This window comes from Pinus tabuliformis, chromosome 6 (assembly GCF_031772625.1).
Source record: "Pinus tabuliformis cultivar Carrire ecotype Pingquan chromosome 6, CPIR1, whole genome shotgun sequence".
NCBI classification, from domain to species: Eukaryota; Viridiplantae; Streptophyta; class Pinopsida; order Pinales; family Pinaceae; genus Pinus; species Pinus tabuliformis.
In genome coordinates, this window is record NC_142292.1 from 210,910,820 (window position 1) to 211,054,998 (window position 144,179).

Sequence of the window (144,179 nt, forward strand, 5' to 3'; positions counted from 1 at the left end):
AAGTGATGCCCTGTAAGCCAAGATGATGAATGACCACAATTTTGATGAGAGCAAAATGATAAATACTGTTGAACTGTTGCTGAGGAGTCTTGTGCTGCACTAGGGTGGTCATCTTCTCTATGTTTTGACACATGAAGTAAGGGATGTTCATCATCTGTACCCAGCTAAAATGCATCAACAGCCTGATATGATAAGCATACAAACGGGAGAACCGGCCCTCACAGCTGAAATACTTCATGATCAGTTTCATTAAAGGAGCATATTCATCTTTGAGGTACCAAATAGGAAACACTCTCTTGAGCTATCTCCAAAAGCTTGGTTTGATGTACGGTTCATAATGCTATCGATCAATTTTTTGCCTCTTGTTCCATTGCTCTCCAATGTTGGGAATATCGGTTGCTAGTGAAATGGATTCTGGTGTTAATGTGAAAGTGACACCAGCTAGAGTGGCTTGATCACCATGTAAATGCAGTACAAACAAGCGAGCCAATTCATGATGAAACTGAATGCTAGCAACCTTCTCACAAAATTCATAACATGACTGATGCTGGAAACAAAATATGGCAAGAAGGCAGGCCTGTAACTCAGCAAGAGTGGTTGGTTCTTCTCTGATATGTTTGCCACCTCTATGAGGCCTCTTGGGTGCATGTCCCTCTATCGGAGAGTCACTTTGGGTCTCCTCTTCATAATCATATGAAGGATCAGATGCCATGGCTGCTGGTAGATAAACTGCCTTGGAGAAGTAGGTGCTGATATGTCAAACTGTCTTGAATTGTCTTTGATGATGTGTTTGACCTCTGCCACCAAGGGAAAACAGTGAAATGAGGGACTATGGAGGGGTAATTTAGGGAAATAGGGAATTAAGGACTGTTGGGGTAGGGTTATTTAAGGGAACAGGGAATTAGAATGTAGTTTGGGAGTTTTTGTATAGGACTAGGGTTTGAGAATTTACATTTGGGATTTTGGGAAAGGGAACTTGGGATAGGGGATTAGTGACTTTAGGGGGTAGGGGAACTTGGGGAATAATGAAATCAATAAAAAGATGGGTAAGGGAGTGATGGAGGAATTCAAAGGATGAACTTGGTGGCAAAACAGTCAATCAAAACCCTAGCACTGCTTGCTTTGGAAATTTTTGAAGAGGTAGGGTTTGATTTCTTTAAACATTCACCATTCATCAACCACCATGACATAAGCACCAAACTTGGATAAAAAACAGAGATGGAGGCTCTACCTACTTGCAGCAAGACAAATCCGTGCGTTTTGGGCCATTGGAGTGAGTTTTGACAGTTTTCGGGCTCTTTGGTTGTGTGCGTCGCGCATCCAACCCAATGCGTTGCACCCAACGTATGCGCTATGCCTGTGCAAAATAGAACTGGAGTCTGAGGCCAAGTGCGCCGCACCTGGTGAGTGCGTTGCGCCTCCTGCCCAGTGCGTCGTGCTGGTAATTTGGAGCGATTTTCACCCAAACTTCTCACTTGCTCACCACAACAACTTTACTTTGCTTCTTTTTGCTCTCGGAGTACAAATGAGCTTTAAACATTTGGAGACATGATTTATACATGGAGCTTTTAGATTTTAATTTTGCCAAACCCACTTTCATAATGTTTTGAAATGACTTTATTTTCACACTCTGTTTTTTGGACTTTTTTCACTTCATTTTAACTTTGTGACGAACTAGATGACCTGAGCTTTGCTTGTTTTGCAGGTGTTGGAACTACTAGGGCTAAGGAAAGAAACCAGGGTTGCAGATGGAGTGATATACAATGAAGAAAACAAAATTTCATGATTTTTGTACAATAAAAGAAAAAATACTCTGTTTTTTCCTCAAAACAGAGTTTTGAGGAAAAACACATTTTCGAACACTTGGTGATGAAATTTATTGATGCTAAAACCTCCTCATGGCCTGCTGGTTGTTATTGGACACTTTGAAACATTTTTTGACAAAACCCTAATGAAACCCTAGACCTAATTGACAATGAAACCCTAAAGACAACCTTTGTAATCTTTAAGATAAAAAGGAGACTGTATGAGCTTTTTTTAATGAACAAACATGAGCCAGTAGGTAGATAACATGAGGGAAACTGTAGGAATGCCACTACTGTCAGATGATCCATGCGCCTAATGGAATGAAAATGACTGGGCGGGACACCTAATATGAAATGCAACAAGAGGATTTGATCTCTAACGGAGGGATGAAAATACCGACTCTAACAAATACATCAATTTACAATGCTCAGATAGCTCTGAAACTTGTTCCAATGGCTCAAAAATGCCCAAAAATTCCTGTCTAACCTATTTTTGCTCCTGCTTTGGTAAAATCATGAAGAAGTTATGGCTTCCCCAAGTCTTTTTTCTAATCACACTGCAATTTCCCCAAAATCCAGCACCATCCTACAATTTTTCCCCAATTTGTGCTAACGGAGCGTCCATTTCGCCGATCTCTAGGCGAAATTGTTGGACGCAATAAATTGCATCTAACGACTAAAATATGCAAATTATGGGCCATGTGCCCGAGGCTAAGGCCAACAACCCGCCCCCACACCGCTCCTCTGGTGGTCCCATGGGGTGGCGCGTCCAAGGGCTAGCCCCTCCCTCTGAATGGCATGAACATAACATTTAAATAAATGTTTACAACATAAAACGTTAAGAACTAATTCATGTGGTGTGTTGGTAGGAGGCTTGGTATTGATGCTTTAGGGTCGCGGGTTCAATCCCTGCTGCTGCTACCTAGACCTTAAGCAAAATTTTGGTGGCCCCCGGGCTGCCACATGATGGCCTCTGTCTGGGCCACGTATCAGCCTATGGTTGGTCACCTTCCAACCAACCTAATTCGTACAAATCAGAACCTAGGTACCTGCCACATGTCAGCACGCCATTCATCGAAGGATCTCATTGACCAGTCAAACTGCCACATAGGCGTGCCCAGTCAGTGCCACGTCAGCAGTACAGACTTCTGACTGGGTTGTCACATTTTGCAAAAATTTCTCTGTTTAGAAAAGTGAACAGAACATGATTCTGGGAGCATACGGAGTCTGTTTCATGCGGAACGAGTTGCGATGGATTCAGGATGACGAACACTACGCGATCATTCAGGTTCCACACCGATCCGACAACTTTGAATTTTGAGCACCTTATCAGGGGGTGCCAGTGGAACTTAGAAGGTTTGTGACTGTACGGAAGGGGGTGACCGAATTGCCTGAGGGACTGTGTAGCAAAGAAGGGAAGGTCAGGAATATATTTGTTTTGGTCATTAGCATTGCAAGATGGAATCAGATGCACATTGGGAGTGTGCCCTTAAATAATGATCCAATAATTGTTCACTGAGAGGATAAATGGCGTAGGATTATAATGATCGACATTGGGTGCAAATTTGACCTTGCAGTGGATTTTGGACTTCCAGGGAAGGAGGTGAATCTTGATATTACTTTGAGGGTGGATGTGTGAGCCTCTGGATTCCCTTGTTGTGGATGCAGGCATCGTATCTGTTTATTTGTTGGATGAGCAAATGTGCATATATGTATATCATTGTAAATATTGTATCGAGCTGGATTTATAAATCTCCATAGACGATATGATTATTTGTTGCGTGAAGAAAATGTGTATGTTTGTATGTGTGATTATTATTGTAAATATCGTAATGAGTTGTGTTATAAAGCTCTCGTAAACAATATGTATATCATGTTTTAGCAGATAGTCATTGTAACTACTGCAACGAGCTATGTTATAAAGCTCCATGGGAAGTATGTTTTGTTTTCAGTGGTCTTTCTAGTTATAGGTGTCATTGAACACCAAGGATGGTGTTCCCCCAAAGGGGAGGGTTTTGTAATAGCCCTGGTAAAAAAATCATGTAAAAAATATAAGACCACGGTCATGGGACACATATTCCAAGTTGAATGGTGGGTAAGACATCCCAGTGTGGGTGTTCATTCGGTTTATTATGGATAAGGAAATTGGCAAAGGCTTTAGAAAGGCAAAATGGAATTTTCGACAAATTTATTTATGAAAATAAAGGAAATTAAGAGAAAAGGAAGGTGAAAGGTCACAGGCTTCATGTGAGGACGAAATTGAAGGAAAATAATGGAAAATGAAGAAAATAGATGCTTCATTGATAAAAAGGCTTATGAGGATCAGTTGGCAAGCTTTAGCTCAAACTTTTGACAAGTTTTAATGGAGCTCTCTTCTATTATCTCTCTCTCATACTCTTGGTCACTTAGAGTTTCTTGGAGCACTCTTGGAGGAGTGTGGCATACTTGGAATTTGGAGCAAGAAGGAAAAGGGAAGCAAAGGTCAAGTAAGGAAGAGCAGGATCAGCGGCTACAATTGGATTTCGTTGCAGGTAGCGAGTTACATGTATGGTTTCCTTACTAGTTTTGGCATGCATGGCACATGCATGTGGTTTCATGGTTATGAGTTGTCATTTGCATGAGGATTTCCTAGATTCATAATGATTTTCCCTAGCCTTTCCATTTCCTGGATAGCCATGGTGTTGTGGGTTCATTTCTTTGTGTTTCTGCTTGGTTCTCATGTTTCCTTTAGCTTGGGTTGAGTTATTAGTTATTGGAAGCCTGGTTGGACAAACACTCTTGAAGCCCTGTAACAACTTGAGTTGAGTTACTAGTCCTGAAAGCCTTGGTTGGACAAATGCTCTGGAAGCCCTTGGTGGGTTGAGTTACTAGTCCTGGAAGGCCTGGCTGGACAAACGCTCTCGAAACCCAGAGAAAGTTGTGGGTTGAGTTACTAGTTCTCGAAGCCTTGGTTGGAACAAACGCTTTGAGCTCTGGAAGGCTTTGGTAGAGACCAATCTAGTGATGGTTTGTGATGTCCAACTATGAGGTGGAATCACTGTTTGATGGGTTGAGGTGGTTTGACCTATATAAGCCCTTGATGGTTTTGATTGATGTGTTTATGAGATCCCACATTCATGCTTGGAATATGGCACGAGGGTAACTGGCTGAAGAGAGATTTGGTTCAACCATGTCTACGGTCGGGTGGAACGTGGTAGTCCCATACTAGGTTATCTTTTGCATCATTAATATGAGGTTATTTATCCTTGTTATTTCATGAGTATTGTACTTGTTTATATGTGGATTATATGGTTGTTGTTTCTTTGGTATTTATGTTGTTATTATGTTGGTTATGAACATGTATTATGACGATGGCTATGTATGGCTCTCACCATGTTTTTACATGTAAATGAATAAACAATGTATCTATGGACTAACAGATGAAATGGCAGCCAATGTGTTGAGGCATCAATGCTTCTTAACGATTCTCAGATAATTATGAAACCCCTATGCTCAACATTTGTTGTTTAAACCTGTAGATTACAAATTTGTGACATGTTTGACGAAATGTCTGTCATGGATAATAGGGGTCCAGTCAATTCCTTGTTCAAGTAATTGTATTTGTATCATTATTCGATTGTTATCTTTCAGTTCTAAAAATGTCATTGAGTTCTGGGTAGTCACCTGGGCTTTGGGCCTAAAAAATTGGCACAAATCCTAGAGATGTAGGCACAAGTCTGAGGAGAAAAATCCCTAGACGCATGCATACCCATGTTGAGGGAGCATCCAAAGCCTCCTGGATGCATGCATGCCCATATCAAGGGAGCGTCCGAGGTTTAAATGGTCTACAATTTCAGTTGGTTACCTAAGTGGTAGGGATGGCTCTTAAGAGTTTTGTTGTTGATGTGGAAGGTCTATATTGTGTGTTTCCATCAGTTCCACTTCCTTAACTGACACATAGGGAGTTGAATCATATCATAGTAACTTCTCGTCACATGATTACCCCGGTTTTCCGGTTACTTAGGTAGATGTGGGAGGAGGGTGTTACAACCATGACATTGAGCAGTGCCAGCAGGCAAAAGCTTGCCACCTTCCGGGAAGAATACTTTCAGCAAATGTATCACTTTCCCGAGCCATTGGAGTGCATGGAATCACTCTTTTATGCCACCACAACTATGTGAACACAAGAGACATTGTCAAATGCTGGGTGAAAGAGCCATCGAAGTTTCGACAGACACCCACCCATTTGTACAAGACAAAGTCCCTTAAGAAGGCTTACCAACTCTTGGTTTCTTTGCTTGCAAAATCCATGGTCAAGAGAGCACATAAAACTTTCCTGGAGGGTGGGCAGTCTTATTGGACCAGGTGGTGAACTATAGGAGGTTGTTCAACTAGTCAGATCTGTTGGTTCAATAACTGGAGGCCCATGTAGCATAGGCTCGGAATCCACCCAAAGGTGAGCGAGAAATGTTCTATATGTCTACATACTTACTGGATGCAATCTGTGCGCAACAACAGTTCCCTGACATGAAATGGAAATGGACACCATGAGAACATGTCGTGCACATATATTGCAAGTTGCTTTATGAATGCAGTTTGTTATGGCCTAAATCTACCTTAGGTTGAGAAAGGCAGGTCTAGGGTAACATCAAACCACGCTTAACCTGGTAGCTAGCCCTACAAGGTCGGGAGAGGGCTCTCTCCTTGTCAATCTCAGGAAATATGGCAAATAATGCAAGAGATGACTGATTTAAATACTAATTTTAGGCTAGGTATATGCTCAGAGGAGTTTAATTGATTTTAATGATTGTTTGCTGGATCAGATGAGGAAGGCAGTTTTGGGTCCAGGGAATGAACTCAGATTTGTAGAGGTTTCTGTGGGGCGAGGTAGGCAAGTGTTTTAGTACTTTAAATTAGATGTAATGGTGAGTCTAAAGACTGGTGAGGAGTTGGAGAGGGCATGTAAGTATCATGAGTCCTCTTCAAATAGTAGAAAACATGTAAAACTAAATAAACCCCAAGGCAGAGCACTGAAACTTCAACGAATTCCACCTTTACACTTGATCCATTTAATTATGCAAAAAGAGAGAGAAAGATAATGACACACATAAACATATGATAAACTGAATATCAGAGGAGAAAATAATGCTAAATCACCTTGCCACAAGAATCCCACAAATTTTGCAAAACCTTGGTCTATTTCCTTGCCAAACTGCAGTAGTGATGTACAATCGTGCTCAAAGCATCCACAAGAGTCCAACCTTGACAAATAACTAAGAAAATGCAAGATATAGCTATCAAACCACCTATGCTAGCCATCAAGGGTCGAATCCATGAGTCAAGGAGCTGTTTCAACAAGATCTAAACTAGGAACTGAAAAATAGGTAGTGGAACAGCTTGCCTCTAAAACTATGGAAACTAATTCATTCAGTTCAAAACCACCTAAAACTGATGTATCTACCTCCTTAAGTCAATTTTCATCATTTTTACATCATATTACATCAATTTACATCATATTACATCATGAATTTGACCATGAGAGAAGAAAAAGTCAAACTAGTAGAAAACTAGGCGAAATTCTGAGCAAACAGGCAAATTTTCCTCCTATGTGTAGCACCATTTTTTCAGTGCATAACGATTTTTCCAAGCCACTTTTGGCAGGCTTCCCGAAGTCCAAATTAGGTGTACGATAGCTCATTGGAAATCTTGGTGAGTCTACTTTCTGGGACAACTTGAATTTTTTGATTTGGAATCCATTTTCCCCTCCAAAAATGCAATCTCCCAAGACTTCTTCCTGTGTGGCCAAAAAGTGGCAGAGAGGGCACTTTTTGGGTGTTTTTGGCCCTTCTGGGGGTCTAGAACTTGTCAAAACTTCATAGCCATTTCTGATCATGCATAAATTTTCATGGCGATTCCAAAAATGTAAAGTTTTTTGCAAATGGAGGCCCCCATCAAAAGCGTAGCGCCGGTGGCGCTATGCACCTGCCAAAAAAACCTGTTTTTTGCCTCAAAAATTCAAAAATGTCCAAAACCTCACCAAATCTCTTGAAATTTGGCATGAGTGATCTTTTTTAGGTGCTATGTTGGGCCAATGATGCTTCAACCAAGATATTGAGCTTATCTTGCTCTTTTTTGTTCCTCAAAGCTCTCTTTAACTTGGCTTTTAGGCTTTTTATCCTTGTCTTACAAATTTTGTTCCGGGCCAAATAGTGATAAGCCATGTGGCGCAACATTTTCTTCTCCTTGTTAGCTTTCTCAAGCAGCTTCTCCAAGTGCATATTCACCTTCTCCAACAAATATTCCCGGTCATTGTATTTTTGTTCAATGGATGTCAACTTGCCCTTTGCCCTCTTGGACTTTTGTCGGTTTTCTTTGATGATCTGCAGCTCCAAGAGTTCTTGTTTGTTGGTAAGCTGCTTGTTTTCTTGCTCAAGGAAGTTGATAATCCACTTAGCCCTCTCAAGGTCAAGTGATAAGGCATGGATGTCAACTTCTTTCTCTTTGATAATCTCCTTGAGTCTTGGGTTTTGGGAGCCCAAATCAATGTCCTCTTCCTGAATCAAAACAAAATCTCTATCTTGACCTTCAGAAGGCCCTTCATCATGCAAAGGTTGCTTTCCTTTATCCTGTACCTGTACTGCTGAAGAAGAAGGCAAAGCCCCTTTCACCCCAGGTGAAGCTAACATTTGCCTGTGGTTTGGTGAAGGAAATGAGACTCCTTCCACCCTTGGTGGAGATAATACTCGTTTGGCAGCTACAAATAGTCTCCTTGTGAATTTTTCATAAGTGACAAACATTGGCACACCTGTTGTTTCAGTCTCATGAACATATGGCTAGTTTGAAGGTCCTCCTTCCTCTTGAAGCACTGATGGGGTCACCTGAGGGCTTTTGAAAACCTCATGTGAAATGAAGGTATCCCATGAAATATTCAGCAAGCTTAGCTGATGCAAAACAACAATTTTAATCAATGAAAAATGGTAAATGCTACTGAACTGCTGAGGAAGAGGTTTCCTTTGCACATATGTAGCCATCTTCTCAATATTTTTGCATATAAAATATGGGAGGTTCATCATCCTCACTCTTGTGAAATGCACATCAATCTAACATGGTAAGTATACAAATGAGAAAACCTCCCTTCACAGGTGAAATACTTGATAATGAGTTTCATGAGTGGAGCATAAGTATCTTGTAAGTATCTGAAAGGAAAGATCCTACTGATTTGCCTTTGATAACTAGCCTTGATGTAAGGCTCATAATGCTCTCTGCCCACATGCTACCCCTTATTCCACTGTTCACCCACATTAGGGATGCCTGTTGCTGCTGCAATGGTTTCAGGTGTCAAAGGGAAAAAGACACCAGCTAGGTTCACCTGGCCATTGTGAAGATGAAGAACAAATAACCTAGTAAGTTCATGGTGATATTTCACCCTCTCCACCATTTCAAAAAACTGGTAACAAGATTGATGTTTGAAATATGTTACTGCAAGAGGGCAAGCTAGTAACTTTGTGAGAGTGGTGGGCTCCTCCCGGATGTGTTTTCCTCCTTTATGTGGTTTTCTTGGTGCATGAACCTCTTGGGAAGAATCATTGACAGTTTCATCATCCCTCTCATATGCTGAATCTGTTTCCATACTTGCAAATTTGGAGTGAAAAATGATGAGTATGAAGAGATTTTTAAAGTATGAAGGTGGGTAGGGTGACTGTTGTTTTTCTTTTGGGAATTGAGGGGTTGACTGATAGTATAACTGTAAATGATGGTTTTGATGATGGAAGTAGGGTTTTAGGGAATGTATAAGGTTTAGGAAATGGGAATTAGGGTTTAGAGAATGGATAGGGTTAATGTTTAGGAATTATGTATAGGGCTTAGGGTTTGGTAATAGGGGGTGAGGTGAGTGACAATGGGAGAGGGAAAGAGGAAGGGATTTAGGGAAATTTAGTGCAGGGGCATGGGATATAGGAAGATAATCACAAGGGAGTTAAAACAACAAAAAACACAAAACCCTATGCAAGCTTGGCAAGACAATTTTGGAGGCAGCTAGGGTTTCATTTTTAGACACTCAAATCACCACCATAGATGAAAAAATCTCTTGCTAGGTCAGATGAGAGGATTTACTTACTTGTTGAGAGGTTAGTTGTGAAATTGGAGGCTTGTGAAATCGGTGAAATGTGTTTTGGAGTTCATCTGGCAGATGCGTAGCGCTACCTCCCAGGTGCGTAGCGCACGACCAATTTCCAGTGTAAAACCTGCGCCCGGTGCGTAGCGCTACCTCCCAGGTGCGTAGCGCACGACCAATTTCCAGTGTAAAACCTGCGCCCGGTGCGTAGCGCCAGGCAGGTGCGCTGCGCCAACGCCCAGGTGCGTAGCGCTGGTGAAAATTTGAATTTTTGCTGTAATTTCCTTCTTTCTCCCACAAAATGCAATTTTATCCCTTTTTCTCTCTCTCTTGCACAAATGAAGTCTTCAAACACCAATAAGAACTTTATATCCTCTTGATTTTATTTTTTCATTTACAAACCCACTTTTCTAAAGTCCTTTTCACTTTGCTTTAAAAAACTCTGTTTTCATTATGCAGTTTGACTCTTTTTGATCATTTGATGAACTGATGCTTTGATATTTTTGTTTCTTGCAGTGGCTAGAGTTGGCAAGGTGACCAAGGGCAGTAGCTGAAGCTTATTACATATGAAAACATTGAAATTACATAAAATTTGTACATGAAATAGAAAAAACCATGTTTTCACCTCAAAACAAAGTTTTGAGGTAAAAACCCTTTATGAAGCAAATCATCAGTGAATTTTGTAATTTTATGAACTTATTAGACCTCCTCATGTGCCTGCTGACCTCTTACTGAGTTTTTAAAGACCATGGTGGCAAACCTTAGACCTAGTGAGACCTAAAAGCCCTAAAATGACTTTTGCAAATGGAATGAAATAAAATGACAGTAAATGACCTGAACATGTGAAAATAGGCCAACAGGTAAATGGCAAGAGGGAAATTGACAAAGAACCACTACCATCAGTTGATCTATGACCTAATGGAATGCAGCTGATCGGATGAGACACCTAATATGCATGCAAAAAGAGAAATTTGATCACTGTTGGAGGGATGAAGATACCGACACTAACACAGTTATCGAGGATTAATGGCGCAACTAATTGACCACTTTATCATCATGTTGTACAAGATTATATTTGAAGAAGGTCCACCTTGCATGTCACGAGAAGCAGTGGGGGCGATAGCAGGCCTCGTTGATTGGTATGCTTCACCAGGTGGCACATTCATTAGAGTGTTTGGTGAAGAGAAGCCTCTGCATGTCTTACCAAGGTATGACATTAACAAACTGATCATGCAAGAAGTATCATACCATCTCGCTACAGGGTTTCCAGCAGCGCTGCACATGGAGAAGAAAGTACCATGGCCCAATCTTCCTTTGTAAATTGGATTATACAAGATAAAGAGCTTGAAAGTCGCAGATGCCAAGGCTAAGGAGATAGTCAAATTTGAATTCAGAATTAAGGACTTTAATTTGTATGATCCTCGCGGTATTTGTAAGGACAATGTACAAGAGTTTACGTTTCGTTGATTGGCGGGGAATTTCATTGGCCAGAGGAGGATCCTTGGAGGTAATTATACAATACCTCTAGACTCAATGAGTCAATCAGTTTAGCACAGGCTGCTCCACAACTAACAACAACTCTGGAAGCAACAGTAGTAGAAGGCAACAATCTCGTGCAAGACAAGGGAAAGAGGAAGATTGATGACAATGCAGAGGCAGAATAAAGCTGCAAGATAAAAGCAGATCATATTCTCATGAAGGTAGCAAAAGCAAAGAGGAAGCATAGGATACATAGAACATAGTGGAGGAAGAGAGAAAAGCGGAGGTTGCAGGAAGCAGAATTGAAGCTGTAGGAGACATAAAAGAAGGTGAAGGAAGAACAAGAGTTGAGAACGAGAGAACGAAAAGAGAAGTAGAAGCAGGAATAAGAACAAAGTCAAGGCACAATGATAGAGGAAACAACGGCAGGTTGAAGAGCAGGAACAAGAACAACTAGCATCTGAGGTGTTAAGTCCCTATAATACTAGTGATTCCCCCATTACTATTGTCATTGTAGCCCTTATTGTTATTGTTGTGCCCCTATTGTCCCCCATAAAAGCCCACTATTGTTATTGTTGTGCCCTTATATTATTATTGTTATGTTGGCTTTGATTATATTGTGACCCCTTAGACTCCTATATATAGAAAAAAGTTTTGTCATTTGTATCATCCAACAATTGTTCATTTCTGTAATGTAAAAATGGTTCCCCCCCCCGAAGAGGCTGATTTCTAAGGCGTTGATCTTTCTTTTCTATCTTTTTGTGAGCTGGTTTCATAACATTTGGTATCAAAGCTTTGGATTCTAGAGTTTCGCTGCTCCAAACAGGTCATCGTGAAATTTCCGTTATAACTCCTTTTCTGCGACGTTTCATAAGCTAAAAAAAAAAACCCATTTGAGCCAAAATCGTTCGGAACCTCGAGTCTAAATTTCAGATCTTGTCTCGCTATCTTTTCAGAGATATGATCTGAGGAAGTTAGGGTTTTTTTGTAGACTCTCGAATTACATTCCAAACAGATGACCTTGGGAAAATCGTCATAACTTTCTCTTTGAGCATCAGATTCAAATTTCGTAAGAAGTTACAGAAAGAGGACAGACTGTAGTTTTCTGTGTATCTTTTTCAGATCCAAAAGTCGAAACAGTGACATGTGGCACGTTGTATAAGTTCGCTCTACTGAAAAATTATATAATCAGGTCATCTTGGGAGATTAGGCATAACTCTTTCTTGGAGAATCTATTTTTTATTAGACTAGTGGCATTGGAAAGAGGACTCAGAGGGCGGCCACATGAATCAATTGAAGACCTTGGAGATCTGCAATTACAGAGATACAACATATTCAATATCAAGCTTCTACAAAGCGAAAAAAGGTGTGTAGTCTTTTTAAAATTTTGCATAAGTTTGGGTTGAAAAATTAGTTTGAAGTTCAAAGGGCATAGTGAAACATAATTATCATTAATTAATGCCCCAAAGAAAGAAAATGGAAACACCTAGTAAGAAACCTGAAATCTCTAGCATGACTCATGAAGAAGAAGAAGAAATGCAACATGATATATCAAAATTATGAGACCAAGTGCAACAAATTTCACTCTCACAAAAAGGTAATAGAAGCTAAGATTGATGGTTTAAAGAAAGGCGCAAAAGCTAAGATGAATGGCGTGGAAGCTAAGATAGATGGCATGGAAGCTAAGATGGATGGTATAGAAGAAAAACTGAAAGATGACATGGAAGATTTGAAGATAGATTTGACTAAGTTGCTACAAGAAATGCTTACTAATGGTGAAAGGGTAGTAAGGAAACTCATGATGAGAACAAAAGAAATGTTAATCATGATTTAAGAGAATCTAACTTTGGATTGAAGACCCACCATGTTCCAAATATTGATATGAGAAATTTTGATGGAAAGGATCCCGTAACATGGATAATACAGATGGAGCAATATTTCGATCTCCATAATGTGCAAAACACACAAAAGGTACAAATTGCAACTTTATATTTGGAACCAAATCAGTTTGTATGGTATCAATGGCTTTGCTCTCGTAAACAAATTGTCACTTGGGCAATTTTTACGGAAGAAATGATATCACATTATGAGGATACAAAAAGCAACACTTTTTTTAGCCAATTGATAAATCTCAAACAAAAGGGTTCAATGATGGAGCACATTGAGGACTTCCAAAAATTGAATATAAGGGTAAAAGATATTCCATAGGAGCATATGATTGATGTGTTCATAGGGAATTTAGAGGATAACATCCAACATGAGGTTCGCCTTTGGGAACCTGACTCATTGGAGAAGGCATTTAGGTTGGAAAGAAAAATGGAAAGCAAAATTATGGCAACAAGGAAGCCTACCACTCACAACTATAAGGATGGAAGTGTTGTTTCCCCTAGACTTCCACAACCTACAAGGTTGACACCCCAACAATTGGAAGAAAAAAAGAGCAAAAGGGCTTTGTTATAGTTGTGATAGAAAATACAATAAAGGTCATAAGTGTGCTAAGAAGAATTATTTTACATAGATTGTGAAGAGGAGGAAGAAAAGGAACAAAAAATGTCAAAAGAAGAGGATATACACCAGGAACAAACCCTAAAGAAAGAAGAAATGAATCTGATCATATCTTGTAATGCATTAGCTGGAATTACCACTCCTCAAACTATCAAGATAGAAGGACATATCAAGAAGAAAAAGGTAATAGTGTCGATTGATTCAAGCAATACCCATAATTTTATTCATTGTAATATAGCCAAGGAATTGAATTGCTTCCTATATCCAACACCAGAGTGTCAAGTGATGGTTGCAAGTGGAGGAACCATAAATTTCTCTATAAAGTGCCATAATATCAACCTATCCATGGGAGATTATGTATTGAATAGCCCAATGCTTTCCATTCCAATGGGTGGTGCTGATGTTGTAATAGGATTCCAATGGCTATAATCCTTGGGTACAATAGCTTTTAATTTTCAAGAACTTTTCATGAAATTTTCTTCGGAAGGAAAGGAAGTTTAATTAAGAGGTATTGCAGGGAAACCAGGAAAAGATAATCAACTCTAATGGAATGGCAAAGCTTCTAAAGAAAGAACAACGGGCGTAATTGCACAATTAAGTTTGTTAGAGGTTCCCACATCGAAATCATCTATTTCTCCATATCTCCAAAAAGTCTTAGACAATCATTCCAAGGTATTTGAGACTCATAAAGGTATCCCACCTATTCGTGATCATGATCATGCTATTCATTTGATTCCAGGAAGTGTTCCTCCAAACATCAGGGCTTACATATATCCCTATGCCCAAAAGAGTGAAATTGAACGTATGGTTGCAAAAATGCTAGAGGCTGGTATAATTCAACCTAGTCAAAGTTCTTTCTCTGCTCCAGTAGTATTAGTGCACAAGAAGGATGGATCATGCTGCATGTGTTCAGATTATAGGGAGCTCACCATTAAAGATAAATTTCCCATTCCTGTCATTGATGAACTATTGGATGAATTGTATGGATCAATTTACTTCACCAAGTTGGATCTTCATTCAGGATATCATCAAATCAGAATGAAGACTGAAGACATTCTGAAAACAACATTTAGAACTCATGAGGGTCATTATGAATTTTTGGTCACGCCTTTTGGTTTTACCAATGCACCTTATACATTTCAAGGTTTGATGAATTCCATTTTCAAACCCTTCTCAGAAAATTTGTGTTAGTATTTTTTGATGATATAATAATCTATAGCAAATCTTGGAAGGATCATGTTCAACATGTTGACAGGGTGCTCAAACTATTGGAGGAGAAACAATTATATGCAAAAAGCTCCAAATGTTTCTTTGGAGTACAAGAGGTGGAATATCTGGGTCATATTGTATCTCATGGAGGTGTTAAGGTAGACCCTAGCAAAATTAAATCCATTAAGAAATGGAAAATCCCCACATCCATAAAGCAACTGCGAGGATTTCTCGGGTTGACATGGTATTATCGCAAGTTTGTTAAGAATTATGGGAGAATAGTAGCACCTCTAGCAACATTATTGAAGAAAGATGCATTTTTATGGACTCCAGAAGCAACGAAGGCCTTTGAACATCTTAAAGAGGCAATGTGCCAAGCATCGGTCTTAGCTACGCCAGACTTCACAAAACCTTTATTGTGGAATGTGATGCCTCAGAAATGGAATTGGTGTTGTTTTAATGCAAGAAGAAAGACCCATTTCTTTTGAAAGTCATCCAATCAAAGGAAAGTATTTACACAAAGCTATTTATGAGAAGGAAATGTTGGAAATACTACATGCACTTAAGAAATGGTGACCCTACCTAATGGGAAGACACTTCAAGGTAAAAACGGATCATGATAGTCTTAAATACTTTTTAGAACAAAGATTATCTTCAGAAGAGAAGAAAAAATGGGTCACAAAGATGTTAGGTTAGAACTTTGAAATCATATACTAAAAAGGGAAGCAAAATGTTGTGACAGATGCACTCTCAAGAAAGGATGAAGATGTGCAAGCATTACTTTGTGCCATTTTTATTATCCAACCAAATTGGATAAACGAAGCAAGGGATGAATGGAAGAATGACGAAGAAGTGTGGGCACTCATTCAAAAGTTACAACAAGATCCCAATACATCTGATACATGTAGCTGGAAAAATGATTCATTATGATACAAAGATCACTTATACCTATGTCAAAATTCCCAACTTAAACAAAAGATTCTTATGGAATTGCATGCCTCTCCCTTAGGAGGGCACTCAGGATTTTTAAAAACTTACCACAGGGTTAAGAAGGATTTCTTTTTAGATGGCCTTAATCTGATATTCAAAAGTTTGTGGCGGAATGTTTGGTTTTCCAACAAAATAAAGTTGAAACAATTAAGACCCCAGGTCTATTACAACCTTTATGCATTCCAATTCAACGTTGGGAGGAGGTTTCAATGGATTTTATCACAGGTTTACCCAAGTCTGAAGGAAAGAGTGTCATCATGGTGGTAGTTGACAGACTTACCAAGTATGCACGCTTTGGTGCATTATCTCATCCATTTAAAGCCAATACAATTTCTACTGCATTTATGGAAACAATTCAAAAGCTACATGGAAACCCAAAGATTATTGTAAGCGACAGAGATCCCATTTTCATTGGAAATTTTTGGACAGAATTATTTTCTTGTCTTGGTACTCATATAGCTCGTAGCTCATATTATCATCTTCAATCTGATGGGAAAACTAAGATAGTAAATAAATGTTTTGAAGGATATATTCGTTGCTTTGTATATGATAAACAAACACAATGGGTCAAATGGTTGCCTTTGGTTGAATGGTGGTATAACACTTCCTTCCATACTACAACAAAAATGACCCCATTTACGACACTTTGTGGATATCACCCACCCTCCATCACATCATATTTAAGAGAAAATTCTAAGGTTCAAGCAGTGGAAGATCACATCGAGCATCAACAACAAGTTCTCCAACTCTTAAAGGATAACCTAAATTTGGCACAAAATAGAATGAAACAACAGGGAGATCAACATCGCAGCGAAAAGTTTTGATATAGGTGACTGGGTATTTCTACGGCTACAACCATATAAACAAATGTCCCTCAAGCAAGCTAAGAAGGATAATAAATTATCACCAAAGTATTATGGTCCGTACAAGGTGTTGCAAAAGATTGGTACTATAGCATACAAATTGGAGCTTCCTATAGCTTCCCCAGTGCACCCAATTTTCCATGTTTCATGTTTAAAGAAGGTTATTGGTGACAAGCTCCTAGTTCAAACAATATTGCTAGAACTTGACGAGGAAGGAAAAATCATATTGGAACTTGAAGCAGTCACAGAAATAAGAACTTGACAGTTGTGAAATCGATCAATTTCAGAGTATCTTGTCAAGTGGAAGAACTTACCCGCTGAAGATTCCACATGGGAGGATGAGAATTTTATACAGAAGCATCCAAAACTACTCAAGCGTTGAGGACAACACTTTTTTGAAGGAGAGGGGCATGTTAGGTCCCTATAATACTAGTGATTCCCGCATTACTATTGTCATTGTAGCACTTATTGTTATTGTTGTGCCCCTATTGTCCCCATATTGTTATTATTATGCCCCATAGAAGCCCACTATTGTTATTTTTGTGCCCTTATATTATTATTGTTATGTCGGCTTTGATTATATTGTGACCCCTTAGACTCCTATATATAGAAAGGAGGTTTTGTCATTTGTATCATCCAACAATTGTTCATTTGTGTAATTTAAAGGAGGTTGCCCCCTCGAAGAGGTTGATTTATAAGGCGTTGATCTTTCTTTTCTATCTTTTTGTGAGCTGGTTTCATAACATGAGGAGGAGGGTGAACAGATGCAGGATCGAGAGCTTGCTCAACATATTGAGCAATTGATTGAAGTGATAGACATGGAGATGGAACATGAGTCGCAGAATGAAGATGTTGATTTAATGACGAGAACACCACAATTCATCCCCTTGTCTCCACCACCTCCAACAGCAAATCTAGCCTCGAGCGAGCAAGGGGATGTTGTTCTCCTTGATGACGATCCAGTAATGGATGTGTACAATCTATCATTCGATGGGTTTCAAAAGAGGATTGTATAGGCATGGAGAAAGAACTTTCCGGATGATCACACATCACCTGCATTCATTAGAGAAAGGGTGATAGTGTCGGACACAAGGAAGCATCCAAATTCCATTGTTGAAGCCAATTTGGCCTATGCAGGAGCAACACGATCAAGTGTTCAGTATTTGACGGCTGAGAATGAGCAACTAGTACATAACTTGCAGGCTGGCAGAACAACTATGAGCAGCAGCATAGAATGTAGTTTTCACATTTGGGGAGATGAGAGTAGTGATACTTGCTAAAGTATCAACACTTGGAGAAAACCATGTAGAAGCTCTATGATGAGTTTGTCACCGTACATAAAGTAGTTGTCAATTTGCATGGATTACAATAACAAAGCAAAGAGTTTGTTAAAACTCTCAAAAATATATACGCTACCATTGCCTATGTGCAAGAGTGGAAAATGCGGTACAAAGGGGTCCCACTTGACTTAGTGAAGAAAATGAAGCCACAAGCAGAGTTGGAGAAAGAAAAGGTTCAAATGTTGATTCAGAACAACAAGAAACTCACCTCATTCATTGGCAACATTCAGGCCTCATATGTACGGTTGTATAGTAGTTTAGATGTATTCATGAGAGCACACTAGATCCCATCAGTTGGTGCCCTCAGCAAAGCTAAACCCAGGAACCAAATCCGGCAAGAGGTCGAAGAGTACTTGGAGCAGCTGAGATAGAATGCCATCAGGGAAGACTTAGAGATGAACACACATAACATGTAGAAGTTCATTGGTTGTCCTGTCAAAGTCAAAATAATAATGCTCATGCTTTAGAACGATTTAGACATAGGGTCCAAGACAGTGCACCCGTATGCCATGGAGGCTAGAGTCTACTTCCAACAAGACATTGTTACACAGTTTGGGGACATCATCACACAATATCAAGCTTGACACCAATATGTGACCGAGAAGCAGCAAGTGGAGGTTGTTGATCTAGACTTCTCCCAAACTCTAGCATCATAGTGTTGTGTCTTGTTAGGCTGCCAAGTTTTCTCTACCCTATTTTGTCTTATATGCGTACAAGTGTAAAATGTAATATTGTTTGTAATTAGGTTGCAAGTGAAATTCCAAATGTCAATATTGGAATATGAAAAGTCATCATGTAATGTAATGTTTTTTTTTGTAAAGAAGTTGAAGAGTCATGAGGGTAGTCCAAAGGTCACAGAGGGGAGTTGAAGAGTCACCCCCTCTTGTTATAAATAGAACCTCATACTCATGTAACGGGCTTTTGGGAGCTAATATTTTGGCTAAGCTTAGTCTTAGAAAGAGCTTGGGAGTATTATGAAGAGCCTTGGCTTCTCCATAGCGTAGAGTGAGTATACTTCTTTGGAGGAGCAGGTGTTCTTGACTATAATGTTACATTATTGGGGCTAGTGGTCACCAAGGGTGTATGCATGGATGGAACTTTCACTTATAATAATAAAATCACAACCAACACACTTTCATGCATATGTTGTTAATATAGTAGGACTATTCTTGTTGTATTGACAATGTATGTTATTTAAATTATGCATATGCTTATCAACTATTTCATTTGCATTTGTATGAATTTGGTTGAATGTGTGTTGTTGTATTAACTCATCACTTTAACTTGTGGACTATTACACATTGTAGCTTGTGATGTCATTTCACTCGTGTGTTCCTTTCAAGTTGCGTACTATTACATGTTTCCAAGGGGCGCACTTCCTTTTCCCTTCGTGTGTTGGAACCTTCATGCATTGCACTTGATTCTCCGTAGGGTCTCACACTTGCTATCACCCAAAGTTATCATACTTCCCTCTGTGCATTTCCACGGTCAAGGCATAACATTACCACCCACTGTTGGGACTCCCACTCCAAACGGTGTGAGGTCTAGTTGGCACTTCATATCGGGGAGATCCCCTAAATGTTGGCGGGTCCAACACCGTCAACAAAATCATAAGGATGATGTGGCCAGGATGTGAAATACACATATATGTAGACACAAAAATATGTCCAATAAACATACCACATCATCAACAGATACTCACAACGTCCCATGTTGAAGAGAAATAATGCAGCCAAAAATTTGTCCCATCCATGTGTACCACCAATATCAATGTGGATCACCAAAACACACAAATAACAAAGCAACAAAATACCCATCATTAATACTAGACACATATGATATGACGATGCATAAATGTGAGATAAAATCCCTCATAATGACCCATTGATATCACCATTATTAGGTGTATCAACGATCACCAAGAGATATCATAGGGAAAAAAGTGATGTCTCCAATTCAAAAAATATATGCAGCCCAAACATAGATTTCCATGGCTGGAAATCTCAGATAATGTGTCAGTGAAATGCCTCCAATACAAGCTCCCAATAATATCCAATTAGTAAAAATAAACTTGTAAAACCATTGATAGGGATCAATCTCAATATCAACACATCGATATAGAAAACACTGATGCCCTGTGTAACCACTGATAATGATCAACCTCAATAACAACACCAGTGATATAGAAAATACCAAAACCACATCAATGCAGCAAATATCAAGACCACACAACAATGACATCCAAGTGGAAAGCCTAGATCAAAATGTAGGAACAAAAGATGTTGATTCAAATCCAATTTTAATAACAACATCTCAAGTTACCATGAGGAGAATATCCACCCTATACAAAAACACTGTCAAGCGGCCTAAGACCGACAACCTACCATAAATCTTCCCCACCAAGACAAAAGAGCCTGAGATAATTCATGTAATAACTACTCAATCCCTCAAGATACAAATTAACACATAATAGTAGCACCACCAGGTCAAAAAAGAGACATTGAGAATATGTTGTGATGAACATTGATGCAACATCGCAACTCCAACACTTTGCATCTCCCACAACTCCTCTCCTCTCCCAATAAAGTTAAGATTAACACATGTGCTTTTATCTCTTATGTTTGTGTGGTGACGGTAAAGTGATTAACACAAATACATAGGTTGTTTGTGTTTGCAAAGTATATCTGAATTAGTTACAATTTTAAAGTGTTTTCTCCTACCAAGTGGATTGATGATTATTATTGCATCCATGATATTCAAATTGAGTGATATAATTTCATAATTCTTATTGAAGATATAATATATATTTTTATATGTTTTTTTTTTTTTTTTTTTTTTTTTTTTTTTCGAAAAAACCTATCAAACTCAGGTGTCAAATCAACAGTGAGGACAGCCATCTCTCCTATCCGCGAATGTCGGTTTGACTCATCACTGTTATTCAAATAACCCAAATTGGGGCAGGCTTTCACTCCTGCCAGATTTCATAATTCTTACGTTGAGGAAGACGAAGCCAAGCAGAAGCAGTTTTATATAGGCCGATTTATATACTTGTTATATGAAAGTTTAGTTCATTTTTTTTTTTTTGATGTTTAATTTCCAACTTTTAAATGTTGTTATTATTAATAGAGTTTTAAGAGATTTTTGATACATTAAATATATATATATATATATATATATATATATATATATATAGTTAGGCACTTTGCATTATGACAAATGAGAATTACATAGACTAACAATTTTTTGCCGTCAGTGTACTCGAAGGGAAACCAAACCAATATCACAAGTTTTGAGTCTTCAGGTTACTAAGACCTCGCCTAACTAGAGCATTTGTAAATAAAAACTTGTAAAAATAGGTTGCTTGTGTTGACATACATTGACGTGAGAAGACAAAAAAGACTACTAGTGATATAAGCAAAAAACCAGTGAGCCATACCAACTACTAGGCAGAATCTCTAGGCATCCGCACTGGTTGGTCACTATCCTCATCTTTGATTTCCTAACTGGAATGGTCAACTTGCAGCTTATATTGTCATTTTTTTCCTCCAACTTTGTCAATCTGATAGAATTTTCGTGCTATTGTACCTCCCTATGCCGCTTGTAATATTCAAATGTCGTTTAACCTTGTGTTGTCTTCATGCCATGATCGATGACATAACAGGAATGCATGAAATGCGCCAAAGTATAGTGGGAGCCATAACCCCCTTTCACGTGAGCTAGCATCATATCAAGGTGAGGGAGGGGGGCAAACCCTCGCTCTTAGGGAAATTGTTAAAATCATTAAGTATATGTACTTTTCATAAATTTGTTTTATGAGCTAGTTTAGAGTAGAGTTTGTGGATTATGAATTAGAAGTATACATTTTTTTCCCATTACCCATCATTGATACTACAATTGCTTCGTATATTTTAAGTTTCTTGTAATTTTTTGGTTTCAAATCATAGATATGTTTCAAAATCATATTTCTTAAACACAATGAATTTTTATTTGTAAATATTACATGTTTGGTATTTAATGTTTCTATTGTTAATTGTTATTGTAATTCACGCAGTCATATAAATAACTGATTGGTAAACGTCGATAAACATCAAAAGACTTACTTCATTATACATTATAAAAACTAACTAAATTAGAACTTTATTTTCAACTATCATTATTTGTTTGTAAAGCTAGGATAATTTTATTATGATAAAAAAGATGAGCATACACCAATGATTGTCTCTATTGGTCTGCCACTTGAGAAATCAGACCAGTAGCATAAACTTGAAGGTCCGATAATTAAAAAACTACATAGAGTGCTACATAAACTGAAAAATAGACTAAAAATGATAGAAAAACTAGTGAAAATTAAATATTTACTACGAGATGATGCTTTGTAGCCTTTCACTCTCCAGGGGTATAAGTTAAACATATATACATTTAAATTAACATGGAACAAGATTCTTAATCATGGAGATTTGCCCCCACTTTACCATGAGATTCTTAATCTGTAAATGGGCTTTGGTATAATACCATGGACTAATACCATGCCTTATCAATACCACATGCCCAAATAACTATAACTCACTTCATGTGACTTTTTTTTTAATTAATCGATTTAATTAAAAAAACAAAAAGAGCATAACTACTTTGGAAATAAATCTCAATCTTTGATTTGTGTATATTAGTATGAATATTCTAAAATATTCCATAGAGGTTAAATCCCTACCATCCACCTAATAATTATTGATAATTAAATTAAAATTCTAACAACCCTATTCCAAAATAAACACACAAATTTACAAATTATGTAATCAATTAAAAAAATCCAAATTAATTTATAAATTAGAATTATAATAAACCAATTCTTAAACTTTTACTATCATAAGTTACATTCTTACATGATAAAAAAATAAATATAGATTAACCATGAATTCAATTATTATGCTTTTTAATTCCTCACACACACACACACACATATATATATGTCAATCAAGATGCTTTCATTAGATTATCAAAAAGATGTTGAGTAAAAAATTCATCTCAACATGCCCCTTTCCTCATTCCGACCATACTTGTTGAGATTAGGACCTAGAGGAAAACATAGGCAAACGATGACATTCGTTATTTCTGATAGGCCTATTAGCCTCGACATACATAGACAAAACAGAAGAGAACCCAAAATAGGAGGTAACATATTAGGGAGGTGGGTTGGGATGAATGACAAGAGGAGCAACAAAGTAGCCCACGTGTTCATGCATGTGAAAATCAGTATGCTCCACCCTCGCTTCTAGGCTGTGGAGGTGGTTGTTGGTGCATCGATGTTGGCGTCCAAGACTGCCCAATTGTTCCAAAATTTTGTTCTAATTATACTAGAAGCCGTTGATGTAGGCTCGTTACAATCCTCATATCTATGCTCTCTCAAAATGTCCATGTTCACTTGGACGTTGCGCAGCTGGGCCGCAATGGACTCAAGGGTGGTTTGTGCAATCACATGGCCTAGGGAATGGGTTGGAGAGATAATAACTGACTCCTCTGTTTTCTGACTGTCAGATGTGTCTGTGAGTGATTGATTGCTCGGGTTCGGCCGCTCAGCATGGCAGTGATTTCCTCCCCCTTGGTGAGGGCGTACCCTTTGATGCGACATGATGTCGAGCCGAGGCTGCTAGAGGAAGGGAGAGGATGGAAAATGAGAACCACAAGAACCGTGTATAACAAAAATATCAAACTTGCAGAAAAACCACCGCTAAGATATATAACACCATGCAATACAACCAAACATAAGAATCCTGGTGGATAACACGAGATCGCAGTCCCAGCGCACGCCTAAGTGTGGGGCTTTCCTCCATACCCAAAACAGACCGATAAAAACACCCCTACCCCTGGACACAAAGAAGTCCCACCACCGGTCTGCACCGTGCTCTTAGAATCGCCTTCATGATTACAGAGGGGCGTAGTGCGACTATGGACCACCCCTTCTCTTTGAGTGTCGAAAGGAGTAGCACCTCAACAAGCCCATAGCCCGAGACGAGCCCAATTGCATACCTGGGCACTCAAACACGAAACACAAATGTAGTGGGTAAAAACTAGCTTAACTCGAGGACTAGGCGCCTCCTCTGTCATTGACATTAACTCTTCATCCCTCGAGCAAAGGTTCCAGGCAGGAAGATAGAGAGACTCAACATTATTGTTCGTGCTAGGATCCCATGGACAACCCCTACCTCAGTGTTGCGCCACCCCGGGTTGTCCCATACAACTGTCGCTCTGCGCACCCACTGCCTTGACCTCGGCAGGGCGTTCAAATACTAAGTACCACTACCCTCTGCACCCTCCCAATTCATCGCCCGAAACATACAACTGGAGAATTTCCCTTTGTGCCTTGGGTATTTGTCAATACCGCGTGCAAGCAGGGTGTCCACCTGCGAGCAATTAGAGCAGGTCCAAATCTTCATGGAAGATTAATGGAGTGCGTGGAGGCAAGATAGGTTCAGTACTCAACCCACTTGCCAAGTGGTGATCTGGATGTACACCCCCTATATATATATATATATATATATATATATATATATGCTTATTCTTACCTATAATAGATCTGATAAAATTGGAACGATATAGAGAAGATTAACACAAATCATGAAATGGTCCAATTTTTTTTTAGCCTAGGTGAGGCATCTTAACGAGTGATGGTCGTGTGAACAAGGATTTTGGTTTTCCAAGGTTTTGGTTTCAAATTCTCCCTGGGTAAACAATGTAAACATATGTAATATGTAATGTACTACCAACCTATAAATATATATTTTACTAATATTTATGTGAATCATAAATATATTAAACATCCTATATTCTCAATATATCTTCTTCTTCTTCTTCTTATTTTTTTTTTTTTTTTTTTAATTATAAATCATTCTAATCTTTACACAAGTTTTATAGCTTCAAGAAATCCATGTAAATTTATCATGTAAGTAATATTTACAATAATATTACATAATATATATATTTTTAACAGAATGGTTACCTTTTATATTACAATAATATGGATTTCATGGCCAAAACCATTTACAAGCTTTAGTGACTTCTGTTGCTTCAACGTTCAAGTACAACCACAACAAATTTTTCTTGCCTCTACGGGCTTTTTGCACTACTATTTTGCACTGGACCTCGAACAAATTTTACAAAATTGTCCCAAAAATAATTCAAACTTGCAATACTTATATAATAATTAATATATCGAAGCTTTTTTTTTGCTAAGTTGTGTGAGTTATGACTACACGCTTAACCTTTGGCTTGAGAAACTGTGACCCATGGGCATCTAAGCTGTAAAATCACCTGGATATCGTACCTGGCCTAGGCCACATGGACCCATAACATGGCTGAATTTTTGCCCACGAAGTTTCAAACCAGTGACCTTCACATCATAGAGTGCCTTAACAATACACCCCATCACCGTCTATTCTATGCCTTGTGGGCTAATGAATAATTAATTATTAATTATTATGTAAAAGTTAATATATGTGACAATTAACTATGAGAATTAATTATTAATTATTATATAAAAGTTAATATATGTGACAATTAACTATTTATTATAAATGGTTTATCGTGTCAAAAAAGATTTATCATTAAATAAAGAATCAAAATAATAACTTATATTAAACCAACTTAGATTAATCTTAAATCTGGATCTACCAAGCATCACGGATCAAGTTTGGAGTTAATATGGATTGATACTCTTCCATTCCATAATGGATTTCCTTAAGCCTCGAAATAGGCTTCATGATAACAAATACCACAAACAAATACAATGGGCTTGTAAACCACAATCCATGAACCCATCAAATAACTAACTCAAACTTAGCTTAACTAGTCTATGACCTAAACATTTAATTTTAATTTGACTTAATCAACACAATTTTGCATTACATTACATTACACCTTACATAAAGTGTTACAAGAGAAAAAAATACTTTAATGTCAATAAATAATATAATTGATAATGAAAATGTGTAATTTTGTCATGTATGCCTTTTACTTTTTTTAGCATGAAGGAGATATATAAAAAAACATTAATAATATTTTTTTAAATATCAAACACCAATACTAATAAAGAAATAATGCTTTAATGTCCATAATAAATAACATAATTTTACATTAGATTATATATATAAAGATAAAGTTATTGAGAGTGAAATTTTGTAATTTTGTCCCCGTGTGCTTTTTACCTTTTAGTATGAGGGAGATATATAATTCCTTGGAGTTTACAAGTAACACCTAAAATAATATTGGTATTAGAGCCCACTAGGAAGGATATTTGAAATCCTTTCCATGCTTAACATAGAGTTGACATGTGATATTTAAACAAAAATAAAATATTGATAAAATAAAATATTTCATTGTCACTCATAAATAAAATATTTTGATTTTGTATTTAATTTTACATAATTTTTTCGAGAGATAAAGAAATTGAAAGGAGAAAAACTTCTTATATTTTAATAATTATTTGAATATTTATCTTAACTATTTAAATTTTCATATTAACACCAACCTAGATCCATATTATTATCTTAACACGAGATCTATCAACGGTTGAGAATTATCAAATCTCTTGAGGTACAAATATTTCCTCAAGTTTTGCACTCAAAAAAGAGGAGATTTGCACTTTGAGAGATTTGATCCTTCTCAACACTTATAGATCTAGAGTTATGATAGATCTAGGTTAATTTATCTCTTATATATATGATAGATTTTTAATTTTAATTATATATTTATTAATTAAATATTATTTTATTATTTTTAAATATAACACCAAATTGTAGAATATTTATTGAAACAATTGAATACAAATTATTAAAAATATCACACAGCCTAAGTTTCCTAATAAGGTTTTCCTTCGAAATAAAACAAATCCAATCAATTGGATATGAAATAGGTAACTCTAATCATAGTCAAACACTATACATTTATTAAAAAACATAAAAATAAAATGTTAAGTTTGGCCTCTTGATGGATAAAAAGGTTAATTACCCTAATTCAACGAACATTTATTTTTATCTATCGAAATAATAGCCAACCCAACCCTGAAATAATGAACAACCTCTATTGTTGTTATTATGTATTAATATATGAAACACACAATTGTAAATCAACTTATTATCATCAATCATCCCCTACCTTTGTCCATTACTTGTGTCCACACATTTACAGTGAGTGGTTATAATTAAGTAGTAACAATGACGAGGGTAACACATTACAATATTTATTCCATCTCACAACGAACAATGACGACAACTCAAGCATTGTTCTCTCAAATCTTCGAAATCTTCCACAACAACGTGTCGCAGGGCAGGCCTTCACAATAATTGATAGTTGATTGCAAATCCTAAAGAATACCATAGTTGTTCACAGAGTTGAGCAGTAGGATCTGCAAGCACTCGACCTATTTCAACGCCAATTATCTCATCCTACTCTTCTTGGTCATGACTCTCAACCTTCTAGCCCACATAGGGTCGTTATTCCCATCGTTGTTCTCAAGGTTGTGGATGTTTCTTTATATGTTAAGGAGTGAGCCCTTGGTTGTGTTGAATAGGAGCTACAATTAGAGGGAGGTTTTGGTGATCATGATGATCCTTACCATTGTTGTACTCTCTCTCTCTTTTTTTTTTTATTAAAGATGAGTTGTTTTTTCTTTGAGTGTTGATTGATACCTAACATTTGCACTTGGCTTATGCCCCAACCAAATCTTTCTCTCTTGAAAAAAAGAAATTTTGTTGGAAGTTTATACCTTTAAATAGGCTACATTAGAGAAGAATACCATGGGAAAAACCATGGGTTGTCAAAACCCGCAGTTCGAACAACACTAATGTTTACATGACATGATAACATCTCTTCCATATTGGGTTGGAAAGTGCCTCTTGGCACAATAATTTATATAGAAATACAAATATTGAAATGAAAAAAACTTCTTATATTTTTATTTCCATCTTTCACTGTGTATATTGAATAAAATATTTGAATATCAATATTAATTAATATTTCCAGAAACTTCATACATATGTAGAGACGAAAAAATATTTTAATGTTGACCAGAAATAAAATATTTCAATGCCCACCTAAATTTTATATCAACTTAATATCTAGAGAGAGCTAAAAATAATGAGCATAGATACATAACTTGGATTTATCAAGAACCAACAAGTCTCTCAAGGTGTAAATATTTCTTCAAGTTTTGCATAGTAAAAAAAATTTACACTTTAAGAGATGATCCCAAATAAAGCGTTGTTATTCCATATGATGAATATACATATACTATCAGTACTATCAACATCTATCATGTCACATGCAGATATTAAATCTAGATGAGAAAGATTTTATTCCTTCCTCCCAACCACTCAAGATAATCCCAATTAACCTATATTAATATATATATACATATAATTTATAATTAATTATACTTAATTTAAATGAGTTTTATTATTAAAAATATGCATTTCCCTATTTAAAAATGAATAAGTTCAAATTTAAATAAGAGTAGAATATATTTAACTTTGTAAAATTTAATAATTGAATGGGAAAAATATTTATTCAATACACGCTTCAAAATTATTTTAAATATAATTATAATTTATAAAATAAATTATTAAAATTCAATATTATTTAATAAATTACAAATTTAAATTAAAACTATAGAGATGATCTTTATGATCTTTACACGTTTCCTTACTTTGAGGTATCATCGTCACATTCATACCGTGCTCGCCTTCTGCTCACGAAAAAGTTTATATGAGGCTCCATCCATAAAATACACGTCTGCCCAACCTAAGATACCTAGATTCACTCACCAACCGCTGCTTCTACTTCCCCTTGAAGGCGGCATTAAACCCATTAAACGTCCGAGACGCTCCATAAACAACCCATATCTGTTTTTGTGGGATCCATAAGGTGTGACCTACAGCGTAGTCACACTGGTAAAAATTTTGCTGTTTCGGAAAATGCAAACTTGATTAGATTGCTTCGGTTCAGCAGAGAGCATCGATCCGTGGACGATCTGAATCACTTCACATAATTGTGTTTGTGATGATACATTGATAGGAAGTACAAAGTCGGTATTGCTTCTATGGCCTCCGGTGAAAACGTGTGCCACGCGCAGCAAGATGGCGGGCAGGATGTGTGGATGGGCGAGGGAGGCGATCATGCCTGTGACAAGAAAGTTCGTGAACATCTCATAATTACGGTTAATGGCATCGATGGAAGGTTCAATTCCTTATTCTTCTTTCGGGAATTCAACAATACAGTTTATATTCTGCAATCGAATTAAATTGTTTTCAATGGTATCGTGCGAATTATTGTTGGGATTGTCGATGAGCCTCTCTGTGTGTACTTGTATGCCTAGCGATTTATATTTAGTCTGACCTTTCTGTAGGTATTTGATTTCAAATCTTTGCCCAATTGAGCAAAGGCCCCGCTTCTCGCACCTTGAATGGATTTTGAAACCTATTTTTTTGGCTATATCCTTCGCAGCAATACCATTAGGTCATCAATTTTCTCCCCGGGAATTGAGGGCACTCAGTGATGTGTATTTGATACAATTGACCGAAAGTTTTATTGAAGGGCTCGGGGAATTATTTTCAGGGGTCCGAATACCTGGAAGAACTTTTTGGGTAGAGGGGAGGAGAGCTGGGGACCGTAGATCCGACTGTTTATTAATCTAATAATTTTACTGTTATATTCACACACATTTACCCGAACAAGAAGTTCGACTTGGGATGCAGGCTTGTGCTTTCTTTTGTAGCTTTTAGAAGAATTATATTCAGAGGAGGTCTCTTCAATCAAACATATAAATCACATTAATGAATGTCCATATACTAAATTAAGCTCAAATTCTCCTGTATACATACTGGGGCAGTATAATTGACTGTAGTTAAAGGCGTAATTATCTTAACCAGATTGATCTGACGGTTTAAGCAAGATTACGGTAGTGTAACTAACCGATATATGCTAATTCCATGGCACTACATTTTCTTTACTCGGCCTGGCTGTTAAAAGTTTACCAGTAATTGCTTGTTTTGTTTATATTCTATGGAATTGATTATTATTTTCTGTGCATACAGTGCAGAGGATTGGAGATATGCTGCGGATCAATTTGTGATGGCGTTTCCTGACAAAGTTATTGTGCATTGTAAGATTTGCTTCTTATTCTTTTGTATGTATATCTGTTGTTATTATTGTTCTTTTTTGATAAAATGCTTCAATTAAACAACTTGAATGAATGATTTTTATTTTTATTTTTATTTATTTATTTATTTTTTTTTTTTTCCGAAGAAAAAGCGAACTTTTTATTAAGTAAATAAAAAGTTACATTGCAGATGCTGTGAGCATTTCAGTTTCTACTATTGACTGCTTATGCAATCAAAAAGAAAAAACTCCTATCTGTCTTTGAGACCAACTGTTCTCAAAAAGGGCAGCTGTAACCATTATATATCAGCTGTTTTGAACTGTTCAGCCATGTGTGAAAACATCTCCTCCTTCCGGAGGCCAAAAAGAAATACCATCATGAAGTGGGTCTCCTCGGATAAAAGAGGAAAACAACCCATACAATATAGATGAGTTTCATATAATCCAAAAAAACATAGTCTTAAACAAGATTAAATACAAGTATAAAGTCTGTGTAAGATGCTGTTACTGAAAGAAAAAGGATAGAAAAACAGGTCACCATTGATATGCATGGGGCGGCTGATCTGAAGTATGAACCTGTTCCTGAAGGTCTTCAACTATTTTCCAGACTCCCAGATTCTGCTGCAGACCTTCCTTAGAAAGCCTATCCGCTGTATCGTTGCTGTCCCTATATATATGGCAAATGGAAAAGCTGTTAAAAGATGCTATTAAAACCTGTAGTTCTTCCAGCAAGGGTTTCAGAATATGGGTGATTACAGAGAAACCCTAGAGTTTGCAGGTTCGAGCCATGGCGACGGCGTGTACAGTCAAAGATGTCTCCCCCCACGAGCTCGTGACAGATAATGCTGCACATCTTAAACGATCCGGCAAGATTGAGCTTCCACACTGGACGGACCTTGTAAAGACAGCCACGTTCAAGGAACTCGCTCCATATGATCCTGACTGGTACTATGTTAGAGCAGGAACCCAAATGGACCACGCGGCGAGGTCAAAAACGGAAGCCCATCGCCATGCGCGGATATACGAGGAGGTTCTCGGGCTGCAGAGAATCGATGTGCCCAACTCTGGTTTGGAGCCACGCAGCCATCATGCCGCAACGCGTTTAGAGCCCAGGTCGTGCCATACCCAGAACGCGCGGAGCAATGGCAGGGGGGGAAGAAGAAAAGAAGTCCAGGATGCGGCAGGGTTGGTTTATGCAGGTTTTCACACTGTTTCGGCCGTTGCAATCAAAGAAGGGGGACTGCATGTTGCAGATCTGCTCCCTCTCTCAATGCATTGGCCCAAATATTGCAGATCCGCCCTGGATCTACCCAATCTGGCAAATTTTCGAGAACAGCCAGAACCCAGGCAGCAGATCGGCGGCAACAAGCATAGATCGAGCAAAGGGTTTGTAGATATAGGCATGCAAAAGGAAAAACGACCCAATACGAGGCCAGATCTGGCAGATTGTTTACAGCCAGAGCACACGGAAAGTAGCCGCAACACCGGGTTAGGCGGATCAGGAACTCAGTCAAAACCCAGGCTACAGGTAACAACAAATCGTTTTCAGATTTTTATTAAAACCCCCGAGGGGAAAACTTGTTTAGTGTGGGTACATGCAGAAAGCACCATCTGGCAGCTGAAACAGCAAATATGGGCAGTGACGGGATACCCAGCTCGGATCCATCATTTGGTCAGTGGAAGGTGGTCCCTTCAGGATAGTAGAACCCTGGAAAGCTATGAGATTAGTCCAGGAACAATCATTGTCTTAAACCTTAGGCTGAGAGGAGGGGCTCTGCCTCAGGGACAGCCAAGCTCCTCAGGAGGAGACAAGGGAAAAAAGTCAGCACCTCAGCAACAACCAAAGGGAGCTTCCTCATACAAAAATATTTTACAGGGTAACAGAGACTCAGGGTCCTCTCCAGAACAAGGCGGATATACACCTAGGCCATATATAGTAGATCAGCTAGGGCAAACTCCAACCCTTAACTTTGATTCTACAGGGCTTGATGATTTCGTTAAGTCCTATGAAACGCAGGCCCTAATCTGCCGTTTTAACAGTTTTTGGCAAAAACCAATGGATTTATTTCACTGGATCTTCACCAGTTGGACCATGGAATGTGATATACATTTATGCTCCAAGGGGTTTTTTATAGTTAGATTTGCATCCAAGGAAGTCAGAGATACAATCATCAGTGCTGGGCCTTGGTTTTGGGGAACATCGGGGCTGTTTATGACCCCATGGTTTCCAGATTTCGATCCAAACAAAATGACTGTATCCAAAGTGCCGGTCTGGGTCCGCCTATACAACCTTCCCCTTCACTTTTGGAGTGAACGAGTATTGGAAGGCATTGGGAACAACATAGGGAAATATATCAAAACAGATCTGGAAAGGATTGATGAAAGGGTCTACACTTTTGCACGCATTTGTGTGGAAGTAGATCTAAGTAAAGGGTTGCCGGATAACATAAGGCTGATCTACAAACAACAAAATTGGTTGCAAGCACTAGACTATGAAAACACTGCCTTCAGATGTAGGCTCTGTAGGCTGACAGGACACTTGCAAAGCACATGTCCAGAAGCCAAGAAAGTAAACAGTAAAAAGAAGCAGAAAGGGAAGCAGAGGAAAGGATGGCAATTTCCCCCCCTGACTCAGAGGACGAAGAATCAGAAGCAGAAGAGGAAGATACCCCTGCAGAGAATGTCGAGGATTCTCAAGAAATGGAGATGCAAAAGGAAACCATATCAGACAACAAGGCTTCACAGCTCCACTCAAAACAGGCAGAGAAGGCGAGCGAGGATCTGAGCACTGGAGGGATCAAACGGCATCATCACTCAGATACTTCAGACTTAGACAAGGAAATAGCCTCACAGAAAGCAGAAACACAGTTAGTCATAGCTTCGATTGAGCGCACTCAAGGAGAGTGGCGCAAAGTCGAAAAGAAAAAGGGGAGAAAAACTTGAAGGGTGAGTCCATTACTCATTGCCCGAATTCAGTTTTTTCTGCCTCTTTCTCCCTACTTCTCTCTTTCTCTTTTTCTTCTTCTCAATGCACGTTAATGCTGTAACGTTGCATGGGGTGCGAAAGCACTTGAGCCCAATGGGCATCTTATGGAAATGCTTCAATGCATCTGCTTGTGTAACTTTTCATTCTTTAAATAAAAGGTTACCGATTTTTTCCTATGGAAAAAAAAAGGGTTTCAGAATATGATTTTTGCAAGAGTATTTTCCATTAACCCAGTTTATCACATTTAGAGAGTCTCCAAAGATCTGAATTGTGAGGATGTTTCTTTGAATGAGCCAACAGAGAAGTAGCCTCAATGCTGACAATTCGGCGAAATTGTTTGTTCCTGTCCCTAGGCCCACTGAGGCTTTGAGAGAATGATTTGCGTTTACTTGGATGACTATACCAGTTCCAGCCCTATTGTTTTGTGAGGCTCCATCGAAAAAAACCCAAGGAATGCCCTCTTTAATGTGCACTTTCTTATTTTGAGATTTGGATTTTTTCTCCTCTGGTTCAGGTATGGATGAGTAAATGGAAACACATTGAATAGCCGTTGCAGATACTGGGGTATCCTTGTCCTGAAAAATACACCTGTTTCTTGCTATCCAAACCCCCCAGCATATAATGAGCAGAAGATTCCTCATATTCCCTTCAGGGTGTTGATGCCACCATTTTTCCCACGCCTCATCCATGTTCCCACTACCCCAATCAAGCCTTTTGCACATCATTTTCTCTACCTCCCCCATATCTTCTTTGTTCCAGGGCAACTTAGGAAAAGATGGTTGATTGATTCCACTTTTGATTTGCATACTGCGCATCTCCCAGGACCATGCATAAATCTTGACTGAAGAATGTCCCAAGTTGGAATTTTTCTTTTTAATATACACCAGAAGAAAAGTCTGGCCTTGGCCGGACATTTGAGCTTCCAAATATGCTTCGCCCACCATTTCGGGACTCCCCACCCTTTTCTAGACAGAATAAATTTGTATCCACTTTTTGGGGAGTACTCACCAGATTCTCCATGAGCCCATATCAGCATATCCGGCCTATCATTCAGCCTGACACTTGATCGGATGAGTTCTTGTATATAGGAATTCCATTCGTTCCACCATCTATGATTCAGCTCTAGTTCTTCCCCATCTTTCAAAGCTTGTCCCCACATAGATGAGTAACCCACCTTTTCCACTTGGTTTAAGGAAATAATGCTCTTACTTTCCAGGTGTCTGATTAACCCTGGGGATAAAGCATAATTTTCATTACACCCTACCCAAGGGTCCTTCCCTATCTTCAGGTTCCTTCCATTCCCGATCTTCCATGCCAATCCCTGTTCGATCACCTTAAAGGATTCCACTGTTGCCTTCCAGATCACTGAGACATTCTTCTTATTCTTTACCGGGTTTCTAATCCAATTCTCCAGAGGGGCTGGATCTATATATTTCCTTCTCACCACTCTTGTCCATAAGTTTTCCATCGTTATAAGTCTCCAACCTGATTTGGCTGCCAGTGAGAGGCTAAAATCGGGAAGACTTTTTATTCCCCATCCTCCCCAGTCCTTTGGCCTTGCCACTTTATCCCAAGCCACCCATGGGAGGACCTGGTTTTCCTTAGGGCCATCCCACAAGAATCTGCTACAAATTTTCCTTATTTTCTCCAGAATGCCTTTAGGAACCCAAGTTAAGGCTGCCCAGTAGACTGGGATGGCCAGAAGTACAGATTTTATAAGGGTCAGTCTTCCCGCTCTGGAGAGCCATTTGAAACTCCAATGAGAGATTCTGGTTTCTATCTTTGCTATCAACCAATTCCAATCCTCTTTCTTGTATGCATTTGGCTTTAACCAGAACCCAAGGTACTTAAAAGGTGATTCCATGGTACACAGTTGAAAAGGAAAGAGAGATTGCATCTGTGCCCTTCCTTGTCTGTCTGCTCCTGCGACTATCAACTGAGATTTTCTGGAATTTATCTGCATTCCAGTAGCTTTCAAGAACAGATCAAGAATGTTTTGTAATTCCTTAATTTCATTTGACTCTCCATTTGTGAAAATCAAAATATCATCTACAAAAAGGAGATGAGAAATGTATAGATTGATTGCTACTTCAATACCTTTTACCTTCCCTTCCCTTCTGGCCTTTTGAATCAGCTGGCTTAAGCCCTCTGCCACTAAAAGGAAGAGAAGAGGAGACAAGGGGCACCCTTGCCTCAGTCCCCTCTGTCCTTTGAAAAAGGGAGTAGCTGCACCATTAATTAGAACTGCATAGCTGACGTTTGTGATACACCCCATTATCCAACTGATGAATTCTGGTTTGAATCCTAAGTGAGTTAGGAGCAGTCGGATGTAAATCCAGTTTATCCGGTCATATGCTTTAGATAAGTCTATCTTTATCACTGCACCCTTCATATTTTTCTGTCTAACACTATGCAGAACCTTCTGAGCAACACCAATGGATTCATGAATTTGCCTTCCGTTTAAAAACCCAAATTGCTCCATTGAAATGTGCTTCGACAGAATTGGTTTGATTCTGATTGCTATCACCTTAGCAATAATCTTGTATATACAGTTGCATAAAGAGATTGGTCTGAAGTCCTCAAAAGTTTCAGGAACTTCCTTCTTCGGGATGAGGGCTATAAATGTAGCATTGAAAGGGCTATAGACCTCTCCTTTCTTTCTGGATTCTTCTACTACCTCAGTTATTTCTGCACCTATCAAGTCAAAAAAGTGGTGGAAGAGTTCTATGGTCCATTCGTCCGGTCCTGGGCTCTTTTCTTTAGCCATGGATTTAATAACATTTTCTACTTCCTCCTTTGTTACCGGGCATAACAATTCCTCCGCTTCTTCCTCCTCCACAAACCTTGGGAAACATTGTGCATTTTTTATTACCTCAGCAATAGTTGCCTCTCCTGGATCTGCAAATAGATTCTGAAAATGCCTTTGCCCTAGAGCGGACAAGGATTTAAAAGTCTTTTCCTCCCTTCCTTCTTCGTTTTTAAGGTTCCAGATAGTGTTTGCTGACTTCCTCCCTTTTGCATAATTGTGGAAGAATCTGGTGTTTTCATCTCCAGCTTTTAACCAGATTGCTCTGCTCTTAAGCCTCCATTCCTCTTCTCTGGCCAAAAGAATTTGATTCTTGAGTTTCTCAAGATGGAGGATCCTATCTTTTGATTCCTGAGAAGCGTACCCATCTTCCTCTGTGCTTTCCAGCTTTTTCAGTTCCTCACTTATCCTGTTAAATTCCTCGTTCTGATTTGCCTTCCTGTCTTTTGCCCAATTAATAGTAGCTTTCTTCAGTCTTTTGAGGTTTTCCATAAACAGGAAACCTTTGTCCTCTGTAGAGCTGGAATTAGGGTGTCTCCATGTACTTTTAAAAAGATTGATGAAGGAAGTTTCTTGTAACCAAGAAGCATTGAACTTGAAAGGGGCTGGAGGCTTTGGGGGAGGGCTAGAAAGTTCTAAGTAAACGGGGAAGTGATCTGAAGATCCTCCCTCTTCAACCCATTGTCAAAACATTGGGATCTTGGAGGCTAGTTCTTCATTGATGAGGAAACGGTCCAGTCTTTTTGCTATTCTAGCTTCCCCTGCTCTCCTATTCCTCCAGGTCGGCTTTAACTTTATCGGATTCACATCTATTAGGTTGTTAGCAGATAACATATTAAGGAAGAAATCTGTCAGAGGATCTTCCCTAGCCGATGGACCCCGGCCTCCCCTCTTCCTATTGAGAAATTTAAATCCCCTCCCAGGACCATGCATTTCCTTTTCAGTAAAGGTTTGGACATCAGATCATTCCAGAAAGCCACCCTTCCTTGACAGGGCCCATAAATGTTGAGAATCGTTAAGGGGAGGGCGAAATCTGGGGATTGAATTTCCATTCCCATCACCTGCTTCATCCCCCATTGATTCCACACCTTTATCCTCCCTTCCTTATAGCTTACAGCCAGACCCCCCGAGTGTCCATCTGAGTCCATTGCCGAGAATTTCCAACCTGGGAGGAGGGCATTTAGCGTCGATTCCACTTCTGCTCCATTCCCCAAGGTCTCCTGAAGAAAAAGAATATCTGATTTTGAATTTAAAACCAATTCTCTAAGGGCTAGTTTTTTGGGTTTACTGGCTAAACCCCTACAATTCCAGGATGTCAAGATCATTTCACAACATTCTCAGGGGTTTGCACCGCTCTAAGTACCCCAGTGATAGACTGTTGTTTCCCATCTGCCACGTCAAACTTAGCTTTTATCTAGGCCATGGATAGGTTTGATTTCCTTCCTCTTTTATTCCTTTTAAGGCTTGGGGTAGGAATCAGACCTATACCACCCACTGACTCTGAGGAAACAGGTTTACTGTCAAGTGATTTGAGATTGTAAGGGCATGAAGGATGGAGGGCCGAGGGAGTTGGATTAGGGAAATCACCTTCACAATTCAGATCTAAAGAAGGCATTGCAGTCGAGATGTTTGCTATACCGGTTTCCACATTGGATGTTTCATGATTTTCAATTAATTCATTGTTAACAGGGATAAAATTTTTGAAAGGAGACTTTGTGATCAGACTATCTTCGATTTTTCCAGAATTAAGATTAGGAGGGGAGATTGAGTCTAAACACATACCCATTGTTCCTTCGCTCTCGACGGGCTGTTGAGAAGGTGCCAGTTCCTCGGAGGTCTCTGTTTTGGTTTTATCAATTTCCTGCTCCGGATCTTTGTCCAATCCGCTGTGCCGAGGTTCCTGTCGAACTGCTTCCTGATTTTGCCCTTCCTGATGGACCTCCGCCTCCATTCCTTCGTCTATCTGATCCACTGGGGTCTCCTTTCCTTGAAGAATTTGGTTATCCCTAATATGCTGCTCCCAACGAGTAGATGTCCTCTGGAATCGTCTCCTTCGCTTCCCTAAGGGACATTCCTTAGCCAAATGGCCATAAGCATGGCATCTATGGCACCTGAATGGCAAGTATTCATAGTCCAAAATCCGTTCGAAGACGAGATCTTTGTATTGTAAGTTGATCTTTTCCGCCAGTCCTTTGCTGGGGTTTACACTGACTAAAATCCGCGCCATAGCCCTGTTCCAGGTTTCTAAGAAAGACATATCTGCTTCCAAGAAGGTGCCCAGTCTGTTCCCTATCGCTTTAAAGACTGATTCGACCCATAAAAAAGAGGGCAACCCAGGTGCTCTAACCCAAACCGGAAATGTATCAGTTGTCTCATGAACTGCATCAAACAAGGGGCTCCATTTTTTTAACAGCACAGGAATGCTCCCAAATGCCCAATTCCTTCCGACCACCCAGGCAGCCGCCTCTTTGTTCTCAAAGCGCACCTTGAACCAGCCCTTTGCAAGGTTTGATACCTCAAAACCCTTAATTAAATCGGATGGCCAGTTTTGTTCTCCCCAAGCTTGGATAAAGCTAGCAGTGAATTTTTTCCCCCTTGCCCTACCAACCAAAGTGCAATCTGCCACCTCTAGGGCTTCTTCAATACTCACGTCCATACCCAGCACCAGGTTCCCTTCCAGGTTCTGCGAGCAAATTGGTCTTTGCTTTTTTCTCTTCTCTCCTTTATTCTTTCTTCCAGCGTCCTCCTCCCTTGTCTCCTTGCTTAAACCATCCCTTACTTGTGCTTCCAACCCAGGGTTTAACTGGGAGAGCCGAGGCTCAAAACTTGATGGAACCGAAATACCCAAAGAATATAGGAAATGATCGACTGGGGTTTGATTAATTACCTGATTTTCCAAGGATGCTCCAGTAGAGACTTCAGGAGGGTCTCCAGTCTCCTCTTTCGGCCGTCCTTCAATCCTCTTAGGGCATCCCTGGTCTTTTAATATGGATGCCCTTGTAACTGCTGACACCCTACCAAAACCCCCTTCGCTTCGCAGTCCAGATCTTGTACCAAAGTTAACAATGTCCTCTAATCCTCCAGAGGGAAACGACCCAACAGAAAACTGTTTCCCTTTGTTGCTTTGGTGGGGATGTCGGATGCTTGCATGCAGCGCATCCTCGCCAGATCCGCTTGCCTGCTGCAAAACTTTTGAGTCCTGGTGTGAGAAGATAACCCCTTCTGGATCCTTTGACAAACGTAGAAAGGATTGTTTAATTTTGAGCGCTTCCGGAGTAAGGGTTTCAGATCTAAAGGTTTCAGATGCTCCAAAGTAGCGCTCGATGTTTTGAGCTGAGGGGTCTTTCCCCCAAATCGACAGAATATCCTCCAATGCTGGGTCTAGGTCCACGAGCTCACTAGGGTTAACCATGGTTACTCCGCAGGTTCTCAGGAATGTTCGCCGATCGGTTTCGCTGCCAGCACAGAGGTCCCAATTCTTTCTGTTTCAATAAACGATTTACTGTGTTCCAAAAAAAACCCTGTCTCCCAGCTGTCAGCCTTATACAGCTTCTAACCTCCAGCTGCCTCCCCTCCTGTCGTTATCCTCTGAGACCCTACGTTTCGTACCTGGCTCGTCGGTCATAGATTACCGATGATCCAAAACCTCGTCCTGTCTGGTCCCGGTTCCGGCCAGAGCACCCGCTCCCAAACCCTCACCATCACAGTGAGCTAGCTCTCTACCAGGAAGTCACTGTTCGCCAACTTGAATGAATGATTTACAAATGAGGAAGGTGATGTATTTGCACACCTCCATTAGGCTTTGGGTGCTAGCCCCAAGAAGAGGAGACTAGGTAAGCTACCGTTAGGCTTTAATTAAATAACTTGAATAAATGATTTACAAACAAGGATGGTGATGCATTTATACACCTCTATTAGGGTTTAGGTCCTACCCCCAATATGGAGACTAGGTTGGTCTTAGCCAAAAATAGAAAAAATACAATGAAGCTTAATAAATGGGTAAGGTACTTGTTCCTCATGCAAGTGGGTATCCTCTAGGAGAATTTTTTTCTCCTAATTCATCAAGCCGAGAGCCAATGGCCCGAGGATGATCCATAGATAGCTATGCCTTAGAGCTCTCCATATAAGTCTGGTCAATGCTTTCACTTAGCATACTTCTTGAAGGAAGGTGGGTGACGTATTATAAGGTACACTGGTGGGTCATGTATTATAAGGTAGACTAACCATTTCTATAATCATGTGCTTTGATTGAATGTTAAGTGCATTCTAATATGAATCATAGTTTTAGCTAGATGATTGACTGCTTTTGATTGTATCTGTGTTCCCATGCTTCACATTATGTGATGGATATGGAAGTATTATATAAAAATTGTATCCGTGTTCCCACGCTTCACATGGGAGGTTATCCCTTTGTTCCTAGTTTAGCGTGACCTTCCTTGAAGCCTTTCCTTTCAAGTTTCCTCTATCCAAGAAGGGCACAAATAGGAGGCAATGATTGATACAATGTGTCGTGGCCCCAAGGTAATCCATACTTATCTCTTTCTAATATGAATCATAGGTTTAACTAGATGATTGACCACTTATGATTGTATCCCCGTTCCCTCGCTTCACCTAGGGGGTTATCCCTTTGTTCCTAGTCTAGTGTGACCTTCCCTTAAGCCTTTCTTTTCTACTATCTAGGAGGGGCACAGATAGGAGGCACTGATTGATATAGTGTGCCTAGGGTAATTTACACTTATCCCTTTCCATCAGTCTGTTGTATTCACCACCATTCTTTAGGTTGATTGTCATTCATCATTGATACTGGCACCCTTTATCCTCATCTTTGAGTAAGGCCTAGAAACTTTTCCCTTAAGAGGTTGATGCAACTGAAAGAAAGATAAAAACATGTATAGCCCACAAATGGAAGAAAATCTAAAATGCAAAAGATGGCTAGGACAATTAAAGTGCATGGAAAAACCCTAGCTTGAGCTCTACCTCCCTCATTAGCCATCACCCAACTTTTAGCATATCATGCTCTATCTAAATGAAAGGAAGTTCAATATGTCCCAACTTCGATGAGCAATAAACCACTACATCTTGAAGGGGTATTTGAAAGCATCAAGCAAGTGGGTTACGCAAGCTAATGCAAGAAAGAAAAATAAAATCTTTGAAGTAAAAGGCATAATAGAGGGCTGGTAAAAATAGGCCAAGGAAAGGGGTAACTCAGGCCTACACGATTGCTCTATTGTCTCATCATTCACTCATAATGTTGGACCTCATTCAACTAGTACTAAGGCAATGCCATCTTCCTTGAAGGTTTCCCCATTACATATCCACCTTTATCACATGTACTTGTGGATTGGTGTGCCTTCCTAGGAATTGTCCTTCCCCTTAGGGTTGGAAGTGCCCACTAGGGCTATGGAATAGCCATCCCAAACATAGGTATGGTAACTTGCTTATAAATCACTAGATAGAAAGACATTTGAAGGCAAGGCTTGTATGAAGTATTTTGGTGCCTCTAGCATTAAAAATGGCCCACTATGATACTTTCATGGTTTCTTTACCTAAGAATGTTGATCTCACTTGATCTTAAGGGTACATTTCAGTTGTTTCCTCATAGATGCATTGGATATCCCTTGAAGGATGTCTTGACACTTCTGCAACACCTTGAAAGAGGATGTCTAGCTCTGCAAGCGAGCACTTATGACCTGGAAACCTTGGTCCTTGAGGAGCCCTCACATGGATGTATGATACCTTCTTCACCACCAAATGCTGAAACGCTGAGCTCAGAGACCAGGACATTGCCAAGGTTGATGATGTATCCCAAAGGACCCAAGATGACCTTGCACCTACTTGCTAGGTGTTGCCTTGTTCCAGAGCCCAAATGAGGATGATGACGACTTGAGATACTTTGGGAGGATTGATACACCCCTTCACGATGTTAATGCCATGCCCTAAGTTTGCAACGTCACCCTTGCAAACCCTAGAGTGATGATGCGTGGCTTCTCGATGATCATGTATGGCTTGAAGAGTTGTGGCTTGATGATCCACCCTTTCACATTGATGAGATGTCATGTAGTGACTCTTGGATCTTTTTTGGCACTTTGCTTGATGAAGATGCTCACTTAATGAGGACGACATCATGTTGGAGAGTTTTTGCTTGCACACATGAGAAAAAGAAGGCATTTTATTATGTTTTGACATTATGAGAGCTATCTTATAGGTCAACTTGTGATCTATTGACCTTGTGAACACTTAAAAGTCATAATTTTAGGGCTTTTACTTGTAAACTATGTGCAATTCTACTTGGTTACCCTTTGATGAATGGAGGGGAGTCGAATTGAGTGGATCGTTATCACACACACTCAATTTTCTCTCTTTCACTTAGACACAATGGCTAGCTAGGGTGTGCAAATTGTCTTGGGGAGGATATGTTTTGCATGAAGAGACTTTCTTTGTATGAATGAAGTGATGCTTGCTTGAATGGTGTAAGTTTAATGTTATTTTTCTTCCATTTTGCATTAATTGCTGAAATTAGGGTTTATCTTGTGCCATATTAAACATTGCAATTTGTTTTATGAACTCTTGTTGAGCTGAGAGGTTCATTCTACAACCCAGTATGAGGGGATGTGTAAGTTTGTCTGTCCGTCCGTGCCCCTTTAAAATAAAAATTATGTTCTAAATAGAAAAATAATGTCGGCTATAATTAAAAAAAATGAATATGCTATAAAGTAATTAGAAGTAAAAAAAATGTGTGAATAAGATGTTTAAATCTTATACTTTTCAAAAATATTTCAACAAGAGATTTAAATAAACTATTTGAAGATATATGTTAACTAATTTATGTCATATCAACTTCACATATATATATATATATATATTTATATATAGAAAAAATAAGTTTTTATGGTTAATTTTTTTATTTGGTCCTATATATACTCTATTTAGCATTCAAAAATACAATTTAAATAATGAAAAATAACACATTGTATTTTGCACTCTAAAAAAGTTTGCACGTGAAGAAATTTGATCCCTCTTGACTCATGTTAGATCCGTACTTAAGATGGATCTATGCTGGTTTCTTATTATGCAAAATTTGTCATCAAGTATCCATTGAAGGAACTAGATTACATCCTTTGACCTTAAATCTCCTTAAAGTAGATGCAACTAGGGTTTGGTAGAAGAGCGAATGCTTTCTCCTCCCTCTCTGCCCAAGGTCCTCTTCCTTTTACCTTGTCCACTTGACTCCATTGCCCCTTTTGATTGAAGGCACTAGTCCTTGTGTGTTGATCAAACCAATTTGTCCATCTTTTATTTTATGGTAAACTAGGTTTAGCGTTTGGTTTAACCTACATCTTAAAGCTTAATATCATCCATATGTTATTGTCCTAAAATTACATATTGCATCTATAAATTTCAAAAAGTCAAAATCTATCATTTTATGTATTTTTTACCCTCAATTTTAGGGACGACATCTAGGGTTTGTTTGCTGTTTTGTGCATTTTCAGACATTAAATCCTAGTGTTGACCTGCCTCTTGTTTACCTCTTCCTTCTATAGCCTTGAATTTATTGTCGATAATACCCTTAATAGACTATTTCAAATTGTTTTTGTAAGTTTTACATGCTGTAAAAAGTGCATTCTTTTAAAACCCTAATTTATAACAACAATCGATATATTGATGGTGGCTAGTGGGAAAGCTAACTTGAAAATCTATAGAAATTATCTCGGTCTCTTAGGCTTAGACAATGGTTTCCTCCAACCCATCATCTCTCTCACCCCAAGCCTTTCTTTATTGAAGACCTTTCTAGGGTGTATAAATTAGCAAGATCCTTAGAGAACCATTTCGCTTTGGATACCTTAGTCATCTAAAATGTAAGTCTTGTTGGGGAATCCTCCCTTGTAGGGATAGTATCGAACCACAACAATAGGGAAGAGGCCACTAATGTGATAGTGGTTGCTGATCTCATTGTTTCTTGGTACCACACAAATATGTATTGACAAATCCACATGACACTTTTAGACAATCAACCTTGTCACGGTTGAAAGTTTCTCTGTTCTGATTGGTGTTTTCTAGTTTATGGGGGGTGCCCCTAGATGATGTATGCTATTATCCACTTAATATTCCTGTGTAAAACTTCAATTTGATTAGCATACAACAAAGCTTTACTTTTGACTTGCTGATAAGCAACCAAAAGTGAAGTAATTCTTTAAAATGAAATTTGTAATGGTTGAAATTAGATTTCTGAAAGTAATAGTAGCAACAAAATTGAAAGTGATGCAAGAAACGAATGTGTGCCTCAAGTGAAATAATTCAAAACAAGTGCACTTCAATATACCATCACACTGCATAAAAATTCATTCAATGGCCTCCAATACATTCAAAGAGTTAGAATCAAACATAATTGAATAAAATCACAAATTACCCAAGAAGTTGGTTGCACCATAATGAGCACTGAGTGATAGGCTACTGTGAATTCCTTCACTTGTAGTGGAGCTAGTGGTTTGAGAGACTCAAACACATAAAAGTGATATCTCCGCTACTAGCAAGGTATCTAAGAAAAATTGTCCAACCCTTGTACTGATGTTCTAATATGCATATATGGAAGAAACATTTCCTCCCTCAAACTAGTTGATCTAATGGCTCAAAGCAAGGAAAAGTTGGAAAGGCCAAAAGATCTGTATGTATAGCCAACCTTTCTTCCTTTTCCACTTTCAGTTATCAAAATCACAAAATCTGCTTTCTTTGCTCCACCTCTTGAGTAGAAACATAACAAAATCTGCTTTCTTTTCTTCACTTTTTGAGTGAAAACATCAACAAAATTTGCTTTTTACATCTCCTCATTAAATTGGAAAAATATTGCTTTTCCTCTAGCTTTACTCATGAAGACATTTAGTAAAATCTCCCATTCTCTCATTAAAACTATTTTACCCTTTCCCATGTGATTAAATAATTAAATACAAATTTATTTATTTAATCATTTCACAACTTATGACTTTGAAGTCATAATCTTGGAAAATTTACCTAGAGATATGATTTAGATTCATGCCAAGTGTTAGCTTAAGATAGAAACTACCGACAATGATGCTACTCAGCTTCTCACTTTTCCATGCGAAGAAAGCTTAGGCTACCCCTTAATTCCTAGTTAGGAACCACGACCAACACTGCACTTGCCAAATATATAAACTTACTAATTATATACATGCCTTATGTTGAATTTTTGCAGCTATGGTTGGTCTTCATAATTTATTTTAGCCCTCCAGATAAAAAGAAATGACAAATATGAATGTATTTGAAATTGGCTTCAAAAGAGGGAAATTCAATTTAAAATAAATAAATAAATTATTTAGCTCCACAAAGTCAAGTCAATCGTCCTACATGTAATGTTCCAAATAGAAAAATACAGTAGATAACTCAGGCAAAGGACTAGCTACAACTATAGAATTCAGAAATGCACAACCATACACATTAAACGCTGAAAAATGAGCAAAAATTCTGAGCCATTATATTAATATGGGTAAATATGAGTATAACAAATAAGATTAGAGGAACCTGGGCTTGCTATTGCAAGATATGACAAGAACCCAAGTGTGAATACAATGCTTAAATGTTGGGAAGATTCCTAGGAAGAATGTGCATGCCAAGGAAGAACTGCTAGCTGCTGCTGGAAGGAAACAGGAGAAATAGCTCTTTAAGGTGCTCAAAATGAGATGAGACTAGGTGGGCAACCTCCTCACAAGAACCCTAGGAAAACCCAGAAAATCTCACAGACCCAAGTGGTAGAATGGCTTCCCCAAATAACTGTGCCTTGCTTTGGAAATACTGTTGCTGCTGGCTGGCTTCAACCCTCTGTTTTGGCCCTCAAAAGTGCTCAGAGAATTCTACCAAATTAACTGGAGCCTCTCCTCATAAAACCCACAAAAATCAAGAAATCTTTTGGGCTAATTCTAGTTGACCCGGAAATACCTAAATTTGGATGAAATTCCCAACAAATGGGTTTTGCGTCCCACCAAGAATATCTTCTGCGAATTAGCTCCAATTTCCTCCCTCGGCTGCCGGAATTTGTGAGTATCCTTGTGTCCCTTGGCATACAATTGCACCCAGTCGCACATCTTTGTGCACCGCCAGACCCTGCTACGTGTTGCTCCATCATCCCGGATTAGTTGATATCCCTCCTATATCGATGTGTCGATCACTATATGAGGAAATGCACCGCGATGTGATCCACTCCTCCTACACCACGGTGCAACCCTGCACACCACTGTACACCTCCATGCTCCTCTGCATACCATTGCATATCCTATACACCCCTGGATGTCAAGGCCCAAGACTGAGTCTATAGGCATCATCCTGTATCTTGTTAGGGTTGCCATCTCCACTATCACACCTCCATAACATTGGATGAGTGGTCCTCCCCTCTTTATCTTCTCGAAGATATCTGACAGGCAAACCTCCCTAAATGTCAGTGGTGGTGTCACTAAGGTGTTGCTGCCCCGCGACCTTTGCACCCCACATATCCACAAAAAATCCTCATCCCCACACAACATTCTGTCTTGTGGCCTGCTGATGCCACCTCCTCCAATCAACCCCTGCTAGAGTATGTTAGTCATCTTATGACCCCATGCCTGACCAACATGCTAGGACAACTCACAGTGTCTACCCACTGCCCTGGATTGTCAAGGTCGTCATCTTCGCTACCACACCTCCATAACATCAGATGAGTGGTCCTCCCCTCCTGATCCTCTCGAAGATATCTGATAGGCAAACCTCCCTAAATGCCAGTGGTGCTGTCACTAAAGTGTTGTTCCTCCGCGACCTTTGCACCCCACATATCCATAAAAAATCCTCATCCCCATACAACATTCTGTGTAGTGGCCTGCTGATGCCACCTCCTCCAATCAACCCTTGCTAGAGTATGCTAGTCATCCTGCGACCCCATGCCTGACCAACATGCCAGGACAACTCACGGTGTCCACCCACTGCCCCTGTCAATCCATCCTGTCACTAGTGGTTCTTGGGCATCTGATGAAGACCTGCAAGCGAGGGGGCAATCAGTCTCCAGATCCACCATCCTGCTAACACCATCACTAATCAAGTCCATGATGTGACAGGAAATCCCACCTGGATCCCAACAACAATCTGGCCCTCTAGCCCCTTTGGTAATCCAGGCCTCTGTTGAACTGTGGCCATGGATGTATCCAACCTCGTACTGGTCCATCGGGTACCAACATAGTACCTCTCGCCATCCAATCCCAAAGGAGGGATCAAATGTGCAATCTCCTATGTACGAAACAAGCTCTCCATGCTGGTGTTGTGCCATACTCAACTCAAGTCGCTTGCTTCTGCTAACCCAGTCATCCCCTATGATCTGTCTAGACAACTTTGCCTCCCTCTGTTCGATGCATAGAGGCGGGCTAATAATGTTGAAGGCCCCACCATTGTGACTCTAAAGTAAACTATGCTGAAGTCCCAACATGTGCTCTCCTCATTGCCCCTCATCAATGGCTAGCCCAAAGGATGGTTGCACTTCCTCCTCTATCACGGCCTCAACATGAGCCTGCAATTGGTCCTCCATTGACAACCCATCATGCGAAACATCCTCACTGGTCTCTTGGTACCTCATCGACCTGTTGTGTGCTGCTATCTCCTAAAAGCTCTAACATGGCCCTGGACACCTCATCAATGGATGGCTTGATAGGTGCACGCTTTACTCTCTCTGCCAATGCCTCAACCTGTGCCATCACAGGGCTAAACAATGGTGGCGACTTTGGAGTCACGCTAGGCCGATCTATGTCCTCTTCATAATCCTGGGTGCTCTCAGCGTCCTGCTCAACCTCCTCATCAGGCTCCTGATATCTAAAGACAGGTCTCCACCAACAGAAACACCTCTTGGTCTCACCCTCTAAATGCCCCTGTCTTGTCTACTCCATTTGAGGAGGTCTGGTGCCCTCTCGGTTAAATCTCTCTAGAAGCCTCCGTGTGAACTCCCTATAAGACATGATACCTGCATGACCTAAAGATATCGGTCCACAGTACCACCACTCCATGGCATTTCCATCCAAATGACAGATGCCATGGTTTAGCCGAAAGTATGTGTCCAGTTCTTGCACCCATTTTCTGACGGAACTCCTAGTTGAACTATCAAAGTGGGTGAGGGTTATTTTTCCCACCGTCTTCTGTACGCCTTGCTTTGGTTGATCTCCCATGAGTGATGTGAATGGCTTCCCCCCTGTGACATGCTTATCTCTAGGGTCTCTGTCATAAGGACGAGGATGGCTTTGGCCTGACAACTCGCCCATTTGGGTCATCATTTCCATTATCTTCTTATTACCCTTGAGGATTTCATCAATGAGCTCTTGTGTACTCTTTATTCCTTGAGCCATGGATTTGTATGTAGTTCCACCAGTCACTATGCATGCATGCCCAACACCTCTATGATCTTGCTAGCTTCCCCACAGCTGGCCAAGATCATGCTCTAATACTGCTTTAATGTTCCTAATTGGAAAATTAATAGTAAATACCAAATCATGAACTAGCAACAGTGATCAAAAATATGCCATGCAAACACAAATCAATACACCAAGGAAATAAGGCAACAATGTTGAGCCATTTTATTAACTTTCAAGCTGGAACCGAGTACAATGGAGTGAAATGATAGAACCTGGGCTTGCTTCTGCAAGCATGCAATACCCAGGTGAGAAACTAAGTGAAATCTCCAGTTGAAATAGCCTAATCTGCCCAAACGCATTGCCTAGAAATTTCTGCTATTGCTATTGCTACTGTTGGAGGCAAATTGTAATATTGCCCCTCAAAACTGCTCCAAAAATTCTAAAAAATTAGGGGAAGGCTCCTCACACCCCAACTAACAAAACCCAGAAAAATCTCACAGACCCAAGTGGTAGAATGGCTTCCCCAAATAACTGCACATTGCTCTGGAAATATTGTTGCTGCTGGTTGGCTTCAACCCTCTATTTTGGCCCTCAAAAGTGCTCAGAAAATTTTGCCAAATTAGTTGGAGCCTCTCCTCATAAAAGCCACAAAAACCCAGAAATATTTTTGGCTAATTCCAGCTGATCTGGAAATACCCAAATTTGGACGAAATTCCCAGCGAATGGGTTTTGCGTCCCACCAAGAATATTTGCTGCAAATTAGCTCTAATTTCCTCGCTCAGCTGTTGGAATTTCCTCTGCAAAATTTCTTCGGAAAAGAACAAGAAATCTAAGCTCAACTCTTGCACAAAATCTCCATTACATTAATATGGGTAATTCTGAACCATTATAATATTAACATAGTAACACGGGTACCGCTCCCAGGCATTGGAGAGCACGTACCCCACGCTCCCGCTCTCCTGGGAACTTGGGAGCTGGTAGGAAACTTTCCAAAATTGTTGGGAGATTCAAAGGGTACTTTGGAGCTTTTCGGGAGCTTCATTACAACAAATTTTGACGTTTCGGGTACCTATTTTGAGTAGAGAAGGTACTATTGGTTTATTTTCTAAGTGATACATGACAGGTCAAGGGGTTGGACTGCAAGGGCTCTATAGAGCGACAGAGATGTGGAGATGTAGCAAAGGTTTCAACAAAATATAGACAATTGCCATTGATTCCTTCGCAGCTTTTGTTGCAAATCTTGAAGTTCAACAATTGCAAATAAGTCTACTTTCTTGAAGTCTATCTTGAAGCTTTAATGATAAGATTCGACAAATTACATTAATGGTCAGAAAGAGAAAGAGTAGCATGTTAGTCAGTTTCATTTTATAATTTTCCAAACTTGAATTCTGAAGTTGTTTATAATATAGTGTTGCATAAAGTCACATAATAATCAAGTAATAATAACCTTTTTTCCGGTTTGAGAGTTCCACATGTTTCTTTGTTGGCATGGAATTTCATTGGCAAATTATTGATGGATTAATATTTTGATTTTTTTTGTCAGTGTTTCAAATTTCAATCTTTTACATATTTCATTGCAAGATGGAATTTAATTAGCAACTTTAGGATGGAAATAAATAAATAATATTATTTTTATTTTTAATATATATTAAATTTTAATATATTATATTATTGTCGCTCCCAACTTGACGTTTCCTGTAAATTTGGGCAATGCCTCTAGCTATATTGGATACTTGTTTTCCCTTACCTGAAGTACTCGCATACCAGAAACTCGTGCAACATAGAATATTAATATGGGTAAATCTGAGTATAACAAATGAGATTAGAGGAACCTGGGCTTGCTACTGCAAGTTAGGACAAGAACCTAGGTGTGAATACAATGCTCAAATGCTGGGAAGATTTCCTAGGAACACTGCTCATGCCAAGGAAGAACTGCTAGCTATTGCTGGAAGGAAACTTGAGCAACTATTCTTTAAGGTGCTCGGAAAGACTAGTTGGGTGACCTCCTTGCAAGAACCCCAAGAAAACCCATAAATATCTCATGAACCCAAGTGGTGGAAATGGTCTGAGAGTGAACTACGCCCTCTTCTAATAATTTTTGTTGCTGATTGCTGGATGGAACTAGGAATTCTGCCCTCAAAAGTCCTCAAAAAATTCTGCAAAATTAATCCTAGCCTCCTCTCACCAAACGCACAAAAACCCAGAAAAGGTTTGGGCTAAATCCACGAACCCTTGGTGACCCCCAACAAGTGCGAATTGCTCAATTTGGCCAGAAAATGCTCCACAGTTCTGATACTGCCTGCATTAGGCCCAAATACACCGCTAAAAATTTCCTCACGTTCTTCTACAAATTTATCTTCAAAATCCCAACCTTTTTTCTAACCCCTTGCTCCAAGAATCAACTCTCTCTCTCAATGCCTACGCAGGCTGTGTCTAGGAGACTCTAAGTACTGCCAGAATTAACAAATTCGACCCACAAAATAATGCTGATATCAACGCTGCAAATCCACTACAAAATCACTGTCATCAATAGAGAAAACCACCTGCAAAATAGTCGAAACTCCCACCCACAATAACTGATCCTCTAATGAGCAACTCAAACTACCTCTGCACCCCAGGGGTGCAAAAGTTAAAACTTAGTGAATACCTACAATAAATCTCTGTGGAAATCCTGAATTGGACTCCCCAAATTACCTCACTAGGGAGACACTTAAATTTCTCCCAAATGAGGGTGGAATTTTCCTCTCGAAAATTCCTTGTGCTAAATAGCATGGGTTGTTTTGGCTAAGAAGCTCAAGAGAACTAATTGCTGAATAATCAAATGACCAAAAGATGCTCCACAAAATGAGTCCATATTTTTTTTATAATTTTTCCTGATGCTTCCAAACTCCTTTTTAATATTATTTTGTTGGTGGGGGCCATTTTCCACTAACGTACTTTTGCCTCCATTTTAATAAAATAATAATGTTGGGAAAAATATGGGGGGGGGATGGGGGGGGGGGGGGGCGCGGGGGGTTGAATCAATATTTTAAACTCACTTTAATTTTTCAATTTCTCATTTGATTTTTGTACGCTACTGTCATTTAGGAAACCCACGTATGTACGCGACTGTGGTAACTGCAAATCGCGTATATACAGTTAACTAATTTATCATTTATTTCATTAATTGTTCATCCTTAGCCAATGCATCATTACTTCATTATTCATTCATTACGTAGAAACCATAAGTAGTAAAGAGAAGATAACACAACACATAAGCAACACACATAGAACACTAGGATTTTTAGGTGGAAACCCAATGTGGGAGAAAACCACCGTTGCTATCTTCTCTGTCTTCTTCTTTTATTATAAAGGGAAACATCTTACAATCTTATACTGACACAGACTCATACCAGTACACAGGCATCCACCTGCAGAAGGCTCCAACCTTCTCTCGTTCTCCAGCTCCCACTGGAAGGGAGCTCCAACCCCTTGATCTCGTTTACCAGCTCCTACTGGAAGAGAGCTCCTACCCCCTGCACAAATTTTCCATCTACTAATGGAAGGAAGCTTCGACTCCCTCACTGAAGGCTCCAACCCTCAGTACCTCTTGTGGACCACTTTTCATAATATTTCATACTGGATACACCTGACGCAAAACATTAAACTTGTAGGCCACTTTTTATCATATTTTCAGATTGGACCCACTTCCATCATTTAAGCCCAATATCAAATAACAGTTTTGAAACCAATCACTGAATCAATTCACTCAATCATTGAACTAATTGAATCAACAAATCAATCATTAGATCTCAATCAACCAATGCAACTATATCAAACAAATCAATATAAGATCATATCAATGCACAACCATTGATAAGTATACCAAACCATATATTGTTCATCACAGAAACCAAATGCTGTCACTGCAATCCCTGATTAAACATATGTTAGAATGTATATGTTACTCTTATGAATCATACCCATGTATGTACGTGCTTCCCTTGAAGAAGACCTGCATACAAATTTCAAATATCTGACACTTGAATTTGAATCACTATCACAATGAACCAATCACTGAAACACATGCAAAATGCTTCACAAATTACTGAACCAAATACAAATCACCACACAGTAGCATCATCACTAATCAACATTCCGTTCCATAACCAAATCAACCCAACCAATACTGTCAAACACAGATTATTATGAGAGAGACATGATCGACAAACAACAACAAACATAACATAACAGATCAAATATCATCAACAACCCATATTGCAAAACCCTAGCATGTATATGTGACTTTTACACAAGATATTTGTGTATGTACGCACTTCCCATTCTCAACACCTGCGTACAGATTCTGCACTTTCGCAGAATATATACGCAACTACTTAGAAGCAAATACATGTATATATGCGACTTATCAAAGGAAAACCAACGTATATATATGAAATCATTGAATCATACCTTCATTGCACAACACAACATCTGTCAAACCCAGATCTCGACATACACTCTGTTACAGTCACATATCATTATACCATCATCATAGATCTATCAAACCATAAACAAATTAACCAATATGGATTCATCTCAGATCTATCAGATCTGATCCATCTCCATGTTTTCTAGTGCACACATGTTTCAGATCAGAATTATGCATAAACAATTCATCACATGCACACATGACACTTTCATCTCCATCTCTTTATATAGCATTAGCCTTAGCCTTGTCCAATACCTTAGGCCAATCCCTTAGTAATGTTGTTGGTATTCTTTGACAGGATCAAATAAACATTGTCGCATTCATTAGTATGGGCCAATACCATGGTAAAGACCCTTCGTATTCATAATACCATGGTGCAGATTCTATACGCAACTTTGCTTCTTAATACCTGCGTATGTACGCGATCTTGCTTTACAGGACTCACATATACTTTCTCAAACTTTCTCTTTACCATCCATCTGTCTTTGAACTGATATTCATTTGTTCATATCACTTGTAGCATTTGCATGACCATCATGTTGACATCTCTATCAAGTAGGTTGCCATCAAGGACAACACATTAGCCATAATGCCAACAATCTCCCCCTTTGGACTTGATGGCAACCACTTTGGTGTTTGGTCACCACCACCTATAAATATTTGCAAACACATCTGTAAACACACCAAGCTTATCTCCCAAGACATCTCTCCAAGCTTCTCTCCCCCTTTGACATCAAGGGCAAAGAGCTGACCAATGCTGAATGAAGATTTCTTTTCCCTTGTGTAGTGAGGATCACTGTAGGGCTGATCAGTTGAAGATGAAGACTGTATGCTAACCATACTCCCCTTGAGCATATGCTGAAATTTTTGTAGATACAGTAAAAGCATAAGACTTTATGACTCAATCAAATATGACCTTCCCTATCACTAATCTCATGATTACATCAATTACCCAACACAGTGGGGATACACATTTGACTCATTACATCAATTGCCCAAAATACTGGGTTTACATACATAATTGACTTGACCCCAATAGCCCATACATGACTGAATTTTACAATGATTTACAACATGGGTCTTTACATGACTTTTACATCAAGAGATAGATATGACATTAATAACCAAAGACAAGGACCTCAACTATGAGGTAGTAAAACCATAATAGTCATCGTAGGAACTTGCAACATAAACCTCTGATAACAACAACATGCACATCCTCATCATCATTATGCAAGATATGACAATGTAGCTTCAATATTATCACCCTGTGACCAAGTATGCAACATCACCAATCAATTGTAGCATAAGATTGTTCCATAGAGATCTGTTATCAACTCATCCCCTTGACCTCATCAAGGTCAACTTTCTCTTTCCATTTGTAGGAAGAGCCACAATCATCAAATACCAAGGAAATATCAATCTCTAGTATCACAACATCATATACATGTTCTTTCCATGTACCAACAACATATGTGAGAACCAAGAATTCCTCCAACATCACAAGCCATAGAACTAATCATCATATCATCAATATACATATCTTTGAGCAACTTTAACAAACTTGAGCAATATATTGCAGCATATCAATGTCAACAAGCATTGAGTGAATCATAAACTCATCCTCATCAACCAACGACCATAGCAAAATGTATAAACTCATCATCATAGCATAAGATTGTGCAATCAAGCTCTGTTAGTAACCCATATCCTTGATCAAGATCAACATGCTCCACATACGAAGAGCCACATAACTTCACCATATGCAACCCATGTATCAATTATGACCTAATGACAACAACATATCAACTTATCATCATCAATCAATATCAACAACTTCACTAAGTGCAATAAAGATCCTCCATGCAATCCATGCATATCATCAACATTTTTAAATCAAGCAGCATATATCTCCTTATTAATGCCAACAAGCTCCTAAACATCATTATGTAACAATGAGTGTTCAAGAGACCATAATGCCAACAATGAACTAATTAGAAGCATAACAGATGCTCCCCCTGAACCTGTGCCAACTATTAGATTATCTCCACTTCATCAATCAACAAATTCATCAAAGAACCAAAGTAACAATGACACTTTGCAACAACTCATGAACCATCATAAACCAATATCATTTCTAAGTAACATCTGAGCATCATCATCAGACTGTAACCAATCAATGTCAGAACCATAAAGTCAAATAATAACTGATTGAATCATATCAAAAACTCCCCTTGAGTTTGTCCCACTGTTTCTTCATCTCAGAGAAACATACGCGACTATCTAGATCAATACTCGGTTATATATGCGACTGTACTTCATAGTATCTGTGTACAAAAAGTAAAATGCAGAACTTTTCATGACATTAGCTCCCCCTCAACTTATCATACCTGTAATTGTTCATTATTATCTCATCAATGCAATGTTAGCAGTAGACGCATCACCAAATGAGTATCAAACCAAACCATTGTTGCGGGAAACATCCCCCCCGGATCTAAACCCCAAAACGCGATCCATACAGATGCGTGGGGGAAGCGCCGTCCGAAACGCGCTTCGGAAAAACCGAAATGCGTTTCGGACTAATAAACACGCTTTCTGGAAATTCCGGAAGCGTGTCCCCGAAACGCTTTTCGGTTTTTCCGAAGCACGTTTCGTACGACGCTTCGGCCATATGAAGCGCCACGCTTCAAAGGACGAAGCGTACAGATCGTGTACGATTCCGTACACGCTTCCTCCATTTCCGCCGCGTAGCCAAAAAAACGCTGTTTTTTTGGTTTTTGACTTGTTGGTGGTGGGTCCACCTTGGGTTAAGGTGAGGAATGAAGGGATTTAAGCCCCCATTTATCTCTCATTTTCTCACTTTGAGTTTATGAGAGTTGGAGAAGAGAAGAGAGGAGAAGAGAGGAGAGCTTGGAGGAGTGAAGGAGGAGGAGCTAGGAGAAGGAGGAGGAGCTTGGAGGAGTGAAGGAGGAGGAGCTAAAGAGGTAAGTGCGAACCCCAAACTCTCTTATTTTTTTTGACATTTTTTTTGTATTTTTCTCCTCCCTCTCCTACTCTTTCCCATTGTTTCTACTTGTTTATTTACTTGCAGGTTGTCGACCACCTATATACATATTCCAAGATGGTGTTCTTTTGGCTTCTATGTATCATTCCACTTTTGGTTTTAATGATGGCAAGGGGAGTAGGAATAGAAGGGAAGAAGCACAAGAGGACAGTGGTCCCAATATGAGTGACCCAATGTATGATGAGGAGGAAGGGTTTGACGAGGAAGGGGATGAAGTTGAACCTGAAGGGGAAACTGAAACACTAGAGGGGAACGCTGCATTAACACCCTTGTGGAACTATGTGACCAAACTTGAAGGGGGAAAGGGTGGTGGAAGCTAAAAATTTTTGTGCCCTCATGGTTTTCATGGAGGAAAACCATTTAGTGGTTCATATACCCGTGTGAGGAGGCATCTTTGTGGGGTGATGGATAGTGATGATAAAAAGGGTGTTGATGGGATACAAATTTGCCCAAACATTTCATCTGAACAAAGAAGAAAATACATCCAAATAGAGGAGGCTGCACAACAAAAAAGCAAGAAACAAAAAACTCATTCTGAATCAAGTGCAACCTCTAGATTTGGTAGCTCATCTCCTCATAGTACTTCTGAAAGCTCTGGAGATAAAAGAACAATAGGGGATTTCCTTAATGTTGCTGGGAGGGATGATGTGGATGGAAAGATAGTCCGATTTCTTTGTGCTTGCGGTGTACCATTCAATGTGCTTTGCTCTCCCTATTGGCATGAAATGGTAAAGGCCATCAATGAAGCCCCAAAAGGATACTATTAGAATATTCATATTTAGTATTTAATGCTCAGTCTTTTAGCTGTTGCTATTTTTATTCCTTTAGCAGTTTCTTAGATGAAACTGTTTGTTTCCATATTCTACATAGAAACCTGATGTTTCTATTATTGTAAATATCTTTATATTATCATTGAGCTGTTTGCTCATTCCTAATCAATTCATTCGATATTCTTTTATGGTATCAGAGCACAGGGATTTTTTTTTGAAATAATTTTTCATAGTTTGAAAAATTCAGTAGTTCATTTCGAAACTGCTCTCAGGATCTGTAGATTTCTTGATTAGCTATCCTCTTCGTATCCTAACCTCTTGAGTTCCTTCATTCCTTTCTAAGGTCGAGCCCTCTGTAAGCCAGGTAGCCTTCACTGAGTCTTAGCCTCGGCTTTACTCACTGTGATAAAAGCTTACAGTCGTCAATCTCGATACAGAAAGGGATTCTTCTCCTGCATTATCACTTTATGAGGAATTTTGTAGCGGTGCTCGGAATCGTAAATTTGCTTTGAAAGGAACAGTGTAAAACCCGTATTCGTTTTTTTTACCCTCGCTGTAATAGCCAGGCTCTGCGCTTTCTGTCGCCTTCCCTTAATAGCTTATTCTCCGGCTTCAAAGGCTTCTTTTCTGTTGAAAACGAATTCCCCATCACCGTTTTTGTTTTTGTTTTGTTTTGTTTTGTTTTGTTTTTTTTTTTTTTTTTTTTACTTTTGTCCAGCCGCGGGTCTCTTCTCTGCTCTCGGGGCCATTGATGCCACTATCGTGACTCGAATCTCACACAAAAGGCTCGGGGTCACTATATATGTGAAAAGGAAAAGCGTCAGTGGAAATCGCGTTCGAGTATCGAGAGCCTGTGTATCAGAACCGGAAGCGGAACCAGATCGAGAAGCGGAAAATCGTTTTCCTTTTGCTCACGAATTTTTGGCTCATTCGACAGATCGAGATTACAGTTCCGTTTTCACCACGTAAAGCATTTTTTCAGTGACGACATTTTTGTTTCAAAAGGTATCACGCATTTCTCAGATTACAGTTTGGCATCGACGGAAACAGTAACTAAGCCCAGACTCGAACTGTGGATCTTCAGTGTGTGAGACTAACGTGATAACCAACTACACGGCATTACAGTGACGGCATTTTTTTTCAGTTCAGTTCAGATTCTATCACGCATATATATCACGTGACGGCTTTCTTCAGTTCCAGTGACGGCTATCACGCATATATATCAGTTCAGATTATAGTGACGGCTTTCTCCAGTTCAGCGTATATATATCACACATATATAACAGCATATATATATCACGGCTCCAGATTATAGTGACGGCTTTCTCCAGTTCAGCGTATATATATCACGCATATATAACAGCATATATATATCACGCATTCAGTCTACGCATATATATATAATCTGAACAGAACAGCGTATATATCATCAGCGTGTATATCGATACATGTGACCTCTTGGTCTGGTGTGTTGATCTGGTACAGATCTGAGTCATTGTGAAAGCCTATTTTCTTTCAAATCAGAATTTGTTAAGGTTTGGTACAGTCATTCTGAAAGAGGGATTTTAAGCAGACAGCTATATTATTTTTTTCAGTCTTCTGTATTGTCTTTGGGAAAATGGCCACGCTCACCAATCTGATGTTAGAAGGAAATCAACGCTTTAATGGCAGCAACTATAACATTTGGAAACAAAGAATGCTGACCATTTTTGAATACAGGCGTCTTGATCAGCTCATTTTGGGCAAAGAGTCTCGTCCCGGTACAGCTGGTACCGATCAAGATAAATTTGATGATCGAAATCGAGAAGCTGTTATGCTTCTCAAGCTCTCTGTCGCTGATGATCAGTTACCTCAGATTCCTTCTGGCAAGACCGCTGCCGAAATCTGGCAACAATTGAAAGAACTGCACGAGACATCTGACAAAAGCAGAGCATTTTTTCTCAAAAATCAGTTGTTCTCCATCATGATGGATGAACATATGTCTTTACAGGAACATCTCAACAAAATTAAAGACATTCGAGATCAACTCGAAGCCATTGGTCGGACCATGGAGGAAGAAGATATGGTAGTCATTACTCTGAAAAGTCTACCAAAATCTTATGAACACTTCATAGAAACTCTCAACATTACGACCACAAATGTTGATCTGAAGTTTCCAGATTTATGTACCAAACTTCTGCAGCAGGATCGGTGGAAACAGCAGTTTGGTAGTGGTGCTTCATCAGTGTCCTCAGAAAATGCATTTACTGCAAAATACCAGTCCTCTCAGTCCTTTCAGCAGAAAGGCTCTTCTCAGTCTTTGGATCCTGCTAGGAAGAAAAGTGTGCAGTGTAATTACTGTCACAGGTTCGGTCACATGAAGAAAGATTGCCGACAGAGGATTGCTTCTGAACAGAAGAAACAGGGAGGGCCACATCAGACAGCCAATGTTGCAGAACATTCCGAGCAGACAGATTCTGCCTTTTACGCCTTTATGGCTAAAAGGTCTTCAGAACATGTTCCTTCCTCTGCATGGTACATTGATTCTGGTGCATCACGCCACTTCTCTCACAGGCGTGACTGGTTTATTGACTTCTCACCGTTCAGTGATTCCGTGGTATTTGGTGGAGGTGAAAAGTATACTGTAGCTGGCAGGGGTACAGTTCAAATTCAGTCTGGTGGACGCACACTCATATTTCTGAATGTATACTATGTTCCTGGTATGGAGATTAATCTGCTATCTGTTAGCCAGATTATGAGGAATTCTCCTCAGCTTGATGTTGTGTTCAGTGCACACAAGTGCTCCATCATTGACAGGGAGACCAGTCTAACAGTTGCTGTTGGGCTAGAGGACCATGGTCTATACAGGCTACTTGACACCGGTGACTCTCCAGAAGTGGCTCTAGCAGCACGTGTCTCTCCCATCAGCACTCTATGGCATCAGCGATATGGGCATCTAAATATGCAGTATCTCTCTCAGCTCTCTCGGGAAGGACTTGTGTCAGGATTACCTGATATTCAGACTCAGCAGTTGGGGGTATGCAGCGCCTGTCAAGCAGGAAAGCAACATCGGTCTTCATTCACAAATGGAGAATCTTGGCGAGCATCTAAGGTACTTCAGTTACTTCATGCTGATATTTGTGGTCCTATGAATACAGCTTCTATCACTGCTTGCAAATATTTTTTACTTATTGTAGATGACTTCAGTAGAAAGATGTGGGTGTATTTTTAAAAAAATAAATCTGATGCTCTTAGTACCTTTCAGAAGTTTAAAACCTTAGTTGAAAAAGAATCTGGTTGTAATATCATGACCCTTAGGACCGACAATGGTGGGGAATTTTGTTCCTCAGCTTTTGCCAACTTTTGTGATATTCATGGCATCAAACGTCAATTAACCACCCCTTACACTCCCCAGCAGAACAGTGTTGTAGAGCGTCGCAACCGCACGGTTGTTGAAATGGCTCGTTCCATGTTACAACACAGGAGTGTTCCAAAAAAATTCTGGGCTGAAGCAGTATTTACTGCTGTTTACCTTCTTAACCGATCACCTACTCAGGCTGTTAAAGGGAAGACTCCTGAAGAAGTTTGGTCTGGTCGTAAGCCTAAGATCAGTCACCTCAAAGTATTTGGCTCAGTTGCATATGTTTGGATTCCATCTGCTAAGTGCTCTAAGTTGGATTCCAAAAGCCAGAAACTCATGATGACAGGTTACAGTGATCATCACAAGGCCTATAGGCTGATAGATATAGCCACTGGTCGTCTTAGCTTCAGTCGAGATGTAGTATTTGATGAAGACAGAGGATTCTTTCAGTCTTCTTCTTCTGAGCAGCGTTCTGAGGATCAGTCTCACAGTGTTCTTCTTCCGGTCGGTCCACCTGATGGGAGGAATGATGTAGCATCAGTATCTGATAATACTCTATCTGAGCTTTCTCCAGGAGCTAACCCTCCCCTTGCTGCCCCTATTGCTCTTGAGTCTTCTCCATCTCCTCCTGATATTGGTTCCTCTACTCCTGATATTGGTTCTTCTTCTCTTCGGCCTAAATGGTGGGCTAAAACCATTGGTGATCTCCGGGATGATGAGCTCCTTGAAGGTAGAACTTCTAGACATAAGACCAGACAACAGTCTACAGTCAATTTTGCTCTTATGGCTAACCTCCACAGTATTTTTGAGCCTCAAACCTATTCAGAGGCTAAGGGTACATCTGAGTGGGAGCAGGCTATGGAAGCCGAATTCCAGAGTCTTCAGAAGAATCACACCTGGACACTTTCTGATCTTCCTGCCGGAAAAAAGCCCATAGGCTGCAAATGGGTGTATAAAGTGAAATACAAAGTTGATGGAACCATAGACAAGTATAAAGCTCGTCTTGTGGCTCGAGGGTTCTCACAGAAGGAAGGCATCGATTATGAGGAGACTTTTGCTCCTACAGCCAAGATGAGTACCATAAGGCTTGTCCTTGCCCTAGCAGCTCAGTTCAATTGGAAAGTCCATCAGATGGATGTAAAGAGTGCTTTCCTAAATGGTGATCTTCAAGAAGAAGTCTACATGACGCAGCCCCCAGGATTTAAGGTTCCTGGTCAAGAACAGAAAGTGTGTCGGTTAGCTAAAGCAATCTATGGATTGAAACAAGCTCCTCGGGCTTGGTACATGAAAATTGATCAGTACCTGACAGATCAGGGTTTTCAGCGGAGTCCATCTGATGCAAACCTGTATATCAAGTATACTGGTGATGATATCTTGTTTGTGGTTGTCTATGTGGATGACCTTATCATTACTGGCAGCTCTGCACATTTGATCCATGGGATCAAACAAGATCTATGCAGAACTTTTGAGATGACAGACTTGGGACTTCTTCATTACTGTCTGGGGGTTGAAGTTTGGTAGACTGAAAATCAGATCTTTCTCTCTCAGTCCAAGTATGCCAAAAATCTTGTGGAACGGTTCAGAATGCAGGATTGCAAACCGGCCACGACTCCTATGGAACCAGGGCTCAAACTTTCAGCACAGCCATCCTCTCCTCTTGTGGATGAAACTTTATTCAGGCAATTAGTGGGCAGTCTCATCTATCTTACTGCTACCAGACCTGACATCAGTTTTGCAGTAAGCTACATTTCTCGCTTTATGTCAGCTCCTAAAGCTGATCATTGGATAGCAGCAAAGCGGGTGCTACGATATGTGCATGGTACTTCTGATTATGGCCTCTTATATACTCGCAGCTCCAATCCTATTCTCAGTGGCTACACTGACTCTGACTGGGCCGGTTCGGTTGATGACCGTAAATCTACAGCTGGGTATGTGTTTAGTCTAGGATCTGGTGCTGTTACTTGGACTAGTAAGAAGCAACAGGCAGTGGCTCTCTCCTCAACAGAAGCAGAGTATCGGGGAGCAGTTAAGGCATCCTGTGAGGCAGTTTGGCTTCGTCGTATGCTTGCAGATATGCATGTTTTCCAGACAGGGCCTACTTCTTTGTTTTGTGATAATCAGGGAGTGCTCAAACTTGCCAAGAATCCAGTCTTTCATGAACGAACAAAGCATGTGGAAACTCATTGCCACTACATTCGCCAGCTGGTTGAAGATGGCTCAGTTCAGTTGCAATATGTTCCCACAACAGAGCAGCCCGCCGACATTTTCACCAAGCCTCTTGGTCCTGATAAATTTGTAAAATTTCGAGGGTCTATTGGTGTTGTAAATAGATTGAGCATTAAGGGAGGGTATTAGAATATTCATATTTAGTATTTAATGCTCAGTCTTTTAGCTGTTGCTATTTTTATTCTTTTAGCAGTTTCTTAGATGAAACTGTTTGTTTCCATATTCTACATAGAAACCTGATGTTTCTATTATTGTAAATATCTTTGTATTATCATTGAGCTGTTTGCTCATTCCTAATCAATTCATTCGATATTCTTTTAGATACAAGTCCCCCAACTATGAGAAAGCTAGAACAATGTTATTAGAAAGAGAAAAAGCAAAGGTTCAAAGAGCTTTGACACGTTTTACAAATGAGTGGGTAGATTGTGGGGTATCCATTGTATTAGATGGGTGGACAAATATTAGAAACCAACATTTAATAAATGTTCTTGGTGTTTTTGCTAGTGGTGCAATATTTATTACATGTCATGACTCCTCCTCCATCAGTGCATCTTCCCAAAACATTGCAGATCTCCTATTGCAATCAATGAAAGATGTTGGTCCAAATAATGTGGTTCAAGTGATCACAGATAATGCAGCAAATTGTAAGGCAGCAGGAAAAATTATTGAGCGTACTCATCCACACATCTTTTGGTCTAGGCGCCTGGTTCACACATTGAACCTTTTGATGCATGATATTGTGAAGCATAAAGAATGTGGGTGGATTAATGAGCTTTACAGGAGAGGGAAGCAACTCATTAAATTCATCACAGGGCATACAAGGGTAAACTACTTCTATGGCACTTACTCCAAGTTGCAGTTGCTTAAACTTGCAAAGGCAAGATTTGCCAGTTATTACCTCACCTTTAGGCGGCTAGTGAAGGTGAGGCGAGCTTTAACTAATATGGTGTGTGCTGAAACATGGGATGAAATTAACACTGATAGAGATGGTGCTAATGCAGCCAAGGACACTATTCTTGACATGTACTTTTGGTCACAGGTCAAATATGTTTTGCAATTCACCAAACCAATTTATTACATGATCAAGTTTGGAGATTCAGATTGACCAATAATTGGGGAGCTGTATGAGCAAATGGATAGCATGTTGGGGCAGATTAAAGACATTGTTGAGCCTAGAGATATCACCTTGTACAATTATATTCTTGCAGAGGTGGAAAACCGATGGGAAATGCTAAATGTTCCATTGCATGCATTAGCATATGTTTTGACACCTAAATACTATTATCCATCATGGCTTTCAACACCAGCACCCGGGGGGGGGGGGGGGGGGAAGCAGGAGAAAACCACACCAAGATCAAGAGGTTCACAAAAAATATATGATTGCATTGAGTAAACTAGTCCCTGATGAGGAGGAGGCTGCCATGGTACGGAGACAGTTGAGCAACTATACGGTTAACACTGGTCCATTTGGGAGCATGCATGCAATTAGAGGTCGAGAGACTTTTTCTTCTCTTGAGTGGTGGAACATGCATGGAGGGGCTACTCCACTTCTACAGACTCTGGCATTGCGGGTGCTATTACAGGTGGTAAACACTTCTTCTGCAGAGAGGTGTTGGAGCTCTTATACTTTCATCCACAATGTTAAAAGGAACAGGTTGAGTTTAGACTGTGCAGAGAGCTTGGTTTATGTTCATTACAACTTGCGATTGTTGTTCCATTACTGTGATGATGCAAAGGCTAATAAAGACCTTAAGATTTGGGACAAGAATCCAGAGGAGCCCAATTTGGAGGATGGAGTGTTGCGATTAGAGCAATTAGAGGATGCTCTTATCCAGGTATGTCCATTGTGGTATGAATTTTGCTTATAAAACATTTCTCTAAATTATGTTTTTAATTTTTTTGCTAACTAGTGTTTTTTTTTGTATGAATTTTTTGAGCGATTCCAGGATGATGATGATCGTGTTGTGATGCCACCCCCATCTGGTCCCTTGGTTCGTAGGTTCCATGGTTCAACACCAACAACATGGGGTTTGTCTTCATCAGTTTCAGTGCCACAACTTCCACAGGCAGCATCTTCTTCATTGCCACCATGTGGAGGCCCGCCGCCACGTTCTCTTCGTGGTGGAAGGAGGAGAGATTAGTAGATATATTCACAATTTACTACTTTTGTCATAGATTAATCATTAGACTTGTAGGCTTGTGAATTTGAACCTTTTTTTTCTTGGCGGTGACCAAGTGACATATTTTGTAAACATTATTATTTGAATTTTGGACATGACAAATGTTGACAGTTGCTCACTTGCTAGATAAATCATAATATGCTCTATGTTTTATGTTTTATAATATGCTTAAATGTTTTATGTTTTATAATATGCTTAAAAATTTGATGTATGTTTGTAATTGCTAGAATATAGATGGTTGATGTTCGAATAATTAATCATTGATGTACATACTAGTAACTACAATGGAATCATGGATGCCATATCTATCTTGATTTATGCAAAAATATGCATGTTTTCATGTCTTCTACAACTAATTTGGTATTTGGGAAGTTTGTTTCGAGTATAAATGCAAATATATATATATATATATATAGCAGACGCTTCCGTAGACGCTTCGCTTCCTAGATTTTTGTAAAATGACACTAACGCGTCTCCGCTTCCAAAAAACGTCCCCGTTTCGTCCCTGCTTCATGCAACATTGAACCAAACTAGAGAGCTATCACCAAGATACTCAAGCATAGCCCCCCCTGAGATCATATACTACTGATCTTGTGGACCTGATAATCATCACTTGCTCTTCATGAGGTCATGTACCTCACATCACTTCTGCAGTCACTGATAGAAGTATGCTTTTAAGAGAAATGGACTGCAGTAGGGTCTATCTTCCCTACGTCTTTGATTGATGTTCCTTCTTCTTCCAAATCTGTTTGCAATTTTTAATCATGTGCTAGAACGTATCCCATCTTTTGTTTCTATTCCAAGTGCTTGACCTGCAATCAGTGGCCTTATGCCCAAATGAGTTACAAGAGAAACAATATCCATGAAACCAAACTTTATGCCTAGGGACTGATCTTGACTTTGATCTAGAAGATTCCTTTTTAGATGAGTGACTTAATTCAGTTTTCTTTTGAACACCATGATGGTTGTTCTTGTTATTGCATTGAGGATCTGAAGCCATGTAACCAATGCCTGTCTTGATTAGAGGAGATCTTTGTTCATTGATAATCCTCTCTAGTGACTCAGATGCCTTTACCCATTTGTTGATTTTCTCATATTCTTCCCTTAGAGTCATAACTTCAGATTCTAATTTTTCACAATGCATTTCCTTTTCTTGAAGTTGTTTTGCTAAGACTTCTATTCTTCTATTGGATGCTTCCAACTCCATTCTTAACATGTTTATTTCCTTAATCATACTACTTTCTTTTGTTTCTAGATCTTTGTTTGCATTCCTGAGTTTATCATTTTCTTTTAATGTTTTCATTAAGTCATCTACTTCACAACTATCTGATTTGATCTTCAAGAGCCATAAGTACTTGATAACAATTGTCTGAATCTGAAATTTGTTGATCATCAAATGTGCTTTGACTATCCTCGTTAGAATAAAAACTTTTCTTGCTATCAAAACTTCTTCTAACATTCCTCTTTGGAAGATTCTTCTCTTTCTAATGATTATTTTTATAAGAACATTTAGATGCATAGTGACCTACTCTTCCACAAGCAAAACATTTAAAGGGAAGCTTACCTTTGAATTTACTAGTTCCCACTTGTAACTTTTTCACGAAATTTGTTTCTTCCTCATCTGAGATGTAGCTTGTATCTTTAAGATTTTCCTTTTCTTTACCTTTATGAGTGGCTTTGAAGGCCGCCTCTTTCATATATGATGGACCCCCTTTTCTCATCTCAAAGGCTGTTAGGATCTCATGGAGCTGTTCAACAATGAGACTCTTCAAATCCTGCATTTCTTCAATAACAAAGACTTTGGAATTGAACTTTGGAGTTAGTGATCTCAAAATATTTTCAACAATAGGACCATCCTTTATTTCATCACCAAGATTTCTCATTGAGTTAACAATCTCGCCTACTCTTAAGGAAAAAATTTGCAATGCTTTCATCATCATGCATTTTAAGTGTCTCATACTGAATTCTAAACGTTTGAAGTTTAGCACTTTTTACCTTGGTGTCACCTTCATAACTTTGGATAAGTTTATCCCACATTCCCTTTACGGTGTGTAGTTGCATGACTTTCTCAAATTCAGACTTGGCCAGAATTCCCAAGATGGCATTTACAACCTTTGCATTGGTTTCATATTGTTTCTTCCCTGCAGTATCTGTGGGAATAGAGGCTAGATATTGATATCCACCTTCAACAATTGCCCATACATCTACTCCAAGTGCTTGAAAAATTTCCCTCATTTTGACTTTCTAAAAGACAGTTAGTTCCATTAAATAAAGGTGGCTTGATAGAAAATACTCCTTGACGAATCTCCCTTTAAGTGATCAAACTTCTATTGAGAGACTTGCTCTGATACCAATTGTTGGGAAAAATATTGAGGGAGGGAAGTGGGGGAGGTGAATCAGTATTTTAAACTCACTTTAAATTTTCAATTTCTTATTATAATTTCTATATGCTACTGTTATTTAGGAAACCCACGTATGTACGCGACTGTGGTAACTGCAAACCGCATATATACAAATAATTAATTTATCATTTATTTCATTAATTGTTCATCCTTAGCCAGTGCATCATTACTTCATTATTCATTCATTAAGCAGAAACCATAAGCAGCAAAGAGCAAATAACACAACACATAAGCAACACACATAGAACACCAAGATTTTTAGGTGGAAACCCAATGTGGGAGAAAACCACCGCTGTCATCGTCTCTGTCTTCTTTTTTTATTATAAAGGAAAACATCTTACCATCTTGTATTGGCGCTGACTCATACCAGTACGCAGACACCCACCTGTAGAAGGCTACAACCTTCTCTCGTTCCCTAGCACTCACTGGAAGGGAGCTCCAACCCCCTGATCTCGTTTACCAACTCCTACTAGAAGGGAGCTCTAACCCCTTGATCTTGTTTACTGGTTCCTATTGGAAGAGAGCTCCTACCCTTTGCACAAATTTTCCAGCTACTACTGGAAGGAAATTTCGACTCCCCCACTGAAGGCTCCAACCTTTAGTACCTCTTGTGGACCATGTTTCATAATATTTCATACTGGATCCACCTGACTCAAAACATCAAACTTGTAGGGCAATTTTCATCATATTTTCAGATTGGATCCATTTCTATCATTTAAGCAACAACCCTAATATCAAATAATAGTTCTGAAACCAATCACTGAATCAATTCACCCAATCACTAAACTAATTGAATCAACAAATCAATCACTGGATCTCAATCAACCAATGCAACTAGATCAAACAAATCCATCTAAGATCATATCAATGCGGAACCATTGATAAGTATACTAGACCATATACTGTTCATCACAGAAACCAAATGTTGTCAGTGCAAACCCTGATCAAACATATGTTAGAATGTATATGCTACTCTTATGAATTATGCCGCATATGTACGTGCTTACTTTGAAGAAGACTTGTGTACAGATCTCAAATAATTGATACCTGAATCTGAATCATTGTCACACTAAACTAATCACTGAAACACATGCAAAATCCATCACAAATTACTGAGCCAAATACATATTACCACACAGTAGATCATCACTAGTCAACATTCCATTCCATAACCAAATCAACCCAACCAATACTGTCAAACACAAATTATTATGAGAGAGACATCATCGACAGTGAACAACAAACATAACATAACTGATTAAATATCATCAACAACCCATACTACAAAACCCTAGCATGTATACACGACTTTTACACAAGATATCCATGTATGTATGCACTTCCCATTCTCAACACTTGCATATAGATTCTACACTTTCGCAAAATATATACGTGACTACTTAGAAGTAGATATGTGTATGTAAGTGACTTATCAAAGGAAAACCAACGTATAGATTTGAAATCACTAAATCATACCTTCGCTGCACAACACAACATCTGTCAAACCTAGATCTTGACATACACATTGTTACATTCATATATCTTTATACCATCATCATAGATCTATCAAACCATAAATAGATTAACCAATATGTATTCATCTCAGATCTATCAGATCTGATCCATCTCCATGTTTCCCGGTGCACACCTGTTTCAGATTAGAATCATGCATAAACAATTCATCACATGCACACATGACACTTTGATCTCCATCTCTTTATATGGCATTAGCCTTAGCTTAAGGCTAATGCCTTACACCAATCATTGGTATTCTTTGTCGGGATCAAATATCCGTTGTCGCACTCATTACTATGGGCCAATACCATGGTAAAGACCCCTGGTATTCATAATACCATGGTGCGGATTCTGTACGCGATTTTGCTTCTTAATACTTGCGTATGTATGCGATCTTGCTTTACAAGACCCGCATATACTTTCTCAAATTTTCTCTTTACCATCCATTTGTCTTTGAACTAATATTCCTTTGTTCATATCACATGTAGCATCTGCATAACCATCATGTTGACATCTCTATCAAGTAGGTTGCCATCAAGGACAACACATCAACCATAATGCCAACAATTAATTTGATGCTATTCTCCGATAAAATAATACTATCCGCCTTTCCTTAATAATATTTGCCTTTTTTTTAATTAATTAATATTACTAAAGTTGGACAAAATTCCAGTGATTCCCATGCTCACAAAATTGGGGATATTACACTACATGACACACCTATTCGGGCTCCTCAGGTCACTATATAAAGGCATTCGACTCTCTCCTCAAAGGACACAGTGCGGATCACACACACATACCATCTTCTGTTCATCTTGTGAAGGAGACACAAGAAAAAAAAGGCCAAAGTTTACCAGGACAATGCAACATTTGATCAAGCTCTTATTCTCTCTCTGTTTGATCTTGCACGTGTGGAAGAGTTGGAAATTTTCTATGAATACTTCTGAGCAAGTAGATCAAATTTGTGTGAAGGAACATGAGGTCGAAATTTGGCCTAGTCAACTAGAGTTGACCGAAATCTTCTGGGAAGTAGTTTGATGAGGTTTGGCTACTAGTTAGTTTGACTTTATTTGACTGGAAAGTTCATATTGTATCTCTTGTTGAATTGGAATATTTCTCTAAGAAAAGGTTGTTGGGTTTTTCCCTGGTTAGGGTTTTCCCAAGATAAATTGTTTGTGCCTCTTGTGTTTGGTTGTCTCTTCTTGATCCTACTGTCATTATTGTTTTATTGTTGAGATTTTCTATGTAGAATTGCTTAATGATGAATATGACACAAGATAAATTAGTGAAGAAATCATTGGAAGTAATTATCAGTCTAGAAAATCATGAAAAATCAACACCTAAAAGGTAGTCTCCTTGGAAAAGCAAAGAGCAAAAAACCATAAGTTTTGGCCAAATGCAGTGTTGCGGGGGAGCGCCCCCCCCCCCCCCCCCCCTCGATCCTGCTCCCAATTCGTGCTCCGGGCGGGAGTGCGCTCCCGTCAAAAAATATGCGCTTCCTACCATTTTGCGGAGTGAATAAGGGAGCGTCGCTCTTGTCGCTCCGGGAGTGATTTTTATAACCCTGGAGTGGTTAGGGAGCGATTGGCACGGAAAAAAATTTCCAGCGAAAAAAAAAAAAAATCGAGGGAGGGAGGGAGGGAGAGAGGGTTTCATTATCATTGTGAGAGTGAGAGTGAGAGCTCAATTGAGATTGAGAGAGGGTGAGAGTGAGGACTCAGGAGCAAGGAGAGAGTGAGGAGCAAGGAGAGAGCAAGGAGCAAGAGAGTGAGAGAGCAAGAGAAAGGGGAGATTGAAGAGTTTGCAAGGGGAGATTGGATGCCAAAGAGGTAGGCTCTAGTTCTACAATATTGAATAGAGTGTCTAGCAATTTTTTTTTAATGTTTATTAAATTATTCCTAAATAAATAAATAAAATTTTCTCTATTTCCCATTCCCATTCCCATTTCATTTTTTTAAATTTTGCAGATTCAAAACTTCACATTTCAAACATCATGGTTATATTTCTTGGCATTTTCTTCTTCTTGGGTGCCGGAGAATAGAAAAAGGAGGGTTGAAATTGAAAATGAAGAAGGGGATGAAGAAGGGGAACATAGTGGATTTTGATGAAAACCCCGGTGAGGAGGAGCTGGAGGAGAGTGAACATGAGTTAGCTCAAAAAACTAAACAAGACCAAACCCCATTGTGGAAATATGTTAACAGGCCTGAAGCAGGGAAAGGGGGTGGAACCACTAAATTTCATTGCCCTCATTGCAACAATAATTACACATGTTCATACACCGGTGCCAGAAAACACCTCTGCGGGAAAATTCCATGGGATGGAGACAAACAAATAGGAATCAAAACTTGTACAGGTGTGTCAGCAGCAGATAGAGCCAAATACATAAGGGAAGAGGAGGAAGCCCAATACAAATCTAAAAAATCAAAGGGTTTCTTTGAACCAAGTTCACAATCACATGCACAAAGAACTCCTTCAGGATCCTCCCAAGGCAGTGGATATGCAAGCACAGGGTCACAAGTTTAAGGCATAGAATCATATCAAATTTCCTTGATGAAGGGTGTAGGAATGATGTGGATTCAAAAGTTTACAGGTTTCTCTATGCATGTGGGATACCATTCAATGTTCTTCGCTCACCTTATTGGCACGAAATGGTTTCTGCCATAAATGATGCTCCTAAAGGATACAAGAGCCCTGGGTATGACAAGGCAAGAACCGTTGGACTTGATCATGAAAAAGCAAAAATATCACATTCTTTGAATAGAATGACAAGTTCTTGGACTGACTGTGGGGTGTCCATTGTATCTGATGGATGGACAAATGTAAAAGGCAAGCCATTGATAAATGTTCTCGCTGTGTCTGTTAGTGGTGCCATCTTTCTTTCAGCATATGATTACTCAGACAAGTTCAAGACTGTTATCAACATTGCAGAACCATTACTTGAAACAATTGACCGTATTGGGCCATACAATGTCATCCAAGTCATCACTGATAATGCTCCTAATTGTAAGGCAACGGGAGCAATTATTGAGGATAAATACCCCAACATATTTTGGTCTAGGTGTTTGGTTCACACAATATACCTTTTGATGCATGATATTGTTAAAAACAAAAACGAACAATACAAATGGATTGGTGATTTGTACAAGAAAGGCAAACAAATGATAAAATTTATTACAAATCATAGCAATACCCATGGCCTTTTCCGCAGTTACTCAAGATTGGAGTTGTTGAATATTGCGAGGACTAGATTTGGTAGCTATTACCTCACCTTCAGGCGCCTTTTGAAGGTAAGAGAGTCATTGGCTAGCATGGTATCAAGTCCACATTGGCAGGTATTAAAGGAAAAGGCTATAAATGCAGCTGACAAGCAAGGTTTTGAACAGGTGGAGGAGGCCGCTCTTGATGGTATGTTTTGGGCACGTGTGAGTCAAGTATTGGATTTCACGAAGCCCATTTATCACATGATTCGGTTTGTAGATACAGATAAACCAGTGATTGGCGAGGTGTATGAGCAGATGGATACCATGTTGGGGAAAATAAAAGATATTGTTCATAACAATGATCCCAACTTGTACAAACTGATTCACGATTGTGTGTGTACGGTGGGATAAACTTAATGTTCCACTACATTGCTTGGCGTATATCCTTACGCCAAAATACTACTCTACATCTTGGTTGGGCCAACCTGCACCAGGGGGTGGGGTTAGGGCCAAACCCCATATAGATGAAGAGGTATCTACAGGATATTTGGAAGCATTAGAAAAGTTGATACTTGACAGGGAGGAATGTGCTAGTGTGCGTCTTGAAATAGGTAGATACTTCAGTTGCACTGGTTTGTTTGGTACCTTTCATGCAATGGAAGATAGAGACAGATTTGATGCTCTCACATGGTGGGAAACATATGGCAGCCATGGCCTTTTGCCAAAATTGGCAAAAAAGGTTCTCTCACAGGTTGTAAATACTTCTTCTGCAGAGAGGTGTTGGAGCACCTATAGCTTCATACATAATGTGAAAAGAAACAGACTCAATGAAAACTGGGCAGAAAGCTTGGTTTATGTGTACTACAACTTGAGGTTGTTGAGTCATCACTGTGATCGGGCTTATGAGGATCCAACATATAAAATTTGGGACAACCACCCAGAGGATAATAATTTGGAGGATGGCACTATACATCTTGAAGAACTGGAAGCGAAACTTATAAGAGAGGAAGATGAAGCAACAACCATGCCACCTCCACCATCCAGTAGCAGTGCTCGAGGTCCGAGTCTTGGTCCATTGCTGTCGCCGCCTCCATCTACACCCTCACATGGAGGGCATGTGCTTTCTGGTTCTGGGCGTCGGTCTGTGCGGGAGACTCCTAGAAGACCACCATGACCTACTCATACATTAGACACTTCTCGTGGCAAGGGCCACATGTAGTAGTAGATAATAGATTTACAATTTACTTGTCTTTTCTAGTTTCTATTAGTTTTCATAACTGTTGAGTCTTGACTCTTTCATATCATAATGATATTTTTTGTAAACAATATATGACTGTGACAATTTAAGTTTGAAGTTTGAAGTTGGCAATTATAACTCATTAGTAATGATTCCGAATTATGAATATGATGCTTTGTGAAAGTTGTTTCACTTCATTTCATAATTCATTTTATAACATTTAATTTCATGTTAGATATTATTTCTTGTAATGGTTAAACTTAGCTTATAAGTACAACTTTGGTGATCAATGATGATAAATATTATATATTGAATTTTCAATTTTGAAAGCTTGAAGTTGAAACTTTAATATTGATGAATCATGAATCATGATTCACGACTACGAGACTCAATATGTTGTATGTTACTAACTTGTGGACGTGGTTGATGAAGAATCAAGATTACAACAACTAGATGATTGATGTTATACAATTATATGGTTGATGGTTCAATGATCAATTTATGTTTTTTTATGTTTTTTATATCTAATTCATCATTCTACATGTTTTTGTTGACATATATGTATCAAAATATAAAATATATAAAATATATATATATATATATATATAAATCGCTTCGGGATTCGCCCAAACCGGGAGCTTTTGAAAATGTCACTCCCGCTCCCGTTTTCGCTCCCGCTCCCAAGTAACACTGGACGTGCCCAATGAAATAAATTCGATGTTTGCGAGGTACAACATGCTACAATCCAGGATATTAGAGGTAAAGAAGGATCCTTTCCTTGCATAGATTATGCACAATATTTATCAACATAATCGTTTATCTCATTTGTAGGAAGAGAGGCCATCACCATCATTTGCAATGGTACTCATTTCTTCCAACAGTGGTAGCAATTGATGTTGAGACTCCATCTAAAGTAGTCTTTGAATTAAACAAACTTTTACCACCACATATCTATAACCTTGGAGGGGTGGCTAAAGAGTTTCTGTTGAAAAAGGACAAAATTGAGTTTCTTCAACTCGAGTCACAACTCCAGTGAGATGAATTACAACAAAAGAGTCAACATTCTGAACTAGTTCTTGTTCAAAACAATTCTCTTTTTGAGTGGTTCGGACCTCCACTTAGTTTTACCCAAGCTTCATCCTGGTCATGGATAGATCACCCAGGTTCAACACGAGTTTTTGGTCCGGTTGCTCAAGAATTGAGACAATTGAATTTCACGAAAATAGTTACTCTTCAATTGTTCTAAATTGTTGTGCAATGTATTGGATTGGAATGGAACAAATTCTTTAGTAGGGGTCTTGTCGAGACTTCAATGGGCTCTTTTCCTCTTCTCGGGAGAACACAGGTAGTACCACACGCGTGGAACGTGGAGACACTTCACCGGCCCTGATGGTAAAAGTGTTAAAGTATGATATTTTTTGCGTCTCGCTCTCGTTTTGACTCTTATCAACAGTCAACATGTGATTAGAATAATGATGCCATTTCAGGCGCTTGCACTTCCTAAACCCATTATCAGATCTGTTGAGTTTCTAGTGCTAATAAGACAAGCACAATTTTCTGCAACTGATAATTACTTCCAATAACATATGATATTACTTTAGCACATTCTAGCTTATCATTAAGCAATTACACTCCAAAAAATTCAACTATAAATGCAATAGAACAATGAAGATCATAGTAGAAAAACCAGTGTTGTTAAAATCGCGATAAAATCGCGATTTTATCGGAAAATCGCGATTTTTTCACCTTGCCGATCAAATCGCGATTTTTATACGAAAAAATCGCCTACTTTTTTTTTGCCGATTTTTACTGAAAAAATCGCGCTTTTTTCAAAAAATCGCGATTTTTTCGAAAAAAGCGCGATTTTTAACGAAAAAATCGTGGGGGCTCAGGACAGCATAGTTTTATAACTTTTTTTGGGTTTTTTCATGCAATGTTTTTTGAAAGAAACAAATAATTTTTGAGTGGGATAGCTTAATGATCAAGTCTAGGCCCTAGTATGGATATGCTATTCATGGTAATGTTAAATTCTTAAAGTAAAAGTGACATTCTCCTTAATCTTCATTTTCATCCTTTTACTTAAATTTTTAACATTACCATGAAATGACTCAGGATGTTTGAGAGTGGTTCCAGCCTCATTGGATTTCATATGGAGAAAGTAGAATTTTAGATTTCATTTAAAATTCAGCAGACTTATCAGTTTTTCAGGATTTCAGGATTGGGAGATTGTAATGTTTCCAGGTGACACCACCTGCCCGGGCTACCCCTGCCACCAGTAGAGGACGTGGTCTACCTCCTATAGCTCCTACTTCTAGTTCTTCAACGTCTAGAGCACATCAGACTCCACTGCCATTTCCACCTGCACGGGCACCAGCATCTACATCTAGAGGGAAAGGGAAAGCTGTGGCATTTTCTCGCAAGAGGGGCAGAGGAAATCAATAGGATTAGACTTTCATTTTATTGTATATGACATTATGACATGATGAGATACATTATCATATTTTTTGTTGATATTTTGAGGCTGAGTTGGGACTCAGGAGTCAGGACTTACTATTCAGGACATGATTCAATGTTATGTGTGATTTTAGCGCTAGAAATGATATTAAACATCTTATATATTAGTTTTTTTATCATATTTATGTGTCAATGTATTTATTTTATGTTGTAGATGGTTTAGATATTAAAAAAATTGAAAAAAAATGAAAAAAAATGAATATTTTTGTACCAAACGATTTTTCCCGCTTTTTTCCGATTTTTTCCCGATTTTTCCGATTTTTTCCGATTCGTTCCCCGCGCCGATTTAATCCCGATCGCGCTTTTAACAACACTGAGAAAAACCATGCATAGTAGAGACCAAAAGTTTTGCCTTGCCATGGGAAACCCAAACCCAGGAGAAAACCCAACAATCTTTTCTAGGAGAAATTGATCAATTCAACAAAAGTACAATCTGATTTCTCCAATCAAACTTGGTCAAACAAACCACAAAATCCAATACATGTCAAACCTTGGTCAAATGGGCCAAAATTTGGCCTTCCTGCATCTGCCCAAAAATAGGTCAGCCTCAGTCAAATGGGCCGAAATTCGGCCCCCTGTAGCTTGCCAGAATAACTGGTCAACCTTCCTAGAAATTTGGTCAAACTGCCTAGAACTGCGGCCCACACGTGAGGTCAAAGTTGGTCAAACTCAGTTGCTCAAAAATTTCGTCTTCCTTAGAAATCTTGGCCTCTTCCTCAGTCTTCTTCACACATGTGAGAGAGAGAATGTGTGTTGTTGAGTTGGTGAGCAAATGAGAAGATCGAATGCCTTTTTGTAGTGATTTAGGGTTGCCCAAGTGGTGTGACTGTTGTTGGGCCGACTTGTACTTTTGGAGGCAAATTTAAATTGAAAAATTTAAATTAAATTTCTTCTTTCAATTATCTTTTAGGTTTGACTTGAGTCGCTGGGGAATACCTTCTACAACTACTCAAAAATCAACAAGACCTTGGGAAGAAGTCATCAACAACAAGCACAAAACCAGTCTTAGATATGAAAAGGATGTGAGTTGTGACCTTTCACATTCCAGACTACTCCCCAACCAATCCAGTTTCATAGTGTTGGGTTTCTTTCACACAGTTCATCTTCACTTGCTCCACAAAGTCCACATACACGTGAGATTTACAAATGCCAACATTGTGATTGAGTTGGCCACATGAAAGATTAGTATTTTGATCTCCACCCTAGTGAGCATTGTAGAAAACATGCTCATCATTCAGACCTATGCTCCTGACAGAAGACACCTGTAAGAGCAAAGATTCACCTATGGATCGTCTTCATCAACCAAGAAGATATATCTGTCATTCGGCAAAGTTAGTTCTCGAGTGGAGAGAATTTTATCTTCTCACCTTGTATCAGACAGGGGGGAACTGATAGTTAGCTACTAGAATCAAAGCCATATCAGATGAGCCTGAGCCACAACCTTAACCAGATCCAACAGAGGCTAGAGCTAGATTTAGCTAGAGCTAAAGTTAAAGCTTTAGCTAGAGAAAGACTCATGTTCCATGAGCATGATTTGGTTGGTGGCCTGCCTTAAACCACCACTGGTAGAAGAATTCAGCTTCTGCTACCCATTTCATCAGTTTGTGGTCATTTTTAAACCATCATCAAGGAGCACTTCCACTTTACAGAAGACTTCAACTTCTAGCCAGATTTGGAATTGTTCCAGGAACTGCTTCGAGCCAAGTTCCAGAGTTGGTGGTCAGCCTTAAACCACCATTGGTAGAAGACTTTGGCTTCTGCTACCTCATTTGGTTTGTGGTCTTCCTTAAACCACCATTTCAGAGAGCACATCCAGCCATTCGCTGCTATATACCTTTGTATTTTAGCTCTCTTCTTGGACTCATATACACCTCTTCGGATTGGGCCGGGGGGGGGGGGATTCATCAGATAAATGTGTTTGTAATTTATCGGATACACCTCTTCAGATAAATGTGTGTAATTCATCGATCAGTTCAAGGGAAAAATGAAGTACTAAATGCACATATAATGATACTAGATATTTTCTCTGAAAATTTTGTTCTTTTTTCTGAAAACCATATTCTGGTACTTCCCTCTTTTCCTGTGGTTTCCCAAGGAGTTTCTGATACATTGGACTTGCTGTACACATTTCTGGAAACCCATCTCCTGCCATTTCCAGTTCCGTGTTTTTCTTTTTAACAGAAATTGGGGAAATTTATATCATAAAAGTTGTAGCATAGCAAAATAGCATATTTCTTACATGTCTATAATCTTAGAAAAGCAACAAAATTCTATTTGCTTTACATAACCTAAGATTTAACAAATACTATGATGATTGTTAGCTTCTTCCAGCCCCAAATTGGTAGGAAGGGACTCCTGATTTCCGTGATCCATGTCTTCTAGCATTTGGTGAACCGTATCATCCTCTGTGTACTCCAGATGAACAAAGTTTCTAGACATCCTGTGATTGGAAGTTACTGAGTGGGATCCTTTTCTTAGATTAAAAACCAAATTTCTTAACATGTTATATTTTCTTTTCAGGGTATCAATCTGCTATTTTTACTGTACCAAAGCATAATTATGGTTCTTTGGGAAGGGCACTAATGCTCATTTTTATTTTCTTTTTGTTGTCACAGAGAAGAGAGAAGTCCAGTTGCATGCAATGGACTCTTCATGCATATAGAGAACTTTACTAATTTCCCGAGCTTCCTTGTAGTCCATGGGAGTAATGCACAGAGCAGAACAGAGCTTCCAGCTCTTGAGAGGAATGTGCTCTGCCTTCAGTTAAAACAAACCCAAAACCAAATTGCCAGAGGAACCCCACTGCACAACCAACCAAACAATACCACCAGGCCGCCCAATGTCAGCAAACTGTTGAGGCAGGGTGCCCAATACCAAGCAGAACCAAGGAGCCAGACTCCCAAATGAAGGTGTTCAGAATCCAGATTACCAACAGATAAACATTTTTTAAAATTGCATCCCAAAAGACAAAAAGAACATATACCAAAAGTGAACGAAGCATGAACTATTACCATGATGCCAAACACATAGAAGAAATTTGAGGTCCAGAGCATTTGAAATTCCACACATTGTGCATGTCCTGAGCCTGAGCCCTTCAAGCAGAAATTCTTTATGGCCATCCAAAGGCTGAGGGAGATTCTTACCAGTGGATTCTCCAGCAGGGTAACCTTGCTCCAGATGGTGATGTGTTCTCCCATACCAAAATCCATAATCCCATCACGTTAGTGATAAACCTCACTGTGATATGGGTAGACCAGAATTTAGTTTAGGCATGTGAGGGGGATTTGTAGGTCCTTTTGTACATATGCCCATCATATGTAATTCGGTGAATTTGATATTCTGACATGTGTTGCATTAATGTGATGTTACATGCCTTCATTTGCAAGAGATATGGATGTTAAGGAATTGGTTGGTCAAATAAACCCCCATTTTTCCCATTCCAATTTTTTGAGAAATATTCCTAATTGGCTAGGCATCAACTCGATGATTGTGTTCTCGAAGGACTTGGTGAAATGAGATTTTTGGAAATTGTAGACTTGCCTTTGAGAGCGAGCTATAAGAGATGCAATCTTGTTATTGGACGAGGGTGATTTTGAGAGCATTAGTTCGATAATTCTGCTTGAGTTACCTATAACAATCAAGTTCTTGGTTCCCGATTCAATTGCTAATAGAAGACCCTAGAGAAAGGCAGAAGCCACAACTTGACAATTTGTGGACTCTCTTAGATCCCAGGCAAAGATTGTTTTAAGTTTTCCTCTGGGATCCAGTACGAAACCCCTTGCACCTGCCACTACTTGACCAAAATAGTAGATTAAGAATTTCCAGTTTCCACTTGCCAATACTTAGGGACATCAAACAAGTTTGTAAGCTTTTACAGGAATTCCTGGTGTTTTTCTTGTTTCATGTGGTTTCCTAAGGAGTCTACCTGAAGTTTCCTATACTTTGGACCCTTCCTGTATTCATATCTGAAAACTCATTTCCAGCTGTTTCCAGTTTTCAGTTTCCTGTTACCATTACTTGGTGATTTGGAATTGAACAGAATATACTCTGTAGACTCGTAGAGTGACTTTGTCAGCTATTACAGGAAGCCGAAGGCAATCTGGTTGGCATACCAATGGAATACTTGTAAACTGGAACAGTTTGGGATGGTGTCCCTTATCATGCTCATATTTAGTCAGTAATGGAACTCTTCCTGTAAAGCGAGTTTCTAAGCTAATACATGAAGGCACTTTGATCAGGATACCAATGGAATACATGTTGAATGGAACAGTTTGGGATGTTGTCCTTTATTCTACTGATATTTATTCAATAATGAAACTATTCATGAAGTGCTTTTAAGTTTCAGTGTGCCTTTTTTGTATCCTTGTCTACATTGTATTTGGGATTTTTTTAATAGTAATCAAGTGCCATAAATGCAGTACTTATTTCTTTGTTTTTATTAATTAATGCACAACCAAGGAATCTTTGCAAAAAAGCTGTAAACATGAGCATCTAGCAAATGACTTTCGTAGGCTAGTTTGTCCAGTTCTTGCTAACCCACAAAGATGATGAGAATGTCCAAACATAACATATTTTTTCATTCCTAGTCCTATATAATTAGAATCTTTTTACTTTTGTTTTTACTAAGTAACATATCCTAGTGGAAACCTCTCTGACACTTCCCCTCATGCTGAGGATGGTACGCAGGGTAAACCCCAGATTCTTCAGGGCACAAGGCCAGGTCATCAACTTATGAATAGATCATATATTAATAACAATCAGCTCGCCAAGAGCAACATATCATAAAATAGGATTTGAACCTAGGTGGGGAGGGTAACAACTTTTCACAACCAGTCGAGCTATACCCAATTGACAATCTATAGTTAGAATCTTTAGATATGTCGATAAAAAATTGGTGTTAATTCTAGATCATGAGAGTAAAAAGGTGTGCCAAAAGACAAAGTTAATAAATACTATTATATCTTTGGTTTGAATGTTCATGGCACAGGAAATTAACAATCAGTTTTTTCTGATGAAAAAATACAAGGGAAGATGTGGTATTGAAAACCTAGTATTCATTTTCTTAATGATCCTTTTATCATGGAGGTTAAAAGAAAATGACCAGATTTTATTTTTGATTTCTGATGAAAAGATACAATGGATGATGTGGTATTGAAAGGATAGTATTCATTTTCTCGGCAATTGTTTATTCATGGAGGCCAAAATAAAATGACCAGATATTGTTTAATAGGAATTCTTGTTGATCCATTTGCTGCAGTGATTCTTGTTGTAGTTCTTGTTGTTTGTACTGATTGATTCATCGGTAATGCTATTATATAGTGTCTTGACAGAGGCAGTCTCAATATCTATTCTTATGTTTAGCTTATTTCTGGTGAGGAAGCAGTTATACATGCTTTTTGATCTTAGTGTGGTGTTTGATAGCCTATGTTTTGTGGAAATTGTTCTCTATGGAAATACTATGTTCAAAATGAATTTTCACTCAAATGCTAGTGAGACTGGTTTTAGCTGAAATAATAATTGCTGAAAGTCAGGCTGCTTCCTAAGAGGGTCTCCTAACATACAAAATATTACACTTTGAAGGTTAGGATAGCTGAATCTTCCACAAATGTTGCATGGATATATGAATCTTTCACATATACACCAAAGGTTGACATAGGCAGTGAATGAAACTCCATTTAAAATATAAAACAAAACACACAAGGTCTGGAAAGAAATCCTAACTCCTCCATGGCATTGTTAGAACATCTCACATCCAACTATTTTTTAAGAACTGTGATTCAAGAAAACCGATTATTTGAACTTACTGACGTAAATTAACTGAATGAAGAAGAGTTTGACCTTAGATTATGGATCATCAGAATGTTTAAATACTTATGTGAGGAAGGAGAACTGAGGTTTGGATGTCTTGCAGGTAGTGAACGCAATGCACTGAAATTGACTCATGATGGGGTTGATGTGATGGGAGAGCGTTTAGCTGATGAGGTCAGATTCTACCATTGTTTTCTTGTGCATATTGCATTGATGTTAGCTAGTTAGGTCAGCTTCTACCATTGTTTGATATGTTTTCTTTCTTGTGCATATTGGATTGATGTTAACATAGCCTTTCCCGCATCCATGTGATGTTTTGTTTATTGCAGATTCACTACTTTATTTCTAAAATAATGAATAGGTTGTCGCCCAAAGGGGTTGGATCCATTGATGAGGATCTATAAGTTTTTTACTAGGGGGCAAATTTCAATTCCCATGAAGGATTTTCTTAGAGCCATGGTCACCTTGAGGTAGTAGTCAAATGTGTGTTTGCACCAAGAGAGATTATATAAAACAATCTCGTCATAGGTGCACACATAAGTGGATCAATACCCAAGCCCATGTCCATTATTGCATTAGTGCAGTAGTGCATTGTTGGGCATTTGGTTAGTTTTGTGCCAGCAGGTGCCCAATTTGAATCCCCCTTGGGTTAGGTGCACTATTCTATGTTGATGAGCTTACTAGTGATGCCATCCATGAATATGGGGAAGCATCCATTGGGTTTCCCCGTGAGTTTTTCCTTGGAAAAAATAATGGGCTTGAATTCTACTAGGAGATTATTGCCAATTGTATTGAAGGACCTGGCTGTTTTAGCGTCAATTATCATCAAGAGACCAGATTCTGTGCATTGACTTTTGATCTTTGTTCCCAATCTGCAGGTACTGGAAGCAATAACTCGTAACCCTGGAGTTAAAAAGATTTCATTCATTGCTCACTCACTTGGTGGCTTGGTAGCAAGATACACAATTGGGAGACTATACGAGCCACCTTCAAATGGTGAAATTGCAGGAGAAAATGGTGGGGAGTTGATGGACGTTGATTTAATTCACCACAGTGAAGAGCAATCAAGGGGTAAAATTGCTGGGTTGGAGCCAGTCAACTTTATTTCTGTTGCAACACCTCACCTGGGTTGTAAAGGAAAAAATCAGGTAACCACCTATGCTAATATGTCTTCATTTTCATTGTTTTTAGAAACATATTTAACCCAATAACATACCTCTTTTTGCTTGTCTTGGCATTAAGGAAATATGTTTTTGTTGTTTCATTGTGAAGACAATTGACGATGTTGAAGATCTCTCCCTTGTTAATGTATTTCGAGGACTGTCAAAATATTCTATGGTTTTTCATTGACATTTTTTTTTCAGTTATATAAATCCAATTTAATCATCTGCATATTCAGTTTCTTCCATGAGTAATTCCGCAGCTCATTTTGTTCTCCAAGGTATTTCTATTTTCAAGCATGGTATACTCATTATCTTTAGGCAGATAATCTTCATAGTGTTTGATCTGGTAATTTGCACCTCACGGTATTTTTGGATGGCATGTGAACACTTTCACATGTCATTTTTCCCATTGAGTATATGCAGGTTTATGCATATGCAGGCATAGATACCTGCACACACATATATCATGTACACACAAATACCAAATTGTGTATATGCATAAAAAAAGTTTGATTATAAGCTATAAGTGATAATGCATTAATAAAGATGGCAAATATTATGTGAGTTATCCTAGTCTGTTAAATTTTGTAGATTGTATTCCTTGGAGAGAGCTAGAGAGGGAGGGAGACATCGAGGGTTGTCTTATTTCATATCAGAACCATATGTCAATCAAGAGTACCTTTTATGAAGACTGAAATCATATTCTATTGTCAGTAAAATTACCTCCTAATAAAAACTGAATAATTTATCGAGCAATAAATCACCTTGCTTATTGTTGAATCATGTATTTTGCATGATACATTGTCTGGAACCATGTACTTCAAGTTCAAACCATTGATATTTTTTCCTTTGCAGCTTCCAATGCTTTGGGGTGTTCCTCTCTTCGAAAAAATTGTGTGTTTCGGTGCTCATTGGGCTGTTGGGAGATCAGGTCGCCACCTGTTTCTCACGGACAATGATGAGGGGAAATTACCATTGCTTCGTCGCATGGTGAATGATTGTGGCGATCTTCGTTTCATGTGTGTCTTCTTGTTCATTCTCTTTTGCAGTCCATAATGTAGCTTGAAGTATATTTTCACTATCTAATGACAACTCTGAATGTCAACATTTCATGTTGTGAAAATCCTTAATGATTTTCTATAGAGTTTTCTATGACAATTAATTTTCAACGCATCATTTCTGTGAATGCAGGTCTGCTTTGCGGGCATTCAAACGCCGAGTTGCCTATGCAAATGTGGTCCATGATAGTATCTTGTGTTGCACTATTGTTTTATTCACCCTTAGAAATCAGTTTAACTATAACTAATAACCTTTTTCAAATCTGTTTAGCTGTTTTAATTCATTTTGGATCATTATCTTGTCCCTTAACTTGTTACAAAGAAATAGTAGGTTGGAGAACCTCTTCAATTAGACGTGAAAGTGAGTTGCCACAGGTATTGCTCTTTCTTGTGCTGAACACTTTTTGTCGCTGTTTTTGTTTTGTCTAGATCTATATTAGTTACCACATACATGATTAACTAATTGTAATTTAACGCTCTCAATTGCAGTCTCCCTCATTCTATCTAGAGTTATATATTAGTTGCCACGCACATGATTAACCTATTGTAATTTAGCCATCTCAGTTGCAGTCTCCCTTGGATAACAGATATCCACATATTGTAAATGTGGAAAATGAGAATGATGATATAAGTGGGCCAAGAGTAGCTGCTTCAAATCAATGCTATACAGATCCAGAAGAAGGTTTGTTTCTCTAGTTTGGTGAACAAATTTGATAATAATTAGGTCAAATACATTCTTTCCTATGAAAGATTTTGATGATAATTTGTTTCTCTCTTTGGGAATTTGTTCTAGAATTAGAGCCATCATTATAGATAATTGAGTTAATACATCATGTACTAATTGTTTTAGAACACTTTTTTATTGAAGTGTTATCATTGTCTATCATCTTTTCTTTGATTTTTACTATTTTTTGTCTTGTATATTTTATTTCAGTGTTTTAGATATTTTATAGTATTATTTTTAATCAAGATGTTGATATAAGTTGTTTATGATGAAAGGTATTCACAGGTTTCTTCTCTTCAAATTTTGGCTTTTACCCCTTAGCCACCTTTCACTGTTTTTGCTTTGAAGTTTCTTTGAGTAATAAGGTTGGGGTCTGTGCCATATAACACGGACTGACTTCAACTTAGGTGCTAGTTCCGATGGGAATCAATTGTGCCAAATTTGCTTGGGACTTGCACCCAACCTCATTCTTTTTGACATGCCATTTCAGGTGGTGTTACGGGGGATATCAGAATGAGAATAAAACCTTTGTGGATGGATTAATACTCCCTCAAATTCAGTAGTGAACCAAGGCACCCTATTAGCATTTTATTGTCAATTGATTGATGATGATGAGAGGAGATTGATAAAACAGTTTAAGATGGCATTTGGAGGACATTGCCTATAACATTCATTGGGAAATGAATTTTGGAAAGAGTTTGGGTTAATTGGCTCCAATTTCTCATAATTGATTATGTTGAACTGACAATCCACTTGTGCCATTGAAACACGCTTACTTGTGGGTTCAGTATATTGGATGAAAAGATGAAAAGTTATGATATATATCATAACTTTTCGTCTTTTCATCCAATATACTGAACCCACAAGAGGGCCATAAACGTGCCATACTTAACCTTCAACCCTCGCTAAGGCAGCCTGCAAAATAGAGTGAACAGCCCTAACCGAGACAAGACAGCAGCAAATATCGTCCAATAAACTCAATGATTAAATCAAGATGAAGGAAGGGTTTTATCTCAACCCCAACATCCTCTTATTGGAGCACAAATATCCTTCAGGCTTCTACACATTCTTCCAGTAGATTTATACCAGTAATTTCCAGAAATAAAATCAACCCCAAAAAACAGAAAAAAAGATGATGAACCTCACATTGAAATGCCCTTCAACTTTTTCCTCTAAAAAAATCTTCAACTAAGCTTGGGGGGGATCTCCCATGACTCCAATCATGTTCTTTGTAAATGAATGTCTCCTCTATTTATATCAGACCTTTTTGAATTAAATAATAATAAATTAGAGCTAAAACCCTAAAAGTAGGGTGCTTCTCTTTAGATTTCTTTTTCGGGTTTGACTTCTCAAATTGACATGTGCCAATCTCTTCTTTGAGCTAACTCCAAATATTTGAATCACCCTCTGAACTATGTGAAATCCCCACTGATAATGCTTTAAATGCCTCTTGAGTATTGAGTAAGACACCCATCTACTAGGGCCTAGATCCATGGTTAAGCAACCAAAATACTCTTCCTCATTACCCTTAGAGTGGACCATTTCTCTAAATGTGCTTATATTGCCATCTAGAACCACTTTAAACTAGGGATTTTTGCCCTAACGTTTCCGTTGCCATGTCATAGTTGTGAAGTTCCTTCATGTGCGACATTTTACCCCTCTTGCCTTTGAATGCATGCAAAGGTTCCATATGGCCACTTGCTACATTCATAAGCAAATGCCTTTATTTTCAATTGTCCAACAATGCCATGAGTTTGCCCCCAAATATGGGTGGAATCTCCTCCATTAGGGTATCTTCCTGTCTTCAACGTTCTTTAACTGTTGAGAATTATAGCTCGGATAGGAACTACCACACAGTTTCAGTGTGGACGTGCAATAAGTAGTTAATATATTTTTGAAAAACAATTCTATTTTTGGAAAAGTAATTCTATATTGTAATTCACTTTTGTAAAGAAGTGTATATTTAGTTGTTGAATCTAAAATGTGTGTCTCATGCATGCATGACTTAGACTAGGAGTAAACTCAAAAAAGGGTTTTGGTTTCAGTAGAAGTATAAAGACATGTCAATGTAGAGGTTTTCACACACACTTGAGTAGTAGAAGTTAGAACAGGTTGAGGGACCAAGAGAGAGAGAGAGAGAGGAGAATCCAGGCAGTTGGTAACAGTTTGTACAAGTGTTATTGTTAATTTTAGGTATGTTCTATGCTTAGAGCAATTTATTTCAATTTTCACAGTTAGCTCAATATCTTTTCCAGATTAGCAATCACATCAGCATTAAAGTAAACTGCAGATAGAACATAAACATAAATTGCAGAAGACAAGCCAAGACAAGAGGACACAAGATGTGGCGCTAGCCAGGGACAAACCCCAATGTGGGGAAACCCTTGATCAATTATTCTTATATGTTCTTCAATAGTTCAGCAGAGAGAGATAGTACATTTACAACAGAAGTCAACACTTTGACTTATCTAGATAAGAGCATAGATTATCTCTAAGAAGATGATACATAAGATCAGTTGAAAACATGCTGCTTCAACTGATTCTCCAAGTTCACTCCACCTCTCATTGTGCTGCATCTCGTCACTATGCTGCACCTCACCGTGCTGCACCAAGCTACACCCATCATCACAATGCTGGACCTCATGACTGCTGCACTGCTGTCCCATGTTGAACCATGTTGTCATACAGCATGTCTCATGTGTTTGCCACAGCTATCCATGTTGCCCATGCTTGCCATACTGCACCATGCTTTCCATGTTGTCCAAGCTTGCTATGTTGCACCATGCTGTCCATGCTTGCTGTCCCATTGTGCCACTGCTGCACAATGACATGGCAGTCCCATCATTGTTCTGTCTCATCATGCTGCTGTCCCATTGAACATTGTGGCACAATATCATTGCTGCTAGTACTGCGGTCCCATCACGGCTTGTTATCTCAATATACTTACAGCAACCCAGCATTGCTGCTGTCCCTACAGCAACATAACTTACTTACGCTGCTCCAAATATGTAGGTACCATTGCTTAGCTGTCCTAGTTGTACTACTGCACTGCTGTACCTAACAGTCATGCCCAAAACACCGCTGTTCTGGGCATATGGCAGCCTTGCTGTCTTGCTGTCCATGCATCATGGTTCCACCATGCTCCATTGCCTAGCTGTCCACAACACTGCTGTTCCAATGCTGCCTTCACTGCTGCTTATGTGGTGACTGGTTAGGGCATCTGGCAGCCCTTACACACCCAGCCAAATAGCCCCTAAAATCTGCCCAAATTTGCTCTTCATTAATGCGGTTCTCCTCCAAGGGAAGGCTGCCCCCTTCTCTGTAATTCTGGGCAGCCTTCTAGCCCTTAATAATGGCTCTACCCTCCTCTCATTACAGTGGCATCCTACAGCCCTTAGAACAGGCCTGCGGCAACCTTTCTAGAGGACTGTTCCACCCTCTACGAGCCCTCAAACAACTCCCTTTCTCCTTGGCCTTCTAGCAAGATACTCGGCCTCCTTTCATCCCTTCAGTCTTCCTGAAATGGCTTCAGAACAACCCTATTTCACCCACGCTGAATTGCCTCTTCTTGTTGTGGCCCTAAGCTTCAAACTTCGGCCTTTCTCCCTACAAGAGCACCCAAATAGCCTCTCTTTCCCACGTTGTCTAGGGCAGCCTCTTTCTTGGCTGCATAGAGGCCAGCGTATAGGCTAGGGCTTCTTCTTGATAGCGTAGATACTAGGGCTGTCCTCCTTGTAGCGTTAGGGCTTCTCACTTGACTGCGTCCTCTGGATGAGGGCAGTGTTCTTCTTCTTTGCTGTAGCTAGGGCAACCTCAATCCTCCAACGTGTAGGGCTTCCACTCCTAGATTTCTCCTCCACTAAAACCCAAGACAAGTGGAGAGAAATCAAGATAGAAGTGTGTGTAGAAATGACTATCAAGTCATCTTCTTTTATACTAAAACGTTGAGCACGTGTGGGGTATATTTGGTCGTTGGCCGACCTTGACGAATTGTCTTATAACACATAAATTCATAACCCCATGAATACTTATCGGAATCGGATGATCTTTAGATCAATCCTACACCTCTCAATGAGAGGGATCCAAGAAAAATATCAGCTGCCATAAATAATATGACCCACATGGAGTTTTGCCCTAGTTGCCAATTTTAACATTCCCTCTCAACTAGGGAGAACTCCATTCGCTGATCCATATGTACGACTGTACTATCTCTGCCATCAGTGCTCTGCACTGCTTTGCTGAACCATGAAGAAGAAGAATTGATCGAGAATGTCTCATACCATTCTCTACTGACCCGAAGTCAGTTTTATTAATCCCAGATCAATATCGCAAGAGAGTGTCTCAAACCACTCATACTGATCCCAGATCAATGGAGGTTATCCTAGCATAGGGAGTATGGTAGATACAACGATGCGTCCATCGATAGTACTACTGTGGTCCCTAACCCCATTTCCATACTCATTGGCCGGATGAGAGGTACTTCCCATGAGTCCTAGACTGCATGGGTAGGATGCCTCGACAGGAGAATCATTCATCCTGTCCCTAAGTCGCCTCAGGGTATCACATGGGAAGGTTGAGCCATTCACCCTGTACATAGTGCACCATTAGGGGAGGGTGAGTCGCCCTATGGTTGTGTGTTGCTCCAGTAGTACCCCAAGACCCCCAGAGCTCCCAGAGCTCAATGCATGCAACATGCAGGACCCTCATAAGAAGGTCTCTCAACGACTCCAAGTCATTCGTGAAAGTCACAAATTTGACCTTTCCCCGGGCTTTGACAGAATGTTTGCGACCTGTACATCAGTCTCATTGCGATAGAGCCTCCTTGCTCATCGACGTACCATATCCCAGATAAGGTAGTATCTAATGTCTATATATTGGAGCAATCATAGAATACGAGATTCCTCAACAATCGGATCCCCCCTGGTTGACACAGAAGATCACGTTGGTATCCATCATGTGTACAAATAGCTCACTGAAGAGCTACCGCAACCAGGCAGCTTCACACGAGGTCATATTCGTAGCTATGTATTCAATCTCAACGGTGCTCAAAGCAACCGTCTTCTGCTTCCTGCTCATCCAGGATATCGACTAGAACCCAGAGAGAATCAACCCTCAGAAGTGCTCTTGAGATCATCCACACTGCCTGCCTAGTTAGCATTCGAATAATCATGCAGCTTCACATTTCCGACAGTGTATCTCAATTCATGAGAGATTGTGCCCCGAAGAAATCTCAGAAGATTCTTGGCACCAATCTCGTGAGGCTCAACCATATATGAGCTCATCATGCTAACTGCAAAATATATGTCCGGATGGAAGTTCACCAAGAACATCAACACGAATGAGTTTATGAAACTCAGAGGCATTTCTCAAATCTGGTTTGGCATGACTACCATATAACTTTTGAAAGTTAAGATCCTCGAGGTAGTCACGAGCTTGTAGTTTACCATTGTACATCTGAAATCCAACTCCCTCTTACTTCTGCAAATGAGAGGGTCTGCACCTGTCAGAAATAGGTCGTCCTCAAAAGGTGCCGATATGAGAGGTCTATCATCCACAACCTTCGAGTAATGGTCTGGAGCTTCACTCCTAGTGAATCTCAGCTTCATCAGACAGCGATCAATCCTCTCATACTATGCCCGAGGTGTTTTGCTTCAAGCCGTAGAGGGCTTTTTTCCACCTGCTTACATGAGATTCCCGATCATGAATCTCAAGCCCCTCGGGTTGTTCCAAACCTGTGGACCTACTACATGAGGGGAATGGTCCCCTTGTAAGATTTTCCTTCGGTACATCTCAGACATGTACCTTCATGCTCTTTTTGAATTCAGGCATCCCTGTCACCATCTGACTCACATCGAGTAGGGCCCCATAATAAGTAGACCTCCAATGCTATAGATGAGATGTGACAACTGACATGGTCCCCAATGGACCATCTTGCAACTTGATACAAATTTCCAACCCTAAACCCATGAGTAAAAGCATCTTTAGAAAATTCCATTTTCAAACACGTACCTTTCCTTCGATGAATACCACCCTGAAACCTTTGACTTCTATTGCCGAAATGGAAACTAGATTCTTCTTGCGTTCAGGTACATAAAATAGATTCTGTAAATGAATCAAGTTACCCTTATTCAATTGAGGGTAATATTCCCTACACCCTTTCCGGGATAGGTGGCATCGGCTCCAAGTATAATCCGACGATTGTTTCCATCTCTACTAAATTAGAGAGATCACCCTTCTATCTGATGAAGTGCCTTGAAGCACTATAATCAATAAGCTATATTCCCACAAAATCTGAAGGAGAGGGCCAATACAAGATAACGCTTCTTTATCTTATCAGAAACAACATTTGATTCTTCATACCTAGGGTTCCTTGCTTTCTCTAAAGAGTCGGCCATTTCCTTGATGACCTGCACTGTCTTTCCTCTGGTCATTGAAGATGTCCCTGGAATGGTTGTTATGATCATCAAGTGATGTGTCCCTGCCATTCAGACACTCCTTCACATAATGGCCGAACTTATTATAAACAAGGCATTTGCCTTTTCTTCCACCCTTAGATCCGGACTTCCCCTTGAAGTGATCTTTATGTAGGCCATCAGAAGCTTCCGCTGCGCCATTCTGATAATGTTCTCTGCGTCGACTTCACCCTCGGTGAATTTGAAGAGGGATGAAGAATCCATTAATCCTTTTGTTCTTTCCCAACTATCTTTGGTGATTGCTCTTTCACTCTTGCTTGGGCTTGGTCTTCACCTCATCTCTAATACCATGTTAATTTTAGGTATGTTCTATGCTTAGAGCAATTTATTTCAATTTTCACAGTTAGCTCAATATCTTTTATAGACTAGCAATCACATCAGCATTAAAGTAAACTGCAAATAGAACATAAACATAAATCACAGATTACAAGCCAAGACAAGAGGACACAAGATGTGGCGCTAGCCAAGGACAAATCCCAATGTGGTGAAACCCTTGATCAATTCTTCTTACATGTTCTTCAATAGTTCAGCAGAGAGAGAGAGATAGTACATTTACAACAGAAGTCAACACTTTGACTTATCTAGATAAGAGCATAGATCATCTCTAAGAAGATGATACATGAGATCAGTTGAAGACACGCTGCTTCAACTGATTCTCCAAGGTGACTCCTTCACCTATTATCGTGCTGCATCTTGTCATCATGCTGCACCTCACCGTGCTAAACCATGCTGCACCTATCATCACAATGCCGGACCTCATGATTGCTGCACCTAATGCTACACTGTTGTCCCATGTGCCATGGTTGAACCATGTTGTCATACAGCATGTCTCATGTGCTTGCCACAGCTATCCATGCTGTCCATGCTTGCCATACTACACCATGCTTGCCATGCTGTCCAAGCTTGCCATGTTGCACCATGCTGTCCATGCTTGCTGTCCCATTGTGCCACTGCTGCACAATGACATGGCAGTCCCATCATTGTTCTGTCTCATCATGCTGCTGTCCCATTGAACATTGTGGCACAATATCATTGCTGCTAGTACTGCTGTCCCATCACGGCTTGTTATCTCAATATACTTACAGCAACCCAGCATTGCTGCTGTCCCTACAGCAACATAACATACTTACGCTGCTCCAAATATGTATGTACCATTGCCTAGCTGTCCTAGTTGTACTGCTGCACTGCTGTACCTAACAGTCATGCCCAAAACACTGCTGTTCTGGGCATATGGCAGCCTTGCTGTCTTGCTGTCCATGCATCATGGTTCCACCATGCTCCATTGCCTAGCTGTCCACAACACTGCTGTTCCAATGCTGCCTTCACTGCTGCTTATGTGGTGACTGGTTAGGGCATCTGGCAGCCCTTACACACCCAGCCAAACAGCCCCTAAAATCTGCCCAAATTTGCCCTTAATTAATGCGGTTGTCCTCCAAGGGAAACCTGTCCCCTTCGGTGTAATTCTGGGCAGCCTTCTAGCTCTTAATAATGACTCTGCCCTCCTCTCATTACAGTGGCATCCTACAGCCTTAGAATAGGCCCGCGGCAGCCTTTCTAGAGGACTGCTCCACCCTCTACAAGCCGTCAAACAGCTCCCTTTCTCCTTGGCCTTCTAGCAAAGATACTCAGCCTCCTTTCATCCCTTCAGTCTTCCTGAAATGGCTTCAGAACAGCCCCATTTCACCCACGCTGAATTGCCTCTTCTTGCTGCGGCCCTAAGCTTCAAAGTTCGTGTTAAACACACATGGGAAACATAAAATAGGAAAGATAAATCATGTGAGTACAATTTTTATTAACAACTGATATACATTTATAGTACATTGTTGTGACCGTTGGGTTTCACATCCCAAGGTCTCTTGGACTGCTTTGGTCTATTCGGCTTCCACACTAACCCATTAAGGATTAGGTGTCCAACATTCCCCCCCTTAATCCGAAGGGTTATGTATGAGTCCAAGAAGAGAGCTGTAATACAAAATTTGCAAAAATGCATGGGAGCACTAGGCTGAATGCGCTCTATGAAATGTTGGTAAAAAGGGCGGTGGTTTAAGTATGACCACCAACACTGGAACGCTTAGTGCAGTTCTCGGAACTCTTCCAAAACTGGCAAGAAGCTGGAGTCTTCTGCTAGAGGAAGTGATCCTATTGTTTTAAAGAGGGAAACCTTCAACCATGAAAGGGAGGCCTCACCTCGCATAAAAGGGAAAACTTCAACCTGAAAAGGGAAGTCTCAACCTGTGATGGTTTAAGGATGACCAACAACTCTGGAATGCTTAATGCAATTCCTGGAACTCTTCCAAAACTGGCAAGAAGCTGGAGTCTTCTGCTAGAGGAAGTGTTCTCAATTTTGTTCCTGGAATTCTTCCAAAACTGGCAAGAAGCTGAAGTCTTCTGCTAGAGGAAGTGTCCCAGATTGCCAACTGAAGGCATGTTCACGGGCATATTTGTTTCTCGCTACAACTCTGAAACTGGTGTGGTAGGTTGTGGCTCAGGCTCGCTTGATGTGGCTTTGAAGCTTGTAGATGACCATCATTTGCCCCCTGTCAGATACAAGGTGAGATGATGGAGAAAACTCAACTACAAGATTGTTCAATACTCTGGAACAAGTTCTGACATGTGTTTGGAATATCTTCTTGGCTGTTGATGCCCATTGCCAAGAAGCGATCCATCCAAGATGAATCTTTGTTCTTGCAGGACGTTTGTTTTTGAAGCATCTGTTTGAAGAATGACTGGTTTTATGACAGTGCTTACATGGATGAAGATCAAAACAATGATCTTTCAGATGGCCAACTCGGTCACAGTGTTGGCATTTCACAATCTGTTGTTGTTGTTGTTGCTGTGGAAGAGGGGCAAAATCTGGAACAGCTGAAGCTGAACTGTCATAAGGAGCAGGTGAACTGTCATGAATGAATCCAGCGCTCTGAAACTGAATGGGCTTGGCATAGTCTGGAATATGAAAGGACAAGTCCTTGTCATATCCAAGACCAGTTCTGTGCTTGTTGTGGACAAGCTGTTCCCAAGGTCTGATGATGGGCTTGGGAAGTGCAGACTGAGTTTCTGCATCTGCATGTACAACTGCTGCTTTATTTGAATGAACTGTAACATTATTGTCTCGCTGTTTATGGGAGTCTGTTTCAATCTTCTGAACAGAAACAGATTCAGAATGATGCCTCCACTGCTGTAATTCTTCCTTCTGTAGCTTTGTTTCCAGCTGCAAAAACTCAATATTTTCCTGTGCATTTTGTGGACATGTCTGAATTTTTGAGAGAGAGCCTTTGCTGATTTGTAATGTGTCATCAACAGTGGATTGTATAAGAGTTTTCATGAACTCTAATACTAAAGTAATTGTAGCCATTTTTTCTCAATAGAAATGCACCACTAGAAACTTGTTTTGGAGTGAAAATGTACCCTAAATAATCACAATGCTTGCAACAAATAGCAGACAATCTGGTGCATATAATGTTGATATCACCCCAACAATTAAAGCAATCTTCTCATTAGAATCTGTTGAGAAAAACAAATTTGTTTGTTGCACATAAATTTATGCCCAAACTGCACAATAGGAACAAGTAAATTGAACAAGCAGCAACTTTAAATTGAATTGGATCTTTCAAATACTCCTTCACTTTCTCGGCCAGTGGAAAAGAATAGTCAAATTCAATAGCGACTGCTAATACATTCTTGTAACTATTGATGATAGCATGTGGAGCAGCTGCAATTGTGGGATTACAGATCGCTAGAGAAAGAGTTGTACATAATCTCATAAACTACAAATTGCTTGCTGTGGTGTGAAAATGATGATCTTCCAGAACTATTCAGACACACGCATATGCCCAGTAGTTAATTCATGCATCATATAATACTCTGTCTTCAAAATACAAATACCAGATATAGCCCAAAACAACCAACGCACAGTATATGGAGTCACACTAAAATGACCAATGCGCATATATAAACCAATTCAATATTGCAATTTACAAGGGTTTCACAGCATAAATTCACCAACCGCTGATATGACTACCAATTAATCACCAACAGCTGATATGACACATGACTCGCACATACCAGAAAACAAATTCCTCTTGTGGCAATGATATTAAAAGCTCTCGGTCGCTTTGTCTTCAGTATAAGATGAGAAATGCCACCAAAAATCATTAAAAAGACTTTGATATCCAATGCCCCACATAAAATTCAATGCGCTATGCTAGATTCAAACTTTATTGTTAATATAGGTGGACTCTGCAAATTGTTACTTCTGTTCCCGTATAAATAACAAATATTTTCACCGTCCTGCGCATGGTAGGATTCATACATGTAGGCTACCGATACATACACTGACGATGTGCGTAGACCTTATGTACATTACTTAGCCAGAGGCATAGACGTGCTTGTATTTGGGTTCGTGCATAAGATTGCTACATTCGAGAAGACTGCAGGTTTTCAGGCACTGGTGCAATTTAGTGATGCCGATACTGCTGCTTCTGCAAGAAGTGCCTTGGATGGAGGAAGCATACCAAGATATTTGCTTCCAGAACATGTAGCTTCATGCCATCTGCGAATATCGTTTTCTGCTCACACTGACTTAAATGTCAAATTTCAGAGTCATCGCAGCGGAGACTACACAAATCCAAACCTTCCTGTGAACCCCTCTGCTATAGATGGAGCTGAGCAGTTTATTGTAGGAAAAGAAGGGAGCTAGAGAGTAATGTTCTTCTTGCATCCATTGAAAATATGCAATATGCAGTGACAGTTGATGTTTTAAATACGGTATTTTCAGCTTTTGGTAGAGTTCAGAAAATTGCAATATTTGAGAAGAATGGAGGATTTCAGGCATTAATACAATATTCGGATATTGCCACCGCTGTGATAGCCAGAGACAAATTAATTGTTCAATCACGCAATACATTCATCCAAGGGACCATCATACGCACCGTGTATATACTGCAAACTGTTCCACCACTTCAAATGAACCATAGGTATCGCAACACAGGTCACGAACTATCGATTCATTTCAGCGCCGAGAGCAACGTATCGCAACACAAGTGTATATATATGTGAAAGAAGAGCACCAAGAGTACTATCACGGTTAGTCTCCACACCTCCACGCATATCAATTATTATAACCAAAATAACCACGCATACCAGTCTTCAAATACACCAACGCAACAAATCATACAGTGTATTAAGCAAAATTAATATTATTCAACCAGAAAAGGGCGCAGAGGATTATTGATAGGCGCAACTCTCAACATTGCATAAGAATATGAATCGATTTTTTTTTTTTGTTTAGGAGTTCAATACGCAGGAGCAGCAGAAAATATGGAGGCTTTCGGGCAGTGCCCTATCAAGCATCTCCCCTCAAGTCACACCATTTCCGCAGGCTCTCATTGAAAAACTATATGCCTATTAACAATAACTTAAGGCTGCTACTGTTCGAATATGGATCTACAGATTCCAGATCATGTGAAGGAGAAGAATCAGATAGCCATGCGGACAGACTCAACAGAGCAGTGTTGTTTACACAGGATATCAAAAAAGGTCAGATAACGCTTCAAAGTCGTTCACAATTTGACAACCGTTTCACCTTCCAAACGTAAATCCAATGTCAGATTACAGATCCAACGTATATACAACGTTTAGAAAAATGCAGAGAACGCTGCTACCAGGTCAGGGAGGTGTCAGTGCTGCAATATGGGCAGAAAATAGGAATTACAAGAGAATCTAAAATGTCTATGAAACCAGCGGCGTGAAGAGGGCAGCGTATGGAGGCCAGTGGCGTATATGGAAGCCCAACAGTCTAAATTCACAGTTTTGTCAAGGAATAATGGTAAATCGCAGCACTGTTATACCATTGCGCAGACTTTGATAGGCCGCAGGTAGGAATACAATGCCTAGTTGCAGATCTGATGCGCTCAGCTAAAATAAATGGTCAGGTAATGAAGACTAGGCCAGCACTATTCAAGGCAGCTCAGACCAGTTGCTAAACCGTGAGGAAGAAAACTACACAGGCCACACATCATGGCTCCGATACCATGTTAAACACACATGGGAAACATAAAATAGGAAAGATAAATCATGTGAGTACAATTTTTATTAACAACTGATATACATTTATAGTACATTGTTGTGACCGTTGGGTTTCACATCCCAAGGTCTCTTGGACTGCTTTGGTCTATTCGACTTCCACACTAACCCATTAAGGATTAGGTGTCCAACAGTTCGGCCTTTCTCCCTACAAGAGCACCCAAACAGCCTCTCTTTCCCACGCTGTCTAGGGTAGCCTATTTCTTGGCTGCATAGAGGCCAGCGTATAGGCTAGGGATTCTTCTTGATAGCGTAGATACTAGGGCTGTCCTCCTTGTAGCATTAGGGCTTCTCACTTGACTGTGTCCTCTGGATTAGGGCAGCGTTCTTCTTTTTGACTGCAGCTAGGGCAGCCTCAATCCTCCAACGTCTAGAGCTTCCACTCCTAAATTTCTCTTCCACTAAAACCCAAGACAAGTGGAGAGAAATCAAGATAGAAGTGTGTGTAGAAATGATTATCAAGTCATCTCCTTTTATACTAAAACGTTGAGCACATGTGGGGTATATTTGGTTACTGGCCGACCTTGACGAATTGTCTCATAACACAAATAAATTCATAACTCCATGAATACTTATCGGAATCGGATGATCTTTAGATCAATCCTACACCTCTCAATGAGAGGGATCCAAGAAAAATATCAGCTGCCATAAATAAGATGACCCACATGGAGTTTGGCCCTATTTGCCAATTTTAACAGTTATACATCCATATGGACAGATTCATGCAGTTTTACAGGAAGGCCATACAGGCTGTACAGCAAGTTTTTGCTGTTTCTAGAGGTCATGTCATGCTCTAGAGGTCAAATTTGGTAGGGTGTTCCTATTCTAGGGCTCCCTTCCCGCTCATATCATCCATCAACGCAGTCCTGGAAAAGCCTCCATCAAGCTGCCAGCACTACTGAATTGCAAGGGTCTTCAGCTGTTCTAACTTGGTGAGAGAAGAAAGGTCCATGAAAATGTGAATTGGAACATGCACTTTCAGAGGGTAACAGGAAGACAATCCTTTGCTCAACTAATTAGGAATTCCTAATAAAGACTTGATAATGACAGCCTCATTGTTTAACATACGACCCCTTTATCTATGTCCAAAAGTGATTAGTAATTACATTTTTAAGGCACATACCAATTTCATTTCATTGACCACTTGCATGTCACTTTACGATAAATAGACTACAAGCAAAATACACTTAGTGATGAAATTGGGGCTAACATTTGCCTGCGGTTCTATTCATGAGCATCCCTCTCAAGTCTCAACTAATAGGTAGATTACCACAAAAAATAGACTACAAAACAAGATACAGTTAGTGATGAAACTGGGGCTAACATTTCCCTGCTTCTCAATTCTTGAGCATTCCTTTGAGCTAGTAGGTAGACTGCCACAAAATAGACGACAAGAGAAAATACAAGTAATTAAAGTAGGGCTAACTGCATCCCTCTTAACTAGAAGGTAGACTACCACACTTCTCAATTGGAATCTCTAATTCCTTCATTGGCGTTGATGCTACTCATTGGTGAAGCTGATGCTGTTCGTTCAACCTTCTTCAAACTCTGTTTCAACTTCTTTCAGATCTCATCTTCTTTGTATACTTCATTTGCAGTATATTTTGGTTTATTACCCCAGATGGCCTATGTTTTGCGTCATCCGTGGGCATTAATATTATCTGTCTCTCTTTCTTCATTTAATGTGTCTAGTTGAGGTTACTATGAAAATTCAAGGCGTTTAGGTTCACCTAATTTCATGTTCTAATAATTGATGACTATGTTGATTTGTTTAGCCAAGGTACTATAGTGTGAAAAGCAAAAGCTAAAGTCATACCAGTGCAGAAGGCACTGAGTAGTTTACAACATTCAGTTGATAACTACCTGGTTGTTGAAGTTGTATATAATGCGATTAATTTAATAGTTGCAGTCTTTACAGTAAAATAATTGCACCGTACACCTATAGTATATACAGAAACCGATATCCATTTTTGCATAGGTAGAAAGTGCATCATACTAGGCACGGAGTGAGGACTGTATATAGTCTAATAGTTAGAAGACTGACTTCATTGACTTTATCAAAATTTTGTATTTAAACAGACACGGGTTCATGTTGGTTTTGCAGAGGAAATGCTGGGGGGTCTCACACAGGTCCCTTGGCAGAGAGTTGACGTCAGTTTTCAGAATAGTAAATACAGATTTGTTGCTCACAGCACTATCCAGGTAACAATCTTCTTTCTATACACACGCATTCTTCTCATTCTGGTTGAAAACTAACATTCAATATTTAAGTTCCCGCTTTGCAAGATCCCCACCATCCCCATCTTAACTCATTTTAGAAAATATTATTATATTGTTGCATGTCCAAAGTAGTAAAGACATTGACATCTAACTTTTATCAATAATTAGAAATGTAAAAGTTCTAGATTTCATTTGATGTAATGTTATCGATAAATGGTTTGGTCTTACTTTGATTGTGATCCAACTCTTATCAATTATTAGAAATGTAAGAACTCTAGATTTCTTTTGATGTAATGGTATCGATAAAGGTTCTGGTGTCACTTTAGTTGTAAAAAGATTGTGTCAAATTTCAAGTTGATTCTCAAGGGATATAACAACAGAATAAATATTCCACGTCTTAAGTTCCCAATTGCTTAGTTTAGAGAATGAACAAATACACCTACCTATGATTAGGAAGGAAAACAACTCTGTTTTATGGAACAGTAATGGACAGTAGAAGTTTTTTGTGCATGGATGATTGTTTTTACTATTGAAGAAAACAAAAGAAATGATCTATCTTCTAAGAAATATCAAGGAAAATTGCTGAAGAAGCATCTTCTGGTTGAAGATTTCTTAACTGGTTGTAAATCCTCAAATGAATAACAGTAATTTTAAATGCAATATAATCTGTACACTCACTGATTCCCATCTTTGCATGAACGAAAACCAACTTCATGGCGAAATCTATGAACATTTGTGTCTTGTAGAAGGTCTGAATACCATTGCTTCTTGGGAATGAGACCTTGTCTCATCACCGATAAGCTCAAATTTTGTCTAGGGGTTGTTTTCTGTTTGAGTTAACAATAGTATGGATTGTATAACTACTTTATAAATAAAATTTATAATAGCAAGTTCATTGATAAAGTTATAGGCAGATCAGCATTTTTAATGTCCTTACATCCTGGGGATCAGAACTTGTCTTATCACAAGTTCAAATATTGTATATGGCTTGTTTTCTGTTTGAGACGACAAACTGGTCCCAATTGTATAACCATTTTATAAATAAAATTTATCTGCTTTATCTACCTTGATTTCGTGCTAGGAAAGAAAATTCAAGGAATATCTATTTCATTGGTCAAGTTATGGACAGGCCAATTTTTTGAAGCTCAAAGCACATCTGTGAAAAGATGAGATTCTTTAGGTCTGGGGGTCAGAACTTATCACACCAAGTTCAAATTTGTATAGGATTGTTGTGTTTGAGATGACAAGCTAGTCCCAAATGTATAAACATTTTATAAATAAAGTTCATCTGCTTTATCTACCTTCATTTCCTTCTTGAAAAAAAAAATTAAGGAATTACGAGTTCACTGGTTTCAATTTATAGGCAGATCAATATTTTGCAGTTCAAAGTACATCTTCAAAATAAGGCGATACTGTTTTTGTTTCTTTTCTATTTACATTTTTATTGGCTTGCACCTTGTACTGGTATTCTAGAAGAAACATGACTATATTACATAGAATGCCATTAGACAAGAATTGATCTCATCTCATACTTTGTGTGGATTATGTGGAAGTGACTCGAACATATTTTGCAGGTGAAGTATAGTTGGATGCAAACAGAAGGCGCTGATGTAATATTTCACATGATCGATAATTTTCATTTGTAAAGAGTAGGCTTATTATTGAAAGACAATGCCAAATGAAGATCTATGGATCATGAACAACATGCTTTGTGAAGAAGCGCTTAGCACTAGTATATCTATTACTTCAACCAATTAAGTTTGGCCAGGTCTACCAAGTACAATTGATGCTGATTGAGCAGGTTGATGCCTATCAAGAGGCAATTAGAGATGATAATGTTTATTTTCGTCTGTTCCATATGATAATTTCCTACTTACCTTTGCTCTTGCTTGATAGCTGCAAAATCATCTGTGATCAAAATGCTTCTAAAAAGAAGTAGGCTTATTATTGAAAGGCAATGCCAAATGAAGATTCATGGATCATGAACAACATGCATTGTGAAGAAGCACTTAACACTATTATATCTATCACTTCCATCAATTAAGTCTGGCCAGGTCTACCAAGTGCAATTGATGCTGATTGAGCAGGGCGATGACTATCAAGCCCAATTCTCACCTACATGGCAAGATGCAAAATTAGAGATGATGTTGTCTATTTTCATCTGTTCCATATGATAATTCCCTACTTACCTTTGCTCTTGCTCGATAGCTGCAAGATCATCTGTGATCGAAATGCTTCTAAAAGGATCCAGTGAACCGTTAAAGATACACTGTAATGCTTCCTTAATGTAAGGAGTTGTTGCATATTATTATTTCATCATATGAATGATTGGCATACCTATTGACCTGTTATCATTGAGGTTGTGTTTCGATATTTTTGTGGCGATTTCTACACACTTTGATTGCTCTATTACTGCACATAAGCATTATAAGGAAAACATGTAAATAAGGATATTTAACTCAAATCAAAGGGATGTTCGTGGTGTATTTATAAATATAACAAAATAATTATATTATCTACTGAACTGAGAATTACAAGTGGGGAAAGGAATTTTCAACAATTTCTGGTTTTGGAAAATTTTGTTTCCCTGTATAGAGAGATGATATAGTTTCTATTATCTAAGTTTACCACTGTGACAGAAGTACATATGAGACTAAGAGACCATGACAAAGACATCAACTCTTATATGGATACTGAAACAAAAAGACCTACTTGTGTCACTGGTATATGCTATGTGCTTGATTATGTTAAAGTGAATGTCAAATTATAATGGTCAACTAGAGATTAGACAAAAATTAACGAAGTCACTTTGGCTTTAGGTTATTTTATGCTTTTATGCTTTATTTCAATTAAGCTTTTTTCTTAGTCTATCCCACATTCATAAATGGATTGACTTGATTAGCTTGTAACAGTTTCTGACAAAGCTTTTGTTTTCTCATTAATTAATACATTTTTTTTTTTTTTTAAATTGGTTTCAAAGTGATATCAAAAGTTTTGGGACTTTGAAATAAAATTTCCACTCTTGCAGCTTCAACAGTCTGGGTGCCAGAGAGTCTATGCAAGCTTGAAAACCTAGGGACTACTGCTGGTAGAGATGGATCAAGGGATTGCTAGTGGTGACACATCATAGAGCAAAAGGGTTTCAGATCATAGAAATCGAGATCGGATTTTTTATGGGTTGTAAAAACCATACTTTTCTTCTTTTTCAAGTAGAGTCCTAGAATCCAAGGTTCCAAAGGAAAAAATTTTTGTGAAAGGAAAATTGTACAACTCATTTATATGACTGTACGACAATAAATTTTCCACTGCCAAAGAGAGAATTGGCTCACATGCGAGGTTGTATAGCCAGTAGGAAGGTTTCCTATGACAAAATAAGATTTGCCATCAAAACTCTCTGCATGCGAGGAATTTTTTTTTGTACGAATTAGCCACAACTTAGGAATTCTGCTGTATGAGTGCGAATTGACCGTATGGGCCAATCACTAGAACATAAATTGGGAGTGCAGACGGGTTTGAGAGGCTATACATTCAAATTGGGCTATACGAACCTGTACAGAAGCTGCTAGGAATATTTTCTGCGATAAGTTTATTTGTACAACTCGTTTGATAGTGAAATTAGAGAAACTTCTTCGTTTTTCTGATAGTACAAAGGAATTGGAAGCAAATTTAACCTATTTTCGCCTATATTGTTGCCCAGATTTGCAGATCTAGAAATTTCGAGTTCTCATTTGTTGTTTAACAGATCCAAGGAGAAACTCCCAGTTTTGGCATTGTTTGTGAGCAAATATGTGCATTTTGCTACTAATTTTAAGCAAATTTATCAAAATTTGTGGGTTTGTTGCGTTGTTTTGAACATATTTCTACTGGTTTATAGAAATCTGTGTTTTCAGTGATACATGGCTGCTAAAAGTGTTTAGAGAGAATATAGTTATACAACAATTCTTACTCTAGCATTGCAGATTGGAGGGAAGAACATATGTATTAAACATTTTAATATGTTTGAATGTCTATTTTTAGATTTGTGGCTTGTATCAATGGTCTCTTTTACGTCATGCTGGAAGGCAACGAGTGGTTCTACGGAGAACTACAATGCATGAGAGCAACATATGTGATCATATTTGAGTACAGGTTCTTGGCTTCTATCATCCTGGGAAAGGTATTTGACCACGAGCTACGAGTAGAGACTAGGTTAAGTTTGATGAGCTACAGATAAACAATAATAATATTGCACAAGTTGTTTGTGACGGGTGAAATGCTTTCTAAGGTCTAAACAATAAACACTTCAATGAAGATTTGGAAGCATTTGAAATATTTGTATGAGATTTTGGACAAGGGCAATTCATTCTTCTTGAAGAATATGTTCTTGATTATGATGGATAAGAGTGCATCTTTGTAGAAGCATTTACTCAAAATCAATGATAATAGAGAGTAGTTGTCCACTATTTGTTGGATGATGGAGGTGGAAATCACACTGAAAAGCTTACTACATGCTTACAAGTACTTTATTAAGACCTTGAACATCATCTCTATGAGTGTTGACTTAAAGTTTGATGAGCTATGCAATGAGCCCTTATAGTAAAGATAGAAGGAATACTTCGATAGCAACAATGAGATAGAGGGTTTAGAATAGGCTTTGTAGCAAACTTCAAGGGCAAAGACAAGTGGGCAAAGAAGAAAGGTCTAAGCATGTTGTTGAGAATCAATCTCATATGGGGAGTATGTTATCACAATTGGAGAGCACAAATATTGAATCACAGAACCATGATAATGAATTTTCAATCCAAGATCCACATCATCAGGGCTTCAAGTCAACATCAAGGAACTAGTACATTCCAAGGATTGATACGAGGAAATGTGATGGTAATGACCCTGTAACATGAATATTTCAGATGGAGCAATACTTTGATCTAGACCAAGTGGCATCCTTACAAAAGGTAAATATTGCATCTGTGTTTTTAGAACAAGACCAACATGTATGGTATCAATGACTTTGTGAATGAAAAAAGATTTTGTTACATCTTGGTCCATTTTTATAGAGGAATTGATAACACACTATGAATATATTAAAAGCAATACATTCTTTAGTCAATTGGTAACTTTCCGACAAAGAAGTCTAGTTACAAAGATTTAATGATTCCAAAAGTTGAGTCTTAGAGTAAAGAAATTTTCAGAGGATAATTTGCTAGACCTATTTATGGGAACTTCAAAAGAAAGCATCCAACATGAGGTGTGTATTTTTGAACTTAAATCTCTAGTGTAGGCTTTCAGTGTGGCAAGGAAAGTTGAAAGTAAAAATATGCCACTAAAAGATCAGACACTAATAACTTTAGTGAAGATCATGCTCCCTCTCCTAAACCGACAAAGTTGACTCTTCAACGAATGGATGAAAGAAGAACAAAGGAACTATGTTTCAACTGTCATAGAAAATACACTAAGGGGTATAAATGCAATGAGAAGAAATTATTCTACATACACTTTGAGGAGGAAGAAGATCAATAATTGGAACAATCACAAGATCTAGAGCTAAAAGATACTACAACAATATCCTGTCATGCATTGGTTGACATCAATACACCACAAATCCTCAAGATAGAAGGATATATCAAAAATAAAAAGGAAATAATGATGATTGATGTGGGAACTACCCATAACTTTATCAATTAAAAATTAGCAAAAGTTCTCAATTATTTCATATGTCCAACACCATCGTTTCAAGTAATGATCACAGAGGGAGGCACCATAAATTGTTCATGGAAGTGCCATAGTATTAAGTTCAATATGGGGGGAGTATTTGTTAGACAATCCCATGATTGCAATACAAATGGGTGGTGATGATGTTGTATTACGAGTCCAATAGTTACAACCATTGGGAACATTGATCTTTAATTTCAAGATCTCTTAATAAGATTTAACTTAGAAGGGAAGGAAATTGAGCTTAGAGGTATCCAAGGGAAACCCTCTAAAGTGATAAGCTCTAATGGTATGACAAAATTATTGAAAAAGGGGAGCCTAGTGTAATCACACAATTATGTTCACTAAATGTTCAAACATCAATATCATCTATGTTAAGAGCTCCATAAAACTGTCAACAATCATCCCAAGGTATTTGGATTAATGCGTAACGGTCCTCCTCCTAATCAAGATCAAGATCATGACCATGCTATTCATTTGTAGCCGGTGAGTGTACCAAAGATAAATGAAGAAGAAAAAATCATATTAAAAGTAGAAACAATCCTTGAAAGGAGGATTAAATGATTGAGTGACCCAACATTTGTGGAGTACATCATCAAACAAAAGAACCTACCAGTAGAAGAGATGACATGGGGAGATAACTTATTATTACAGAATCACTAATAGTTAGTCAAGTGTTAAGGACAACACTTGTTTGAAGTGGAGGGGCATGTTAAACTATATACAACCCCATGTTAACTCTAGAATCCTTGATCAAGCCTAGATATTGAGTGATTACATTTTGATTGTATTCATTGTAAAATGAGGTTTCCCCCTTGAAGATGACTGTAAGTACTGGTATCTTATCGTTTTTAAGGCGTAAGGTCTGTTGATTTTACACGATTTCGTAAACTATTAATTACTTCCAATGATTTCCTCATTAGTTTAACTTGTGTCACTTCATCATTAAACAATTATACATAGGAAATTTTCAATATTAAAACAATAATAACGGTAGAAACATAGAGAGACAACCAAACAAAAGAGACACAAAAATTGTTGAGAAATCTAGGGCATGAGAATTAAGATATTTCTCTTTGATGATCATTGTTTGTGAATGCTTTTCACTTCTTTAGATTAGGTTCTTCTCTTTTGATTTAGATTATTTAAGTGTTCTTCTTCAACAAACAACTACTAAAGAAGAAACAATATAAATACAAGAGACAAAATATAGGCTTTAAGCCAAGGCCAAAACCTCTCCAACTTGAGAGGAAAACCCAAACAAATTCTTCTTTTTATAGAGACTTCAATTGACGAATACCAAGATCAAGACCCATGACTCAATAACCTCTTTGAGACCAAGTCATAATATTTCTTAGTTTAACTTCTTTTTCCTTGAGTCGACGATGGTCAAACTTCTTCCACCTCCCACTACCTTGGCTAACCTTCAAATTTCGGTCGCTTGGTTAAGATATGAAACTCTCGACCCTTCTTCAAAAACCCTAGTTGCAGTGCTTGACTTATTTTGATATGTTGATCTCCTTCAGTTGGATAGAAGGTCTTCCTTTTGCAACTCAGCTTGATGAGTATCTTCTTTTCTACCCTTGATTTGACTTCTAGATGGACTGTATAAGCCTCAACCCTTTTCTACAGTAGATAACCCTTGAATTTCTCGCACGTGTGAAGAGTTTATGCCCAAAACAGGTTTGAATTATATCACCTTCTTTTCCTTTTTTGTTTGCTTGATGGGAGACTTAACAATGTAAACTTTGAAACGGGAACTATAAACTCAAAATGGGAACTCTGGCCAAAAAACCCCAAAAAAACATCAAAAACAGTGCTGAAAACGAAAAGTGTTGATGCTGGAATAACATTTTTTTTTTTTTTTTTCTTGGGTAAATTTTCAACATTTTTTAAAAATGGCGGTGAAAACCAATTTTTTGCACAAAAATTATCCAAAAAACACCCTCAAAACGAATAGTGTTAATTCAGGAAGAACATTTTTTTTTTTTTTTTTTTTCGAAAGTAAAATTTCAACATTTCGAAATAATGGTGTAAAATATTTTACCATGACCCCGAAAAACATTAAATTTTAAAAAAATAATGAAAACATAAAATTAAAAAAAAAATTAAAACAATGAAAAAACACAAATAAAAAAAAAGTTTAAAAAATTAACAAAACATAAATTAAGATATATAATAAAAACAAAACACAAAATAAAAATATAAAACTTAAAAAAAATTCAAATATAAAAAAAAATATCAATCATAAAAATGTTAAAAAAAAAGATTAATGGTAAAAATTAAAAAACTAAAAAAAATAAATTATTAACAAATAAATAGTGAAAATAAAAAATAAAAAAATAAAAATTATCTTGTAAACCATTAAAAAATTGGCAAAAGAAAAAAAAAATACGGAAAAGAAAAAAAAAAAAAAAAACATTTAAAAAAAACTAAAAATTAAGTAGGTAAAAATAGAAAAATAAAAAAAAAAATTAAGAAAAACAAAAAAAATTAAAAACAAATTAGATTTAAAAAAAATAGAAAATTAACAAAAATAAAAAATAAAAAAAGTTAAAAAAAAATTATCTCACAAATCAAAAAAGAATTTGAAAAAAAAAAAAAAATTAAATATATATATAAAAAATTAAGTAAGTAAAAATAGAGAAATTAAAAAAAAGCATTAGCAAAAACCGGGAAAAAAAAGAAAAAGAAATTAAAAACAAACTAGTTAAAAAAAAAATAGAAAATTAACGAAAAGAAATTATAATACTAGTGAAATTAATATTAAAAAAAACAAAAATAAATTAAAATTAAAAAAAAAAAAACAAAAAAAATGCATATTTTTTATTTAAAAAAATCTAATTATTTTTTATTAAACCTACAATTTTTATTTAAAAAAAAGAAAAAAAAATTAAAATTAAAATTTATTTTAAACCATCTTTTTCTTTAAACAATTTTTTTTTTAAATTTAAAAATACACATAATTAAAAAAAAAGTAAATTTTTTTTTCAAAAAAAATAAATTTTTTAATTTCAAAAAAAATAAATTTTTTAATTTCAAAAAAAATAAATTTTTTAATTTCAAATTAAAAAAATTATTACAAAAAAAAATTTTTAAAATTTAAAATTTTTTTTAACACATTTTTTTTGTTTTTTATTAAAAAAAAAAAAAATTTGCGGCCCCCGGCCGCCCGTGGTGGCACCGCCGTGGGCGGAGGGCCTGGCGTAGTGCCCTCCGCCCACGGCCGCGCGACCACGGGAGGCCAGGGGGCGGGGGGTCGATTCCGGGAATCGACCCCCCGCGCAGGCCCTCCGCCCACGTCCGCGCCACCACGGGCGGCCGGGGCGGGGGGTCGACGTGCAGGCCCCTCCGCCCATGACCGCGCCACCACGGGCGGTCGGCAGGTGGGGGCCGCAAATATTTTTTTTTAATAAAAAAAAATGCGTTACTTTTTTTTTTTTTGTAATAATTTTTTTAATTTGAAATAAAAAAATTAATTTTTTTTGAAAAAAAATTAATTAATTTTTTTTTTTTAATTATTTGTAGTTTTAAATTTAAAAAAAAATGTTAAAAAAAATTTATAATTTTTTTAATAAAAAAAAAGTTTGGTTAAAAAAATAATAATTTTAATTTTATTTTTTTTTAAATAAAAATGTTACATTTAATAAAAATAATAATTATTAACTTGAAAAAAAAAAATTCAAAAATATGCCGTTTTTTTTTTTTTTTTTTTTTTTTTTTAAATGTTTTTTTTTTTTTTCATTTGAAAAAAAATATATTTTCTGCCATTTTCATATTTTTTTTGGGTTTTTTTTTTTTTTTTTTTTTTAATATTAATTTTACTAGTTTTTTTCGTTAATTTCTATTTATTTTTTTAAACTAGTTTGTTTTTTGTTTTTTTTTTTTGTTTGTTTGTTTATTTGTTTTTGTTTGTTTGTTTTTTTGTTTGTTTGTTTTTTTTTTTTTTTTTGTTTTGTTTTTTTTTTTTTTGTTTTTTTTTTTTTTTCCGAGTTTTTGCTAATGTTTTTTCTAAATTTTTTTATTTTTACTTACTTAATTTTTTATATATATATTTTTTTTAATTTTTGTTTTTTTCCAAATTCTTTTAGGGTTTATGAGATAAATTTTTTTTAACATTTTTTTTTTTTTTTGGAGAGAATTATTTCATTTGAATTGAAAATTTAATTAACAATGTATAAATATGTAGAATATCGAAAATGCAAAATATCGACCTTCTTTTTTAAATATGCAAAACAATAAAAACCTCACTACAAAAAAAATAAAAAAAATATAAAAACAAAATAATATGAAGAAGATGACCACTTCCAAAATTATTAAATTTAAAAAATAATTATTTATATTTCATACAATAAAAAAATTTAAAGTAAAAAATAGGTCTTTTAAAAAAATGGTGTGATGCAGAATAACCACTTTTTTAATCAGCATGAAAATCACTACCATTCACTACCATTCTAAAACGTAAAGTACATAAAAAAAAATTAAAGTGCCAAAAACTATGCTCTAAAAAAAACATGTGTGTTCTACATCACCCCTTTTCAAAATCGGGTCACTTTTTTGCTATCTTTACAAAACGGGTAACAATATCAGTTCTCGTTTCAAAGTTTACATTGTTGACTTGTTCTCCTAGGATTCTTGCACTTTTCTTCTTCTTTTAGATGCTTGATTTAGTATGTCTTCAAATGGAGGTCGAGTCATCTCTTTATATAGTGGACCGTCTCTCAAAATAAGCTGACTTGTGCCGTGGGGAAGCTGACTTGCCATCCTAGAAGCATCCTTTTCTCCTTTTGAAGGCTAACAGGAGGGAGAGCTTGTGACAAGGTCTTGGAGGGTTTGTGACACAATTAGCTTTGCTTTTTACAATGAATAACATGCCCAAATGGGTCTTCAAGCTTTGACATTGACTCAATAGGGTTTATGACACGATGACCAACCCTAAAGGCTCACAATGAGAGCCTTAGCTATAAAAATAAAATTCCTTGAGCATGAAACCCATGACTCAAGTATTACAAAATAATTTTATTTTTCTTCTTTACATCAAATACATAAAATCACAATTACACATGTCATTATGAAGAGCGAATCTAGTTACATTTTTCAACACTCCCTCTTAACTAGGGAGGTATTCATAATCTACACAAGGTACTTGGCCATTTCCAATTTGAAGAATTCTCATAGGAAGAGTTGGATTGGTAACCCATCTGTATAGCATCATAACATCCAACATTGTCACATAGCAAGACCTTACTAACAACTCTATCTCTCCACAAGATTAGAGCTCAACGCTGACGAGACCAATGACGTATAGACACCCTCAACATTGTCTCTCTTGGAACATACCCTATTCGGGTTTTCAGAGCATGTTCCACTAGGACCATTCTTATCTTGGATTCCCAACCCTCAAAGAATATCAGTCCTCTACGACCATTCTTATCTTGGATGCCCTAACTCATCCTCAAAGAGTATCATATGCCAGATGTTTACCCAATCCTCCATTTTGTCTTCCCAAGTGAAGACAAGAATGATGTGTCTATCTCTCCCTCTGAACTTAGGCAGGACATACCCATTTCACTGAAGGAATGTACCATTCCTACAAAATGAATGTACCCAAGCTCCCTCTTGACCAGGGACTTGCTTCCAACAACTCTCTAGGTGGAGATCATGGGGTAGCCAACTTCCTGTATAACTCCTTCCTTTGATGTCATGAATTTCTTCTTTGTCATAGAGTCTACATCTTTCGAGACTTCATTGTAGGGGATAGACGTCCATCACTTTCATCCATGAGCCAGTCATGTCATTCTTCCTTTCATTGGAAAGTGATTCATTAGTCAATATCTGGCCTTCCTTCATGCCATGCCACCTTCTTCATGCCATGTTTCTTTAAGGATCTTTCATCTCGCCACATGGTCATCAATGGTGGGAGACATTCACAACTCTTCCCCTGGTAGCCCTACATAAGCCCATCCAGATATTATTCAAAAATAAGAAACGAACATTAAATCAAAATTACCTTTGTGATGGTCTTTCATCATGACATCTTCTAGTTTGCATCAACATCTTGCATACACATTGACACATCTCTAAAAGATATACACTATTAAGGGTCTCTTTCTCTTCCAGACTTCAGCAGAGTCTTCATATCTTTCATAGATATTTCATAGTCAAATCTTTTAGTCCTTGGATGCTGGTGCCTTCTTCATAGTTGCATATTTCATGATCTCTTCCTTTATTTCTTCACACATTTCCTTCCCAGGAACTTTTCAATCAGAATTCCTCTGATTTTTTCAACCACCTCATATTTCTTATGAGGACATATTATGTTGATTTCATCTAGTGAATGTGTGACCCATGTTTTTCTTGCATTCTTTCAAAAGAAGAGATCATTTCTTTTGATCATGTTATCCATGTTATCTGCAACCATATGACATGACTCTATTTTATCAAATATGAACATACATAGCTTATTTTCCTTTAGGTCATCTGGACTTTCTTTAGTGACTTCCTTGATTGAAAGAACTTCTTTCCTTGATCTGCTTCACTTCCTTCATCATTCCACCATCTCCTGAATTCCACAAGTTGGAATTCTTGATGAAACACTTGCTTCCTTTTGATTGGTGAACCTTTTGTTGAAGATTCCAACAAAGGATATTGAGTATCCTCATCCAACAAATGTTTCCTTTTGACTGATGTATGATGAGCTTTGTACTAGATGAGTTTTTCCCCTTTGTCCCATAAGTGCCACTTATGCTTCTAATGAGGTTACCAAGAGCTACATCATTCCATAGGAGAGTGCCATAGTCTTCTATTTCAACTATATTTCATGCTTCTCTATGATCACAAGCTCTTGCTTTTAATGCTTCTATGATGCCATGATGCATCCTATCATTCTCCTTAGAGGTTCATGATGGCCATACCCATACAACCGAAAAAATTGAAAAGAACTATGTGAGGAAGACTATCTCAATCAAAGTAGAGATCTTTTACTTCCTCTTTCTTGGATTTCTTCTTTTCAGCTTCCTCCATTTCTTCGGTGATATGGGCTTCTTCTCTTCCTCTTTTGTTATTGTCCTTCTTGAGCTTAGAATAATCTCTTTTGTAATGTTCATATTCTTTTGTTATTGTTCTTCTTGAGCTTAGAACAATCTCTTTTGTAATGTCCATATTCTTGACATCCATACATTGAATCTCAACTTTTTTTTGTTTTTGTTTTTGTTTTTGTTTTGTTTTGTTTTGTTTTTTTTGTTTTTGTTTTTTTGTTTTTTTTTTTTTTCCTGATAACTAAGCTCCCCAAACTTCTTTTTCCTTCTAGCAAATGTTTAAACTTTCTCATTTGATCCTTCAACACTTTTTGTCTTAAATATGTCTTCTCCTATCTTACATAGAGACCACAAATTGTTGAATGAGATAACTTTCTTCTCCTCATAGACATTTGATACAAGGTTACGTTGTTCATCAGTTAGTGCATTTAGAACAATGGTAATTATTTCTTTACCAGTTATCATCTCTCCTAGATCTTGAATTTGATTTCTTATTTGCGATGCATTTGAGAGCGTAGATATCCCTTCATCCTTTGATGCTTTTAATTTTGTGTAGATAAGATCTTAGTGATATGATCTTTCTTGTCGCGCTTTTAGAGAATAGTTCTACTAGCTTATCATATATATCTTTTGATATCTCCAATTGTGCTATATAGGGGACGAGGGAATCCTTGATGGAATTTATAAGAATTCTTTGAGCTCTTAAATCCTTTTCCATATATTTAGATAGTGCTTTCCCTTCAGATGGTTTGGAGACTAAATTTCCATTGACATGATCAATAACTTCATTTTCCTTGAGGACTAAGTCTATCCTCCTTTTCCATACAAGGAAGTTGGATGACCCAACCAACTTGTTGATCTCCTTGCAAGATGAAGTCATTTTACTAGATTTAATTATAGAAATAAAGGTACATGTCAAATGAAGAAGGATTCTTTAACTTGATCTCTTGGTTGATGATGACTTCTTGATGAGGTCTTGATTCTTCTTGAATTATCTTTTTCAAGATAAAGATTTTCTTTTGAGATGAAATCCTTGCTCCAATGAGAGGGAGATTGCATTAGATATTTTGATGATGATGACAACGTATTAGATCTTGCTTCTCTTGGATGAATAGACTTCAAGTTACTTTGATTTGTAGATCTCTTCAACTCGAGTAGGGTCTTTGTGGTCTTTTGATGATGACTTGAGAATCCCAAGGATTCTTCTGTGTTGATTTGGGGTAGCATCGGATGTGATCTAGCCATAAAAATTGGTGGAGAGGCTAAAGCACATGAGATCTCCAAGACCCATAAATCGTTTTGGGAAATTCCATTCGAATGATGAGTTATTAAAATAATTAATATTTTTAATGGATTCCTAAGTCTAAATTTAGAAAAATAAAAATATTAATGGGTATTAATAAAGATAAGGATGAGAAGTTTCTAAGAGACGAGGATCAAGTCTATTTTAATCTTAGCCGTTGATTAGGGACTTAATCTTGACTGTTGATTCATCAAAAAAAAAGTATAAGAGAAAACTTGAGGGTCATTTGGAGACACACCAACAGATACTCAGTATCCCAAGGAAAATCAATTTTCTTAGAGAGGAAGGAAAATTGATTTCAGAGGGAGAGTTGTAGGGTGGAGGAAGAGGGGGTGACTAGCAGCAGTCAGGAATTTCAGAAAGGGTGACGCAGGGGCTCTGAGAGACAACACAGAGGGAGACACAGATTAGGGACGTAGTGGATGATGCAATGAAGGATAGAGCAACGCAGAGCCAAGCAGGATGACGCAGGGCTGACACAGTTGGGAAGGAAGTCCTCCAGGGTGTCAGGAAGTTTCAGGTGTTTTCTCCTGGTGTCTATGTAAAATATTTCTATAAAAGTGATTGTTGCTGAAGATTAGTAAAACCCTCCTCTGCTGCACTGATTTTCCTGCATTGGGTTTTTTTCGGGGACAATTGTCCACAAATAACTGTGTTGATATGTTTGATTCTTGTGCATGTATTTGTTTCTATGTAATGGTGTGATATCTGCAGTAGAATTTATTTTAATATTTACTGAAGGGATTTCGTAAATAACTTATCGAAAATAAGTAGGTAAAATAAATCAATTACTGCGGCATTAAAATTTATGTTTAGAAATTTTCACATGGTATCAGAGCAAAGATTCAGAGACGGGAATGGAAAATCAATTATGGGTCAAGATCATGATGCAAAGGCATCCACATCTGGAGATTCGTGCAAATTTTCATAAGATTTCTCAAGAGATAGAAATTTCAATTTCTCTATGCTGGTTTCCAGATTTGAAGAAGAAGTTGCTTGCGTAGCAAGCTATGCATCATCAGGGGATCTGAACCATCAGGGGTATGGTATATAGACAGTGGAGCCTCCTAGCATATGACAGGAATAGGAGAATGTTTCTCAGATTATCAAAAGGAAATAATGAATTTTCAGATCACCATGGGGAATAAGGCAAAATGTACTCTAGTAGGGAAGGGTACTTAGTTTTTCAAATGGAAACAAGAGAGCGGTTCCGAGCTACCAATGTGCTGCATGTGCCAGGACTAGGGATGAACTTACTTTCCGTATCTCAACTTCAAAGCAAGGGCTATGATGTTTTCTTCATTAAGGAGAAAGTATACGTCAAACACCCGAGTTGGAAAAAGAAGGTGCAAATGCAGAAGTAACAGGTTGTACAAGTTGTAGTTGGAATCACCAATGGAATTGATAGGCAATAATGGAGACAAGGATTTGAATGAACTATGACACAAAAGGATGGGACATTTCCATCATGGGGCTCTGAGAATTCTCAGGAAAACTGTAACAGGAGTTCCAGATCTTAGTACATAACGAGATGATGTATGCAGAGGGTGTGCTCTAGGCAAGTTTGCCAAAGTAGCGTTTCCTAGAAGTAAAAATAGGGCCAAGAGTGTACTAGGATTGATACACTCAGATATCTGTGGACCGATGTCCACAAAATCTCTTAGTGGTGCCGAGTACTTCGTCACCTTCATCGATGACCATTCCACGAAGACTTGGATCTATTTTCTGAAAACCAAGGATGAGGTTTTCTGTCGATTCAAAGAGTTCAAGGCTTTAGTGGAGAATATGATAGGAAAGAAAATAAAAGTGTTGCACTCAGACAATGGTGGAGAGTATGTCGACAAGGAATTAATCGATTTTTGTGCTAGGGAGGACATTAGAAGAGAGTGGAAAACTCCTTACAATCTGGAGCAGAATGGAGTAGTAGAAAGAAAGAACATGACTATTGTGGGCACATTGAGGGCTATGATGTATGATCAAGATATGCCAAAATTCTTGTGGGCGGAAGCATGCAACACAACAGTCTATGTTCAGAACAAAACTCCTCATAGGGCATTGGGCAAGATTACTCCAGAGCAGGTCTTCACTGGGAAGACACCTGAAGTTAGTCATTTCAGGATATTTGGGAGTTTAGCATATTACCGTATACCTGAGGAGAAGATAAAGAAGTTAGATCAGACTGTAGAGAAAGGATATCTTGTGGGATATAGCGAGAATGCTAAGGCATATCGAATCTATCTTCCAGGGAGCAGGAAGGTAGTAGTTTGGCGAGATGTGAAGTTCATGGAAGACAGAGCCTTCAAAAAATCTCGAGAAATACCTTTCGAGGAGCAGTCAAAATATGATCCGTTGGTCAAACTTCTTCAACCAGTAGAAGCCAATACCAGGAATTCTCCTTCAGAACAAGAAGAGGATGAGATAACAGATGCACCTACTACAAGAGAAGAACAAGCAGGGAACTCTGACATATTCTACGGGATGCAGAAGATGTCATTGGTGCACCTAGGAACAATAAAAGGGAGCGAAGACAGCCAAATAGATATCAAGCCTTAGTAGCTCAGGTTGGGGAACCTTCTAGTTTTCAGGAGGCCGCTCAAAATCAAGTTTGGATGGATGCGATGATGGAGGAATAAAACTCTATAGTGGTGAATGATGTCTGGGAAGTAGTGCCTAGGCCTCAGGACAGATCAGTGGTAGGTTCGAGATGGATCTACAAGATCAAATACGTTGCAAACGACAATGTGGAAAAATACAAAGCCAGGTTTGTGGCTAAGGGGTATGCTCAGAAGGAAGGAATAAACTATGAAGAGACCTTCACCCCAGTAGCCAGGTATACATCTATTAGAACCGTGATATCTCTTGCAACACATATGGGGTGGGAGATTCATCAGATGGATGTCAAAACAACATTCTTGAACGAGTGATAGAAGAGGAAGTATACATTGAACAACCAGAAAGATTTGAGACATATGAGAAGTTATCTCATGTATGCAGATTGAAGAAAGCCTTATATGGGCTCAAACAGGCACCTAGAGCATGGTATGGTCGAGTTGATGGCTACTTGCAGAAGATGGGGTTTGTCAAAAGTGATGCAGATCCAAATATTCTATCTCGTTGTAGACAATGAGCCTCTAGTCCTAGTATTATATGTGGATGATCTCTTCTTGACAGGATCATCTAGGCTCATTGAGGACTACAAGAAGAATCTAGCCACATAATTCGACATGAAGGATTTGGGACATATGCATTATTTCCTGGGGTTGGAAGTTTGGCATCAGAAGGGTGAGATCTTCCTTAGACAAGGGAGATATTCTACAGAAATCCTGAAGAGATTCAGGATGCAGGACTGTAGGACTATGGCTACTCCAATGATCACCAACTGGAAGAAAATTGATGCATCAGAAGATGAGGGTGTTGATCCCACCTTATATAGGTAGCTCATAGGGTCCCTGATGTATCCGGTCAATACTAGGCCAGGCATTTGTTACGTTGTCAACACCCTCTGTCAATTCATGGTGGAGCCGAAGAGGGCACATTGGGAAATAGCCAAACATGTTCTCAAATATATACAGGGAACAGTCGAGTATGGACTCTTATACACCAAAAGTAATGATATCAGAGTGAGTGGGTTTAGTAATGCATATTGGACTGGAAATTCAATAGATCGGAAAAGTACCTTTGGGTACTGTTTCAACATTCGATCAAGGATGACCTCCTGATGCAATAGGAAATGAAAGTCTGTAGCTCTGAGCTTAGCTGAAGAAGAATATATGGCCGCTAGCACAACGTCATGTGAATCCATATGGATTAGAAAATTGCTAGTGAACCTATTCAGAAGAAGGATGGAGGCGACCATGATCATGTGTGATAATCAGAGTTGCATCAAGCTCTATGCGAATCCAATATTTCATGATCGGTCAAAGCAAATTGATATTCGGTGTCACTTTGTCAGAGACTATGTCCAACGAGGAATTGTACAGTTGAGCTACACTCCGACAGGAGAATAGGTGGCCGACATCCTTACCAATGCCCTTGGAAGAACAAAGTTCGTTTATTTCAGGGAGAAGATGGGGATGGTAAAGAATCCATTTCAGTAGCAGAAATGGATAAGTGTCAGACGTTGCAATGATATGAGCAACATGATGCAGCATTTGAGAAAGAGTTGCAATGTAGATGTAGTGTTGGGAGGAAGGACTAGCAACAAAACAGATGCAGAGGGAGCTACAGTACATATGTAACAGTGGCAGTGGTAGAAGCCATGGGCAGCAATGCATGAGGCAACAATGCAGAGGATGTTGGGCAGCAGGCCAAGCATCAACATAGGTACCGGTGTCGGATGATCAAGGTGATGTTCAATGGTGGAGCATTACTAGAGCACGCTAAGAGGGAGTGTTGATTTGGGGTAGCATAGGATGTGCTTTAACCATGAAAATTGATGGAGAGGCTAAAGCACATGAGATCCCCAAGAACCAGAAATCGTTTTGGGAAATTCCATCGGGATGAGGAGTTATTAAAATAATTAATATTTTTCATGGGTTCCTAAGTCTAAACTTTGGAAAATAAAAATATTAATGGGTATTAATAAAGATAAGGATGAGAAGCTTCTAAGAGACGAGGATCAAGTCTATTTTAATCTTAGCTGTTGATTAGGGACTTAATCTTAGCCGTTGATTCATCAATAAAAAAGTATAAGAGAAGACTTGAGGGTCATTTGGAGACACATTGGTAGATACTCAGTATCCCAAGGAAAATCGATTTTCTCAGAGAGGAAGGAAAATCGATTTTAGAGGGAGAGTTGCAGGGTGGAGGAAGAGGGGGTGACTAGCAACAGTTAGGAAGTTCAGAAAGGGTGACCTAGGGGCTATGAGAGACAATGCAGAGGGAGATGCACATCAGGGACACAATGGATGATGCAGTGAAGGGCAGAGCAGCGCAGAGCCAAGAAGGATGACACAATTGGGAAAGGAAGTCCTCCAGGGTGTCAGGAAGTCTCAGAGAAAAGTATCAGGTGTTTTCTCCCATTGTCTATGTAAAATATTTTTGTAAAAGTAATTGTTGCTGAAGATGTTTTCTCCCATTGTCTATGTAAAATATTTTTGTAAAAGTGATTGTTGCTGAAGATTAATAAAACCCTCCTTTGTTGCATCAATTTTCCTGCATTGGGTTTTTTTGGGGACAATTGTCCAAAAATAACTGTGTTGATGTGTTTGATTCTTGTGCATGTATTTGTTTCTGTGTAATGGTGTGATATCTTGAGTAGAATTTATTTTAATATTTATTGAAGGGATTTCGTAAATAACTTATCAAAATAAGTAGGTAAAATAAATCAGTTACCGCAACATTAGAATACTGTTTAGAAATTTTCACATTCTGTTGTAGACTTCTACTTTGATATAGGGTTTTTACACTTCTTTGTAGATCTTGACTTCAAGATGATCTTCTAGATTTTATTTGATGCCCTTCTCGAGATTTGGTCCTTGAATGCTTGAGTGTCCCTTGATGAGATTCCCTTTCCTTGATTTTGTCACCATAGCTCTAAAGCCATGTTGAGAAATCTAGGGCATGAGAATTAGAATATTTCTCTTTGATGATAACTGTTTGTGAATGATTTTCACTTCTTTATATTAGGTTCTTCTCTTTTGATTTAGATAATTTTAGTGTTCTTCTTCAACAAACAACTACCAAAGAAGAAACAATATAGATACAAGAGACACAAAATATAGGCGATAAGCCAGGGCCATAACCTCTCCAACTTGAGAGGAAAACACAAAAAAATTCTTCTTCTTATAGAGACTTCAATTGACGAATACTAAGACCAAGACCCTTGACTCAATAACCTCTCCAAGACCAAGTCACAAGCTTTCTTAGTTTAACTTCTTCTTCCCTAAGTCAACGATAATCAAACTTCTTCCACCTCCCACTACCTCGGCTAACCTTCAAATTCCGGTCCCTTGGTTAAGATATGAAACTCTCAACCATTCTTTAGAAACCCTAGTTGCAATGCTTGACTTATTTTGATATCTTGATCTCCTTTGCTTGGATAGAAGGACTTCCTTCTGCAACTCGGCTTGATGAGTTCTTCTTTTCTACCCTTGATTCAACTTCTAGATGGACTATATAAGCCTTGGCCCTTTTGTGTAGTAGATAATCCTTGACTTTCTCGCATGTGTGAAGAGTTTCTGCCCAAAACAGGTCTGAATTATCTCAACTTCCTTTCCTTCTTTGTTTGCTTGATGGGAGACTTCTTCTCCTAGGATTCTCACATTTTTCTTCTTCTTTTAGATGCTTGATATAGTGTGTCTTCAAATGGAGGTCGATTCATCTCTTTATTAAGTGGATTGTATATCAAAATAAACTGACTTGTGCCATGGGGAAGTTGACTTACCATCCTAGAAGCATAGTTTTATCCTTTTGAAGGCCGACATGAGGGAGAACTTGTGACAAGGTCTTGGAGGGTTTGTGACACAATTAGCTTTTCTTTTTACAATGAATAACATGCCCAAATGGGTCTTCAAGCTTTGATATTGATCTAGAATTTATGACATGAAGACCAACCCTAAAGGCTCACAATGGGAGCCTTAACTATACAAATCAAATTCCTTGAGCATGAAACCCATGACTCAAATATTACAAAATATTTTTTTTCTTCTTTACATGAATTACATAAGATCACAATTACACATGTCATTATGAAGACCGAACCTAGTTACACTTTTCAACAAAAAATACCCTAGTAAAATTCCAATCAAGGGGAAAAACCCAACAACCTTTTCTGAGAGAATTTGTCCATATCAACAAGAAATACAATTTGATTTCCTAGTAAAAAATTGTTGAATTTTGTAACTATGGTCGGTCTTCATGATTATTATCTTACTCTTGATATATTTGTAAAGCATGTTCTTCATGCTTGTATTTGTCAAAATAATATTTTATAAGGCATGCTATTAATGCCATTTTTTGGAAGAAGAAATTTGAATTTTAAAGAGTATTTTGTGTCCCCACGTTGACAACATTGGCTCTCCAAGGAGTCATGTCGGCCTGCCCATGACAGGCACCCATTCGCATAATTGAAAGGCTAAGTTTGACCTTATTATTATTGACCTTTGTTTTCATTAAAATAATATTAATAATAAAATTAATTTAATTCTTCATTTACAACTAATTTCCATGTATTACTTCTTTAAAAAGAAAAAGAAAAAGAAAAAGGAAATTGTTTATTAATTAATGATAATTCTTTAGTCAAAACTAGCTGTTATTTTTTTTTTTCCGATGGAAAAATCATAATTTTCATTATAATAAAGAAAATTACATGCTGAAGATGATATGTAGCATATGAGTAATCAGTGGCCTGGCCACTATCTGTACCGTTGTCTGAAAAATAAATGTCAATCCCATCGAGGGGTGACTCCTATGAATAATTACCTATGAGTGTTTAGTAATGTATAGACATAAATATGCTATAATTCAAATATATACATCAAAATTTGTCTTAAAATACTAAAAAAACAGGGCCCTCTGCCCCATCAAAATTGCCCATCCATAAAAGGGCGGTGGTAGTAGTTGTAAGCTTGCATGTCCTGTTGCTCTTGTATCAAGGAGATTCCCCTTGGTAGGTGCGAGGCTTCCTTGGATAAGAGATGAGAAATAGTGTTTCATTCCCTGTAAATATGATGACAAGAAGATATGTCAAAATTAGTTCTCAGTCTCAATGCATCATCCAGTATGTGTCTAAGAGTGTGTGTGTGACAAGGAGTTTGTTGATTACACCATTTTATAATGATATGTGAGTCACCAAAAATATGCAAATTTTGACATCCCTTAACAAGTGCAAAGTATACTAAATGCTGGAGAGATGTAAGTTCAGCAAAATTGTTTGTCCCTCCCCCCAATCCCATTTGTATCTTGTAGGAGTGTGTATGATTAATATGAAGGTGTATGCCTCCCCCACATCCATGTTGCTGGGCCAATCCATCAAAGTATGCCCATGGCATATCATAGTCAATGATTTCAATTGTGATGTTACATGCAAGAGTGTCTGAGGCATCCTCAAGTAAACTAAGATAATCAGTGATGAGTGTAGCTATGATATTGGCCCAACATGGAGTAGTATCAATGAATATAATCTTGTTCCGTTGAAGCCAGATGTACCAGAAAACCATTACAGGTAGATTCTGACTCTTTTGTGAATGAGCAATTTGCCACCATCGATGCCATGCCTCCTGTGTATCCAACCCAATCCATTTATTTTGAATATGTAATAGTGTTGTAACCTCGAACCAGATAGATGTGGTGGTAGTGCAACTAAGGAATAAATGATCACATGTTTCCATTTCGTTCTTTCATAATGCGCACCAGTTCGGGCCATGAAATGTGCGTTTAAGGAGGTTGTTTTCCGTAGGGACCTTGTTCCAAAGGATACATCACATGAACAGTTTGGCCCCGGGGATGGCCTTCAGCTTCCAAAGGATAGCCCACCACCACTCCACGACAATGGGTCGGTGTTCGACGTTAATAAGAAAGTATCCCTGTTTGGGGGAGTATTTCCCATTTGGGGAGTGGATCTAGTTTAATTCATCCTCCCACTTTGTTATCCAAACATGCAATTCCAAAAGTGACGTTTTGTAATTTTGCCAATGTTCCTGCCAACATGGTGGGATATTTAGTGTAATGGTGTTTTTCCAAGCCTGTTGGAACATATCTGTGTGCTCTGAATATGTAATTTGTGCCAAATTAGTGTGTCTCGAGTCTGATTGATGTTGAATCAGCCCAAGTGATAGTATGTGAGCATTCACACACCCAAATCTAGGGGTCCTTTCCAATCTGAAAAGAGTGACCATTACCAATTATCCAAGTCAGTCCATCCCATACATGGTTCAATGTGTTGAGTACTTCTCGCCAGACCGTGGAAATGTTGTTATTGTCCCATCTAGGTAGTTTGATATAGTCATGCAGATGTAATGGGGAGATGTACTTCTGATATATAATCTTTGTCCAAAGGTTTTTGGATGATAGTAGATGCCAACCCATTTTTGCATCCAGTGCACGAGAAAAATAATCCAAGTTCTTAATACCCCATCCCCCCCATTTCTTTGATAGTGTGATTTTATCCCACCGAACCTAGGGAAAAAGTGTGTCTAGCTTGTTTCCCTCTCCAGAGAAATCCGCAACATAATTGTTGTATTCTTTTAATGATTCCCTTTGGAATCCATGCTAGTGACATCCAATATACCAGGGTGGCCTCTAGGATAGTTTTGATGAGAATCAATCTCCCTGCACGAGACAACCACCTATGATGCTAGATATTTAATCTTCTTTCGATTTTTGCAACCAACCATACCCAATCAACAATCCGATAATTTGTTGGTTTTAACCAAAATCCCAAATATTTGAGTCCCTCCTCAATCTGTAGAGTGATGAAAGGGAAATGCTGAAGTGCTGCATGAATTTCATTTTGGTTGCACCCATAGGCTGATAGGGTGGATTTGTGATTGTTGCATTGCATTCTAGTAGTGAAGAAAAATAATCGGAATAGACACAAGCGCTGTAGTATCCCCTATTGACCCATTCGGAAATATGAGAATGTCATCCACAAATAGAAGATGTGTGAGAATATAGTTGGTTGAGATCTTGATACCCCTCTGTTTACCCTGTGATCGATCCACTGAGATGAGTCTACTCATTCCTTCCATGATCATAAGAAACAATAGTGGGGAGAGTGGACAACCTTGTCTTAGTCCTCTTTCTGCATGGAAAAACGAGCATGCTGATCCATTGATCAAAACACTGTATGATACATTTGTTATGCAACACATAATCCATTGAATGAATGGTAGAGGAAATCCAAGATGGGTTAATAGCATTATAATGTATAGCCAACAACTGTGGTCAAATGCTTTTGCCAAATCAATCTTCAGTATCATACCTTTGAGATTCTTTGTTTTGATGGAGTGAAGAGATTCTTGTGCCGTGCCCACAGCTTCATGAATTTGTCTATGGTCAAGGAATGGAAATTGCTTTGAATATATATGCTCAGATAATTTGCAATGATCTTATATATGCAATTGCAAAGTGATATGGGTCTGTATTCTTCAAAACTCTGTGGATCATTAGATTTAGGAATGAGAGCAATAAATGTAGAGCTGTAAGCATCATACATATGCCCACTTGTCCGACATTCTTCTATGATCTGTAGTAGTTCCTGACCAATCATGTCAAAAAATGCAATGTAAAATTCGATCGACCATCCATCTAGTCTAGGGATCTTATCCTTCTTAAACCTCTTTATGGTGGCATCTAATTCCCCCATTATTACTGGGGAGAGTAGAGCTTCTCCTGTTTCTAGGTCCACATATATGGGGAAGAGACCAACAACCCTAATGATCTCAACAAGATTTTCTTCTGGGGGAGATTTAAATAATCGCCCAAAATGCGTTATACCAAGATTGGCCAGTTCATGGAAGGTCTTTGCTTGGATTCCATGCTCATCCCCAAGTTTCCAAATGGTATTAATGGCCCTGCGCCCATTTGCAACACAATGATAGAATTTGGTGTTCTCATCCCCCTCCTTTAAATAGATGGCCCTGCTTCAAAGTCGCCAAGTTTCCTCCCTATATTTCAAGATCCTATTCTGCTCGATCTCAAGTTAGATTAAATTTTCTTTTGCATCAACAGAGATGAACCCACGACCCTCCGCTCCACTCAATTGCTCAATTTCCAATTCAATATTTCTCACGCATTGCTCATCTTTGATCCTCTTACCCTTTGCCCAAATAATAGATTTTTTTTAAGATTGACATTTTATTGGAAAAAATCTCACTGGCAGTTAGACCCTGTTGTGTAGGTATGGTTTTCCAGTTCTGAGTGATCATCTGTAAATAGCTTTCATCTTTTAGCTAGGTTGAATTGAACTTGAAGGGTGCATTGGGTTTTCTAACACCACTAGCAATCTCCAGATATATGGGATGGTGATCTGATAACCCCCCATGTCCAACCCATTGTCAATAAAGGGGCAAATGATCCATTAAGGTCTCCTTAACTAGAAAACGATCCAATCGTCTAGCTAGTGTTGCATCCCCGGTCCGACGATTCCTCTAGGTGGGCTTTAAACAGGGCATGAGAATATCAATCAGCTGGTGATCCTCCAGGAGGGGCAAGATCCCATCCGATAGAAAGTCCACTTGAGCATTCATGCCCCAGGATTCAACATGTCCCAGAGAGAAATTGAGATCCCCCCCAATAATAATGTTCTCAGCCTGAAAATATTCAAATTCAAGCAACTGTTGCCAGAATGTGAGCCTATTGTTACAAGGTCCATAGACATTTATAATCCTTAGTTCCTTACCAAGCTCTGTTGAGTAAATGTCAACCCCAATGAAACCCGTCTCCCCCCAGGTGTTAAGTAGTCTAATGGATCTGGGATCAATTCCTAATAACAGGACACCAGATCGCCCACGAGCATCCAGTGCAGAGAAGTGCCATCCAGGTAATATAGCCTCAAGAATGGGTGTAATTTGAGGTCGAGATACAAGGGTCTCCTGTAAGAAAACAAATTCCACCTTTTCCAATTCCATCAAATGATGAAAGGATAATTTCTTTGCAGGGCTAGCCAACCTCCTAGAGTTGTAGGAAATCCACTTCATGGAGAACCGGGGGGGGGGGAGGTCAATGCTCTAACCAAAAATGTAGTGGGAGACCAGGCAATCTGACCATAAATGTAGTGGGAGACTAGGCAGTCTGACCCATATGGCTCCAACCCCAAGGTGTTCACGATCAGAATCAAATAGGGGGCTCCATCGCTTGAGGAGGACTGGTGCTAATTCAATATGGTAGTGTCTTTATAGAGTCCAGGGAATGAACTCAGGCCTCTGAAATCTCAGTGTGAACCATCCACGAGATAGGGTGACAACAAACAACTCAGTGAGAATCTATCCCCATATCTCTAGTACCCACTGTTTCAGTCGCGCGACCGAGTATGCCCTACCCTGAACATGGCTAACCAGAACCCGGTAGGAGGTGTCCAATACTTCCCCCATCTGAATGTCAACACCAAAAGTGAGGGATAACTTCTTATTGCCTATCTTCACCCCTTTGAAGCGCTTAGCAGGACGCCCTGATCGATTAGGGGGGGCTCTATGCAGCTGCGGGAGAGATGGGTTCACTTCAGCCTTCGAGCTAGGGTTCATGGACAAATGCGGATGGCGGGGAGATGAGTCTGCAAACCAGCCAGAGTTAGGAGGGTCGAGGATGGGGGCAGGGGGAAAGGGGACTGCAGGGTTCGGTGGAGGGGTCGTATGTGACTGTGAAGCTCGAGGAGGAGGGTGGTGGGAATATTCCGGGTGGTGGGGTGGATGGGGTTCAGAGGGTGTGGTGGAGTCGACGAGTTAAGACAGGAGGAGATGAACTGTAATGAGGCCGAGGATAGCGGGGGGAGGTTGGAGTCTGGTGGGTATTATGCCGCTTCAGGGAAAGGAGGTAATGGTAATGAAGATGAAGATGGTCCAGCAAGAGGGTGATTGTGGTGTGAAGAGATGGAGAATGCAGGATATTCCGGTATCGAGAAAACCCCAGGTGCCCGGCTAAGGTTGTGGGGATTTCCAGTGGGACATTCGAGGAGGCAACCAATAGATGTTGAGGAAAAACAGTCCAGTGTGGTTCCAGTGAGAACGAATCCTCAGAGTATTTGACAATGTCACCCTCCATGTTAACCGACAACAGGTATATAACCGTCCCCAGGTGAACCCCAACTGACGAATTCCGGGTCAACGAAGTGTATAGAGCAGTAGTTACGTAATGGGCTGGATGGTCTTCCAAATGGAGAAAGGTCAGCCAGAATGAGAGAAAGGGGTAGGCCGTGGTTTTGGTGTCCCGTGGTTAACCAAGACTGTCATGGCCGATGGACAGGCCGCCATCGCCAAAATTCAAATAGAAACCTTAGACCATGGTTCGATACTCATCGCCACCGTCGCTCCGTCTCGTTCTTGGTTCTATTCTTTCAGAGCCTACAATTAGGAGACTTATTTTAAAAAAAATTAGCTGTTATATTATGATGGTTAGAAAACATCTCTCTTCATCTATTTAATCTAATGCCATGATCTAGTTCTTCATCTTGTCCTGAAGATGAACCACACTAGATGGTTCAAAACACGTCGACTTAAAGTTTCTTTATGTGATTTTTACCGAAAGATTTTTAAACATTTATAAGTAGCCTATTCATATTCCTCCAAGAAGCATCATTGAATAATATCATCTATCTTTGTTCAAGCGAAGAAGACAAGGAGTATTTGAAGGCCGAAAAAACAAAATAATAAAGATCATCTTATATACATCACTGAAGTGACAAAGGAAGGTCGAGGTCTATGTGAAGTTCTGTGGTATAATATGAATTATGTGGTTGAGTTGCAGGCCAAATTTTGGCCCTCTTGGAGACTTGTGACAAACCTTATTGCAGACCTCTTTGTGGATAGATTTTAGGACACTTGTCTTGGTATTTGTGGAGGGTTGACTTGGAACTTGGTGGATGGTTATCTTGCTACTATGCTGGTTAGTTTGTATTGACTTTGATGTATCTCTTGTTGAACTAAATACTTCTCTAAGAAGAACGTTGTTGGGTTTTTTGTTGAGAAACCTAGGGCATAGTAATTAAGTGATTTTTCTTCAATTAGTAACTTCTTTTGATAGCTTTTTACTTCTTAGATTGAGATATTCTTTTACTTATATTATTAGTGTTCTTCTTCATCAAACACTTACCAATGCATAAACCATAAAGGGACAAGAGACACAGAATGTAGGCTATCAGCCAAGGCCAAAGCCTCTCCCACTGGAGAGGAAAACCCGAACAAGTTCTTCTTCTTATAGAGATTCCAATTGACAAAAACCAAGACAAATGCCCTTGACCTATTTTCCTCTCCAAGACCAAGACACAATTACTCTTTCATTGCTTCTCTTCCGAGCCCAATTCAACACTAGTCAAACTTCTGCTCCTTCCTTCTTTTTGGCTACCCTTCAACTTCAGCTTCCTAGTCCTTAATTAGTTTCGACCTCCTAGAATTAGGCATTCTTTGCGTAGGGTTTCTTCCTAGCTTTCCTAGGCTTCCTCTTACACTTGTTCTTCTTCCAACTTGGCTATCTAAGAGGACTGTAATTCCTCTTGACCTTACTACAACATATGATCTCCTTCTACGTATATGAGACAACAAAAACACCTTAAAACAGACCCAAGAAAATGAAGCTAACACCTTCAATTTTCTTCCTTCTCCCCTCGCTGATGATTAGGCTTACATTTCCCCTTCTTACACTTCCTCCAACCGCATACCATAACTGAATGCTTCATTGAAAATCTCACTGAAATTTTGTCTCTGAAATAGGGCCGAGCTGCCCTATTTATATTTATTTCCCATGCTTAATTAGCTAACATGACATGTGGTGAACCAACATGTCCTTTTATGAATATATTATTATCCTTTGAAATCGACTTGTAGGAGAAGACCTTTCTTGGTCTTGGAGGGCTACTCTTATCTAATTACTCATACAAAATGTAACATGCCCAAGAAGGGTCCTACATACATGACATTGACTTTCTTTGACTTTATGACCAATCCTAAATGCTCACAATGTGAGTCATCACTAAAAATAAAATTACTTGCTCATGAAACTAATGAGACAAGCATTACAAAAATAATTTTATTTTTCTTTACATCAATTACATAAAATCACATTTACATATGTCATTATGAAGCCTGAACCTAGCTACATTTTTCAACGCTCACACTTAACTAGGGAGGTATTCATAATGGTACTTGTCATTCTCAATCTGAATAATTTCTCATAAGAAGAGTTGGATTTGTAACCCATCTGTATAGCATCATATCAACCAACATTGTTACATAGAAAGGCCTTGACTAACAACTCTATCTCTCCACGAGAATTGAGCACAATGTTTGCGAGATCAATGATGTATAGACACCCTCATCATTGTCTCTCTCGTAACATACCCAACCTAGTTTCTTAGGGTGTGTTCCAACAGGACTATTGTTATTTTGGATTCCCAGTCCTCAAAGAATATCAGTCCTCTATGACTACTCTTATCTTGGATACCCTAATATATCCTCAAAGAACATTAGATGCCAGACGCTTACCCAATCCTCCATTTTGCCTTCCCAAGTGAAGACAAGAATGATGTGTCTATCTCTCCCTCTTAATTAGGGAGGACATATCTATTCCAATAAAGGAACGTACTCATTCCTACAAAATGTAGGAATTTACAGGGTAAGTTCCTTAGACAAAACACCAAAGGACACCGCTCACAAACAGATCACATATCAATACACCAATATTGTTGATGTGGTTAAAGCCCTCAAAGAGGGAAACAATCGACGGCCTAAGACAATGTGGCGGATTCAGGAAATTTATTAATAAAAGAATGAAAATTTACATAAGCTTCTCTCATGAACGGTTACCATAGAAATGAGCCTCCATGCTCTTTAAATAGAGATCATGGACCAATCGGGTGTTAAGCCACAGATCAATTGTCGATAATACCGAGGAGAGAATGAACCGTCAGATCACTACATATCGTGACTGTCGGATTGTAAGTTACAAAAGTACATAGTAAAGAAACACACTTTACCTAACTCTACACTAGACCAAGTTATACTTAACTATTTCCTATGTGTCGGAATATCCTAACATCCCCCTTTAAGAACAACTTGGGATAGGATTGAAGGCTGAACAAATATGACACAACAGGAGAAGGAAGGAGGCATTAGAACCTATCCCCCCTTAGTGACAACTTCCTGAACTCCAACCATATATCGAAGTTTAGTAAACTTCGCCTCTGTGAGAGCCTTTGTAAAGATGTCTGCAACTTGATCATCTCTTGAACAATATTGCACTTCAAGAACATGGTCATGAATGAGCTTTCCGATGAAGTGCATGTGCAGTTCAATGTGTTTGCTGCTGATGTTGGACTGGATCTTTGCATAGTTGAATGGCACTTTGATTATCACACCAAAGTGTAGTCGGATGCTGTTGCTAAAAGACAAACTCTGGCAGGATCTAATGAAGCCACAAGGCTTCCTTACTAGCTTCTACGGCATCACGATACTCTGCTCCTGCTGAAGAAAGAGAAAAGGCACTTTGTTTCTTGCAAGCCCATGTAATAGGTCCTGAACCAAGAGTAAACGCATAACTTGCAGTAGACTTCCGATCATCAAGGTCACCAGCCCAATCAGAATCAGTGAAACCAACCAATAGAGGAGATGCATCTGAACTGTAATGAATCCCAAACTGAAATGTACCTCGAACATAACGAAGTATTCTTTTAGTTGCTTTCCAATGAATTTCATGTGGGTTTTGCATAAAATGAGAAATAAGGACAACAACAAAGGAAAGGTCAGGACGAGTATGGGTCAGATACAAAAGTTTTCCTACAAGTTGACGGTATAAGGTAGCATCAACTTCAAGGGAAGTACAAGTGATTGAAATTTTGGCTCTAGACTGAAAGGGAGAAGGGGCTAGCTTACGGTCTTCCATGTGAAAATGGCGTAGAAGATCACATGCATACTTGTACTGGGAAAGGGAAATACCTTCCTTGGATTGCAAGACTTGAAGACCAAGAAAATAATACAAGTGTCCTAAGTCTGTCATTTCAAACTTCTTTTTAAGGCTGAACTTCACATGGTTTATAAGGTTGGGATCACTACCAGTAAGGATAAGATCATCAACATAAAGAACAAGAATGATAAGAGACTTGCCCACTTTCTTGGTGTAGACAATATTGTTAGAATGACACCTAGAAAATCTTGTTTCTAAAAGAAAGCTATCCATTTTGGCATACCAAGCCCGATGGGCTTGCTTGAGACCATAAAGGGATTTTTTAAGCCAACATACAAGGCTGGAGTTTGTTTGTATAAAGCCAGTAGGTTGTTCCATATAGATTTCTTCATGCAAGTCCCCATGCAAGAAGGCATATTTAACATCCATCTGATGGACTTCCCATTTGAAAGAGGTAGCAAGGGAAAGAACACGGCGGATAGAGTTCATTTTGGCAACAGGGGAGAAGATTTTAGTATAGGAAATGCCTTCAACTTGTGAAAAACCCTTAGCAAGAAGATGAGCTTTATGTTTATCAACTTTTCCATCTGGTCCATACTTGGTTCTGTAAACCCATTTGCATCTAACAAGTTTTCGTCCCTTTGGAAGGGGAACAAGATCCCATGTATCATTTGCCAATAATGAATGATATTCTTCATTCATAGCTGCGTCCCAATCTGGATGGCCTGAAGCTTCTGCAAAGGTGTCAGGATCATAATTAGCTGAAGCTTGAGCTAGTAAAGAAGAGGCTCTATCAAACTGAGAACGTGTACGTCGCTGATCTGTAGGATCACTGACAAGAGCACCTGCTACATCCCGAGTAGCATAGACCCAATTTGGAAGCTGAGGAGCTGAAGGAGGATCCTGAGAAGGTGGGGGAGGATTGCCATCCTCGCTGTCATCATCTAAAGAAGAAATATTTTCAGAATTAGAAGGGATAGAGAGAGGTGGCACATCCGCCGAACTAGGCTTGTAGGCCGATATATTTTCAGCAAAATTTACATCTCTTCTAATGATAACATTTTTGGACTTAAGTGGAATAAGTCTGTATCCTTTGACATCTTCAGAATATCCAACAAAAATACATTTTTCACTCTTAGGTTCTGTTAGTGTCAGCCTTTCCAGCCTTCCTCCAGTGATCAAATGTGCTCTTACAAAGTGATTTTGAAGTGTCAAGGTCAAATTTTGTCATTTCAGTGAGTTTTTAAGCCAAAATTTGGTCACTAGGCATTAGGTCTAGGGTTTGCCCAAATGTCAGTCCATGTCATCATTCAGCTGAGCCTATCATCATTCAGAGGGTTGTCATTATCATGTCAGTGTCTAATGAGTCATTTCACACCTTGTTCATGCTTCATGTTGCGCCCAGGCAAGGTCATTTCCCTCTCCTAGGGTTTTGAAGGCAATTTCTCTTGGATGGTCAAATCACCGGCAAAACTTGTTTCCTGATGTTCATACACCTTCCCCTATCGTTAAAGTACCTTATCAAACACTTCCCATCCCTTAGATCCGCCAAATTCCTCATTTTTGCACAAACCCTAGTTTTTAGCTACAATCTGGCAATTTTCTAGGTTTGGCCTGTGTTTTGCCCTTTTCGACCCCTTCCCCTCACTCAATCACTGAGATTCCACTTTCCCCTGTTTCCTAACATCCTTCCCCACTCCCAAAAATTTCCCCAAGAATTTAGAAGCCCCCTATCCCCTTCATCTCGCTCCATTTCGACAAAATTCCTTGCTTCACACATCGGGACAAGTCGCACTCAAATGATGTTCCAGAGCAATCAAAGATGAATTTTACAAAACTGAGAGAGGTTTTCGTCCACAACATGCCAAGGAAGAAAATCCTCTTTCACTTTTTACATAGGTGTCATGGTTTGAGAGAAATGTCAAAAATACCGGCGAGAACGAAGGTGCTCCAAGGACGGTTGGCCAAAGCACAAAAACGAAGGAAAACGCCCGATCCACTCCAAATTTTGGCCAAAGCCTCTTTGACTGAGCATGGTACTTGATTGGGGACTCCCAGCCCAAATTTCAAGAAATTTGGAGAAAATTTTGTCATTTGTGAATTTTTTGTGCCAATTACAGGTTTTTCCCAAGAACTGGTCTCACCCCGGGTGAGACCAGTTTGAAGGGCTGCTCGGAATTTTGCAAACTTGGCATTTTTGGAAAGGGCATTCAAAAATAAAAATTACCAATACTTGGGAGAAGCCTGATTTTGAGTTTTGAGCCTCCAAAAGCTCAAAATACACCTAAAAAATGACTTTCTGCCCACTTTTTGAGTTGCAGAAAGTGACCTTGGGAGAATCAACTTTTGAGGGGTCAAATCAACTCCAAATCCAGAAATTCCACTTGGGATGGAAAGTAGACAGACCAAGCTTTCCAATGAGCCATCTTGCACCTGATTTGGATCAGTGTAACCCACTCAAAAACAGCTGCAAAGGGGCGCGACCAGAACTTCCAGGGGCGCGACCAGAACTTCCAGATTTGCCAGAATTCACATTTTTGGTCAAAAAACACTGTTTTGACTATGGTTGACTATTATTACTTGTAGATGATGGATAAATGTAATATTTTCATGGCACTTTGGTAGATTTTATCTTTCTTTACCCTTCTAGAAGCTTCCATGATGTAAAAAGTGAAAAATTAATGCATGGATGAGTTAGCTAAGTAATAGAGGCAAGTTGTTGGGCTGCCTATTTTCTAGTTCTTAGTTTAGAATTAGTTCAAACTGCTCCTAGGAAGCTGAGCTCGACCCCTAGAGGTGGGGAAAGGAGTTAGATGGTCTAGGAGGTCTATATTATGCTCTCTCCTTCTCATTTTCATGGTTGGACTCTTGTGTAAGGAAGCTTTATTGTATATTGTGCATCTATTTCTGCAATTGAAGGCAAGGAAAGCCAGGGTTTTACAGACATCTTTGAGGATTCTTGTGGATCTGATTGTTGATGGTGTGTTCTCTACATGTTCTTGTAAGTTTGTTTATGTGTTTCATATCTCTCTTATGCTTCTAAATTGGACAGATGAAGTGGTAAAGTTTGAACTCATGTTTTGACATGCTCAGCTTTTTAGTTTGTTCAATTTTAATGTTTTCTACTGTCTAGAGAGGATTCGAATTGTGTGTTTGCCCTCTTTAGCTTCTCCTCTATCATCTCTGATCATCCATCTCAGATTAAGACATCAGCACTCATTCCTACCTTGCCCCTTAGATCCCCCTGTGAAAACTGTGCTCAATCCCCGCACCTTGAATTGCACTTCCACCAATTGCCACCAAAAACCCCAAAAATCATTAAATCAACCCCCTTATCAATTTACTAGCCTAAAAGCTTTATTATTAATTGGTCAGCCTAATCATATTGAAAGATCTATCGAATCTGACCCGAGAGAGCCTTCTCATACCTCGTAGGGCTAGCTACGAGGTGAAATGGTTTGATGTAGCCTTGAGAGTTTGTCTATCTCAGCCTAGGTGAATTCCAAGCGCTAACAGGTTCTAAATCTTTATGTTTCTCATCTGGAATATGGGCCCATGCTTCACTTCCAAAAACATGAAAGTGACTTACATCTGGTTTAATTGAGCTCCATGCCTCTTCTGGAGTGATATTCTTTAAAATCTTAGTAGGAGTGCGATTTATTATGTAATTTGCACAGTTAATTTCTTATGCCCAAAAATTAAGACTAAGTCCTTTAGATTGAAGCATACAATTAGCCTTTTCCTTTAAGGTGTGATTCTTCCTTTCAGTTACACCATTTTGTTGTGGAGTATATGGAACAATATGTTGCATTTGAATTCCATTCTCTGTGCAAAAGTTGATGAATTTGTTTTTAACATATTCTCCGTCATTATCAAATCTTAGCTTAAGAATTTGATGTCCAGATTGTTTTTCAACAAAGGCCTTAAAGGCCAAGAACATGTTAAATACTTCACTCTTGAGTTTTAAGAAGTATACCTAAGTGCGTCTGGAGAAATCATCAATGAAAGTTAAGAAATACTTGTAGCCAGAGAATGAAACAACACGAAGTGGACCACATAAATCATTATGCATAAGTTGTAAAGGGGCCGAGGCGTGCCAAGAGTCACGTTTTTCAAAACTATCCCGATGATGTTTCCCGAGTACATATCCGGAACAAACACCATCTCTGCAAGATACCATTGGAAGACCTGTCACCATATTTTCTTTACATAGGTTCTGAAGGGAGCGATAGTTTAAGTTACCAAATCGCTCATGCCAAAGTTTGCTCACTTCATCATTATGAGCAACAAATACCAAGGGAAGATTTGATGACCAAAAGTTGTTAAACTCATACAACCTTGTAGAATCATCAACAATGCCAGTAGCTAAAATCTGTCTAGGATCTCTTAGGTCCTTAATTACAACATCTTGAGCTGAAAATTCAACGATTTTACCTTCACCTAAATGAGTTATCTGATATACAGATAGAAGGTTGCAGGATAAGGTTGGAACACATAATACATCATTGAATTTACCGTTGTCTATATGAACAGTTCCAGTCCCTACAACACTAAGAGATCTATCATCACCAACATATATATTTTTGGCGTTACAATCATTTAAAGAAGAAAACATGGCTTTGTTTTTGGCCATGTGATAAGAAGCTCTAGAATCAATGAGCCACTCATGAGAATGAGAAGAAGAAGATACATTTAGTGCATATCTAGACCGAGATGCTTGACAACCACATGCAGAAAGTGTTATTCTTGAAGATGAATTTGAAGTTGTTGAGTGCTCCAAATGGATGTTATGCTTCTTCATTGCTGCTTCCAAGGCTTCCATCTTCTTAAATCATTTGGATTCTAAGTGGCCATCTCGATTACAAAAGTGGCAATGTCTATCAATCTTCTTCCCTTTGTTTTTATTTGCCTTATCATTTTGAGACTAAAATGGCTTAGGACCCTTGTTTGGTTTAGGACCATTCTTTTTAGGATACGACTTCTTAAGGTTCTTTGAATTTGGTTGTTGCTGGGTGGCTAAGGCTTTCTTAGAAGAGTTTCCAAGATTAAGAAGACCAAGATGTAAGAGTTTTTCTTGTTCTCTTATTAAAGAATCATAAAAGGCATCAAAGGAAGGGGACTTGTAGTCTTGTCCTTGAGAAATGAAGGCTTCTCTTGTAGAATGGAAGGTGGAAACAAACACATAGTAGGCTGGTCCCAACTTAGTAAGAATGGAATAGATAAGGTTACCATCTTCTTTCTTAACCTTAACACCTTCCAAGAGAAGTCTAAGGGTCTTGAACTTGGACAAAAAATCTTCAATGGAAGAAAAATTATTGGGGTCCAATGTAAGCAACTCATTTTCGAGTTGTTGGGTCCCTATAATACTAGTGATTACCCCATTACTATTGTAGTTATACCCCTTATTATATTGTTGTGCCCCTATTACCCCCATATTGTTATTTCTGTGCCCCTTAGAATCCCTCTATTGTTATTTTTGTGGCTTTATATTATTATTTTTAGGTCGGCTGGATTATATTGTGACTCCTTAGACTCCTATATATAGAAAGGAGGTTTTGTCATTTGTATCATCCAAGAATTGTTCATTTATGTAATGTAAAGGAGGTTTCCCCCTCGAAGAGGCTGAATTCTAAGGCGTTGATCTTTCTTTTCTATCTTTTCTTGAGCTGGTTTCATAACATTTGGTATCAGAGCTTTGGATTCTAGGGTTTCGCTGCTCCAAACAGGTCATCGTGGCATTTTCACTATAACTTTTTTTCTGTGACGTTTCAGAAGTCACAAAAAAAACCCATTTGAGAAGACATCGCGCTGAACCTTGGGTCCGAATTTCAGAGCATTTCGCGTGATATTTTCGGAGATATGATCTGAGGAAGTTGGTCTTTTTGCAGACTCCTGAATTACATTCAAAACAGGTGACCTGGGGAAAATCGTCATAACTTTCTTTCTGAGCATCGGATTGAAATTTCGTAAGAAGGTACAGAAAGAGGACGGACTGTAGTTTTCTTGTATATATTTTTCAGAGTCAAAGGTTGGAACAGTGACACGTGGCACTTCATACAAGTTCACTCTACTGAACTAGTCTATAATCAGGTCACTGCGGGAGATTGTGCATAACTCTTTCTTGGAGAATCCAATTTGGATCAGACTAGTGGCATTGGAAAGAGGACATAGAAGGATACTATACGTCACAGTTTCAGAACTAGATGATTCGAAATTACAGAGATACATCAGATTCAATATCAGGCTTCTACAAAGTAAAAAAAAAGGTGTGTAGTTTTTTTTTTAAATTTTTGCATAAGCTTGGTTTGAAGGAATTCAAAGGGCATAGTAAAGCATTATTATCGGTAACTGATGCCCTGAGGAAAGAAAATGCAAACACCTAGTAAGGAACCTGAAAGCTCTAGCATGACTCATGAAGAAGAGGAAGAAATGCTACATGATATATCAAAATTACAAGAACAAGTGCAACAAATGTCACGCTCACAAAAGCTAACAGATGCTAAGATAAATGGTGTGGAATCTAAGATAAATGGCGTGGAATCTAAGATAAAGGGCATGGAAGCTAAGATGGATGATCTGAAGACAGATTTGAGGACAGATTTGAAGACAGACATGGCAGATTTGAAGACAGATTTGACAAATTTTCTACAAGAAATACTTACTAATGGTGAAAAGGTTGTAAAGGAAACTCATGATGTGAACAAAAGAAATGTTAATCATGATTCCATAGACTCTAATGTTGGATCGAAGACTCACCATGTTCCAAAAATCGATATGAGGAAGTTTGATGGCAAGGATCCCGCCACATGGATATTACAGATGGAGCAATTCTTCGATCTCAATAATGTGCAAAACACACAAAAGGTACGTATGGCAACTTTATATTTGGAACCAAATCAGTTTGTATGGTATCAATGGCTTTGCTCTCGTAAACAATTTATCACTTGGGCAATTTTTACGGAAGAATTGATAGCACATTATGAGGATACAAAAAGCAACACTTTTTTTAGCCAATTGATAAGTCTCAAACAAAAGGGTTCAATAATGGAGCACATTGAGGAGTTCCAAAAATTGAACATAAGGGTAAAAGATATTCCAGAGGAGCATAGGATTGATGTGTTCATAGGGTCTTTAAAGGATAATATCCAACATGATGTGCGCCTTTGGGAACCTGATTCATTAGAGAAGGCATTCAGGTTAGCAAGAAAAATGGAAAGCAAAATTATGGCAACTAGGAAGCATACCATTCACAACTATAAAGACGGAAGTGTTGTTGCCCATAGTCTTCCACAACCTACAAGGTTGACACCACAACAATTGGAAGAAAAAAGAGCAAAAGGGCTTTGTTACAATTGTGATAGCAAATACACAAAAGGTCATAAGTGTGCTGAGAAGAAATTATTCTACATAGATTGTGAAGAGGAAGAAGAAAAGGAGCAAGAAAGGTCAAAAGAAGAGGATATATTCCAGGAACAAAGCCTAGATGAAGAACAAATAAATCCGACCATATCTTGTAATGCATTGGCGGGAATTACCACTCCTCAAACCATCAAGATAGAAGGACAAATCAAGAAGAAAAAGGTAATAGTGTTGATTGATTCAGGAAGCACCCACAATTTTATTCATTGTAGGGTAGCAAAAGAATTGAATTGCTTCCTATATCCAGCACCAGAGTGTCAAGTGATGATTGCAAATGGAGGAACAATAAATTGTTCTGGAAAGTGCCATAATATCAAGCTATCCATGGGAGAATATGTATTGACTAGCCCAATGCTTTCCATTCCAATGGGAGGTGCTGATGTTGTACTAGGAGTCCAATGGCTACAATCCTTGGGTACAATAGCTTTTAATTTTCAAGAACTTTTCATGCAATTTTCTGTGGAAGGAAAGGAAGTTGAATTAAGGGGTATTGCAGGGAAACCAGGAAAGATAATCAGCTCTAATGGCATGACAAAGCTTCTAAAAAAGGAGCAAAGAGGTGTAATTGCACAATTATGTTCGCTAGATGTTTCCACATTGGAATCATCTATTTCTCCAGATCTCCAAAAAGTCCTGGACAATCATTCCAAGGTATTTGAGACTCCCAAAGGTCTCCCACCTATGCGTGATCATGATCATGCTATTCATCTGATTCCAGGAAGTGTTCCTCCAAACATCAGGCCGTACAGATATCCATATGTCCAAAAAAGTGAAATTGAACGTATGGTTGCAGAAATGCTAGAGGCTGGTATAATTCAACCGAGTCAAAGTTCTTTCTCAGCTCCAGTAGTATTGGTGCACAAGAAGGATGGATCATGGCGCATGTGTCCAGATTATAGGGAGCTCAACAAGCTCACTATTAAAGATAAGTTCCCCATTCCTGTCATTGATGAATTACTGGATGAATTGCATGGATCAATTTACTTCACCAAGTTGGATCTTCGTTCGGGATATCATCAAATCAGAATGAAGATTGAAGACATTCCGAAAACGGCATTTAGAACTCATGAGGGTCATTATGAATTTTTGGTCATGCCTTTTGGCCTTACCAATGCACCTTCAACATTTCAAGGTTTGATGAATTCAATTTTCAAACCATTCCTTAGAAAATTTGTGTTAGTATTTTTTGATGATATACTAATCTACAGCAAGTCTTGGAAGGATCATGTTGAACATGTTGACAAGGTGCTACAACTATTGGAGGAGAAACAATTATATGCAAAAAGATCCAAATGTTTCTTTGGAGTCCAGGAGGTGGAATATTTGGGTCATATTGTATCTCATGAAGGAGTTAAGGTAGACCCTAGCAAAATTAAAGCCATTAAGGAATGGAAAATCCCCACATCCATAAAGCATCTGCGAGGATTTCTTGGGTTGACAGGGTATTATCGCAAGTTTGTTAAGAATTATGGGAGAATAGCAGCACCTCTAACAACATTATTGAAGAAAGATTCATTTTCATGGACTCCGGAAGCAACAAAGGCCTTTAAACATCTTAAAGAGGCAATGTGCCAAGCACCGGTCTTAGCTACACCGGACTTCACAAAAACCTTTATTGTGGAATGTGATGCTTCAGGAAATGGAATTGGTGCTGTTCTAATGCAAGATGAAAGACCCATTGCTTTTGAAAGTCGTCCAATCAAGGGAAAGTTTTTAAGCAAAGCTATTTATGAGAAGGAAATGTTGGCAATACTCCATGCACTTAAGAAATGGCGACCCTACCTAATGGGAAGACACTTCAAGGTAAAAACGGATCATGATAGCCTTAAATACTTTTTAGAACAAAGATTATCCTCTGAAGAGCAACAAAAGTGGGTCACAAAGATGTTGGGTTATGACTTTGAAATCATCTACAAAAAAGGGAAGCAAAATGTGGTGGCAGATGCACTCTCAAGAAAGGATGAGGATGTGGAAGCATTGTTGTGTGCCATTTCTATTATCCAACCAGATTGGATAAACGAAGCAAAGGAGGAATGGAAGAATGACGAAGAAGTGTGGGCACTTATTCGAAAGCTACAACAAGATTCCAGTACTTCTGATACATTTAGCTGGCAAAATGATTCGTTATGGTACAAAGATCGCTTATACCTCTGTAAGAATTCCCAGCTAAAACAAAAGATTCTTATGGAATTGCACACTTCTCCCTTAGGAGGGCACTCAGGATTTTTAAAAACTTACCACAGGGTTAAGAAGGAATTTTTTTGGGATGGCCTTAAATCAGATATTCAAAAGTTTGTGGCGGAATGTTTGGTTTGCCAACAAAATAAAGTTGAAACAATTAAGACACCGGGTCTATTACAACCTTTATCCATTCCAAGCCAACGTTGGGAGGAGGTTTCAATGGATTTTATCACAGGTTTACCCAAGTCTGAGGGAAAGAGTGTCATCATGGTGGTAGTTGACAGACTTACCAAGTATGCACACTTTTGTGCATTATCACATCCATTTAAAGCCAGTACAGTTTCTACTGCATTTATGGAAACAGTTCAAAAGCTACATGGAAACCCAAAGATTATTGTAAGTGACAGAGATCCCATTTTCACTGGAAATTTTTGGACAGAATTATTTTCTTGTCTTGGTACTCAGTTAGCTCATAGCTCATCTTATCATCCTCAATCTGATGGGCAAACTGAGATAGTAAACAAATGTTTGGAAGGATATCTTCGTTGCTTTGTATCTGATAAACAGACACAATGGGTCAAATGGTTGCCTCTGGCTGAATGGTGGTATAACACTTCCTTCCATACAGCAACAAAAATGACCCCATTTATGGCACTTTATGGGTATCAACCACCATCAATCACATCATATTTAAGAGAAAATTCTAAGGTTCAGGCAGTGGAACATCACATCGAACATCAACAACAAGTCCTCCAACTCTTAAAGGATAAACTCGTGTTGGCACAAAATAGAATGAAACAACAGGCATATCAACATCGCAGTGAAAGAAGTTTTGATGTAGGTGATTGGGTATTCCTACGGCTACAACCATATAAGCAAATGTCCCTAAAGCAAGCTAAGAAGGATAATAAATTATCACCAAAGTATTATGGTCCGTACAAGGTGTTGGAAAAGATTGGTACTATGGCATACAAATTGGAGCTTCCTGCAGCTTCTCGATTGCACCCAGTTTTCCATGTTTCATGTTTAAAGAAGGTTATAGGCGACAAGCTCCCAGTTCAAACAATATTGCCAGAACTTGACGAGGAAGGAAAAATTATATTGGAACCGGAAGCAGTCACAGAAACAAGAACTCGACAGCTACGAAATCGATCAATTTCAGAGTATCTTATCAAGTGGAAGAACTTATCCGCTGAAGATTCCACATGGGAGGATGAGAATTTTATGCAGAAGTATCCAGAACTGCTCAAGCGTTGAGGACAACACTTTTTTGAAGGAGAGGGGCATGTTGGGTCCCTATAATACTAGTGATTACCCCATTACTATTGTAGTTATACCCCTTATTTATATTGTTGTGCCCCTATTACCCCGTATTGTTATTTCTGTGCCCCTTAGAATCCCTCTATTGTTATTCTTGTGGCTTTATATTATTATTGTTAGGTCGGCTGGATTATATTGTGACTTCTTAGACTCCTATATATAGAAAGGAGGTTTTTTCATTTGTATCATCCAAGAATTGTTCATTTATGTAATGTAAAGGAGGTTGCCCCCTCGAAGAGGTTGAATTCTAAGGGGTTGATCTTTCTTTTCTATCTTTTCTTGAGCTGGTTTCATAACACGAGTTGATGGGCTCTAAGTTCATTTTTTAATTCCAAAAACTTTAGTGATATGTTTCATTGCTTCATTAGGAGTTTCAAGTTCTGCGATATGGAATCTAAGGTCTGGAGAAATAGACATCCCTATCAACCCACGTGCTTGATCTTGCCTATTTTCCCATTTGGCTGCCTTATCTTCATTTTTCAGTTTGGTTTCTTGGCATGAGGCTATTCTGTAAAGACCTTTACTTCTAAGTAAATCCACAATGTGGGACCACCATTGGAAGTAGTTGGTGCTATGAAGAAAAGCTTGGCATGGACTTTCAATTTTAACAGAAACTGAAGCTATAGATGCTAAAACTAAGTGTTCCAATGGAAAGATCTCAAAAAATCAGGCTGATTAGAAAAAAGGGCTCTGAAAACGGCTTCCGGATGAAGAAGTTATGGCTTTTTGAAGAAAAGTTGTTGAAGATGCTGACGAAGTGCAAGAATGTGCGGAAATGAATGATAATGTTATATTTAAAAAAAATCCGCCCCCTTTCCAAACTTAATCTAATTAGCTCAACAAAAAGAAAGACTTGAACTCAAGACCTCTATTTTCATAAAGTAGCTTTGGACCAAGTGAGCTAGATTAAAATGTTAGTAATTTTTGGAAAAGAGGAAGGGTTTTTTTTAGTCAATGAAGCTTTGGGGTGCGCGCTTACTTGAGAAAGCTCTTTTTCCCTACAAAAAAAAACACAAAACCCAACATGGACATACAAGAAAAATAAACCTTATGGCTTGAAGTTAGCTTTGGCCGGAAACTAAATATTTTCCTCAATGTTTCTGATTTTCCGAGATCACACTAAGGTGTGGCAGAAAAGAGCATATGCATGAGAAAAAAAATTCCTTCCTTTCTGTTTCTGATTTTCCCAGATCGCACAGAGTCGCGGGGCAAAGAGCATACATAGAAATGAATGGTATAGATCCGTAATAAAAAAACAAAGAGCTAAATGAACCAAAATAAACAGAGAGAAAATAACTAAAAACTGCAAATAAACATAGTATACTTCCAGATCTTAAAAATAACGTAGCTAGGGCTACCGGAAACCTTTTCGCGTAAAAAAAAGTGGTTCCTCACTGGAATAGGTGCTCCTAACATAATAGAGCAGTCCTCTCGGTCTGAAAGCAGACAGTAACAATAGATCTAGGAAACGATAGTCGGATGCAGTTCTACCGGCTTCAGATTTGGATCACCAACAGATGCAACCCTCAAATAGCTCTGATACCATGTAGGAATTTACAAGGTTAGTTCCTCAGACATAACACCAAAGGATACCGCTCACAAACAGATCACAGATCAATACACCAATATTGTTGACATGGTTAAAACCCTCAAAGAGGGAAACAGTCCATGGCCTGAGCCAACGCAGCCACTTCAGGCAATTTATTAATAAAAGAATGAAAATTTACATAAGATTCTCTCATGAACGGTTTCCCTACAAATGACCCTCCATGCTCTTTATATAGAGATCATGGAACAATCGGGTGTTAAGTCATGGATCAAGTGTCGGTAATACCAAGGAGAGAATGAACCGTCAGATCACTACATATCGTGACCGTCGGATTGTAAGTTACAAAAGTACATAGTAAAGAAACATAGTTTACCTAAATCTACACTAGGCCAAGTTATACTTAACTATTTCCTATGTGTCAGAATATCCTAACACAAAATGAATGTACCTAAGCTCCCTCTTGGCTTAGGAATTTCCAAGTTTCTTCCAAGTAAGAAAACTGTTTCTAGGCTCGCTATTAATTAGGGACCTACAACAACTTCTTAGGTGGAGATGATTTGTGTGTAGTTCTGTGGTATAATATGAATTATGTGGTTGAGTTGCAGGTCAAATTTTGGCCATGTTGGAGACTTTTGAGAAACCTTATTGTAGACCTCTTTGTGGAAAGATTTGAGGACACTTGTCTTGGTATTTGTGGAGGGTTGACTTGGCACTTGGTGAATGGTCATATTGCGACTATGCTAGTTAGTTTGTATTGATGTATCTCTTGTTGAACTAAATGTTTCTCTAAGAAGAAGGTTGCTGGGTTTTTTGTTGAGAAATCTTGGGCATGGAAATTAAGTGATTTCTCTTCAATTAGTAATTGCTTGTGAGATATTTTTACTTCTTAGATTGAGATATTATTTTACTTAGATTATTAGTGTTCTTCTTCATCAAAAAATTAGCAATGCATAAACCAGAAAGAGACAAAAGACACGGAATGTAGGCTATCAGCTAGGGCCAAAACCTCTCCCACTTGAGAGGAAAACTTGAAGAAATTATTCTTCATATAGAGATTCCAATTCACGAATACCAAGACCAAGAACCTTGACCTATTTTCCTCTCCAAGACCAAGACACAATTCCTCTTTCACTGTTTCTCTTCCAAGCCCAAGTTAACACTAGTCAAACTTCTGTTCAAACTTATGCTCCTTCCTTCTTTTCGGCTATCCTTCAACTTCAACTTCCTAGTCCTTCATTAGTTTCGTCGTCCTAGAATGATTCCTTATTTGTGAAGGGAATTTTTCTAGCTCACCTTGGCTTCCTCTTAGACTCGTTATTCTTATAACTTGGCTATCTAAGAGGACTGTAATTCCTCTCGACCTTATTGCAACAGATGATATCCTTCTACGCATATGTGACAACACAAACACCTTAAAACAGACCCAAGAAAATGAAGCTAACAACTTCAATTTTCTTCCTTCTCCCCTCACTGATGATTAGGCTTCCATTACCCTTCTCGCACTTCCTCCAACCATAAACCATAAATGAATTCTTCACCGAAAATCTCACTGAAATTGTATCTCTATAATAGGGCCGAGATGCCCTATTTATAGTTGTTACCCATGCTTAATTAGCAGACATGACATGTGGTTAACCGACATGTCCTTTTATGAAGATATTATTATCCTTTGAAGCTGACTTGTAGGAGGAGACTTTGCTTGGTCTTGGAGGGATATTTATACTTATCTAATTACTCATACAAAATTTAACATGCACAAGAAGGGTCGTGTATACATGACATTGAATTTATTTGACTTTATGACCAATCGTAAAGGCTCACAATGTGAGACATCACTACAAATACAATTCCTTGCTTGTGAAACCCATGAGACAAGCATTACAAAAATAATTTTATTTTTCTTTACATCAATTACATAAATTCACATTTACATATGCCATTATGAAGACCGAACCTAGTTACATTTTTCAACAATTTTCCCCGAAGTGGGTTTTCCCAGGGTAAAGTTTGTGTTCTTTGTTTTGGCTATCTCTTTATGATCCTACTGTCATAAATATTATAATGTTGATGTCTTCAATGTAATTACTTA

At 38.6% G+C, this 144,179-nt stretch overlaps 1 protein-coding gene and 1 pseudogene across 2 annotated transcripts; both read left to right on the plus strand.

Annotated features, from left to right (window-relative positions):
- The first annotated feature begins 29,043 nt into the window (after positions 1–29,043).
- On the plus strand, positions 29,044–101,393 carry LOC149258200 (putative lipase ROG1). Of its 2 annotated transcripts, none has more exons than XM_089414896.1 (10): positions 29,044–29,509; positions 30,367–30,434; positions 81,424–81,494; positions 82,199–82,468; positions 83,339–83,502; positions 83,675–83,730; positions 83,864–83,916; positions 84,106–84,223; positions 98,924–99,021; positions 100,614–101,393. In XM_089414896.1, exons 1-10 carry the CDS (start codon positions 29,373–29,375, stop codon positions 100,683–100,685), a joined length of 1,107 nt encoding a protein of 368 aa, XP_089271022.1. In that variant the 5' UTR covers positions 29,044–29,372; the 3' UTR covers positions 100,686–101,393. The 2 variants fall into 2 exon arrangements, with proteins under 2 accessions (XP_089271022.1, XP_089271020.1); XM_089414894.1 differs by having other exon boundaries at positions 29,046–29,509; positions 84,097–84,223.
- On the plus strand, positions 94,158–98,993 carry LOC149258201 (polypyrimidine tract-binding protein homolog 1 pseudogene; annotated as a pseudogene).
- Positions 101,394–144,179: the final 42,786 nt, after the last annotated feature.

What these genes read in the sequence shown, in the direction of transcription:
- LOC149258200 (XM_089414894.1), top strand. Translation starts at nt 29,373, where the DNA reads ATGGCCTCCGGTGAAAACGTGTGCCACGCGCAGCAAGATGGCGGGCAG. An exon ending in GTTGTAAAGGAAAAAATCAG is followed by an intron (nt 82,469 to 83,338) that starts GTAACCACCTAT and finishes TTTCCTTTGCAG; the next exon opens with CTTCCAATGCTTTGGGGTGT. An exon ending in TGCAAATGTGGTCCATGATA is followed by an intron (nt 83,731 to 83,863) that starts GTATCTTGTGTT and finishes CTTGTTACAAAG; the next exon opens with AAATAGTAGGTTGGAGAACC.